This window comes from Lepisma saccharinum, chromosome 14, assembly GCF_977018435.1.
Source record: "Lepisma saccharinum chromosome 14, izLepSacc3.1, whole genome shotgun sequence".
NCBI classification, from domain to species: Eukaryota; Metazoa; Arthropoda; class Insecta; order Zygentoma; family Lepismatidae; genus Lepisma; species Lepisma saccharinum.
Genome location: NC_139242.1, coordinates 41,775,831 through 41,920,009, shown reverse-complemented (window position 1 = coordinate 41,920,009; position 144,179 = coordinate 41,775,831). Strand labels below are relative to the sequence as shown.

The following is a 144,179-nucleotide window of genomic DNA, read 5'->3' as shown; positions in this document are numbered from 1 at the left end:
ACGTAGCTTATTCTTCATTTACGGAAACAAAAAGAAATCATTGGGTGATAAATCAGGGCTTTACGGCGGATGACCCATCAATTCAATGTTTTCACCTGTCAAATACTGAGTTGTTTGGACCAATATGTGACAACTCGCATTGTCATGGTGAAGAATGATCCTGCGTCGCTGTTTTTTTTTCTGATTTCCCCAAAGACTTCTGGCAAACAAATGGTTTTGTACCATTCAGAATTGACAGTTCTACGATTCTGTAGTGGCACTGTAGCCACACGTCAATTTTTCCCAAAAAAACAGGCGACCATTTACTTTGAAGTGCTTCTTGCACGAACATCTTTTGTTGGGTTTGGCTCATCTTGGAAAACCAACGCCGTCAACTGCTGTTTGCTTTCGGACTCATATGCATAGATCCAAGATTTGTCACCTGTGTAGATGTTATACATGCTTTTGAAGCACTACGATTCTATTTTGTGAGTATTTATTTGCACCAATCGACACGAGCCTTTTTTTGAGCGATTGTCAAATTATGTGGGATCCAACGCGAACAAATCTTCTTCACGGCTAAATGTTCATGCAATATCTTATGTATGCTAGTCATACTAATGCCCAGGGATGCCTCAATCTCACGATATGTCACAAGACAAACTTGCATTATCAGTTCTCGCACAGCATCAATGTTTTCTGGCACAACAACCGATTTTGGACGGCTTTCTTTAAATTCCCGCGAGCGAACGACGGCCACGATTGAATTCACTAAACCAGTGATATACAGTGCTTTTAGATGGTGCTTCATCGCCAAAAGTCAAAGTGAGTTGATCGATGCACTATTGTTGAGACAATCCACGTCGAAAGTCGTATAAAATCATTGCTCGAAAATGTTCGAGTTAATTCCATTGTTGGCCTCCGATGAAATTTTCAAGTCCCTGTAACAACAAAAATGTCCAACTTTACGACGGATATATTAGATGTTACCTAGCAACATTAGTGTTACCAGTTCCGAATACATAAATAGCAACCCTCATACTACATCGTTACAGGGGACGAAACTCGGATCTATTCATACGAACTTGAAACTAAACAGCAATCCACTGTTTGGGTGTTTCAAAGTGAGCCGAATCCAACAAAAGTTGTTCGTTCGAGGAGTGCTGCCAAGCAAATGATTGCTTGTTTCTTCGGTTATACCAGACATGTGGCAACAATAGCTTTAGAAAATCGAAGGACTGTAAATGCTGAGTGGTATACAACAATTTGTTTGCCAGAGGTCATCAATGAATTGCGTAAAACAAACCCAAATCGTCGCATTATTCTTCACCACGACAACGCCAGTTCCCACTCAGCACACCAAAATGTTGGTTTTTTGGTCAAGTAAAAATGTCGAATTAATGACTCATTGTCCATACTCACCTGATTTATCACCTAACGACTTCATTTTGTTCCCACACATGAAAATTAAGATGCATGGTGAGTGATTTGTGTCGCCTGAAGCAGCTGTTGACGCATTCCGACGGCGGTTTCTGAGGTATCAGCTTCAGAGTAGAAAAAATGCTTTCAAAAGTGGTTTGAGCGTATGCAAAAGTGTATTGATTTTAAGGGTGAATACTTTGAAAAACAATAAAGCCATTTCCAGAATTTCACGTTTTTTTTCATGTTTTGATTGCAGAAACTTTTCCAGCAGGCCTCGTATTAGTGTGTAAGTATTCCACTCTAGTTATATGGATCAATTAACTACAAGCTTTACTTTAAAATATTCAAGAATTACATCATGATATTAAAATACATGTTACATAATCATAAAATCAAGTTTTTCCACAAAAAATGGTGCAAAATAAAAACAATATTCCAATTTTGCATAATTTCTCAGATAATTAGACTGTGACAGTGATGCACATCATTTTTGCAGACCCCACCCCACGAAAGACCAAAATGCCGAAAAAGTATCAGCTGGTATCAATAAATAAATTCTAACCAATTATTTCTGGGCAGCCGCGGTGGCTCAGTCGGTAACGCGTCTGACTACCATGCTAAAGGTCCCAGGTTCGATCCCCAGCCGGTTCAAATCCGGGAACTTTTCTAACGGTGGAAGCAGCCCCGGCGCCCACCCAGCATCGAATAACATGGGTATCTGGGGGAAACCCTGGGGGGTAAAGGCGGTCAGGGGCGTGATGCTGATCACATCACCCCCACACACGACCAGATCAAGGAAGTGTGGGGCGTTACCCCCACACCCCCTATACGCCTTCATGGTGTGGTGCTATTCACAGGGGAACACTTTACCTTTTTTTTTTTTACCTGTACCAATTATTTCTGATACTTATACATTGGCATTTGTATTGGCTCAGTCCTAATTTTTATAACTCTTGATAACCTAAGGTGGCATTGAAAATATTTGAAGATTTTAAATTAAGAATATGGGAAATAATATGTGCAATAATGTGCATATGCATAAAAAACGGTCACAATATACACTAAAATTTTAAAAACATTACTAATTGTATATTATGGTGTATAATATGCTCAGTGGTGGTTGTTGGGGGTCATAATCCCCCCTCCCACTTGTTGGCCCAGTATTCCTATGAAAAAGTACATCAAAGACAGGATGGCAAAATTAAGACTGACTACTAAAAAAGTATACACAAAACAGCACACCAGAAAAACAGATGAAAAGAGGGTTGGATCGGTAGTTCAGTCACTATGCCAGAGACCCCTGTTTGAGTCCTGGTCAAGCCTGCATTTTTCGCTAAAACTTTCTATCTCTTTCTTTAGTGCTAAACCCTATGGTTGGTTTAAGTCCTTTTTTCCATTTGAAAATTCAGCTTGAAACGGGACCAAAATGTCAACCACATGCATTTTTATCGGTTATTTAACGTTTCTGCCACTTTTGACTAATCACACTAAGGATGAGCGATAATTAGATGAAACTGATGAGACACTCACAAAGAATGCTGGGACTCAAACCCAAACCCATGTGTGTCTTGTTGACAAGACAAAGTCTAAAATCTAACATGCCTGACCACGGAGCCGGCAAGCACTATTGTGGAATAGTGGTTATGTTAACATTCAAGAAACTTAGATCTTGGAATAAGTTTTCTTTCTGTCAATTCCTGCTATATTGCAACTTCTTGTTGCAATTGGACGTGTAAATAAAGTAAATAAATACTAGTGTCATCTTCCTGCAATAAATACTGATGCAGACACAAATGTATCAGTCAATATTTGTGATTGATTTAAAATTGATTCTGATGCCATCGATATAGAAGAAACTGGTATTACCTTAGACAAATTCCATCAAAATCATCTATGATTACAGAGGTGAACACATATACCATACAAGTAATGCATAAAATTTTATTACTTTTGTACTATATGTACAGAAACTAATGCACAGTGGTTGTGGCTACTAACAACAGAATAAGAAATTGTTTGGAACATGTAACAATGCCACTTCCTATTTACAATAGATGTGATATGCCACATTAGAGTACATAGGTGAGAACGCATTGCCACGGAAGTCCAGTTCTGAGTTGTAGACCTCAAAGTCTATTCCAGCTTGTAAAATGAACTAGAGAAAGAGCAGGTAGGTTAACCAAGAGTGTAAGATTGCTGACGACACTTAAGACAAAATTTCAACTTATGTACTCGACTGAGAAAGTGGGGAAGTGGTAAATAGCTTGCCCAGTTGTCTAAGATCACATGTTCAATCGCTGGTGACATGTATTTCTTCTTGCTCATTTTCTTTCAGATGTAATTGTTTTTCCAGACTGCTACAACTTGTTACCTACTGCCTCCACGGAAATCCTTCTGGTACACAACTTCCGGAAAAGATAATTTCAAACAACTTGAAGTGAGAATTATGTGTTCCGGCACATTTGAGCTTAAAAGTTTTTGTATTTGAATTTTTGCTTGCAATGCCACGATTAATTTTAGTTTCTGGACATATAGTAGTACATCAGTAGATCCCTTATAATAATACATAAAAATACTATACGTGCTATCAGCACGTATAATCCGAAAGATTTGAGAATTTTTATTTATTTTGGTCTATAATGATCATAAAATCAGCTCTTCACCTTATTACCCAAAAAGATGTGCTTGACAACAATGATATATGTGCAAGAAGGAGTGAAATTCGTCAACAATATTACATGGAAGGTAAGAAAAAGAAGTAATCAATTTCAACTTTGAACTACAAATTTATTTTTACACTAACTCTTTATACATTTTCTTGGTGGTAACGTAAACAGAAGAACCATGTCATGAAAGTGTTAGTAACTAAATTACATTTTTATTTACAGAACATTACCACTAATCCCAGAGGTTCCATCTATATTGGCACTTAATCACCACGTAAGGCCTCCAAGTCTTCAGCTTCCTCACGTACTTTACGGTGATATCTGACAATAGCTGGACGATAGTAGAATCCTTGGTAATCCGATCGTTCACTCATTTTGAGAAGGATTCTTTCCTCAAGTTTCCTGGAATTGTGCAAGAATATTCTGTTGAACATAATAAATGCATAATAAAAACTGTAAAAAATTGAATAACAGAAACTAGGGATGGGGTAGATTAATTGATACTTTATTGGTATTAGCCTATATAGGCATGTCGGTGTATCCGATATACCTATAAATATCTTACAAATTTCTGCCATTTTGTTATTATTTTTATGGATATAAATATGTAATCTCCATTGTGTGCTCTTTTACAAAATAAATGTCTTAATATGCAGCTTCTTGTGCATTGTAAAAGCTTGGTTCAATTGGTAACACATCTATTAACGAGGACAATGAATCAATTGGAATTCTAATCAGATCAGTAGGATATTGGTTATCGGTATCAGTAAATTTTATATCGGTCCTTTATCGGTATCAGCCCATCCCTAACAGCAACACATTCACCCAGTAGCAAGTCTAAAATTCAGAATGAAAATGCATATTTGTAACTCTTGTACGTTTGTTTCACTGTTGTTGTAGCACATTAAATTATTTTCATGTTGGGGGGTATAAACAACGCAGTTGATAATATAAGACGTAAGCGAGTTACTAAAGATATATCCGCGAAACTTATTTGCAAATGTTCTATTAATTTTGGTGGCCTCTGCCACCATCCACTTGGGAACTCGATGCTTCACTGTTAGGTTGACTTCCGGTTCCTGTTGCTGTTTCCTAGACTACCGCTAGGGGTGCTGGTGTAGCCATTTCGTCTGCTGCGCACGATGGGTTTGAGCTGTTGTAATAACAGGAGGCAAACATAATAAGCCTGACCGCTGTCAATATTCAGCTCGTGCGGAAAGTGCATAATGGCATGAGTCTCTTTGATTTTGGTGTCGATTAGGGTGTGTGATGTATACCTAACTGAAACTTTTTGGATCCTGTGTTTCTTGAACTTTAGGTGCCTTGCTAGTCCAGTAGTGGGTTGGGATTTTTTTGCATCCGCTAAGTGCTGTTGTATACGCTCGTTGACAGATCTGATAATGTAGTGTGAGTTGCACTCACACTGGGCATCATATACACCTGGGTTGTCTAGTGGGGAAAGGAATGATGTCTTGTGTTTGCTTAGGGCACTGGCTGTTTTGTTTATTGGTTTGTGTGCGAGTTTGATGTCATATTGTTTCAAAGTTTTGGCTAGGTGGTTGCATGTAGTCTGGTGGTAAGGGAAGGCAATCCATTTAGCTTTATCACTGCTGGCTGGGTGGAGTAGGTTAGGTTGTCGTACTTGCATTTCTGCTTTGCTGCACCATGTAGAGAGTTGATGTACTGTGTATCCATTTTGAAGTCCTATGTCAGTCTCTATGGTAACTTCTTCCTTCAAATCTTCTTCACTTGAACAGTGCGAGAAAGCTCTTCTGTAGAAGTTAAGCCATACATTGGCTTTATGTTGGGGAGGGTGGTTGGAAAGGGAGTGGATATACTAGTTTCCTGCCCCAGGTTTTCTATAGACAGTGGTGATGAATTTATTGTTCCTCCTTTTGATGGTTAGATCTAGGTAGTTAATGATGCCTTGGTTTTCTCGTTCTATTGTACATTTCTACCTGGGGTGAATGTTGCTAAGTTTTTCCATGAGTAGATCTATTTCCTCTTCACTTTTGTAAACGACCAAGGTGTCACCTGCGTATCTGCCGTATATTTTATTCTTCACTCACCAGAACTCAGATACATACGATATGGCAGAAATGCAGTTTCGCGGATATATCTTTAGTAAGTCGCTTACGTCTTATATTAAATTATTCTTTTCTTCTATGTACATGTACTGCTTGCATTATAGAACTGTTCCTCTTTTAGTGTGTTCTTTCGAAACATTACATCAAAAATTGTGTTTATGTGCTTGTAACAGCTGCGAACTAGAAGACAAATAGGTTAAACTAGTTGAAACATTCTTCCCCTCTGTTACAAGTTTCTTTCCCTTGAATTAAAGAAATAAATTATGCTTCAACCAATAAACACTGGTCTTCAGGTAAAAATTTCATGGTAAAAGGATAAAAATGTTATTAGAAAGATACACGTGTGCACAATGAGTCTGCATCATTTGGTGTGAACAGAAAGAAGCAAAGAAATGTCAACTGGCTGCCAAGTAGTTTTACTGTAAATACTCCATGGTGCACAAAAGTCATTTGCATTGTTATTGGTCAATGTGGCGAATCTCTGGGAAAATAATTTACTGCGTGTGCTATATTTTATAACATTTAACCATCTCTCACTGAATATTCCACTACTGCAGACCACTTTATTTTTGTAGTTTTCAAATATACAGGGTGTCATTTCAGTGGCAACCACGGATTACAGAAATGGATAGATGTGTTCTCTTGCTTCGTTTTACAGCACATAATTTTGTTGGTAGTTTGTAACTTTCACAGGAAATTACATCACAGATGTAGTGCTAATGACACCCTGTATATCTAGCTTCACATACACGTATTTTTGTGATATATTTTTTTTAAGGACTTCGGCGTTTCTGAGACTATTGGTTTCTGGTTTCTAACTTTTTTATGCCTTTTTACATGTACAGTCATGAATTCAATACAAGACCTACATACCCTTTGTTGCATGCAATGCTTGCTAAAAACATCCTATCACAAATTCTTACCTGATTTGCCTCTTCTCTTCTTCTTCATAAAGGATATGCAAGAACTTCTCGTATTCTTGCTGCGGTGAAGCAAAAAGATATCTTGAAATCCACCGTTGGATGGGATGCTAAGGGGTGGAAAAAAACAACCACAAGCCATTTAAATTTACTCACGTTAGAATGGAATTGCTGTATTGAGGCTTAGGCACAAATTATAAAGCTTTAAGAAGATGGTGACTTTAATATAATGCCATTGCATAAACACTACTTAAGTTGAGGCCAGGGTGGATAAAAATCAATTTTTATCTCAAAAAAATTAAATTTCATGATTTTTTAAATTTACATTGATTTAAAAAAAAAAATCACGCTTAAAATTGCTTGTATGGTTCTTGGCACCATACATTTTATGTTAATTTTTATAGAAAGGCTTTCTGGTAAATGGCCCTGTAAAGCAAATAAAAAATTGTATATGTAAATATACACTTTTTCTGTTTCTAATACTGTATATATGAACCTACTATAGAAATGTTTATTGAGTGTGTTCATGAAATTATAATAATTTCAGTAACTTTTCTTCCACTGAAAATAAAACATTCTGGATGTACTATATAATTGTGACTTTAGTAGTTGAATTTAGGCAATTTTTTAAATGATAGGTTGCGAAATATCAGCTTCCATGTTTATATCCAGTTTAATAACAATGGCACTATTTACGGTTTAACATAATTAGTACTTTGAATATTATTCTACACAAAATGTTTGCTATTTTTTTGCCTCTAAAAATTATTGAATTTTAAATCAAGAGTAATTTAAGTGTGTTTACAGTTTACATATTACATTATAAGAGTTTCACCCCATCAATACATATATTTTGTTTCCTTTCCTTTTCTTTCTTAGAGTCTTAACAAACATCATTAAATTATTACGAGATTAATATCTTTTCACCAAAAGTGATTCTGATATCTACAAAATCCTTATGTACATTATTATATAAATTATTTCTCAAAAGTGATTTAAATTGGTGATTTTATTTTTAAATCACTTGATTTAAAACTAATTTAAACCAATCCACCTTGCTTGAGCCTATATTTATGTATCTATCAATGTCAATGGCCCTGGGAGTAGAAGTGTTTGTTTCTTTCTTGTAACATATGATTTTGTAATTAAAAATCACACAGGAAAATCACTAGCAAGAATATGCATAATTTAAAAGGAAGATATTTATTAGACCTGTGATGCCAATTGTATAAACAAATTTATATAAATGTTGAAAAATCTGTTAAGACTGAAGTAGTAAGATTAGAATCAACTTATGTATTCCACCCCCCCCCCAAATGTTTATGTACATTCTGGTAGATTTGCACCCAGAAAATAAGGGGGTGCATACAGTATTTTTTCCAAATGTTAAAATATGACTTGTGAATTTACCTTTAGGCATTTTCTCTCTTCCTTATTTTTATTTCAACCACAGTTTCAAATGTAATTTGGTGGTATATTGTCCAGCAGCAAATTATCCACTGGCTTGATTTTTGGAAAATAAGTCTACTTTAAGAAAGCAAATCGAACAATTCAAAAGACTGCGTACTGAAATTAATAATGTAAAGGCTGAAAAAACAGGAACAAAGAAAGAATTTAATTAGTTATAATTATACATACCCTGAAATATTCCCAATGTTTTGGTTCATATCCCTCTGGTATTTCTTTCAATTGAGCAGGTCCTATAAATATGTTAGCATACAAAATTACAGCTGTCACTGGAATCAGCCCTATCATAGCATACAAGTGGAGAAGATCCTTGAACTTGTGCCACTGCCAACGAGAAGCAGTAATTACCATCACACGATCGTGACCTCCACCCATCCTCCTTGCCTGACCTGCAAGTACTGGAAACACACAAGACATTCAGCGTACTTTCTAAAGGTTCACATAATATTACACAATAATTCTTATTCGCAAGTAGTTTTCATTGCTTTGGCAGTATTTATATGAATACACATGCTTTCAGAATGAAGCTAGGGGAACCAGAAACTAAATAAGGGGTATTCCATGAAAAGTGGTTCTACTTCATGAAAATAACCTAATGAATCAATCTGGAAATCATTATTGTTTTTAATTGCATAAAGGTTTAAATGTTTGTGAATGCATATAATTTGCAGGGACCATTACACAACTGTACTCCCTCGAGAATTATGTGGATTTTTTTTAATGGACATATTTCAATGTTTTACATAATATAAAATTGGTTCAAGTGCAAGGAAATCACAAATAACAGAGATATTTGATCCCAAAGTATGGTCCGTGTAAATAAAAAACTGTCATTTCTGAGTACTTTACACCACTTTTTATTAGTAAAACAGTTTGTATGCACATTAAAATAGTGGAAGAGCACTTCAGAAATTGCTATCAACTCCAAACCTAATGATGTAAAATTATAGCTACTGTTGTGGAATGCAATGTTGGGTGATATATTCACTTGTACGAAGACTTCGGGCTGTTCTCCTTTACTGTAAGGTAACATGCTAAGGTAAAAGACATAACTTTATTTCACAATAACACTTCTTTGCGAGCTAAAAACAAAGGAAAATATTCATAAACAACATAATCTTCATAAACCATACCAAATATTTCACTTTCTCGAAGGGGTACAGAGGGTCAAGAGTACCTAATTTGCATATTTTACCAACAAAAAGATTACCATCTGTAGCCTATATGCTTCAGAGGCAAATAAAGTCAAACTTCGCTACACATTTAATGCATCAAACACGTAAGAAATTTCCGTTAATACTGTTAATGCATTCAGGCTATTCCATCATACTCAAGTTTTTCATGTGTTAGCAGACACCACAAAGTACTTCATAATTCTATGAAATAAGTTCATTATGAAAATTTTAATCTACAGTTGGAAGTGGTCCAAAAAAACCCAGCTTTTTTGGGGAAAAAAACAGTTTTTTTCTGCGGCACTTTTCCAAAAGTGTCTCAAATCAATGAAAATACAGGAGTTGGCAGTATTTTTCCTGTTCCCTACTGTAAAATAAACATCAATTTCTAAATATAAAATATAATTTACAATATGAAATTTGTAGCTAGACATAAACAGTGTTTTTTTTAATGGGCGGTTCTTTCCGAGTGTTATCTTCATATTTCGGTAGGTTTATTAAATATATCTATGTAGAATAAGCATATTAACACAACTAGAGTAGTTTTGTATGCGTTTCTAATAGAACCTAATAGTATGATTAGTATGATAGGATTTTCAATGTTTGAATTTGTTATACGAACACGTACATGAAGCAAAAAAGACAATACTGCTCTAACATCTAGTATCAAATCTCTTTACATTAAATTTTGTGTTCAGTAATATATATTTGTATTCTGGCTTTCCAGTACATCATGTATAATTTGGTTAAATGCTCGCTAAAGCTGGTCACGGAACAACTAGTGATGTATTTTGGCTGCTTGTTGCACTGGTTCTCGACCTTTGTGAGACCAAAGCTCAGTAAATTTACTTCTTACAAGTCGATGCCCTGATCCCAACAACTTCACTCATAAATACATTTCTGAACTTTAAAGTTTATATGGAAATTAATATACAACCATAAATATTATTAATATATCAAGTATGGCATAATCAGAGTTTAAATATGTATAGACTTGCTGTTAAATATAAAATTAGTTTTAAATTTGTCGTCAACCCCTGGGTGCAACGGAACTTTTGCGACCCGGCGGTTGAAAAACACTGGCACTAAAACTGAAGTAGAAGTGAATAAGACTGGCTGCAAATGGAAAAAAATCTATAAAATAAATCTGGAGTGGACCTACAGTTTGAAATGAGATCCGGAGCACTCTGCCTCCACTAAGGATTGAACCTCAGACCCCTTCTTATTACAAGGCAACAGCATTACTTTATTCCACTCCAGAGGGCCATTCATGATTATAAAAGGAACATTCTATCAAAAAACAGGACTTTTCCATCAATAGTACTTGCAATTGTTCTCTGTGATTTACAGGCTAAATTTAACCTTAATCTCTGATGAAGTAGCTAACAATCTTGTTAAGTATAGAGAATATTCAGACTGAAGCAACACATGACCGTGCGGGGAGAGGAGGTCACATTGAAATGACCAGTGACATGAGCACCTTCAATCTGTAAGCAAGCATCCACCACACATGCACGAACAAGACCGACGCGACATGATGCATGCCATTGAAGGAGCTTTCAGACTAAAGTCACAGATGACAAGCGACACAGACTTTTTCAGTATAAAGCAAAACATTCACCATGCATATAAGAAAAACAGACCGATGTAACCGTGCACGATGCATGCCATTAAGAAAACAGTATAGTCCAAGCAACATGCAAGTGACATGTTTAGCTCATTGTTGCACTTCAATTCAAAAAATTGAATGGATTACTGCTTCCAAGTGACACATGTAACTTATTGTTTTGGTCTGAAAGTTCCTTGAGAAAACGGTACAGGGCATGATAAGCGACACTTGCAGCTTATGTTGCTTCGGTTTGAAAGGTTGCATTTACTTCTAAGGGTTGGTTTCCAAGAGCTATGTGTCGCTTCCGTCTCAAAGCTCCGTTAAACAGGATATATATACACACATTCACGTAATACGTATACTTCTGCATATGTATTGTGAGCAGTAAAGATTTTTAATTGTCCAGAAACATTGAATATTTTGATACTAACATTTGTTTCATATTTTATGACATCAACATTTAAATTGAGACACAAACATGTAAAAGCCTGTTTTAAGTCAATTTCATGGTCAGATGTGCTCATTAGGACTTCACGTTTAGTTTTAACCCTAGCATAGCTGCGCTGTGCAAGCCTACCAGGGTGTGACTCACAGGCCACACTTTTCAAGAAACCATTTTATAGTTGAATCACTGCTTCCCTTGCTGATTATATATGTGCAGTTAGACATTTTTTGTAATTATTATAATTAATAAATATCATTAATAAAAAATAATAACCAATTATTTCATGAGTCTCTCACATAGTCTATATTTTATCATTCACTAAAACTCAGAAAATCCATAATAATTTCTATTAATGTATTTTAGTTTGCAGAAGTGCAGTTGTTTATTAAATATGATAATTACAATAATTACCATCATAACCAACCAATTGTACACTGTCACTGGCATGAGTGTCTCGAATGAGACACATTCAAACAAGGCACCTGATGCCCACCAAGTGCATTTTGCCTCCTAATTACATTAAGTACATTTATGTTTTTAGAAACAAAAGTAATAAAGAAACATTGGGAACATCCTAGGAAATAAATGTAATTTATTTTCAAACAGTTGTAAAATATAAATAATAGAGGTTTTGTGCCTGCAAGGCCCTCTCCGGTAAGCTAGGGTTAAAATTGTATCTGAACCACTATGTAATATGTGTCCACTGGGATTGGACAATATCTGCCTCTTTACTGCTACATCATGTAAATTTATTTTAGCTAGTTGTAAAATATGTCACTACAAACCTGTAAACTCATAACAGTAACTTCAAGTGAAGTAGGTTAGCTGTAATTGATAAAAACCCATCCCTTCAAAAAAGCAGACTTTTTCGCAACTCAATTTTAATCCAAATGCATTTCTGGAACTTCACATTTTATGTGAGAATGTCACATATGTAATGTTTGAATGCTCCATCATAACTTATTAGTGTACAACTATGATTAGAAAGATAACACACACACACATAGACACAAAGAGATCTTGTAGTGTTAGCTTGAGGAAGCTAGGGAACCTAGAACAAAACATCATAACACAATAAATTGTTTCAAAACAAGAATTATTGCCAGATATTCAGGATATGTTTGAAGCACAAATAATATTCTAACAAGACATGTTTAATCAATCTATTTTTCAAAATTATAGTAAAACAAAACATTTTGTAGTAAAATTTAAAGGAGTATTAGGAAGTGTTTTAGAAAACCGGAAATGATTGTGGAAGTAACTTAGAAGCTTGCAGAAACTAATTAGCACAATTAAAAGCTTACTAAGCTAGAAGTTTCATTAAGTATTATTTACTGGAGAAATTGTTTTGAAATGCAGTTTACATTGTCATTCAATCCTAGTTCACTGTCGCCTCAGACAGAGAGTATTGTCATGTGAGGCTTGAAGGGGGTTTCGTGATCAAGAAAATATATTAAGAGATAAAGTGCTGGAAGCGAGAACACATCTAGTAGTGCAATCAAAAGTGAACCAACAACATGAAATACAGTGGAAGAACAACATATTCAAACAGAAGTGGTTATATCGGATAAATATGTTACTGAGGAAAGGTGTTTGTTTTGATGACCTCTATCCACTTCTGTGGTCCGTCGTTGCCATTGAAATGACACCCTCTATATTGAAAAACTACAAAAGTTAAGTGGACTGCAGTAGTGGAATATTCAGTAAGAGATGGTTAAATGTTATAAAATACATGCATGCAGGATACCTAATTTCTCACGTAATAATCCAGTTGGTGGTAAACATCTGGAAGAATGCAAGACTAACTATTAGACTCCTTGATAACAGAAATATGCTTCCTGGTACTGACGCTTTTGTATAACTGCTGTTTGCACCTACTTATAATTGGCAAATATTTCTCAGGCCAGGCACCCTTCATACTTGCCGAATAGGTGAAAATCTCATGGTGCAAGATTGGGACTGTTTCGGAGATGCCACCATACTTCCCATCCAAGACGTCTAGGACAAGTCCTGTGTTGTCTGTGTACGGCATGGTCATGAAAGAGGACAAGATCCTGGTTTAACTTTCCATGCCTCTTGTGTTGCTTTATGCAAAGACCTTAATGAACAATTGAGACATTTTGCCAACAGAATTCATAATCCTCTTACCTCGAGCTTGGAGACAAGGACGTATTTAGGGGGTGGACTCATCAAGTACTAAAATTAAATAATGAAAAATATATATTCTTTAAGCCTTTGTTGTATAATTTCCTCTGAACTTATCGGAAGACAAGGATTATATTGGGATCATATGTCTTTGAAGAAGGACATATTTAGGGGGTCCCGACCCCCCCCCCCCCAAAGGCTTGTTAAGTACGAAAATGAAATTATAAAAATATACTCATTTTGCATTTGTTGTATAATTTCCACTGAACTTATTGGAAGACAAGGGTTATATTGGTATTATACGGCTTTGAATTGAAGGACAGGAAGGATGTATTTAGGGGTCCGGACCCCCCCCCCTCCCCGAAAGACTTACCAAGTACTAAAATTAACACATTGGGGTCTCACGACGGGCATAGCCTGCAGTGCACTCAAAGTCAATGTGGACGAACGGGCATGGCCCGTCCTGCGGTATGCAATCGCTTTGCCGATTGAACTACGGGCTATGTTCGTACTTCGTCTCATGTGCGTGTTCATTCAAGCCCCTCTGTTGAAATTCCCACCGCTAGGTGACTCATGTGCTATTTTTATCTCGCACCTGCGACTGTTTGTTGTCGGGTTGATGTATGTTGCATAGTTTAGAATGGCGTCACTAGATCCAGACTGCATAGCGGAAATTCTGCATGAGGATTCCGCCTCAGAGTTTGAAGTTAGCGACGATTTTGATGATGCAGATGAATTTGAAGATTTGGAAGGTAGGTTATATTCGTAATAATTAATTGTTGACAATATAAACAGTGTTGCAAACTCTAGTATTTTATGAATGAAGTGAGAAGAGGTAATTTTTTTGGGTCTATTCATCTTGCCTCTTGCTTAATTCTCCTACATGCACTGATGTATTTTTAGTTTTTCCATTTATTATTTTGTATAGGGTATGTCAAATGAAAATTTATTTTATTTATTTAGTTTATTTATTTATTTGTTTAATTTTTACAGATGACACAGACCCAACTGATACATCGTCTGGTCCTGTCCTGCAGCCACTTGTTCATACAAAAGCTAATTTCATGTAATTTGTAATTATTTTTTGTTATCTGCACATAAGAAGTATTCTTATGCAAGATTCAAAAGATGTGTTGATAGTTTATGTAGTTAATTATTGAAATATCCAGATTACGAACTTAAAATATCTCTATATTAACATTTGTTACAATGTTGTACTTTTTTTTTCCACAAAACATTGCTGAAAAAAATATTCAAAAATGTCTGAAAATGAAAAGAAAATTTAACAAATTTTTGTTCTTTGAAAAGAGGAAGTTTTGTAGATTTAAGAAATGTGTGGTAAATAAAAACAAATTAAAAATATTTTTTCTATGATTTTTTTGAAAAACAAAAAACCGCAGACCAGAGGTAAAAATGCTGTATTAGAAGGCCAGACCTAAATGTGTTAAGTAATGAAAATATTAGCATTTGTTGCATAATCGATGGTTACTAATATCCTCTGAACTTTTTAGAAGGCAAGGATTATGTTGGGATCATATGACTTTGAATGACATTACAAAGAAGATTTATGTATGGCCGAGTTTGCTGCCATGCGCATGTCAGCAGTAAGAATAAGCTTCAAATTTGCTCCTGCCACGTAATTTGTCTGCTAAGAGGATGTTACAAATCTTAAGAACAGATGAAGACGAGAAAAATGCAAGTTTATGACTAGTGGGAATGAATGTACAGGTAATTTAGAACCTCTTATTCGAAAGCATTTAGCGATATTATTTTAATGTTAACAGAACCTAACCTACCCACGAGAGAATTTAGGTTTATTATTAGAAGACTCGCATTGAACAAAATCTTAAAACATTTTTGTGTAAGTAATCGCTAAAACTTCGCAGTATGTGTTACAGATGTAATTGCATACATAGCATGATGAAATCACGATAAAACAAAGACCACACACATGTCTCTTTTGAGGTTACAGCAGACACTACCTTTATGTATACTACTACTCAAAATAATATGCATAAAAATATTAATAAGAAACTTACTTTTCTCCAACTACATGTAACATCATTTTTGTTATTCGATAAATATTCAATTATTCATCTATTTGACATTAATTTCATTGCCAGAGCACTTGTTTTTTATGTAAATTAATGCGATCTTAACTACAGGTAAGCTACATAATGAATATGTGCTGTTATATCTCTATTCTTGTACAGTCTTTTTACCTATTTGTGTAAAAATAATATAATATTAATTTATGTATTGTAATTAGTATTAATTTGATGTAATATAAGTATTTTAAATTAAACATTATTATTATTGTTATTACTATTATTATTACTACTGTAACAGTTTGTTATATCGGAGACACATTTCTTCGTTTTTACAGAAGAAACTACTTACGGAAATGAGTTTCTCTAAGGTTTCCAACATTTGTCGAGGTACTTTCTTCATCGTGAAATCTATTTTACCGCAAAATCATGTATTTTTCAAAATAAATATCTCACCGACGCACAAGTGCCATTGCTTTTGCTACGTGAATTGGATGCTGCATATGTTTTATGATGTAACCCCCTGTCAGTGTATCCAACTTCGATACGGTCCCAATGGATTTCTTCATTCATACACAAGAAACTACTTATGAAAATGAGTTTTTGAAGCATTTAGAAGTTCGTGGAGGTATTTTCTTTCATCGTGGAATCTATGTCACTGGGAAATCATGTATTTTTGAACAGAAATATATCTCCGATGCACAATTTTCGTTCCTTTCATTTCCTTGCACTACGTGAACCAAATGTTGAGAATGTTTGATGATGTAACCATGCAGTTTTTTTGCAAGATGATGACAATCTTCACAATGTTTGTCTAACATAATCGAACCTGACCTAACCTTGCCATGCATGGTTTGTTGGGCTAACCGTGCATGGGTCGTGGGGCTATCCGTGGGGCTACGCGTGAATGGTTCATGGGGATTTTTCGGTTTCTGGGGCTATCCGTGCATGGTTCATGGGGCTATCTGTGCATGGTTTGTGGGGCTATCCATGCATGGTTTGTGGGGCTTTCCGTGCATGGTTTGTGGGGCTTTGTGTGCATGGTTTATGGGGCTTTCCGTGCATGGTTTGTGGGGCTTTCTGTGCATGGTTTGTGGGCCTACCTGTGCATGGCTCGTGGGGCTATTCGTGAATGGTTCGTGGGGATTTTTCAGTTGACAAAGTTGGAAACACTGCATACCCAATGATGATGTACCACGCTAGTCACGCTGTCTCACCATATTGTGTCTTACGGAAGCGAAATAAGGAACAACAATAATTACTCCTCATGTCACAAATTGAAATTATTTTCCTGAAAAAAGCAAAATACCACCTTGAAGAATCTTTCGTAATGCAGAATAGATAAGTACGAATGTTAAAAATGACGAAAGAAACGAGTGAGAGGTGTTGGGACCATACCGAAGTTTTACCCTTTTTTAACTATGCTTGCCTAACCTAACCAAACCTAACCTTATCGGAAATGGTTCGTGGGGCTATCCGTGAATGGTTTGTGGGGCTATCCCTCAGCTACCCTTGCATAATGTACAATTTGCACACGTGACGAACACGACGATAGTAGGTATTTTTTAAAGAAGGTTGGAAACACTGCATACCTACAATGCTAGTCAACCTCTGCCTGCCATATTGTGTGTTACGGAAGCGAAAAAAGGAATAACAAAAAATACACTCTATGTGAAAAATTGTGTTTGTTTTTGGGTAAAAAGCATAATGGCACCTTGAACTATGTTCCTCAATACACCATTGGGGTACCAGTTTCATAGATCGGAGAAACATTAAAATCTGATGTTTTGTGTTTCGCATGGTTCGTACTTACCATTGTGTATTGCGGAACATAGTTCAAGGTGCCATTATGCTTATTACACAAAAAAAAAAAAAAAAAAAAAGACAATTTTACACATAGAAATTTCAGAACGACTTGAGATGACCGAACCCCTCTCCGATTTTCTTCATATTTGGCATACTCACTAATTGAGGCCTCTTAATCACGAATCTGAAGTTAAAATTTGTCGGAAACGTCTAGAAATTGCAAAATAAGTCGTTAGTTTTCGGACTGGAAACTGTCGATTTTCACGAATTTTTTTTGTTTCACAACCACATATATATATTCCTAATACTACTACGATGCCAAATTTTAGCAATGTTTGCCTAACCTAACCACATGCCAATGGTTCGTGGGGATAGCATCAATGGTTCGCAATTATTTGCAATTTCTAGATCATGATACCACCACGACACCAAATTGTAATTAGGTTTGCCTAACCTAACCGAAACTAACCTAACCACGTGCCAATGGTTCAGTAAGTATGAACAGTACTATAAAAATCGGAGAGCGGTCCGGTCGCGAAAATTGATTCGCAATTAGGAGGCCTCAATTAGTGAGTATGTCAAATATGAAGAAAATCGGAGAGGGGTCCGGTCATCTCAAGTCATACCGAAATTTCTTTGACTCCTTTTTTCGCTTCCATAACACAGAATATGGCAGCAAATCTTGACTACCGTAGTGGGCATGAAGTGTTTCCAACATCCTTCACTGAAAAATACCTACTATCGTGTTCGTCACTTGTGCAAATTGTACATTATGCACAGGTAGCCGACTGATAGCCACACGAACCATACACAGATAGCCCCATGAACCATTATGCACGGTAGCTGACAAATAGCCCCACGAACCATTCAAGGATAGCCCCACAAACCATTTCCGATAAGGTTAGGTTAGGTTAAGTTAGGCAAACATAGTAAAAAAAAAGGGCGTTTCAAACACTGACAGGGGCTTACATCATCAAACGTACGCATCATCCGGTTGTCGTAGGGCAAGCAAAATAAAGCAATGGCAATTGTGAGTCGGTGAGATATTTCTCTTGAAAAATACATGATTTCCCGGTCAAACATATTCCACGATGAAAGAAAATACCTCGACGTTGTAAACCTCGGAGAAACTAATTTCCGTAAGTAGTTTCTTGTGTAAAATTGAAGAAATGTCTCCGATGTATGAAACTGTTACCCACAATGGGTAAGTACGAACCATGCAAAACACAAAATATCCGATTTTAATGTGTCTCCGATATAACGAAGTGTGTAACACTTTACTATACCGGAGACGGATTTCTTCAAATTTACAGGAGAAAGTACTTACGCAAATCATTTTCTGTAGCTTTGTTGAAGTTCGGGAATGTAGTTTTGATCTATTTTAATGCGAATGTAAGTGGTTTTCTTCGAAAATCTATTTCCAACGCGATATTGCTGCTGCTGCCATTTGCTTTCTGCACGAGAGCACAATACGCGCTATTGCTGCTGCTACAAGACGATGTTGTCCGTATATATGCTAATTTGAACGAAAGGAGTGCTAATGGAACCTAACCTAACAGGCCTAACCTAACCTAGTAAGCATACCTCGTCCCCGTGATGGTTCGTGGGGCTATCGTGAATTTTTGGGCTAACATCAATGGTTTTTGGGGTTACCCGTGGATGGTTTGTGGGAAATAAGGAACAACAGTAAGTACTCGTTAATGTAAGAAATAGACATTTTCGTTAGAAATTCATTACTTCACCTAAAGAAATGTTCCGCAATGCAGAATAGTACGTTAGCAATGTAAAAATTGCGAAATAAATCATTGATAGGTGTCTCCGGTATAGTAAAGTAGTTCCACGAAGTGTTACCATTACTACTATTCCTGAGACACTTGGTTCGGAGCCCCCCGAAACATATTTCCAGATACGTGATACTCCTGCTTGGAGTTTCCTGTTGACAAGCCATAATAATCTTTATTCATCCGTTGACCCATTTTTTCATGGGTATTTTTCACCAGTCTCTGCAACGAAGCTACTAGCACGATGTTAACAAAACTGACTCATTTGCGAGACAATAATATGGAACATCGACATCAATTTCATTAGAAGAAAAATTCTATTTATTTCCAACTCGACTCTCGGGCCGATCCATACGTTCAAACCAATCTCCTTTGCACCACGAACAAAGTTTATTATGTGAAATTAATAGAAATTACAGTGTATTATCGTTCTTGATTTAGTTCTATTGTTTCATGCAAGATGCTACAATAAAATAAAATAACAATAATACTCAAAACGGTATTGTACAATGGTTCATACTTACTGGAACCTGTACCTTTCATTTGATTACAACCATTTCTTGTTAAGTTTGTAGTAGACCGATGTAATAAAAGAGCAAAGCTCTGAGGAAAAGAGCGCAATGAGCTCCATATAACCATGTTTTGTGCTCTTTTTGCAATAAAATTTCCAATCGAAGCTCTTCAATGCAGTTTCACCCAAATAAAAATATTCGCCGACCAGGGCGCCCTCAATGACCACCTCCAATGTTGCCATATTTGATACGCAAACAGCTGATGATTTCCCTTTGCTATTAACTTTCCCGTTTGCCAATAATTATAAAAATGGAAAAAACAAATTGAAGTATGAATAAAAAAAAATTAAACAGTAGATGGAATTCCCCACTAATCTGAACATTTTCCCATTGAAATTAACATCATTCGAAGCTGGAAGGTACTAAATATCCTCTTTCAAATAATAGCAACACTGATCCCGTCTGTGCCAACACAACGATAAAGGGATAAAGGTAAGGTAAAGTAACCCGGGAGTTATTCCTGAGTAAACAAAAAGGCCGAGTCTGCTGCCACGCATGTGTCAGCAGTAAGAATAAGCATCAAATTTGCTGCTGCCACGTAATTCGTCTGCTAAGAGGATGTTACAAATCTTAAGAACAGATTAAGACGAGAGAAATGCAAGTTTATGATTAGTGGGAATTAATGTACAGGTAATTTAGAACCTTTTTCTTTAGAAAGCATTTAGCGATATTATTTTAAGGCAGTGTCTGCTGCCACGTTCTTTTTCTGCTGGAACCTCAAAAAAGATGCGGGTGGCAGTAGACTCGGTCTTTGTTTTATCGTGATTTCATCATGCTATGTATGCAATTACGTCTGTAACACATACTGTGAAGTTGTAGCGATTACTTTCACAAAAATGTTTTAAGATTAGGTCCCTTAGCATTCTTCTAATAATAAACCTAAATGCTCTCGTAGTTAGGTTAAGTTCTATAGACCCTGTTAAAAATGTAAACATAAACATTGGTGAGGTGTTGCCCGGTCCCCCCGGAACTTCCGGTTTAGGCTAGTCCCCGTTGTTGCCAGTGCAGATTCACCGGCATACGAAGTAAGAAATGAGCGCTTGTTTTCATCACTTGTGCGACGATAGTCAAGAAAGGTACTTGTTACAGTTCTACTATGAAGGAGTGGACGTCTAGAATCCGTCGGATGATCAACTGCAGAGCAGATTATTAAAATATGACGTGTCTTTGTGGCCGCCAGTTGTATAGCACACTACGTACATACAAGTACGTATCTCATGTACACGCACGACGAACGTTTAGATACTGAGGCTGTGTCCAAAAGGTACAAAGTACATACTTGAAGTACAGTCTTGACGGAAGTGACGTCACCTAGTGCAGTTCGAAAGCGCCAAGCAAACGAGTGTACAAGACCAGAGGACGCAGCACACGAGCGGTGCACACTTGCGATCTGTGCTTGCTTTTCATTTGTTAAAAAAATGGACGTCTGAAGTCAATCAGCTGGTAGTTGTAGTTCTTCCATTGTGTGGAAATGTAAGTAAACAAGTTTTTAAAATACTATGTAATTTTATTTATTGGTTTTATTCATATATGCGTGGTTTCTTTCTTCTATAGTGAGAAGTGAGAAAACAATTTCTTTTCCCGCGATCGTAAACCATGTTGCGGAATGTGTGAAAATTAATTTGAAAGAGCAAATTTCTTTCATATTTCTATAATTAATAACGTGCTGTGTTATATAAACTGCACGCCGAGTCATGTGTGTGTTGTTCACGGAAAACAAGAGTGGCACATACAGTCGATGTTTGATAATTTTAGTTTCGAAGCAACTTTTGTTACATTCCTCACTTGTGTTGGCGCTGCAGTCGAAGTGCAGTTCGAAAGCTTTCCGCTTCCAGGCTTCAAGACCGCACTGCGAGTATGCTCTCGAAGTATGCTCGCTTCAAGTATGGTCTTGCAGCTTTCGGACACAGCCTTATATTCAATTATTTTGTAAATGGAAAAGTGAGGGAAAGATAATTCTATAAAACTAGTGATATTATTATATTATAAAGTATGCTTAAGTGAATCTTTGCTAACAAATCTGCAGAAGTAATGGCACATAACAAATGCTAGTAAATATACGTGCTTTCAACGTCGCCTTTCCGCCTGAGGGATTTAGGGAAAACCTATGATATGGCATGCCACTTTCACTTGCACGAATTTACTTCAAGCAACAAGGGAGTTTTCAGACTGAAGCGACAAGCGATATCGGGATTTCGCACAGAAGCATTCAATCTAAAGCAAATCATTCAACAGTCACGCTTGCGAAAATAAAAGGCGGGGGCAACACAATGATAAAACGGCCCAGTCCAAGCGACACCTGCAATTTGTCGTTCGGAAGGTGGTGTTTATTTTTTAATGTTGGTTTCCAAGAGACACGTATCGCTGCAGTCTGGAAGCTTCCTTTCGAACCAATTCACCACGAGAAAATGCACGTGTCGCTTGGACTGGACCGTTGCTTTCTCAGCACCATACATCGTGTCGCCTCGCTCTGTTGTACTCGTATGCAAGGTGAATTGTTTCCTTTAGAGTAAAGTGGCTGTTGCTTGTCGCTTTGGTGTGTAATCTCCGTGCCACTTAAAATAAAATGAATCCTCAGTGATCAATGAAATTTTTCGAACCGAAGCGACACGACAAACTGAACGTGTCGCTCAGATTCCCAATGGCGTGTATTGTGCCGCCTGAGACTTGATTTCCCATGAGCGGTAAATGCTTATTTATAGAATAAATGGGCCTGTGTCGCTTGTCACTTCGGTACGAACCACTGCTGTCGCGTGTCGCTTCGGTTTGAAACCTCACTAAGAGGCGTGCTTTTCACCACAACACAATACGCAGATAAAAGATCAACATGCTTGTAACAAAATGCAAGTCGTAAAATCCTTTCCGGGTACCAATCCTTTCTTCGTTCTGCTTGTATCAACAGGTTTCGTCTCTCTACGTCCTTCGGAAACCTACGAAGTGATACTTGACTCAATAAATTTGTTCCCGATCGAACTGTGCAACCATATGCTACACAGCTGAAACCTATTTCCTTGTAAAAGAATCTCCACTTTGCCCTTTCATATTAACGCCCATAGCACCATAAGCGTAACCGGATGTTCGAGGGGGACCAGACGAGTGCGCATGCTCCGCAGTAGCTCCGCCTTTAACACCGTCTATTAGCATTAAAATAAGGCCGAGTCTGCTGCCACGCACGTGTCAGCACTAAGAATAAGCATCAAATTTGCTGCTGCCACGTAATTCGTCTGCTAAGAGGATGTTACAAATCTTAAGAACAGATTAAGACGAGAGAAATGCAAGTTTATGATTAGTGGGAATTAATGTACAGGTAATTTAGAACCTTTTTCTTTAGAAAGCATTTAGCGATATTATTTTAATGCTAATAGAACTTAACCTAACTACGAGAGCATTTAGGTTTATTATTAGAAGAATGCTAAGGGACCTAATCTTAAAACATTTTTGTGAAAGTAATCGCTACAACTTCACAGTATGTGTTACAGACGTAATTGCATATATAGCATGATGAAATCACGATAAAACAAAGACCGAGTCTACTGCCACCCGCATCTTTTTTGAGGTTCCAGCTTATTTTCTTATAAAATATCAGAAACAAAATGGATCACTTGAAATTCGTGAGTGATATCATTCTATGGTGATATCATGGTGATATGAGAAACAAAGGTACCCAGGCCCGTAGCTAGAAGGGGGCAGGGGGGCAACTGCTTCCTGAGTGACTGCTTTGCCCCCCTGTGAAAAATTACAGATCGTCACCGAGCTTATTTTCTTATAAAATATCAGAAACAAAATGGATCACTTGAAATTCGTGAGTGATATCATTCTATGGTGATATCATGGTGACATGAGAAACAAAGGTACCCAGGCCCGTAGCTAGAAGGGGGCAGGGGGGCAACTGCCTTCCTGAGTGACTGCTTTGCCCCCCTGTGAAAAATACAGAACACATTTCTACCTGAAATTCTCTCGATGATCTTTCCAATTATATCCTGTATTACTCTAGCAACATAACAAAGACACTTATTGATTTTGTGATTTATTAGGGTGTATGTATAACGTCGTATCAGGATTTTGGTGGGGGGATTCCCTTCCAGATTCAGACTTCGAAAATGATTTCGCAATTTTCAGTATCTAGAACAGTTTTGACATTTTGAGTAGTCTTGTAATTTATTAAAGGTGCCTAATGTGTTCGGATATCCAGGGGCGCCGACTTGTCAAAACTATTGGGTGGGGGGGGCTCTGATCACTGAAATAAATTAATGAATGACTCACTCCCTCCCTTTCTTAAAAATAAAAATTACGTCTTCGTATAGCAGTTTTTAAGCAGCTATTATATTCCTCATGCAAATGAAATGTAACATGAAAAAGTTTAGAAAATGTTTCAAAGTCTCTTTATGTCTTTTGTGTCTGTTCATTTGATTTTTTAATAACAATTAACATTTTTATTGAAAAGTATGTATTTACATTAAGAGACCAACCTAACATTTTTATGCCGGCCTCGGTAGGCGAGCGTGTTTGGTGGTCGACTCAACTCGCTTTGATCCAGAGGTCTCGGGTTCGAGTCCCGGCGAGGGCATGGGTGTGTTTTAATGTCCGCAACAGACATGTAATGGGATGCAAATAACCTTAGTGTTGACGAACCCATAAAATAACGAATATTTACAATATTTAACAGTTCTATTTAATTATTTACATAAATGCTAACACAAATCGCAGGAAAATAGTTTTACTTTTTTGTTCTTGCTACAATATTTAATTTTATAAATTTAATTTTGCAATAATATAAAAATAGCATGTACACTAAGATATAAAGTGACATACACAACAAAAACATATGAACATGATTTAAAAATAAAGCAAAAGTTGCTCAACGCAGTGGGTTATTTTTTTATGAACTCATTAACGAGCGGTCTCAGGTCCAAATTATCAAGCACAGTTTGATGTATGTGGACTACCGCTAAGCTGCTTAGTCTCTTCTGCCCCATTGTAGATCTCAAATATGTCTTTAGTCGGCGAATAGCACTGAATGACCTTTCAGCTGTGGTTGTCGTCAGTGGCACAGCGCGGAGGACCATCATGAATTTGGCAACTTCAAGCAGAAACTCCTGGAGGGTGCTGTCTTCCAAAAGAAACTTCCTTATGTCACGCATGGTAGTTTGAACCACTTTCTTCTGTTTGGCGATATCACCAACCATGGACATGTGTATACCGCGTTTGCTATAAGAAGAGCCTATCGGCATCCAAATCTTGGCGAAAGAATTCTCACGTTTGCTGAAAGTTTGTTGTACAACTGTTCACAGTTGAGATGCATTCTTTCTCTACGGCTGTTATTTTTTGTAGTCCTGTAGATTCATGTCCTTGTTTAACACATGATTTTGCTGTGTCACATACGTCAGTGTATATTGATTTATAATACAATTTTGGAGTGTAGAACTTGTGATGTTTGGCTGGATCAGGATTTTCAAGTCTCTTAGGGACGTGACGTTGCCGGTGCAATTCTGGCTCATCCACTAGGCTCGGTTTGCCCTCTGTGCATTTCAGCCAGAACTGCTCAAAACACATGCGCTTTTCTTAAAAGATGTCAATCAAGTATTTTAGTTTTGATTCCACTTCTGTAGCACCAATGCGTGGAGACTGAATCTTACAGTTTACCTCTTCTATTGGACCCATCACATGGCAGTAGAGGGAGAGAAAGAAAAATGTCTTGAAGTGAAGCATTGTCTCCAGGTATCCAGCACATATTAATGCTGCGTCAGTAGAATCTTCTTCGGAAAATTTCTCAAGAAAATTGAGAAGGTTTTCATAGTTCCTTAAGATCTGTTGCACACTGGAGGCTCTCAACGTCCACCGACGAGGGCAAAGTGAGTCCAGTATGGCAAGCCTTCTCATTCACATCAATAATATTCCTAAATATTTGCATTCTTTTAGGGGATTCCCAAACAGTCTTTAACAAGTCCTTGGCTAAATTCATTGTCTCTTTAATTGATTGATTGTTTTGGTGTTTAAGTCCACTTTATGCACAGTAAGGCTAATCGGGACTGGACCTACAGTTTAAAGTGGGATCCGAACCACTTTGTACCTCCACCGGGTATCGAACCCGGGACCCCTTGATTACAAGGCGAGGACGCTACCACTGCGCCATCGGGGAGGCCCCTTATGTCTCTTTAATATATGTATAATAGTAAATAATAATTATATACTTAGTATATAGTAATAAGTCATGTGTTTTGCTGTCTCAGGTCATAGCCTCCCCTCCCCAAAGTTGATGGTTTAGCAGTCTCAGCCCCCCCAAAGTTAATGGTCTAGAACATTTCAAATGTGTATTTAAAGTTAAGTTCATGTGGCACAATTCAGAGAACTTTACAAGAGAAGAAAAATAATACATTAGATCCTCTTAAGCAAAATTATTTGGGGGGCTCTGCCCCCACATCATTAACATTGGGGGGGGGGGCTAGAGCCCCCCTAAGCCCCATGGAGTCGGCGCCTATGCGGATGTCTTTCTTGGATGTGTTGCTATGAACTTTCTCTCTCTCTTCCTTCTCTCTTCTCTCTCTCTCTCTTCGGAACTGCTTAAACTTAAGTCTACAAGTCCAGCCAAGGGAAACGAAACTAGAGTGCGCGTCAAATCTCCTGCATATGGCCTTGAACTGCTGAACAGCACCAGCGAATCACAGACGTGCGGCGTTGCCTAGTTCAGAACCTGTTTCACCTCGCTACTAAATCGTGTACCTGGCGCTCGGATATAAATATATTATTTCAAGTGTCAGTAGTTCAACAGATGGAAAGATAATGAATTTGCGAGTATGTACGAAAAACAAGCGTGATTGTAGCTTATACCGTTCCCTCTGTAGAAGCAATGTTATTATAAACGTATTTGCATTGTATCGTTTTTGTTCTCCCTTCGTTCCTGTTGCATTCCGAAACTTTCCGATTAACGAAGGGAACAGGGCAGGTTCGTTCCCAGTGATGGTAGAAGGAGAAATTGACGAAGAGGATACCGTCACTGTTCGTTTTTCCCACGTTTTTAGTGTGTGTGTGTGTGTGTGTGCAGCATGTCGTTGAGTAAACCAAGTGGTAGTGATAGCGAGAGAAGAGAACAATACAGTGTTGTACGAAGCCAGGCACGACAGGTGATTTTTCAGGTGTACAATTTTTTAAAAAAAAAAATGTTCGAGTGAAGAAGAGAGCAGTAAATTGACTTTAAGAAGTGCCAGGCTCTAACAGCTCTAGCGTGTGGTGTGAATCAAGCTACCGTATGTTCGGGGGCAAAACAATGTGGATCGGGGCCTGCTCAAATGTTTCAATCACCTAGAAAGCACATTAACGTACCCGTAGAACCGTCTTTGAAATTTACGATTGTGGCGAATTTTCTACTGCCAAAAAGATAACTTACTCTTTACGGGACAAAATATCTTACAAAGGCTGTACAACTTCCACCTTGAGAATATTGAAACAATTATGCAGTCCCTCTGGCATAATCAGGTATGTTCTTTTCTCCAATAAGTTTATTATATGTTATATTATCTAATGTTCCGTGCTCTCCGTGACAAGGCGTTTCGCTCAACCACGCTGTCTCTTTTCCGTGTGAGATTTCGACATGGCACCGCTGCAGTGCGCTGCTATTGGCTATCGCCATATGCAGGAGATTTGACGCGCACTATAGCTGGAAAGTGCGATTAGAAACGCGAGAGGGGAAGCAGGTAGAACACTCATCAAACTACCCTGTGGCAGTTTGCTTGCATGCAGTGACGTGCGGTGACGTCGACACTTGGGGTAGCAGTCAGTGGCGTGCTCAAGGGGGGGGGGTTGGTGTGAGTCACACCCCTCCTCCCTTTAGGGCCAGTATTCCTTCAAAAAAGAAGAATGTCAATAACAGGAAAAGATTGCAAAATTATGAATGAGTACTAGAAAAAAGTACACGTAACCCCCACCCACATTCGAAAATAAAAAACTATTTGATTTGACTCTAAGCCAGAGATCCTGGGTTCGAATCTCGGATTGGCCATTTGTGTTCTTTGTGTGTGTTCCTTCATCTATTTTGTTGTACCAAAGGTGGCGGAAAAGCGAAGTAAAATAAACCAATTTGAGCAATCAATCAATGATTTGATTTCATTATTGTCACTTAGCGTCGCTTTTTTGTCACATTTGGTTAATTGTGAAGATGATACGATGAAACTGATGAAGGGACGAGCACAGGGAACGCCCATGCCCGGGTCGGGGTTCGAACCCGGAACGCCTGGTGTCGTAGCGCGCTGTGATAACCACTCCCCCACGCTTGGTTGATTTGGTGACAGGTAACAAAACACAACACACTTTTTTGTAGTTTCTTCAATGATATTCATTTGACTTTTTGAGTTCTGAGATACATTTTTCATTCCAAATTATTTCATTATTCACTGCAACACATAGCACAAGAATGCGCACTCATCACGGGTTCGAATCCTGGCCTGGATTGTTCATATGAGGTCCCTTCACCAATTTCATCATATCATCACTCTATCCTCATTTTCGCGATAACCAAATGTGGCAGAAAAGCGAAGTAAAATAAACCAAACCAACAACAATATGAACACGCGTTCTCTTGCCCAAATAAATACATCCGTATTTATGACTGTTACAGGCCAATATATTAGTATATTTAAATAAAACACTACTAAAACGAGAGTCAGAGAGAGCCTGAGCACATATTTGTAATTTAATCATTATATATTCCATATTTGAAAAAGAAAAAAGAAAGAAAGCATAACATTATTGTCTGCACATAACACGTTCCCATTTTATAAATAATAAAACTACATCCCATATTATACATACATACATATTGTACAACGTGTAAAAGGTTGTGTAAATGCAGAGAACATAAGTACTGCAGAAAATTTTACCCTGCGTTCTTTAGAGGATTTACAAAAAAATTATGAGAAACCAATCCCCTATCTGTCCTATAGGAGATAGACTGGGGGACCTGAAAGCCTGGGCTTTCAACCATTGCAGCGGGGGACGTGGGGCAAGGGAAGTAGAGGTAGAAATCTTCCTTTTCCTTGGGCCGGCCGTTTCTACCTGGAAACTGGCCTGGCTGAAGAAGAGCGAGCTAGGGTATCCAGCCTGCTTTGCCCGCGGAGAACACCGATGGACGAGATGCGCGTGGAAAAGAAGGTGTTGCGTATGAGCTGTGGTGGCTTTAACAAGACAATAAATATTGTGATTTGAATATAATTCGAGATGTGAGATTGATTGATCTATCTCTGCTAGACTAGCTACTCCTCAGTGCACGTCACTGCTTGCATGGGTATGCTTGTTGTGTTTATTACTGCTTGCCGTGTTGTGTTTGTCTCTTACAATTCGTAACAAACAGTTTCGAAGTGGAACAATGAAAACTGTGTCGTTTTGGTGCCTGTTGCACATTCTACAAAACGCCATCGCAATGCCACAAAGCATTCAGTTACTACATTTTCTTTATTATATTTATAGATAATATATACTATGTATATACTATAGCCGCGGTGGCTCAGTCTGACTACCATGCTCAAGGTCCCGGGTTCGATCCCCGGCCGGTTCAAATCCGGGAACTTTTCTAACGATGGAAGCGGCCCCGGCGCCCACCCAGCGTCGAATAACATGGGTACCTTGGGGAAAACCCTGGGGGGTAAAGGCGGTCAGGGGCGTGATGCTGATCACATCACCCCCACTCACGACCGGATCAAGAAAGTGTGGGGCGTTACCCCCACACCCCCTATACGCCTTCATGGCGTGGTGCTAAGCACAGGGGAGCACTTTACCTTTTTTATATATACTATGTATAACACATACTATTATTAGGAAGAGTGAATACTATTCTGATTACTGCTGTCTACATTTGTGCAAATTATAATATTTACTAAGGAGATCAATTTAATTGAATGATCTAAAATAAAGTTACTGGTTTACAATTTTACAAACAAGTTTATCTACTAATGTGACGTGATGAATACTTTCCTGATATATTCTGTTTGCTTATATAGTATATGATGGCTATTTGTTCCATTCTATATCTTACATAATTCGTAAACATCTCTACGTATTTTGGCGGATGTTAGTACGTTTGAAACTTCATTGTTGTTTCCACAGCAGACCATTTGCACCGAACCCACTTCCTGACCCAAGTGCCGTCACCCCTATTTTGCCAATAAACACGTCCAGTTGGCGCATGCGCACTTCCGTCCATGGTCTCAGCTAAGACAGCCAGACAGTACCTTTTGGTAATAAGTGTGATTCATATGGTAGAGAGAGGGAGTGGATATTTGATTTTTGTTACTTATCGTTGCTTTTCTGCCACTTCTAGCTAATCGCAACAATGAGTGATGACGTGAAATTCGTGGAGAGACATTCATAAACAGTGCCGCAACCGCAGGGGGCATTGTCCAACCCCTCGACATCGGACGGAAGTCCATTCTAGGGGAAGCAAACATTGAAGTAAAAAAACAAGACTAGGAGAATCTAAGAATAGCAGGACAAATGGATACTCATGATGGAATTAGTTTTCACGTGTTCCTTGCATTTTTCTTCCAGACGGCCAAGGGCACTTGCAAGGGACACAGAGGGGCAATTGCCCCCCACTAGATTTCAAATTTTATACAAATAAAAATACATTTCGTAAAATTTTCTTGTTCGCTTCGCTCGCAATGTCTGCTGTTCTTATAGTCCAAGTTCAGAACTATAACTATGGGGCCGTTAGAGCCAAATGAGCTATATATGGAAAAAAAAAAGTTAAAGAGAATGTCTTGGCGACCCATAAAATTATTTTCACCCTATTAAAACAATTTCTTTCTATGAAACTTAATATGAAATATTAATGATGACACTGTAATCCAAGAAGTCATTGATCAATCAACGGGTTCCTATTTGTTTGTCAGGTGTCAGGACATGTATTTCAACTATAATATAATTCACACAATATTTTGCAAAATGGTTAAGATAACCAGTAGGCAAACATTGTCTGTAGTGATGCAAGGGCAGGGACGGCGACAGGCGTGGGCACGGGTGGGCAAGCGCCCACCCAAAAATTCCTGTGCCCACCCGATTGCCCACCCAATCAAATTAAATAAATACAGGGTGTCGCAAAACTCTTTCAACAACGCTTGGGAGCTGGTAGATATCATAAAAACAAGTAACTTTTCCCTATAAAGTTTACCTCGATAGCGCTTAGTTTCTGCGCTATAAGCGCTTAAAATCTATCCTGTACGTATGCAACCCAACACAGCAAACGCTTGCTCTGACACAGAGGTGTTCATTTTGAGTCAACCTCCCCTCACCCTCACCCTCCGAGATCGCTCTCGCCCTCGCCCTCCACCGCCCTCACCCTCCGAGATCGCACATCGCCCTCGCCCTCCACCGCCCTCACCCTCCAATATCGCAATCGCCCTCGCCCTCCACCGCCCTCACCCTCCGAGATCGCAGTCGCCCTCGCCCTCACCCTCCAATATCGCAATCGCCCTCGCCCTCCACCGCCCTCACCCTCCAATATCGCAATCGCCCTCGCCCTCCACCGCCCTCACCCTCCGAGATCGCAGTCGCCCTCGCCCTCCACCGCCCTCACCCTCCGAGATCGCAGTTGCTCTCGCCCTCCACCGCCCTCACCCTCCGATATCGCTCTCGCCCTCGCCCTCCACCGCCCTCACCCTCCAAGATCGCAATCGCGCTCGCCCTCCACCGCCCTCACCCTCCGAGATCGCACATCGCCCTCGCCCTCCACCGCCCTCACCCTCCAATATCGCAATCGCCCTCGCCCTCCACCGCCCTCACCCTCCGAGATCGCACATCGCCCTCGCCCTCCACCGCCATCACCCTCCAAGATCGCAGTCGCCCTCGCCCTCCACCGCCCTCACCCTCCGAGATCGCACATCGCCCTCGCCCTCCACCGCTCTCACCCTTCGAGATCGCAATCGCCCTCGCCCTCCACGACCCTCCATCCGCCCTCACCCTCCACCACCGTCCACCAACCCTCACGTCATTACTAGTGGGTTGATTTTTGCTTTTTTTGCATTTTTACCTTGAGGAAAATTTATATGCTTTCAACGGTTTCATTCATATATATATATATATATATATATATATATATATATATATATATATATATATATATATATATATATCTTGATTTGGGATACTCTGGCAACCTTTTAGAGTTCTATCACAGGTGTTAGTGTATATTTGAGCTTAATGTGCTTATTATTGCATATACGTATTGGCAGTAATTTCCATGCAATCGTTCATTTCAACTTTGCCTCTTTTTGTGTGAGTGTGTGTGTGTGTCTAATCTGTGCTATATGGCCTGTGGGCTCTAGTTGGACGGGTCAAGAACATCCAGTTATTGGAAACTACTGTTTATCATGGGCGTCCGGAAGGGGGGGCAAGGGGGGGCCGTGGCCCCCCCCTGGAAAACGAAAGTCAACCAAAAATTACATATTTCACACATATAATTTAATTTCAGCCACAATAATGTGTGTTAATTATTGCACGAACATGATAAATTCATATTTAAGCAATGTTTTTTGAGGGATCAACACTATTATTGGGGAAAATATGCCATGTTGGCCCCCCCCTGGAAGAAAAATACCTTACTTGCCCCTCCCTGGAAAAAATCCTGCGGACGTCCATGCTGTTTATGCTAAGATCAAGAAAAACTCCTCCCACATCACATCAACCAGGGACATCTAGAAGAATGAGTCACATTTCTAGGTGCCAGAAACAGTAGCAGGGATGCATTATTTGTTCATTATTTGTTGATTATCTTTGTAAATCTGTGCGTCTGTCCGTGCCTGAGTGATACCTGTTTGGGGGAAGGTTAAAAGGGGAATTTCTCTTTCAGCTTGCAAATGTTCATTCTTTGGGAGATGACCCCTTCTCCCCACACACACATACATAAATAAATATACATGCCAAGGTGGGGGCTGTCGCCATCCGTTTGAAAACCTGAACAAATTGAATAAATATTTACACTTTATGGAAATGTGAATAGTTCATTAAATAAGTAGATATGCAGCAGACCCGGAATACAACGGAACTCTGTTCCGGCAAATCAGTTTGGTGGCGGAATTTAATTCCTTCTATGGTATGGCCGTAGACATGGGTTGGGTTCAACAAAAAATTTTGGGAGGGATCAGACCATTGATCAAATTTCAATAATATAAATAATAACAATAATAATAAATATTATTATACAATGTTAATCAAAATACCATAAAACTTATATAATTTAATTCCATTTTTATTATTATTATCATAATTTTCATTATTATTAATATCATTATTATTATTATTATTATTGCTGTTATTATATCCGTGAGGAGACTTTCGTTCTCGATCCGCCAGATGAACAGCATAGCTGTTTTACATTGTATATTTTACATTTAATACAGTTAGAGTACACGACATGTGTAGTTATTCTTTTTTGTTAATATCTTTTATATTCGTTGTTCAATAAAAGCTTTCAAAGTGAGACAGCTGAACATTTTATTTAAAAAAAAAATTGGAATTTTTAAAACTGTGGAACCATTTATTATTTCGATTAAAAGGTAGATTATGATATAAGTATAAAATGGTTTCTTTAATGTACACTATTTTTTCGATCTAATGAAACTTTTATTTTTGTTATTCTGTTCGAATACTAACTGAAATTTATTTCTCTTATTAATAATAAAACTGTTTTGTTATTTCTCTTATTAATAGTAAAAATGTTTTGTATCTTGAAATAAACTATGCAAATTCCAGGGGGTCCATGGATCGGTTCGGTTCGATCCTCTCCTCCAGATGCTCATAATTGTTCTTGTACTTACCAAACAGTCGACAGACGACAGTCGCTATGCACTAAGTACGTGTTTTATAGGACTGCATGTATGCACTACATAGGCCGCTGGGTGGAGGGTGGTGAACGTAACGCGCTACGAAGCTGGAGGTCCTAGGTTTGAACTCCTGTCAAGGAGGATCAAAACCTTATCAAATGGGGGAACTTAAAGGTCGGAAAGGCAATTTTGGGACACCCCAAACCCATTTTTCAGTCAGAACCAGAAAAATACACTGGAAAGACAACAGCAGAAGTGAAAATGGAGCAATGGAGGTGGGCTGTGATTCCGAGAAAAAAACTGTTTGCACAAGTTTCGGGAATTGCAAATGTTTGAAAATTCTAGCTCTATCATTTGATTGGTTTGGCCTTCTTTACTTCGCTTTCTGTTACTTTTAGCTGATTGCAAATATGAGGATGAAAGATGATATGATGAAATTGATAAAGGTACATCGATCGTCTCAGCATTGTCTCCCCTTGTATTTTGAAAAGCTTCGAATAAATTTTTGAAAATGAGATACTGATTTTGTTTCCTGGACGTCCATTAATACAACATGTCAGAAGTTTCGGGGGGAGGGAGGTTGAACCTTTGAACATCCAAAGTCCCTCTCTAAATACGGCCATGTGCTGTGACACTGGACAAAGATTTTATGTACATAATACGCCATACAAAAGTCCATCCTTTGTCACATTAATTCTTATAAACAATAGATGAAGAGGAAAAGTGAAAGTTCTTGTACTAAATTTGTCCTCGGAAATTTAGGAAAAATAAATTCGATTTAAGATGAAAATGAAATCGTACCGGCATCATTTTATAAATGGAAGTTAAATAAAAACTCCATTACGCTGGGGATGGGAGCTCAAACACGCATCCAATAGATAACATTAATCACTCACATACAGCTCCTACTTTATACGGCAGCGGTAACAAATCATATAAATTACTTGAATGTCTTATCACTAGAATACTTTTATTCTCGTTCTTTGTCTTTCAGATGTGCGCATTTTAAGACTGTTATTGCTTTTATTTTCTGTTACCTACGGAAATCTTTCTAGCACACATGTAGACACTCCAGGAAAGGAAATATATGTCTCTCCAAGAACTTCAAGTGGCAATGGCATCTGAAATTATACGATTTGGTCTTAATTGATTTCATATTTTAATTTTCGCTCTCAACGCCATCATCGACCGAGTATTTACTTTCTGAACACATAGCACGTGTACCAGTACTGCATACCATATTTTGATAAACCATGCTCTAGTGTTAGGTTTTACCCCCATTGACCAAGAAAATACATTATTTATGTAGACACTTGGAAGTTTTGGTATTTAGTTCCTTCCTTTAATTATACATCTCTCCAGATTTACAGTTCCTATACGGATATAAACATGAGCTTATTGGAGATGAAAGAAAGTTACAATCCTTTCCCTGTACTCATTGGGTAGAACGAGGCACTAAAAAGTTAACATATTTGTCCTATGATAATATATATAAGTCATGTCATTCCATGTCAGTTCAACCAAGTAAAAAAAGAGGTTTTGGAACCTATGCTCTCAGATTTTGATGAAACTTGGCACATTTAATCCTTTCATGCTGGTGACAAACTACATTTTTTTTCTCTAACTTGTCTGGTTTCATTTCTACAGTTTCTCAAACTTTCAGTGATTCATCCTTTCCTCTATTCCCAAAGCCTCCAAGTGAGCTGCACTGTCTTCGAAAAATAATTCTATCTCCCTAACAAATATTCAATCTTTTTGAAATTTCACAACAATGATAACCAAGTAATAAGAATTCCACTTATATTTTAGTAGACAATTAAATTAATAAAATAGTATTATTATCTAATTTTTTGGGACCGAAAACTTGGTTTACTAAAATTTCAATTATCATCGAGAGGGAAAGGTGCAACACCAACACAAGTATTTTTGTAATGAACTTATAAGATCTAACTTACCCAGAGACAAAATTGATAGCTTTTTCTTTCCTTCTGAAAATATGACAACTTATTTCTGAAAATTTTTGAAAACGGCTACCGGATTTTATATTTTTCAAATTAATTTAAAATCTAAGATTCTAATTCAAAATATCATTGAAGTAAATGTTTAGAGCATACAATTTTAAATAATGTTTTCCTGGATGCACAGAGGGCTGGGCACGGGGGAGGGGGGGCCGTGCCACCATCCCTGGAAAATGAAGGTCAACCAAAAATTACGCATTTTACACACATTCAGACCTCTCCGATGGTGCAGTGGTAGCGTCGTTGCCTTCTAATCAAGGGGTCCCTGGTTCGATACCCGGTGGAGGTACATATAGTGGTTCGGATCTCACTTTAAACTGTAGGTCCAGTCCCGATTAGCCTTACTGTGAATAAAGTGGACTTGAGACACCAAATCAATGAAATCAGTTCACACGCATCCTTTTCTTTCAGTCACAGTCGTTTGTGTATATTATTAAAAGGGTATTGCAGGGACATGATAACTTCATATCTACAGAGTGTTTCTTTCAGGGGGCAACACTGTTGTGTAGGAATATGCCTCATTTACACCCCTCTCCCCCACCAAAATAAAAGTCCTGCTGATGTCCATGAATTGTTCTTATTAATTATTAGATTGAAAGCATGTCCTTATAATATCTTATATTGTTTTTTTACATTTATTAGTAAAAAGACACATTTTAAAAAGTAGTTGATATTCTAACTTTTAATACACGGAATGAAATTAATGAGAAATATACTTTGCATTATAAGTTGTAGATTAAATAGCTTTGGTGACTTTGATGATAAAAATACTTAGTTCCCTTGGCCATCCACATTCATTTCTTTGCATACGAATATTCCAAAAATCTATTCCATGACAGTTTGCGAATATTTTGGGATGAATATTGTTTGTTGCTGTATGCTCAGATGTGATAATAGGAATAATGATACTACTACGACATTGGGGAGGCTCGTGTGATGCTTTTTATTGTCTTATGTTTGTAGCAGTGACTTGCGGTGACGTCGACACTTGGGGTAGCAGTCAGTGGCGTGCTCAAGGGGGGTTGGGGTTGGTGTGGGTCACACCCCTCCCCCCATTAGGGGCCAGTATTCTTAAAAAAAAAAGAATGTCAATAACAGGAAAATATTACAAAATGATGAATGAGTACTAAAAAGAAGTACACGTAAACCCCACCCACATTCGAAAATAAAAAACGCTTTGATTTGATTACTAAGCCAGAGATCCTGGGTTCGAATCTCCGCTTGGCCATTGGTATTCTTTGTGTGTGTCCCTTCATCAATTTTATCGTATCATCATCGCGATTAGCCAAAAGTGGCGGAAAAACGAAGTAAAATAAACCAAATCGAGCAATCAATCAATGATTTGATTTGATTTTTGTTACTTAGCGTCGCTTTTTTGTCACATTTGGTTAATTGCGAAGATGATACGATAAAATTAATGAAGGGACAAACACAAAGAACACCCATGCCCAGGTAGGGGTTCGAACTAGGAACTCCTGGCGTCGTAGCGCGCTGTGATAACCACTCCCGCACAGTTGGTTGATTTGGTGTTTTAAGTCCACTTTATGCACAGAAACAAAACAGGAAACAAAACACACTTCTTTGTAGTTTCTTCAATAATGTTCATTTGGCTTTTTCAGTTCTGAGATACATTTTTCATTCCAAATTATTTCATTATTCGCACTCATCACGGGTTCGAATCCTGGCCTGGATTATTCATATGAGGTCCCTTCATCAATTTCATCATACCATCAAGGTAAAGGTAAAGTGCTCCCCTGTGCTTAGCACCACGCCATGAAGGCGTATAGGGGGTGTGAGGGTAACGCCCCACACTTTTTTGATCCGGTCGTGAGTGGGGCTGATGTGATCAGCATCACGCCCCTGACCGCCTTTACCCCCCAGGGTTTCCCCCAGGTATCCATGTTATTCGACGCTGGGTGGGCGCCGGGGCCGCTTCCAACGTTAGAAAAGTTCCCGGATTTGAACCGGGGATCGAACCCGGGACCTTGAGCATGATAGGCGCGTTACCGACTGAGCCACCGCGGCCACCTATCATATCATCACTCATCCTCATTTTTGCAATAACCAAATGTGGCAGAAAAGCGAAGTAAAATAAACCAATCCAACAACAATATGAACGCGCGTCCTCTTGCCCAAATAAATACATCCGTATTTATGACTGTTAGAGACCAAGAGTAGTATATTTAAATAAAACACTACTAAAAGGAGAATGAGAGAGAGCCCGAGCACATATTTGTAATTTATTTATTTATTTATTTATTTATTTATTTATTTATCGAACTCAACAGGTACATACCTAATTACAGAGCCCATGTGAAGGATACATAGTGAATACAATTACATATATTTCTGTAATATATATATATATACACACACCTACATAAAATACATTGAAAATTATTTCCTACATACACACATTTGATCATATATCATTTCATTAGGAAATTATGTGTTTAAGCTTAGGTTATTGCGTTAATAGTGGCTTTACTGAGGTCCCTTAGGTTCATAGAAAAGATGTCAATGGTGTTATTCTTGATTAGCAATTTATTGTAACTGGTGCACATTCTCCACAATGGAGATTTCTTTTTAATTTCCGATCTAGCCTTCTTTATAAGAAAAACTTCGTTCTTGAGTCTAGTTTTCGACGATGGGATTCGAAAATTTATCTGGCAGAGTAGATGTTCAGCATCTACTTCGTTATTTAACAACTTCCACAAGAATACTATTTCCTGTAACGTTCTTCTATGACACAGCTTTGTAAACCGACTTTCATATATTAGGTTGTCGTAGTGTTCAAATGTGGGGTAAACTTTCTGAAATTTGTATTTTAAAAATCTAAGAAATCGTGATTGGACTCTTTCAATTGCTTCACTGTACTTTGCTGTGTCTGTATTCCATATAACAGATGCATATTCGAGTTTTGGTCTTACATACGAATAATACAAAACTTTGAGTGTGTCTATACTCTTGAAATCCCTCCCCATTCTAAGAATGAACCCAAGGCTCTTGAACGCTTCACTAATTATTTGTTATACGTGTTTATTAAAAGTAAGATTTGAATCAAAAATAACCCCTAAATCCTTGACTAAAAGATTTCTTGCTAGAGTATGGTTGTATATTTGATACTGAAATTCAACTGGGATTTTCTTTCGAGTATATGATACAAAATGGCATTTATTGATATTTAGTGTTAAATCATTGTTTATTGTCCACGTTCCAGTGGCGGCGATTGGGTTCGAAAACTGGGGATGGCAAGGTGCCAATACTGAGGGGGCAAGGACAGTTTACTATCTCTTGGTAGAGAACGTGTAATTTAATTTAATCATTATATATTCCATACTTGAAAAAAAAGAAAGAAAGCATAACATTATTGTCTGCACATAACACGTTCCTATTTCATAAATAATAAAACTACATCCAATATTATACATACATATTGTACAACGTGTAAAATGTTGTGTAAATACAGAGAACTTCAGAAAATTTTACCCTGAGTTCTTTAGAGGATCTACAAAGAAATCTATGAGAAACCAATCCCCTATCTGTCCTATAGGAGATAGACTGGGGGACCTGAAAGCACGGGCTTTCAACCATTGCAGCGGGGAGAGGGGGCAAGGGAGGTAGAGGTAGAAATCTTCCTTTTCTTTAGCGCGGCCGTTTCTACCTGGAAACTGGTCAGTCGGAAGAAGAGCGATCTAGGGTATCCAGCCAGCTTTGCCCGCGGAGAACACCGATGGACGAGAAGAGCGTGGAAAAAAAGGTGTTGCATATAAGCTGTGGTGGCTTTAACAAGACAATAAATATTATGATTTGAATATAATTCGAGATGTGAGATTGATTGATCTATCTCTGCTAGACTAGCTACTCCTCAGTGCACGTCACTGGTTTGTAGTCATATATTTTGTTAAATTGCAGCATATTTTAATGTTGCTTATTACGTGATTTATGCATATTGTTAATGTAATTCGTTCATTTGCACCGATTTTTAACCCATGCTAGTTGATAGATGAGGGGGAAGAACTAGTTCCCCACCCACAACCCTCACCCTCATACACACGGAGATATAGAGAGGGGGTTAACAACATTGTAAGGGCACCCTTACATACAATTTCAGTAGAAGCATTTTAAAAATGATGTTTCGGATAGTCAATATGTTTCGAGCATGTTACAAATATTTTCATTTTGTGGCATTCAATTTCTCCTCTATTGAATGGCTTTGCTGGTTCCAGTGGCGGCGATTGGGTTCCAAAACTGGGGATGGCAAGGTGCCAATACTGAGGGGGCAAGGACAGTTTACTATCTCTTGGTAGAGAACGTTTAGCATAGTGCGGGGACAAAAGTGTCAAAAATGGGGGGAGTTAACTGACCCCCTTGCCCCCTAATCGCCGACACTGTTTGGTTCTGTGCAGTGAAAGTACTATGAGGTAGGTTTTATTATTTATTTTAACTTACACGGTCCATACTTTGGGATCCAATATCTCCTGTTATTTGTGATTTCTGCACTCGGAAACACATTTTATACGTATTACATCATAGTATAAATCTATTGAGTGCCTTTCCGATGGCGCAGTGGTAGTGTCATCGCCTTGTAATTAAGGGGTCTCGAGTTATAAACTCGGCGGAGGCACATATCGGATCCTACTTTAAACTGTACGTCCAGTTCCGATTAGCTACTGTGCATAAAATGGACTTAAAACACCAAATAAATCAATCAAATCATTCAATCTAAATCTATTGATTAAAAATTTGACATAAATCATTCTCGAGGGGTATTGTCGGTCAAGGCTCAAGGGTCCTGGACATAACCACTCCTAAACCACCCACTCTAATATAAGTAATTCTAAGGGTATGCTTTCAGTCAAATAACCAATAATCATGGGCATACGCAGATTTTATTTTTGCGTGGAAGGATTGTAATCGAGGAATATTCCCCCATAATAGTGCCGCACCCTGAAAGAAATACTCCGTCGATATGAAGCATTGATTGGAAGCAACTAGTTACAAGTAACAGTTACTTTACGACACTTAAATTGCAAACTTGAATATTTGTGGCGTGGGACAAGAGCTACATTTGGCAACTTTTAAAGATTGCCGTGGAATCACCTAAGCCAAATTTTCAAGGCTGACTGAAAGCACAGACGCCAACTATCTCCTCGTTTCCTTGTTAAAAGAGCAGGGGAGGGGGAGAGCGCATTTAATCCTTCCCAGGACCAGAATCTGTGGCCAGGTCTCTTGTCTTGACAAAGATTTCCAGATATAAACGTTCCTCATACTGAGAATGGAATCTGCTTCAGAAAGTCGCCTAAGGGGTAACAAACAGGTCCACTCGGTTCATAGCTGCAGAACAACGAGCCCCTTTATTTGATCTGTGATAGTGATAGAGAATGCAAATACTTTGTTGCTGATTTTCTGCAGTGGTAAATGGCTACTGCTCGCAAACCAAAATCCGCGAATGAACATAGCCACACCTACAGGCATGTTGTGAACATGGATGTTAAATAGTTCTTTATTATTTCGATTTCCTTTTTGAAGTTATATTGTTCGTCTACACGCAGTGTATGCTTGCTTATAGACTGAAGGGACCTGTGTCGCTTGTCGCTTCGATAGCGAAGAGACAGGCAACAAGCGAAACGGAAGTTTCAAGCCGAAACGACAAGCGACACTTCAGTCAATCTGCATGCACTCGCCACGAGACAAACTGGGGCACAAGACGGTATTCAGTCCGAGCATCAAACGTCAGTTCGAAAGGTTTCATGTATTATTAAGGGTTCGTTTCCAGCGACACGCATTGCTTGTCGTCTGTGAAGGGACAAACGATAAGAAAGAATTCATCGCCTATTCCAATAGACCGAGCGACACGTAAGCGATAAGCGACACCTGTAGCTTCTCGTGTCGCCTCAGTTCGAAAGACTGTGTTTATTTTTGAAGATTGTTTTCCAAAAGATACATGTTGCATGTCGCTTCGGTCTGAAAGTTCAATAAATGAGTGTTTCTTTTTTTCATTATTGCTATTGAATTCTTATAAGAACTTCTATGCACTGTGGAAATGGATTGTTTTCTTCAAATTCTAATCTTGCCGCTGTAAAGAAACAAAAAATATATTTTTAAATGTGTGTAGTGCGAACGCAAAACCTATCCAGAACTGCAATATTTAGTACAATACACAAAAGAAAGGATTTCCTAAAAGCTTCATAAAATGTTTCTCGTGCATTAGAAACGGGAACTATTAAAAGAATAAGCAAATAATATATTTTTTTAAAGAAGCAAAGGCCTCAATTTTCTTTATACAGTTTACAATATTTTCTTGAACTGCCCATTCCCTAGCACAATAATTTTCACAAAAACTGAATCTGTATTGTATGAATTGCATTTGTATTTGGAGTTTTAACACAACATACAATTAATAACCTTGAATAAATTGAAAAATGGGAAATAACGATGGGTTACTTCCAATTATTAAAAAGTATTTAAAAAAGTTTAGATATTCGTTCATTACTCTTTGTACCTTATCCTTTTTTAGACGTAATGAACGCTTCCGCGCCGGAGTCTCCTATCTCACGTGTCCCTTGCAATTGTTGATATTGCATGATATACGAAACACTCCGTGGTGATGTGGTTAGCACAGCTCGCTACGGCGCCAGGTGTCTCGGGTTTAAATCCTGGTCTAGACATTGGTGTCATTTGTTATTTCATCATATCATCCTCATCTTCGCGATTAGCCAAAGGTGGCAGAAAAGCGAATTAAAATAAACCAAATCAATCAATCAATTATGGAGATATTTTAGAATGAGTAATCTTGAATTTCAGTCTGCCCATTATTTATTTTGGTCAGTTTATAAATACTGTGAATGCTTCTTACAACATCGCAAGTATCATTAATGTTTTGGATTTTGCTCAGGCAAGACTCCCAAGTTGTTGTTTTTAAGTCGTCTCTTTTAACGAGGAACGCTAGTGGCAACCCTGCCACGCGCCCCTGCTAGTTATGTCAGAGCAAGCGTTTGCTGTGTTGGGTTGCATACGTTAGATAGATTTTAAGCGCTTATAGCGCAGAAACTAAGCGCTATCGAGGTAAACTTTATAGAGAAAAGTTACTTGTTTTTATGATATCTACCAGCTCCCAAGCGTTGTTGAAAGAGTTTTGCGACACCCTGTATATACGATTAGGAAATGTAAATGGTTCTGTAAGTATATGCTTGTCCTCACTCCATGCATATTTTTACTTGCGAATATTGTAGATACTAGAAAGTTCACAAGTTTCATCCCATAACGAGTTTTGCTGTCAATTGGCGAAATGTCTAATAAGTAAGTTTACAAAGATTAGAGAAAATATCTTGTTGAACGAAATTAATTTAAGCTTAACTTTCTACTTCCTTAATTTTGTCATTAGAAGACTAAAGGCACTATCAGAACTCTTTTTAAAAAATGAAGACTGCTATGATTAGAAGCAATCAACAGGCTTATACGGCGCACGCTTTTAGAAGGAACATGAGTTCGGCCAATACCCAGCCAGTGCTACTGCGCTGTTGCCAAACTAACTGCTAGCGCAAGGGAAGGACAGAAAATCCGCGATGTGTCCATTATTTTGATAATGCATGCACAGTATATATGAGTACAGTGAAATAATATAGTGAATATTTCTACACAGGATTATAATATCATATCACTTTAGCATATATGAGAAACCCATACCTGAAAGAAGCTTGAAGGTATTTATTTATTCATCACCGCTCTCGTCGTCTTCCTCGGTCTCCTTGTCACTGATTTCACTCATTTCCGAGTCACTCTCCTGGAGGATAATGATTAGATTTTGCACCCTTGGAGCCTGTACTACTGGTGCTAGGTTTTGAGAGTGACATTATTTAAAATAAAAAGAACACACGGAACACCACTATTGCTGTATTTAATCTTTTCACAAACTGTTCTTTGTGGCGCACGAGTGAACGATAAGTGAATAATGTTACACCGGCCTTGCTACGGAAAAACGCTGAACTCAAACTGACACAAACTTTCAATGTTCGAGAACGCCCAGAACAATGAAGGGTCATTGTTTATATCGAGGCGAATTTAACACCCACAGTTTTCCCTAGACACAACAACTTAGCTGCGTCAACACGGTGGCAACGAAAAAAACAGGCGGAAGGAAATGATAGGTGACGTTTCCATTGTTTCTTCAAGGAACGATAACTCCGGTTGTAGGCGACGGAAATTCATGGGACTTGGACAGTCAGGTTCAAAATGTATTTCCCCATCTTATGATGAACCTTAACGTGGCGAATTTTATGAAAATTTCTTGCGCGCAAGAAAAATACAGAACACGGCTTTTAACTTCCGCGCCGGAGTCTCCTAACTGTACAACGTTGCACTCCTGCCATTGGCTGATCGCCACGCACACCCTCTGTGTGGCCCCGCCCGATATCGCTTCTAAAAGCGTGCGTCGTATAGTAAGTTTTATTGGATATTCACAATTGTGAGGTATGCTATATGATCAAGAGTTAATCAGGATTTAGAAGGATTTGGAGGGTTGCAGCTCCCAGCCTTCAATGGGGAAAAATGACGTTGAAATCAGCCACATATTGAAGAAGAAAGGTATTAGGAATGTGGAAGTACAAAAAGTATAACTAACTATCTGTCATGACTTGGGCTAAAGGTTATAGACTAACTGAAGCTGTGCATAGATGCGAGCAGGGCCGTATCAAAGTTTGTGGAGACCCCTGGGCAAAATGTTTTGTAGGGGCCCCTTATTTTTATATTTGTTTACTAGGAGTTATATTAGCTCAATACATTAACCACCAGCTTTTAACAGTTGAAATGGTAGACCTGATTTTAGAATCAGTAGTCTTTCACAATCGAACATATCGCAGATAGGTTTGCAGGGAGAATAGCGCAGTAAAATAAAGTTACGGGACGAAAATTGTAGCGCTATAGCAGCAGTAGAATTCTGCGTCTAAATATCTACAGTATATTATGAAGAGTGAACACCGTAACTACAATATATAGTAAATACTAAGGGAGTTCAGACGGAAACTAGAACTGAGCAGTAGTCTCAGCGCGGTTCACAAAAGCGCTGCTTAAAGTTAGGTGTCCCGTAGTTCATTGATGCACCGATAGAGAGCGCTAGTATCTCCACAATTTTTCCCATAAAAAAATTCACAGTTCTAATACGATGTTATTAACGAAAGAAAGTTAAGTACTTCGTAGGATTATTTATTATATTAATCGTATCCACACCACAGCCAAATCATCCATGGTATAAAGTATACTGAGCTTCAGATACCTACAAACATGGACGTCCGCAGGATTTTTTCCAGGGAGGGGCAAGGAAGGTATTTTTTTTCCAGGGGAGGCCAACATGGCATATTTTCCCCAATAATAGTGTTCATCCCTCAAAAACGATTGCTTAAATTTGAATTTATCATGTTCATGCAATAATTAACCCACATTATTGTGGCTGAAATTAAATTATATGTGTGAAATATGTAATTTTTGGTTGACTTTCGTTTTCCAGGGGGGGGCACAGCCCCCCTTGCCCCCCCTTCCGGACGCCCATGCCTACAAACAGATCGACTGAGAGCTATGCTACAATTGGACCCAGAAGAGTGTAGACATACGACAATATTGAAGTTTTTCTTTATTTTTAAAATACAACTGCTTATGAAATTTCTCACAAGCATAGCCAGCCGGTTAAAATATTTTTTTGAGTGGAGGAACTTCACAGCTTTCTTTTGGCGGGGGCCCCGGGGCAATTGCCCCAACCTCCAGTTGTCCATAGGTTAATCCGGCCCTGGATGAGAGTGAGTTCTTGATGTTGTCAGCACCGACCTCCACATAAAACTCGGCCTGGGTATGATCAAAGTAATAAACAATAAACAAATAAAAACATCTTATTTGCCTTGATCGCAATGGTGAGTATGAATGATGATGATAAAAGTGATGAAGCGACACTCACAAAAACACCCATGCTCAGACCGCGATTCGAACCCGGGACTCCTGGAGTCATAACGCACTGCGATAACCACTCCGCGGGTAATTGATGTCACTTTATTCTATCACAGTTTTTTTACATAACTGTCATCTTCAAATAATGCAATGTTTCTAAAATTACAATTTTTATTTTTTTCTAATTAATAACGAGTAATCACAATCACTACCATACCGAGGTGACCAAATTTTAATGTAATAGTTTTGTAGGTTTGGAAAAATCTACAGAATTACTGAACTGATATTACTAGTGGCTAGCACTATTTACAAGTTCTCTTCCAACATATAAATTTTCACCATCAGTTATGCAGTTCTTACGATTAACTTGCATGAATTTCAAAGAAGATGGAGGAAGGAGTGGAAAGAAACCTTGACTCGAGGGTGTCAGAGATCTATAATGAGGCAGCCAAATTAAATAACAAAATAAATAAACAGGATAATAATCCAGGAGTGATTTTTTAAAAAAAGGTCCACATGCTCAAATAGGCTAATTGTCACTGGATCTTCATTTTAAGCTGTGGTCCTAACGAGTGTGCATTGGGCTTCCACTGGGGATTGAACCCAGGATCCGTTAATTATAAGACGAGAGCATTATGCGATGGGAGAGACGATATACAGAAATAACTCCGTCAACCGTATCATTTTATCATAACATAAGATGCGTCCATTTAAAAGGTGGATTACACTATCATTATGCTTGGCCCATGGACGTCCGCAGCATTTTTTCCAGGGAGGGGCAAGCATGGTAATTTGTTCAAGGGGAGGCAAACGAGACATATTCCCCCATAATAGTGCTACCCCCTAAAAAAAGACACTTACTAAAATTGAAGCTATCATGATCCTGCAGCACCTGATAACCGTCGCTCGCTTAAACTTGCAGAACAATTATCAATGCAAATAAAATTGCGTAATTAACGATAACCGTTATAATTAAAATAAATACAATACAGGCGCAGGAAATCTCACAACTTCCATCACCATTTTTAGTACTTATTATTTCTCGTTGCTATGGTTACATGAATTTCATTTCTTGTAATTTATACAGCGTGATAAGCTGATTATAACAATATCTATAAAACAAACATGCATAAGTTAAAAACAACATCAATAACATAAATAACATTAACGTTGAACATGACAGTTTGAGAATAGGACAGTCTCAATCTCTCCCCTTCTCCTGAAAAAAAAATGAACATAACATTTTTTTTTACATAATATATAAGATTTGAGTCCTGCTTTTAATATACACTCGTCAGGATAATGAGAAAGTTCACTTGACATAATGAACCAATTCACAAATTTACAATACTCTTTTCACTAAAGTTCTGAAAATGTCATCTTAGTGTTCGAATTTACAGCTACTCATGCATCACTTCATGACAATTACATTAGTTTAAGCAATTCTTCTTTTTTCTCATCAGAACAATTAAATTTCTTGATATTTGACAAGTTCTGCCTTATCTTCTTTCCGTCCATATACATCAAAATTGTATAATTGTTTTTCACAGCATCAACTTTATAGGGTCTAAGCCATAATTCCATAAACTTATGAATTTTCTTGTTAATTGCACTACTATGTTTATGATTTTTCACTAAAACTATATCACCTGGGACTATCTTCAATTTATTTCCATCACACTCAATAGGTTTGGACTTATATCTTTCCTTAATACGTGCTTTGGCGATAAAACACTTGTGTTTCCAGGACACAAACTTTAAATCATCTGGCCAGTTAATTTGACTGAGAATTGAATCTTTTAATTCGTGATGAAGGAAAAGTTCACTAGGTGCGAAACCTGTTATTTCCGAAACTGAATTATTTAGAAGTCCTGTTACATGAGTCAAATATTTTACCCAGTCCTGATGATTTTGCGAAGTATATAATCGTAACAATCGTATTAACTCTTTGTTGTACCTTTCCACAGGATTTGCGAAAGGCGAATAAACTGAAGTGGTGATATGTTTTATGTTACAGTCATCCATATATAACTTCCATTCCTGTGATTTAAATTGGGAACCGTTATCTGATAATATTACCTTACATGCTGGATAGTGGTAAAAATACTGGAGCTTGAATTTGTTAATTATTTCACGTGACGTAGCCTTTCTTAACAGATAAGCCATTAAAAATTTGGACATCGTGTTAATTATTGTTAATATGTAAGTATATCCTTGTGATTTGGGTAACGGTCCAACAAGATCTATTGATAACATATCATGTGGAGTAGTAGAATATACATGCAATTCATCCTTACTAATTTTTGTGTGAGCTTGTTTAGTTTTTGCGCATGTTAGACAGTCGTTCAAATACTGCTTGATACTAACTTTCATTTTAGGCCAATAATATAAACTTCTGCACTTATTAAATAGTTTATAGTATCCAAAATGACCTTGTAAGTCATGTAATTTATGAAGAATTTTGGGTACAACAATAATAGGTACTACAAGTTTCCACTTGTCTTCTTTCAAATGTTTCAGGAATAATATATTATCTTGAATCGAATATTGCCTTTTTATATTCTGTGACAAATTCCCATTTTGTAACTTTTGTACAATGGCACTGCAATAAGAATCCGAATTTTGACTTTCTTGCCAAAATGTTACACTATCTTCGTCAAGAAAATCAAGACTTATGATATTTACATATAGTTCCGATAGAGTTGGAAAACCTGTACTTAAATCAGGATATCTGCTTAAAGCATCTGCAGCTTCATTAGATTTTCCCGACACGTGATATACATTATAATCAAACATTTGTAATTTCAAACTCCAACGATTTAATCGTGGATTCAAAGTTTTAGTAGATTCTAGCCAAGATAAAGATTGGTGATCGGTAAACAATTTCACCTTTGTTCCAGCTATGTAAATGTAGAATTTTTCAAAAGCAAATAATATCGCTAAGCATTCAATCTCGTGAGTATTGTATGATAACTCATTGCCTTTAAGAGATCTGCTAACGTATTGAATTATACGTGGTCCTTCTTCAGAATTTTCAGTTGAGTCTTGCCATAGAACAGCTCCTATTCCTTTCTTCGAACCGTCTGTGTTGACATTGAAAGGCTTCGTGAAATCTGGTTGATACAAAGCCTTTGGAGATATCAGTGACTTGCGGAGGTTTTCAAAAACTGAAGCATGAACATCATTCCATTGCCATTTTGATTCCTTTTTCAACAGATCATACAAAGGCTGTGCCATTTCAGCAAATCCTTCAATAAACTTTCGCCTCCAATTAGCTAATCCTAAGAACCTTCTCAAGGAGCGTTTGTTTGTTGGAATTGGAAAATTAATAATTGCTGAATTCTTTGCAGGATCAACCATAATTTTATCACCGGACACTATGTGTCCAAGGAAGCAGATTTCTTTGTAAGCAAACTTACATTTGGAAAAATTAATAGACATATTGACACCCTTTATCTTTTGTAAAACTAGTTCTAAATGTTGCATATGTTGAGACCAATCTTTGCTGAAAATTAGAATATCATCCAAATAACAAACAACAAAATTTCTGCAATCGGTGGAGAATATTTTATTCATCCTGTCCTGGAACACTGAGACTGCTGATCGAATCCCAAACGGAAGATAGCGGAAAAGATATTGTCTGCCTCTATAAGAAAAAGCTGTGTAAGGGTATGAATCTTCAGTCAACGGTATTTGAAAACAACCGCATGATAAATCAATTGAAGAAAAGTAAACACATCCTAGGAACCTCTGTAACATTTCGTTAATTGCTTCTACTCTCACTTGTGGAGAGATAAAATGTTGATTAAGTTTCCTAAAATCGATCACAGGTCTCCAAAGACCTCCTTGCTTTGGCACTATATATAGAGGGTTAAGATATGGTGAAGAATCTTGGTAAATAATTCCCCATTTCTCCCACTTGGAAAGCTCTTCTTCTAAAGGTAGTCTCCTTGATATTGGTATGGGATAAGGTGTGCTTGTAATAGGTGTTACAGTATCTAATTGAATCTTGTAAGGTTCAACAGTTGCTTTTCTAGGTTTATCTGAAAATTGTACGTGATAATACGACAGAAGTTTGAATAAATCAGCTTTCTGCAAATTGTCTAAATTATCATTTCTAAAAACAGACTCATAAATGGACTTCTTAGCTGGCATATATTCTACATCATCATTCAAAGTTGACGCATCACGTAACAATCTACATGAATAACTTTCATTATCATTTAATGTATCTTCGGAACAAAAGTTAGACTTTGGACAATACTTCAAATCTTCTGTAGAAGAACATTGCCGAGTTAAAACAGAGGAAATTTCCTTTCCTTTATCATTTAGCAAACTTACATTCCCTTCTTTAAAATCAATTACAGCTTTATATTTTCTCAAAAATGGAACTCCTAAAATGACATCGGCATTCAACTCTTTAAGAACAAAAAATTCCATAGAAAAGTATTCGTTCTTTATCTGCAGATTAATAATTTTACTGCCAACAACTTTACACTTCTTGGATCCAGCGAAACCGGTGAGTTTTACTTCTTCCACGTTATCCAGTGCAAAATACTTGCTGCAACAGTGTGGATGAGAACAGTGATGAAGGTTCAGTTGGGAAAAAGGAGATTGTGAATTGTGTGGATGCAAAGGATAGACCCACTCTTGTGCCAGACAGTTCTCTGTCCGAGGTTGATAAAAAAAAAAGGAATGCCGGTGTTTATTAAAATGTAAATCACTTGCGAGGAGCGGATGACAAATTGTGTGACAGTGTGGAGGAAATGGACCAGTCAGTTTCAGCAGAAGTCAAAAGTGACCCAGATGCAAAAGAAAATGACCCTCCATTAGAGGAATTCCGACAAAACAACTCCAAATTTGCCAGACTCGGTTCATTCATCAAGTGTACAAAATGATGAGGATAGTAAGTGCAATACGAAAATGAAAGTTGACGAACCTAGTAATAATTCATGTGAAAATGAAGGTAGCGTAGATAGTTCTGTGTGTAAAAAATCGGTGAATTCTAATTGTTCATGTACTTCGTGCTCTGTGAGTACAATGGACATTTCCACTCAATTTTTTTTACAACAATTTTAAAAACTACACCCTGGAAAAATGACCCCTGCAAGTTCTTGCGTTTCTCTGCGTCCAGTTTAAGGCAGAAACGAGACTTCCAAAGTTGCGAGACTAGCGTTGCGCTGAAAACACGCCGGCGCCATGTTACTACGTCACTCCTTAGGGAGAGATCGTTTGTCGTCTGCTTCGAGCATCCAGTTCCGGATGGGTAGCCCACGGTGAGCGAACACGTGCAGCGGTTTTACAAATCTGTACCGTTTTAAATAAAGGAAGAAGGAGCGATAAGAGAAAGGAAAGCTATGCTTTGTAATGATCATTGTTCTATGAAATATCCCTGCTGCTCACGTGCAAGATAAATAAAAGGGTTCAGCTGCGTGTGTGTTCTCAGGCCATGCGAAAAATATTGCTTATAAAATTGGTTGCTGACCAAACACTCAAAAATATTTTTTTAAACTTATATTTATCGATATTTACCGTAACCTATGTAGTGCAAAATAGGAATTTTCACTTTATTTATAAAGCCTATTTAACTTTCTTTTCCATAAAGCAATTTCAGTTTGTGTTCCATTTCTGTTGCGCAAATTATGATCAAATATTTTTGTGCAGATAATAGAAAATACACTGAGAAGATTACATTAGTTGCACAGTACATATCTATACTTAGTTTATGTATAATTATTACAAGGAAATAATGTGTATAATCATGGGCGTATTTAAGGGGGATTCAACGGGTCCGATCCCCCCTCTTTTTTTTTGGTTCACTAAAATTACCAATTTCCTTATTCTATCCGCTTGTTCATAAAAAATTCCTTCGGACTTATTTCATTCTCTTAAATTAGAGACGTATAGGACGGGATACGGATGGGAAGGAAATTTCGTAATTCCACACACCAGATGAGACTGCAGACCAATATCTGCAATTTCCTGATAGTTTCGGAATTTCTGCGATAAGAAACTACATTGAGACTGTCAAATCAGTTATTTTTTCCCCCTCGAATCATATTAAAGAAATTTGGTTCTCAAAAACGTAGTGACACAAGATGAACAGAAAAGTATCAATACTAATAAGTAGTGTGACTACGTAAAAGTAGGCTAAATACAAAAATTTGCAAAATATATTAACTGAAGAAAACTATCATTTACTGCAGGAAATTTGAAAACTCACCGTACCTTTTTATACCGTATCACCTCTTATATTGCAGAAATTGGCGTGTAAACCAGTGTGTTCTAAAAGTATTATCTTAAAATTTGTGAAGAAAATATTATGACGAAAATAATTGTAATTCCAGAAAAGGCATTCCTATAACATTAAGTTCTTGCCAGTCAGAACTAACCTATGTATTCGCAATGAACAAGGCTGTTTACGTATTCAGCCATTGACTGTTACAAGGTTTGCTTTGTCACCCTAATGGGAAAACCCTCTACCGAGTGGCTGAATTATAGTAAATACTACTATACTGCTACGGCATAATTCATCTCCAAGAAATGGAGCACAGATTTTGGCACTGGAAGTTACAAGATACTTGTTTTACACAGTAACAAGTGAATATGCTGTCGCTTCCGCGGCTCGTGCTAAGCTGACGGGACGAGCAGAAGCCCCGCCTGCTTGCATTTCTAAGTGATGACGTCAGAGGACCTCCTGTCTGTGGAGAGGACGTTTTCAAATCCGTGACGTAGTAGGTGAATTTCAGCGGTGTTTGAAGGAGTGTTTCTCGAGAACCGAAACAAATATCGCCGAGATATTTTGCACATCTCTTGTTTGTGTCATTATCTGTAAAATAAATGGATTTAAAACGTTTTTCATGTCAAAGTGGAAATGTCCATTACAAATGATGACGAGGATAAACTTCATGATATTCATGAGAGAACTGAAAATAGTGTTCACCGTAGCAGAAAGCGAAGAATAAATTCTTCAAGGACTCGAACTCCCACAAAGAGAAAGAAGTTTTCAGTTGTCTATCAAAGCCAGATTTCTCCCGACAAGAACTACATCAAGATTAAAATAAAGAAATCCCCATCACAAGTGCAATCAAAGAAACACAGGAAGAAGGAAAATCCAAGAAACACAAGAGGCGGGAGAATGGTGGTACACACACGTCCAGAAGAAGAAATAATGCAACAGAATTTGGCATGGATCCTCGCAAACCGTTTGAAGTGAGCAAAAGTGTGAATGGAACTCCTCAGAGTGGTTGGGCGTGCGATTTGTACCCTGAAATCCTGAAGAAGATATTTTCTATGGTGGCACAGGATGATGGGTGCTTGCCATTTTTATGCAGGGCAGCTCGCGTGTGTAAGATGTGGAGAAATGTGTCGCTTGATCCATACCTGTGGCAAAATACTGATTTGAGTTCAAGGTGGACGAAGGGACGTTTCAGAACGGATAATAAGTTGATGTGGCTCTGCCAGTACCGCTTGAATCAAATACAAGAGCTAAGTTTAGGAGGTTGGAAAGTTGATAACATTACCTCTGTCCTGGAGAATATAACCAGTCACTGTCAAGAATTGAAGGGAATAATCCTGGCTGGGTCGCCACTCTTGATAACCGTCGCTGCGCTTAAACTTGCAGAACGATTATCAATGCAAATAAAATTGCGTAATTAACGATAACCGTTATATTTAAAATAAATACAATACAGGCGCAGAAAATCTCACAACTTCCATCACCATTTTTAGTACTTATTATTTCTCGTTGCTATGGTTACATCAATTTCATTTCTTGTATTTTATACAGCGTGATAAGATGATTATAACAATATCTATAAAACAAACATGCATAAGTTAAAAACAACATCAATAACATAAATAATATTAACTTTGAACATGACAGTTTGAGAATAGGACAGACTCAATTGGTTCCCATACATCATGTTGTCAAGTTCAAGTATCATGTCTGTATTACAGTCGTCTGTTCAGATATGCAAAAACAACTTATGGTCTTTTGTTAGACAAAGCATTAGTCAACATCTCTTGATTTCTGCTATGCAATGTAAGATTCAAACAAAATAACTGTTTCCACACACTTTTTTAGGGAATGGAAAGGGTCTGTAGGAGCATATAACATTCATGTTCAATTACAATTTTGTTCACATCTTGATTTACTTTGGTGCCAAAGAGATACGTGTTGTATGATAGGTAAATTTGCACTGAGCATGCATGAAAATAAATTTTAGTCAGTAACCTGTTACGTCAACATGTTATTACACGGTCCCAGGTAGGGTTGTATTTCACTGTTTTGGATCCCATCTTAAATGTTGGGTTTAGTCCGTATTAGTCTATGTAGTCACGGACACTGCCGGTAGGAAAATAAGTCCTCTTCTACTAGTTCGGACAACATCTAATTTCCTTAACATAGTTGTTAACTGGTCCATAGAATGTATCTCATGACAAGTTATGTTATTAGCTATATTATTTGGTAACTGGCTAATAACTAATTGAATAACATCCAATTCGTTTGGGTTCTCAACTAAATTGCAATAATTTGAATATGTTTTCAACGCAATGCTTTCTAAATCACCATATAGTGAGGCAGCCAAATTAAATAGCAAAATAAATAAACAGGACAATAATCCAGGAGTGATTTTTTTTAAAAAGGTCCACATGCTCAAATAGGCTAATTGTCACTGGACCTTAATTTTAAGCTGTGGTCCTAACGAGTGTACATTGTGCTTCCACTGGGGATTGAACCCAGGATCCGTTAATTATAAGACGAGAGCATTATGCGATGGGAGAGACGATATACAGAAATAACTCCGTCAACCGTATCATTTTATCATAACATAAGATGCGTCCATTTAAGAGGTGGATTACACTATCATTATGCTTGGCCCATGGACGTCCGCAGCATTTTTTCCAGGGAGGGGCAAGCATGGTAATTTGTTCAAGGGGAGGCAAACGAGATATATTCCCCCATAATAGTGCTACCCCCTAAAAAAAGACACTTACTAAAATTGAAGCTATCATGATCCTGCAGCACCTTTCCAATAATTAACATAAATTACTGTGAATGAAATGAAATATGTGTGCAATGTATAAGTTTATGGTAAGACCCATTTTCCAGGGAGTCGTGCCCCCTTGCACCCCCTTTTTCCGGACACCCATGAATTTGCCTGAGATTTAAACTACTTCTTTTACGTACGGATAAAAATGTTTGAGATTTAGATAAAACCACGTCGTTGTTCGCGGAGTTATCTGTTTTGATTAAAAAATGAAGCATTGTGGAGTTGAAATAACTACCTCAACTTTCGATGTGCTATGAAATATTGATACTCTGTTTGTGGAAAGTAATCAAGACTGATTGACTCATTGTTATATTTCAAATCGATTTTCTGTTAGTTTTGACCAATTGTGACGGTAAGGTTGAATGCTAATTAGATGAACGTCATGAAGGGACGAACACAAACACGCAAGGAGACAAAAAACACCAAGAGGATCATCTTGACTGCGGTTACAGGCGCCAGAGACTCATTTGCCTACAAGAATACAGTTTTCAAGGTGTACTATTCAGGAGGGAGGTCGGCATTTGAGTGTGTTCGAAAAGGTCACTTATGGCCAGGCACGTATTTAGAAATTTATTTCGGGGGGGGGGGTGGTCCGAACCAAGTGGTTCAGACATAATAATAACATAAACGTTTAAATTAAAATAATTATGTTACATTAAAATAATCATAATAAATATTAAATTAATATTGCATTGCTTATTATTACATTAATAGCCTATGTAAAAGACGATGTAAGAATAGAGATATAAGATCATGTATTCATTATCTTGCGTGTAGTTGAGATCGCTAAAATTTGTATTAAACCAACTGCTCTGGCAAGGAAATCAGTGCAAATAGATAAAGAATTGAATATTTATTAAATAACAAGAAAGAATGTTAGACCCAGTCGACGAAAATTGAAGTTTCAGATTAATATCTTTGGTCCTGTCATTCAAAGTTCGGCGGAAATAAATAACTCTAGATTATACAGCAAATGCTAAACAAGTAATATATTTTCATTGTTTATTGATAGTACTTAGTGTCTTTCGGGGAGGAGGGGGGTCCGGAACCTTGGGCTTCGCCTCTAAATACGTCCTTGACAGTGCGCTAGGATAGTTTAGCGTCAAGCATTGTTATGCAACAAAAGACTCATTGTACTACGATAGCTTTTGCTTAGACAAACACACACACACACATCAAATTAATGTTATATATAAAAAAATATAAAAACTAAATATTTACTGCCATCAAAAAAATTGAGGCAAATAACCCCGCGATTATACAACAACTGTTAAACAACGCATATTTACATTATTTAATTTTTGTACTTGGTAAGTCTTTCGGGGGGGGGGGATCCGGACCCCCTGGAGCCAACCCATAAATACGTCCTTGCTTACAGCCAAATATGGTAATCTGCAAAAAAGATATGAATTACTGGCTACGATGATTAGGTTTGATGAATTCCTTGTGTCCAAATCGCTTTCTACACAAGGTAAGAGGGAAATCTCGAGTGAGAGAGAGAGTCTAAAAATTCTGGCGCCGTCCCTGCAGCACACAGCCCACTTTGTGCTGTTCCACAGGAATAGCTGTCATCTTATAAAAATATTTTGTTAAATGAAAAATATGAATGAATGAGTAGTAATGATTCCCTTGCAAAATTATTTAATAAAACATTTTTACATAATCGTTCCTGATATGTTGAATTGGTCAACATGTCACGTTTTGAGCTCGATCTGAAAGGAATTTTTAAACATACACATGATGCCTTTCTTTCCTTGGAGATCTTGGTAGAAATATATATGATATTTTGTGGTTGTTGTTTTTCTATATAGAACGTTTAATCATCTCATTTGCTCACACTTCCGTGGTTTCGTCAAATAACGAATTTCTGTAACCAAAATATTGATCAGAGCGCAATGTAGTTTGATGTGAGTGAGCAGTCAGCGCACGTTCAGTTTCGTTGCACAAACGGTGGAATTTGCGAATCAGTCGAATTCCAATTCGTCCTGCTTGTCGTCTACTCGGGATGTTGTTTTTGTAATCTTTCAAAGAAAATACATTAATTTGTGGTGGTGTTTGTTATTAATTAGCACGAGACATACGTTCATGTTACACATGATGTCAAGAAAAAGAATGAAATGATGGAACAATAATCCGGACAATTATACCATTTCAAATTTTCGGCGAATTTTCAAGTCGGTGCGAGAAGGTTTTAATTCTGTTGGGTCTATCTAATTGTTAATGCATGCTTGCAATACGTTCAGATAGCAATGGATTTACAAATGTGTTGGGAGTAGGAGCCAGTGACGGAAATTTACGGTGCCAACTGTCTAGGAAAGACATGCCATCAAGAGGGGAAGATATTCTAAAAGGCTTCAAAGTGTATCCTTTTCGACCATGTATTTTGACATTTTATTTGTACAAGAGTGAAGTTGAAGTAAGTGTATTTAAAGAGTCGTAGAATCATACTGAGAACTTTATGCAGAAATATAATAATAATATGTAGTTTGTGTACATTCTCTGTGAAAATAGGCTGTTCAATGGAAGGTGGAATATTTTCGTTCAATTCGCTGAATAAGTAATTACTCCTGGCGTTTTCTGTTCTTTAATCACTGAAATTTAATTATAATTATAGTTATTTAAATGCTGATTAGAAGTAATTTGTGTGTTGGCGGTAATCAAGGCGGGAACATTCTGTTAGCTTTTAAGAAAATGACATCAAAAAAGAAAAAAACAATGCGAAGATTTATTAATTTATTTAGTTGAAGCTTTGTTGTCAGCCTTATATTTATTTGAAAATAAGGAGCAATTGAAGGTGACGGGAGGGTTCTCCGATTTATTTACTAGAGAATATACTAACCAAATAAGTTTTCCAGATGAAGTATCAGATTTTCTGATGTCCCGGTCACTGTTTAAAATTTGCATATTACGTGTGTAAGGTGTAATATATTGCTTTTCATAATGGCGATATTTCTCCGGAAAGAAGTGAGGAAGCCATGTTTTGTGGAATGTAGCCACTAAGTTGCACTGTCTACAGTGTTGCCACACCGTGAGTTTGTCACTTGAAGAGGACGAGGGTTTCGACCACATGAAAGTAAACCATAGTATCACATTCGTGGATGAGGAAACCGATGCCCACACGAATAGTATTGAGTCTGCATGGAGACACGCAAAGGTAACTTTGAACTCGTATGGAACAAGGAAAATTTTCTTTTCAGGTTATCTTGCAAAATATATCTTTCTTAAAAGGTGCCTGCAATATCAGACCGCACAATAGAATTTTTCCGGCTTGCAGGACAGCTGTACGATCCGTTTAAAAAACGTGATGAGCAGAACGACAGTGACAGTGATAGCGACAACCAGGAAGGAGAGGAACATGTTGAGTGTGGATTTTAAGTGTGCCAACACTGTATCCACCGTTGGATTATAAACACTACAGACTTTGAAGGTAAGCTTAGTGTTATTTGAAGTATGTTTGCCTAACCTAACGTTAGGTGAAATTTTCAAGTTACAGACATGATCGGGAAATGGTAATGTCAGATTCATGTTCAGGAGGCCTCATGTAGAAAGTATACAAAATTTCAAACAAATCTGGGAACACTCTCGTCATCTTCAATTAAGCCGAAAATAATCGGAGGTTAAGTCATTTTTGTACAATTGGACTTGAGCTGTCGTAGTAGGCCTATTATCTAATTGGCCTCACTATTGTAGGACTTGAGCTGTCGTAGTGTTATCTGATTGGCCTCACTATTGTATGTGAGAAAAGGACTGGCAATGGTATACAAGTGTATCCTTTTTGTTGTTGTTGTCTGGTTTAGTAGATGCTGATTTTATCGTCATACATGTGCCGGCTCTATATGATGCAAATTCGCTACATGCTATGAAGGCATAGCCTAATGGATACTTCGGTAAAACTTCGGTATAGTCCCAACACCTCTCACTCGTTTATTTATTCATTTTTAACATTCGTACTTACCTATTCTGCATTGCAAAAGATTCTTCAAGGTGTTACTTTGCTTTTTTCACAAAAATAATTTCAATTTGTGACATGAGGAGTAATTATTATTCTTCCTTTTTTGCACTTCCGTAAGACAATATGGCAAGACATCTTGACTAGCGTGGTAGATCATCAGTGGGTATGCAGTGTTTCCAACCTTGTCAACTGAAAAATCCTCACGAACCATTCACGGATAGCCCCAATTCATGAATAACCCCACAAACCAAAAAATACCCATGAACCATGCATGCGTAGCCCCACAAACCGTTCATGGATAGCCCCACGAACCATTCACGGATAGCCCCACGAACCATGCACAGATAGCCCCACGAACCATGCACGGCAAGGTTAGGTTAGGCAAACATAGTTAAAATTGTCATCTTCTTACAAAAAAATGGCATGGTTGGAAACACAGACAGGGAGTTACGTCATCAAACGTTCGCAACATTTGGTTCACGTAGTGCAAGCAAATTAAAGCAACAGCAATTGTGCGTCGAAGAGATATTTCTGTTGAAAAATGCATGATTTCCCGGTGAAATAGATTCCACAATGAAAGAAAATACCTCCACGAACTTCTAAATGCTACAGAAACTCATTTCCGTAAGTAGTAGCTTGTGTAAAAATGAAGAAATCCGTTGAGACCATACCGATACTTCCTTGTAGAATGACTTTTCTGACCCATGATTTTTGCATACAGCAACTACTTGTCAAATATTGCAGATATACTGCACACTTTCTTCTGCTTTATGTGCAAACATTTATTAATAGGAAGAAATATCTTAGGCCCAAGTTCTGATTTCATCATGGTACACAGACATTTTTTTCATGGTTCGATTTCTGTTTGTCTGTTTACACATACTTTGGAGTTTTAGTTGTTACTTACTGCATCTTTGCTTGCGAATGGTTTTTCACTTCTGTACACTCCTATATGATTCTTCTCTTGTAACCAGCCATTCGTTTACTGCCGTCTTGGTCACAGACTACTGCTTCCGATAGGTTATGTGTGTGGTCGGAAGGGGTTTTGTAGTTAGGTTAGGCGAGTCAGGCTTAGGGCTTTTCATATTCAAATAATGTATCTAAATGCTTTTGTGGTGATGTTAGGTGGGCCAGGTTTAGGGCTTTTAGCATTACAATAATTTCGCTAAATGTTTTCACATCTCATCATGTTGGTGCTGGTTTCAAGCACAACACCCCTTGAAGCCCATGCTCGCAGCAGTCTTATCAAATGTCTTGTTGATGCCAAGCGAGGATATTTGCATAAGGTATTCTTTTACATATTTTTTTCCCCGATGAATAGGACTTTTCAGAATTGCAAACAATACTAATTACTTTCAGAGAGCTACAATTGATGTTCATAATTATTCCACAATTCTACTTTTTCTTACTTTTTTGAATGAAAAATGCCTTGTTAATGAGAAACACTGATGTTTGCATAAGGTACTTTTTATGTCTTGTTTCCACCAATAAATTGCACATTTTGGAACCCCAAAGAGTGGTAATTACTTTAACCAAGGTCCAAATTTACTGTAACAATCATTTCTACAATTTTGCAATACTTCGTCTTTCTCATATGAAACTTTGAAAAAATAAATCATTAAAAATTGAGAACCAATACACACACACGAATGCAACTTTTTTAATCAGAAAATGAAATAAATATATGTATGAGAATGATAACTTCTACAACCTACTTTGCAGAATGAAAATTAGAGATTTACTGCATCCCATGTCCTAAAAACAATGTAAGCTCATTCTAATGAGACAAATATTAATTCACACTCATTTTAAAACTTTGAAATGTTTTCATAATCCCCAACTTTTAAAGCAGAAAAGGAATTTTAAAAAGTGTCATAATCTTTGGAATTTTTTAAAAATCTCTGTATCAATGGTCCTCTAATTGGCGGAACAAAAATAAATGCTGTATGGTCTTGCGACAAATGTGTCATCAGTTAATGTTGAATAATAAAGCATGTACATTAAAAAATAATAATAATCTGTTGCTATCAGAGAAAGAACAGCGATTTTGGCCCTACAGGGGTAAATGTACCATCCTGTTGGTGTCATCTCTTCGTAGCTTATGGAGGTGGGAATGCCAGTTCTTGAAGCATGCTAGCAAAGAGAGTGTCGCACCACCCTGATGCACTTTATATTTGCTTTTCCTCACCCTCTTCTTGGCACATGCAACTTGTGATCTTTGGTAGATGGACCTCCTCCCCCACTCCTAGTTTAGTAAAGTGACACAATCTGTGAAGTGTGAACTTGCATGCCTTTCAAGCAGTTGTGTCTGTGAAAAGACCGGATTGCTGTGTTAGATAGATGTGGACTGCTTGCTACAAATGCAATTGTAACATGGTTCGATTTCGATTTGCACATACTGCGGAGTTTTAGCGATTACATAAGATTTTGTTCAATATATGCTTTCGTAGTTAGGTTAGGCAGGCCAGATTTGGTACTCTTAGCATTAAAATAAAGTCCCTAAATGCATTCTAACATTCTAATTTACTTCTACGTTAATTCCCATTAGTCTAAGATACTTACAGTCACTTGTCAACAGAAAATACATTGTCCATGGGAAGCGCATGTGCATGCGTAAGATAATTTTTAAGATGTTTCTTTCAACATAAATTACTTTTTTTTTTTCCAAAATCGAAACAGTGCTCATTACTTAAACACTTACAGTGCTAATCACTTATATATACGGAGTTCCCGAACTTCTCTAGTGTGCGCATCACATATATATACGGAGTTGAATTGAATATTTATTTAAACGGTCATTTGCCATACATTTACGGAGTTAGCAATCCTGAGTAATGTTTGGACATCATACTTCCTAATACTGCCACTAGAAGGTGGGCAAATGCTCGTAACGGTTCTGTTCGCATCGTTGTTGGATAGTGATATGATTGCTTCCCTTTTCTACAGTGATGGTAATTAGGGGGCCAGTTGCCCCCCAATTTTTGCCACTTTTGCCCCCGCACTTTGCTAAATCTTATCTACAAAGGGAAATATACTGTCTTGGCCCCCCTTAGTTGTGGCACCTTGTCCCCCAGTATTGGGACCCACTGCTTTTCTATGTCAGGCTATATCTTATCAACTTTTTATTTTTAGTACATTTCATATCATTTATGATGAAACGTCCAAGGTAGCCATGTGGTTATAATGTAACATATCATATATCAAAATAAAGAGGAAGAACCAAACTTTTCAACAGTGTGTGATACATATATTTTACATTTTTAGTTTTTTGAGATATGATTTTTTAAAATGTAGTGAAAATGGTCAGCATTCTTGCGACGGAAAGCGACTTAGAGGTCAACACTGTAAGTGTTAAGGAAAGTTCAAATTTTGTGTGACAATGATTGCCAAAATTCTACGATTCTTCCTGCTAGGAGAATTTGAAAAAAATCGTAAAACAATTTAAACTGTTACCAGGAATTGTATTTCAAAAACACTGAGTTCACTGCAAACAATTATTTTTATGCTTTTGTCATTATTATATGTATGAGTAAATTGTATCAGAAGTAATCCTGGTTGAAAAGTAATGACACATTCATATTTTATGTTTTTAATAACATTGCATATTTTTTCTTCGAAAAATTTTCTTTTTTAAAAAGCACATGTTAAAAATTCTAACATTTAATATTCTGTTTTGTAATTCGAGTATGTTGGACCCTGCCATGCATATAAAGTAACAAAAAAGACAGAACTGAAATATCATTTTTGGTTTTGTAGAAATGGTATGTTAATGTCAGTCATGAGGTGCTGGCCACTTAGTTGGCCATCAGGCATCTAAAGGTTAAAGTAAGTTAATTAGCTTTTAAGATGCACTGTAGCATTGTGCCAAAAAGAATAATTTATTTTAATTTCTTCATGTAGTATGCAAGATTGAAGCACAATAATCTAGTTTCCAAGTTAGTTTTTTTTTTTTTAAAAAAAATCAGTTTGTGATGTTACAATCATGAAATTTGTGAAACACTGTGAACTTGTTATGGTGTTTGTAGTGTTCAAGAGATAAAAATAAATTTTACTTATATTTATAATGATTAGAATTCCATGTTTTGTTAAATTTCCTTAACATTGCATAGAAATTGGATGAACCTTCGTGATGCTGATACAGGGAAGATTTTGTGGCAAGGACATGATGATCTGTAAGTATATGTGTGAGTGAAATAGAATTATAGTGTTGAAAACAGCACTAAAATTGCTTGTAGAAAATAAGTGCAAAGCTGGTAATGGTGATAGTGAATTAGGAATGTAACTCTTAACCAGTTATGCATCTGCATGTAGACAATATAGGATACAAAGTACATGGCATTTAAGGCTTGACAAGTTTTGTAAAAGTAAAATAGAATTATCTTGTGTTTCTCTTGGTTGAAGAATATCACAGTAACATTATTCTATTAAATAGTAAACACACTATATAAATATTCTTCTTATTAATGAAAGTAGGCCACCTTTATACCACATGTTTTTTCCTCTACATCGTATTCTATCCGGGCAGTTTTTGCTTGTGACAAATTTTGATTTCATATCAACTTAATACAAATCGACATTTCTTCTTCATAACAGCATTTCACATTATTTATTATTATTTTTTAAAATTTCATTTCTGTATTTTCATTGTCTACGTACACTGTGTAAATTATGTGTAGATTACATTTAGTCACATACATACAGGGTTCCCACATGCATCATATCACTCATCCTCATCAGCACGATTACCGAAAAGAGGAAGAAAAGTAAAATTAAAAAAAAAATCAAATTTTCAATAGTGGTAAAACAAGCTTCTGCAGCAATCCATTTTTTAAATTAATACTCTTCAGAGCCACAGTGGTCTAGTTGGTAGTGCATCTGACTGCCACACGGGAGAACCAGGTTCGATTCCCAGGCAAATTCCAACCTTGTCCCCGCATGAAGCAGCTCTGGGGCTCACCCAGCCTCAAATCAATAGTTACCTGGGGGTATAGATGGCTGAAGCCTCCAAAATTATCGAGATCGAGAATGTGTGGAAAAATAACATTTTTGCCCATACGATAAACTAGTGATACAAAATGTACTGACACCAATATAAAATTACGAATGTTTCTTGATCAACATGAATATTTCATGCACCTATTTAATACATATAACTAAGTCATTGCAATTAGTTTTGCCAACTGCATATTTAAACATATAATGTACAAAAAACCACGACATACGAATCACATGCTTTTTTCCATAAAATAAGAAAAAATGGCAGAATACTGCACTAAATTACATGCTATTTATAAATGTATGTATTTGATAAATTATACATTGATATTCCTATATTGGCCAAGAACTCCTAGAGTACTGTTTAACCTGCCCCATATTAAAGAAGGTGAGGATGGTAAGGCTGTGATGGGTAAAATGTTAAGGCTATTGTAAAATAGTAATGTAATGTGTATTTAGTACTCTGCAAAAATATTAAGGATTCTAGAAATCTCAGGGAAAATATATTTAGAGTTCATGAGGGAACCCTGTCATAGTTGACAGCATGTCACTGCTCTTAGCCAAAGGACTATCAAAACATTGTTATGGGATTAATGACATGAGCTACTGTAAAAGACCTAAGAGAAATTGGCAGACCCTGTACAACAGTTTTAGAAGATAGTGGTACAATTTCATCCATGACACTAAGTTCACCAACTACTTTTAATAATAATAATAATTCCTTTATTCAGCAGGCGAGGTTCAGCCGTAGGCTGCTCTATTAACATTCACTAACTGAGCTTACCTCGACACCAACTTGAATTCCAGGAATTAACCAGGTTGTTCCGTGGCATTGTAAATTCTACATGATAAAAAGATTTTACATGTCAAGATTATTTGGGAAACAGAGAATATTGTTAAAAAGATTAGTTGGTTGTTTATTTTCAATGTCACATGCAGAGCATGCAGTAAGCCATCTGATGATACCGAAGTCAATATTTTTCATCTTGCATGCTATAAACTGGCCAAAATTCAAATGGTCTTGGTGCTTCTTCACATTGTTCATTATTCACCTATTGTTAGTGCTACAGACCGACCTTGTTACAGTCAAAAAGTGTTTTAAATTTATTAAATATTATTCTGTAAACCTCTCTACCTAATTGTTGTGTACAAATCAATACAAATTACAATGTATTGAACTCTAGTGAAATTCATTAGTACATTTTGTATATCTGTAAATTATTCACATGCTTTGTAAGATCTACAAGAACTATTTGTAAATCTTTAGTGTAGAATGTTAATATCAATTCTATTATTCAAAGAAAGTTATTTTAAGCCTTGAACTTTTGGATTTTTTTTTCCAAAACCTGGAATTCTCACTGAATTTTAGCGAGGTCTCTGAGTAGCCACTTTGCTTCTATTGACTTATATATTCAATTCAATTATTCTTTATTGAAGGATGAGGTTCAGCTTGCGGCTGTGCTGAGCTGAAAATCAAGCAGAAGAAATGTTTGAGATCAAATTCTGATAATCAAAAATAAAAGTTGCCTTTACATGTCAATCGTTCATGTGCAAAACAGATGTTGGAAAGCTCTTCCATATCTCAGTCTGATGCATTTATCATTTATGCAGAACCACCATGAAATTAAATCAGACAACCAATGTGTCACAAAATTGTCAAGAGAAATGTTTGTAAATGTGTGTGAGAATGAAGTGCCACACTTTTTTTTGTTTTATAGATCTGTTCCTGAGGTAGAACATGAAGCCCGGGTACCAAAGAAAATTTTGAAGTGCCGTGCAGTGTCCAGAGAAATCAATTTTTCGTCCGTAGAACCGATGGAAAAATTCCGTTTGGAGCAAAAAATATTGTTTAAGGTTTGTTGTGTTGTTTTAAAAATTCCACTTGATAACAAAGTCCATTGTTTATAAAGAAATTGAAATTTATACTGTTTATGTGTTAGTTTCATGATAGTTATGTATGACCTCTGTAATCCAGGATTCCTGTTGCAGTTGAATCCCAGACAAGATATGTGTTTGTCCTCATATGCATCATCGATTTTCAGTTCAAACTTATGTTTCTATGTTTACATGTGGTTAATAAATTTTTATGAAATAAATGCAGAAAGTTTATTTGGATTCTTAGGATCTTGTGAGCTTAATTTTCAAGCAAACCTTTGCTAATTCTTAATTTCAAAGTTTTTCTTTGATTACTGAAGAAGTGTAAATCAAGACACAGAACAAGCTTTATCTCATGTGGTTTTCTGGATGTAATTATGGATTTTACACATGCAAACAAGTAGTGTAAATAAGACAACTTCTGGCCAACCTTCTGTCTAATTCTAAGGATTTAACTAAATAACATCAATTCTTGCCTCCATTTTGACTCTTTCCAACCATGTTTGAGACAAAAATAAAGTGGAGGCATTCTGCAACGTGTTTACTTGTCCCATGCATATTTGTATATTTTTTCTTTCTCAATATAAGCTTGGAGTATCCTGGTCGTGCAATATGGAAAGTTCAATTTAAGAGTTAATTATTTCTTTGGGCTTTATAATAATTCAATAGTTTGTTATGAGTTACGCAGTTTTTTTATTTTGCATATTATCTTTTCCAGGGACGTTGTCTGGAGGAATGGTTCTTTGAATTTGGTTTTGTCATACCAAACTCAACAAACACGTGGCAGTCACTGATCGAAGCGGCACCAGAGTCTCAGATGATGCCAGCAAATGTGTTAAAGTAAGAACATGTTAATACATATTTCCATATGCACCTTAAACATGTTCTTTTCCTTCTCAATATTTGGTAGTAATCACTAGGTTCAGATTTTTGCCTCTGCCTATTTTATTCCTTTGTAGTAAAATGTAGCCTTTAATGTTTTAAGTTCGTTTTATGGCGTTTCTAGTCTAAAAACACATTTTTATAGAGCCTACAAATGGCTATTTTAAGGGTTAGAACCTATTTTGCTTAATCTTGCCTTGAAATGCCTATTCTGCAATATTTGCTTATTTCAACTTTTTCATAATTGGGAAAAGAGAGACGTGGTAGTATATAAATACAGAGAAACTAGTACTCACTTTATCCGCGAAACTGTTTATTCTTCTTCGTTCTATTAATTTCTGTAGCCACTCCCACCATCTTGCTGTACTGTTGCATAGCGTGCATCTTTTGTTTGTAGTTCTCCGGCTGCCGCTAGGTGCGCTGTTGTTAACTGGGCGTCTGTGTCCATGTCGTCTGCTATTTCCGGGCGATAACTGTTGTAGTAGGGGAATCCAAGTGTGGTGCGCCTGTCCGCTGTCTATGTTTAGCTCATGCGGGAAGTGCATTATGGGATGCGTTTCCTTGATTTTGGTGTCTACGAGTGTGTTTGACTTGTACCTTTTAAATTTTATGGCTATTGTACTTAACGTGTTTAGCAAGACCAGTAGGGAGTTGGGCTTCTTTCGCATCTATTAGATGCTGTTGGGTTCTTTCATTGACAGATCTGATGGACCTGCCGATGTAAAGTGCCTTGCACTCTGCATCATATACACCTGGGTTATCAAGGGGAGGGGGGAGGAAGTACAGTTTGTGTTTATTTAGTTTATCAGCTATTTTGGAATTTGGTTTCTGCGCTACTTTGATGCCATATGGGAGAATGGCTTTGGATATGTGGTTGGATGTGGTGGGATGGTAGGGAAGGCAAAATATTTATATTGGCCGCTGGAAGTTGATTGTAGCTGGTTAGCTCCATCGCAAGGCCCTCGGCTTGATTGTAGGATTTATCCTCAAACTGAAAGTAGTTGTGTTTAGACAAACTTCCAACAGCCTGGTTTTCTCTTGTACCTCTAGAGCAGGGATTCTGTTTGTTGTCAGCCATCTTTCAAAGAAATAGACTGGAAGTCACGCTACCACCTGCAAGGTGGGAGCATGCAAAGGATAAGATCAAATACAGGCTGCAGATCTTGGAAAACAAAAAAAAACGAGTTCTCTCCGCAACAAACTCCACCACCTGGGAGGAACATGGCTGAGTGAGACTACGATCAACCCAGATAGCAGACAAGGTAAAAACATCGTAAATCTGTTGAATCTCTTGATCCCAAGCAAATTCAAAGAACTCCTTGCTTACGGTGATAAGTTTAACTTACAAAACAGTAAGCCCCCACCCTCAACCTCATATGTGCACCGGAAAAAACAGCTTGTTTTGCCCTCAAACCCCAAGATTCAGAAAACATCCGAACATCAGCAGCAGGAATTTTTCAAAAAGTGATATTCAGCAGTGAAACCAGGAAACCCAACCTAGGGCACCAAGATATCACTTCTGTCCTCTCTAATTTTGGCAAATGGCTCATCATGAATGACTGCTGTTGCCTAAAATCCGACAAAACAAACCAGTTTGTAATTATGCATAAGGGCGATTATGCAAAGAAAGTAAAAGACAAACTAAACAGTGACTCTTACAGTGTCATCACAAAGAACCCCACAGACAGGTACAATAGAATTGTGGAAAATGCAGTGAAATCTAGTGTCATACTCAGTGAAGGAGACCACAAATTCCTTCTCAACCCCCACCCTTCAACTGCCATTGCCTATGGCATTCCCAGGACTCATAAACCTGGAATCCCTGTGCACCTTATAATAACTTGCTTCAATCACCCCACAGTCCACCTAACAAACTGGCTAAAAAACAAAAAAATCTCAGTTCAACAACAAACTAACATATGTGTTCCACAATAGTGCAAGCTGACAGTGCAAAATTAGCCAGCATTGAAAAGTAGATATGTACAATTCAATCCCCATAGACCTAGCTCTGCGTTCAGTTGAAAGATGGCTGACAACAAACAGAATCCCTGCTCTACAGGTACAAGAGAAAACTAGGCTGTTGGAAGTTTGTCTAAACACAACTACTTTCAGTTTGAGGATAAATCCTACAATAAAGCCGAGGGCCTTGCGATGGGCAATCCACTATAAGCTCCTTTAGCCAACATAGTCATGGACCTGGTTGCACACTCCAGAACTACATACAATACATCCAAAATGGAAGGTATGTGGACAACACAATAGTCGTAAACAAAAAGGCAGAAGAACTCAACCTTCTAGTAAACAAGCTAAATAGCATCCACCCCAGGCTCAACTTCACCGTAGAACAAGAGAAACATGGTAAGACCAACTTCCTGGACATCACCATCAGCCGTGCCCTTAACAAATTCACAATCACTGTCTACAGAAAACTGGATGCAGGCAACCAGTACATACACACTCTCTCTAGCCAATTCCCCCAAACAAAAAGCTAATGTGTGGCTGAACTTTTATCGAAGAGCCTTCTCCTACTGTTGCAGAGAAGAGGATCTACGAGAGGAGATAGACACCATCACTGAAATAGCCCTGAAACATGTCTACACAGAAGCACAACTTTCCACTTGGTGCAGTAAAGCGGAAATATAGGTCAGACACCCTAACCAGCTACAATCAACTTCCAACGGCCAATATAAATATTTTGCCTTCCCTACCATCCCACCACATCCAACCACATATCCAAAGCCATTCTCCCATATGGCATCAAAGTAGCGCAGAAACCAAATTCCAAAATAGCTGATAAACTAAATAAACACAAACTGTACTTCCTCCCCCCTCCCCTTGATAACCCAGGTGTATATGATGCAGAGTGCAAGGCACTTTACATCGGCAGGTCCATCAGATCTGTCAATGAAAGAACCCAACAGCATCTAATAGATGCGAAAGAAGCCCAACCCCCTACTGGTCTTGCTAAACACGTTAAGTACAATAGCCATAAAATTTAAAAGGTACAAGTCAAACACACTCGTAGACACCAAAATCAAGGAAACGCATCCCATAATGCACTTCCCGCATGAGCTAAACATAGACAGCAGACAGGCGCACCACACTTGGATTCCCCTACTACAACAGTTATCACCCGGAAATAGCAGACGACATGGACACAGACGCCCAGTTAACAACAGCGCACCTAGCGGCAGCCGGAGAACTACAAGGTCCATTCAATAAATAACCGGAAAAGTTGTATAAAAAATCGAAAATACGACCATGTTTGGTGTTTCTTTGTTTTTTTTTGTGGTGGCATCCTAGTACTATTAACAGATGGTCCTGGCACGCCTGCCTCGCGAACGGGGTGCTGGGAATCAGTGAAACAAGATGACAGCACCCTTGCAGGATTGCACCAACTTGGAGCAGCGAATTGTCATTAGATTTCTGTTAGCTAAAGGGTTGAAACCAATCGAAATTCACCGTAGGATGGCAGTGCAATATGGTGAAAGCTGTTTGAGTCAAACACAAGTGTACAAGTGAGCAGAGAAGTTCAAACAGGGTGTAACAAGTATTCAATATTCGCCACGTCGAGGATGCTCTGTCTCTGCAGTCACGGAGAACAACATTGCGAGAGTTTAAAGTTGATATTACAAGTATTACGGTGAGTGAGATTGCATCAAAGATGAACGTTAGTGTCGTATCAGCCCACCATATTGTTCATGACCTACTGATGTTCAAGAAATTGTGTACGAGGTGGGTTCCAAAACATATGACACCAGATATGAAAGATGGCACATGGATGTGTGCTGGGAGCTTTTGCGACAGTACAAGGCTGAAGGGGAGGCATTTCTTCACCGTATTGTCGCAGGAGATGAAAGTTGGGTACATTTTTAAGCGGGCTACAATGGAGTGGCGACATTCTTCATCTCCAAGACCCAAGAAGGTGCAAGCTGAAAGAAGTGCTGGTAAGGTTTGAACATTAAATGCCAAGAGGTCAAAATGTAAACAGTATGACATACGCTAACCTTATGCGTGAAAATTTCAAACCAGCAATTTTGAAGAAGCGACGTGGTCTGGTGTCCAGTGGCATCCTGTTACTGCATGACTACGCGAGACCACACATTGCTAGAGTCACATTAGCTACCATTAATGACCTAAAGTTCATCTGCTTATCCCACCCCCCATATTCCCCGGATCTGGCACATTCAGCTTATCACATTTTTGGCCCACTTAAAGACGCTCTTAGTGGCTCAAGGTTTGAGGATGATGAAGACGTCCAGGCAGCAGTGCATGACTGGTTACGCACACGCCCAAAATAATTCTTTTCACGTGGAATTGGGAGGCTTGTGGAGCGCTGGCGCAGGTGCATTGAACTTGAGGGGGACTACATTGAATAATAATCATGTATTGTATTCCATTCTAATAATAGATTCTGTACAAAAAAATATTTCCGGTTATTTATTGAATGAACCTTGTACAAACAAAAGACGCACGCCAAGCAACAGTACAGCAAGTTCCTACGAGGATGGTGGCAGTGGCCACTGAAATTACTAGAAGAAAAAAAAACAGTTTCACGGATAAAGTGAGTACTAGTTTCTTCGTATTTTCAATTTTTTTTATCCGCCTTTGGCTTACACTACATTGAAGAATGTAAGCCTTTATTGATGTTGTAGTGACTGAAATCAGGTTCTCACCAGATTTCAGGGTCGCAAGCAATGTCAGATCATAGGAAATTCCAAATGTATGTTAATCAGGGTAAGCATACTGGACAACCTGTTGGGTGACTTGTACTAGGATAAAGCGATGTCAACCCACCCCTTCTTTCTTTCCACCTGAAAGCTTGTAGGAGTCAATCAATACTAATTTGCTTTGTGTTTAAAAATGCCAAAGCACAAGGCAGCTAGAAGTGTATTAAGTAAAGTTAAGTTCCCCTTGCATATACCACTCTACCATTAAGGCGCATTTAGGAGATGTGGGGGGGGGGGGGGGTAAGGTTCCACACAGTCTCTGTCTTGGCCATGTTTGGGGGGTGATGTGATCAGCACCACACTCCAGTCATCTTTACCCCCAGGTATCCATTGATTTGGTGTGCGCACTGGGGAGCAGGAGTGGCAATTGCCCCCTAATCTTGCATGTCTGCAGAATTTTTTCCAGGGAGTAAACTAGGCATATTACCCTGTAACAGTGTTGCCCCCTCAAAAAAACACCACTTGAGTTTGAAATTATCACATTCCTGCATCTCCATTATAATAATTGATGTAAATTACTGTCACTGAAATCAACTTATATGTCTGAAATAATATATACTTTTAGGTTAACAATCATTTACCGGGAAAGGGGGGGGGGGGGGTTGGCCATCCTTGCACATCCTTCCGGACATCTATGCTGCTATATAACTTTACAGAACATGAAGTATTTTCAAGCTGATGTAAGTTCCAAGCAAGTACGGGGAAGGGGTGCATTATTCCCTTTGTAATTGAACTATCCCGCTTCGTTCTCAGCAAGTTTCTTGTTACTAACAATGAAATATATAATATATTGCCCACGCTATGAAGTCAGAGGTTCTACCTAGTAAGGCTTGGACGTGACATTGTGTTTGTGCCATTTCATCGTACTTACCCGTAGAGGCACAAAAGGGATGAAAAATAATGAAAATAGAAATAGATTTTGGGGTGGGACCATGTAAAAATAGTAATGTAATAATGGTGATAAAATAATAATAATAATGTCCCAGTACAATTGAGTAGCATTTGGCATAATTTCACAGATCATTTTTCATGGTTGAATGGAGATCCACATGCTCCACTATGTGTTCCCTCATGCCCAATATATGGGCAGGAAACATGTTTTTGAGCAGGCTCTTGGTGGATCATAGCAATAGTTTATTAAGGAAGTCTCACGAGATATCAATAGGCCTGGCAACACTGCCTTGGGCCATACTAGAGGCTCCTCCCCCACACCCACGAACGCAATGTGGTTCTGCACATGCTCTTTACGCTGTTGTTCCACTATACGACAAGTTCTGATGTAGATGGTCACAGTGTTCGCCAAAATTAGTCTAATCCATTACTTGGATTCGTAAGTACATTTCATGTGAATATTAATATCTTATCACATCTAATGTTCCGTAACATATAGCTTATTTATAGAGAAATCATGAAACCAACCAAATTGGGGTCATGTTGTTGAGGCAATCCCCCCCTCCCCCTTTCAAATGAAATACAGTGTTTCTTTCAGTACCTTTCGTCACTGTTTCAGACATTTACAAATCTATATGCAGTGGACTCTTTTTAATTCAAATTATTCAGTACTATGAATAATTTGTTTATTCCCCTTGAAATCATCTTTAATGATACATGTTTTTGTTAACTCAAATTTTGAATAATTTGATTTTTTTTCCATGTCCCCTTGGAGTTCAGATTAAGAAGAGTCCACTGTGTGTATCGTTAAATAATATTGCAAAATGATGCCTGGAGAAATATGTACATTTGTTGAGACTTGTAATTAATCCTTGGATGGTTCAAAAGTTTATAAAATTGCTGTGAACGGTTATCTGTTGAAACATTGAGCAGATGTATGTACATTGCAACTTGATCATGTCAATTAACCAGTCTGCCACACAATTTCTGCATACTACGGACAACATTTTGTGTATGTCACCTGGACTTAGAGAGTACATTATTAATTAAATTGATACTTTCTTTTATACTATCACAGCTTACTCAAATTGTATTAGAAGAAAGCAGTTGTATTCAAATTTTTCATCTGAACAATATTGATTTACATTTTTGCCTTAGGATGAGTGTGTTTTATGTGCCCTAACAATTTCCTGTTTTTCTCTTTCAGTGGAAATGTTGTGATAGAGACAAAATTCTTTGATGACGATATGCTTGTTTCTACATCCCAAGTTCGATTGTACTATGTTTGATGGTGAAACATCTCAGGGAAAAGAGTTGAGAAGTGGTGTATGTGTCATGGAATTTGCAAACACCAAGTAAGCTTCATATGGCACAAATACGTTCGGTGTAGAAACACAGCTTGTACACACATTCTTTCTCTCACGCATATACAGAGTCATTCCAGGTGGACTTGAGAATTGGACTGAACTTTGCTTTTTTAGACAATTGCATAAGCACCAGGTAAAGTGTGTTGAAGTGAAACTGTTAACAGAAAAGGGGCAACGAAAGCAGCTAAGTTATAGGTTTGAACACTACAGTGAAAGTAAACACTAATTTTCGTTTAGAATTGTAGTGTTGCAGCAGGCATCAGCAAGAGAAATCTTTAGTTCACTTGCCACATCGAAATTTATTTTCTCACTTAACCGAAAATGGATGGTGTGACATGGATCAATTTTCTTTGGAAAGTGGATGGGTTGCCATCAGAGTTGGAAGGGATCTATTTTGTATATATGTTTTTTGTTATGTGTCACATCTTGATATATTGCTATACTGTCTTACATTCAATATGAATTTGTGTACCTTACATAGAGAAACAATTTTGTTGTAGCGAAAGTAGATTCTAGATTCTAACCTTGTATACAATACTGATTAGTAAATAATGTGATGTAATTTGTGAATGTGTCTCATTTCCTGATCCTAACCTGTATTATACAGGGTGTCATTTTAGTGGTGCCCACGGATCATAGAAAGTATAGAGGATATCAAAACAAACAACTTTTCTCAGTAACTTTTTTTTCTCGTTGGTGGGTCATTTCGGTTTTATAGTCTTTCATAAAAGCCCATTTTGTTACCCGAATGCTGGCAACCCAACCCAACGTTTTATTGCATGTGAGACGTTATTTCCTGTTATAGCTACAAAAAAAGGTAAAGGTAAAGTGTTCCCCTGTGCTTAGCACCACGCCATGAAGGCATATAGGGGGTGTGGGGGTAACGCCCCATACTTTCTTGATCCGGTCATGAGTGGGGGTGATGTGATCAGCACCACGCCCGTGACCGCCTTTACCCCCCAGGGTTTCCCCCAGGTACCCATGTTATTCGATGCTGGGTGGGCACTGGGGCCGCTTCCAACATTAGAAAAGTTCCCGGATTTGAACCGGCCGGGGATCAAACCCGGGACCTTTAGCATGGTAGTCAGACACGTTACCGACTGAGCCACCGTGGCCATAGCTACAACCAGCCACATTATGTACTGTAAAACAAAGCGAGTAAACCACTCAATTTTGAATGTTTTATTTTCAACCATTTTTTGTGTCGTTGGTTCACATTCCAAGTGCTGGTCTTCTGGCTGGTAGGCCATGTTACCCTAGATGTTTGGTCTACTGGATGCATTCCTATCTTCGTTTTACAGCTGATAATGTGGGTGGTAGTCTTGTCGTTTTTCACAAAATTTGTGTGTTCCTTGCAACACTACCATGCTGCAAAATATGACGTCACCAGTGGCGTATGCTGAGACCAAGATCAGGGCTATCTCCAAATATAGTAGTGTTTGAATTTTAAATGAAAATGTGTCCGGCAAAAAAGAGGGGGGGGGCTCTTCCTCATTCATTTTGGATTTTTTTGTTTACATCGATATCTTGCCATTAAAAACAACAATAGTAGGCAATGGACATAAACTATTTCATGCTTATTTATAAAGAGGAGCGGTCTATAACATGCAATATGTAGGACCTTCATGCGAGTATGAAATAATAATTAACTTCTTACCTTACTTGAAGGTAAACTCCATTCTTCTCTCCTTTTCCGTGAATTTTTTTTGTCACTTTATCGAAGAATGTGTCCTCACATGAATTTCTGATGTTGATTAGAACCCCTTTCTCAATAGACATTATAGCTAAATTGCTAAGCCGCGCTTGTCCCTGTGTTGCTCATTGTGGCCCCTAAATGCACATTTTTACTTCCCCAGAAATGCTATTGCATCAATTAATCTTCTTATAATAATTCTGTTTTCCTTCACTTTTTCATTATGCAAATAGCAATCTTCTCTTGCAAATTCAAGGAATGATCAATTCTTTGAGAACCGAATGTCTGTAAGTTACTGAACGCACGTATATGACTAACTGATTTTTGGTGTTTATCGCAAGCAGTTACCAAATAGTTTAAATTACTAAATCCTGTTGTATTCTAAGGACTTTTGTCGGTAGAAAAAAGCAAACATGCCCAGCAATACGACTTATTAAGTGCACTCGACCCAGTCAACCAAAGATATTTTTGGTAGCTGGTCTCGTGAAAACGCCTAATATATATCTTATTTTTGTCTTTCTGCACGACTGTAAGGTCCGGAAGAGGTGGAAGAGGCCTACCTGTCTCTATTATTTGCATCCTATCCTCGTAAGGAAGCCGTGAGAATGGCATCTTGGAGACAAGTTCGGTGATTAAATCCATTTTCACACGCTCACGGAACAAAAACACAGCACAACAAAAGGATTTCCATCCATGAACACGATACGTGGGCGACACAAAGAACTCGGATCTCGGACACAACAAGTTTGACCATATATTCCTTCCTTTTGCGGAAACCACCACCGACCCGCGTGGTTGAAAACACGTGCGTGAATGGTTGCTATGACAACATGGATTGTTTATGTTGCTAAACGTATTTTATTGGGATGACTCGGGCCAAAACCCCCACCGCGAGGGCGAAGGTTTTGACATTTTGACAGCGGGGGGAGGTGGGAGGGGGGTTGCTTGAAACAGAAGGAAACAGGATGGCAACATGGCTGACGTCATCAGAATGTCCCATATAGCTGCGACCCAAAGTAAAATGCGACCACAGTCGAATTTCATGGAGAAGCAGAGTGCCACCTTCAGGTGAAAATCACTAACTTTGGCGGCTTTATAATGCTTGTATGTGACAAAATTCATGGAACTGGAAGAGAGACGGGCAATGCTCGAAGGGATGGAAGGGGGGGGGGGAGGTGATGTAATTTTCATGAGGCATCCCCCTAGCTTGAATAATTTGCATTGGCACCCCCGTCTATATTTTTTTTTCAGCGATCTAGCGAATTTCGTATTTCCATTGTTGGCAACACTACAAACATCGCCAGGATGCAGAGAAGTCTTCACTCTCTAGCGCTTGGGGTTGGAAGCCAGCACCAGGGACCACCAAGGTCGTCCCTGCCAGAACAAATACGTCATGGGTTGAAAGGACCGCCTGCTGGTTCAAAGACTTTATCCTCAGACGAAGAAGCCTGGCGATAAATAAAGACGACCTTACACTAGCGCCTTCCCCGTGGTCGTTACGTGAGATTGAAACATCGGTTAAATATGCTAGTCGATTATTTCTTGTATTTTAATATGGGCTTCGGCGATAGCCTAGGTAGCCTAGAATATACGCGCCTGGACGTCACAGATGGGATCAAATGTTGTGTTGGGTTCAGGCAGCAAAACGGGAATTTTTTTACGACTTTAGCACTGAAATAACACACCAAGAAGAATGTTACTGAGAAAAGTTGTTTGTTTTGATGTCTTCTATATGTTTCTGTGGTCCGTGGGCGACATTAAAATGACACCCTCCATATAAGCTTTCAAGTTTTGAATTAACATCCATGCTACACATTTTGTATCTATACTATAATCACAGATCTTGTCAGCAGTACTTTTGTTAACTTTCTTACTGAATACAAATCAGTGGCAGGTCATGCATATATTTCATAAAACGGGAACAACTATTTATTGTCATGTGCTTATGTAGCATTGGTATTTGATTCCTTTTTCTTTCCCTCCAGGTTGATCAAAAATTTTCAAATTTGTCATGCACTATTATATTTATAATGTAGAGATGTGACTGATGAATTCATGTTATTTCTTACATTTTCATAAAGAATATAACTAAGGTGTAGACTGTGCTTGCTTGTATATTGTTTACTTTTGCTGCTGTTTATTAAAGTCCAAAGTTAGAATGTCTTATTAGCCTGTAAAAGGATCCTTAGATATGAGTGACAGACTAGACATACTGGACTGAGAATTGGCTGGCTGGCTGAATACTATACTGTCATATGTCCATCTGCGCTAACTTTTCATTAGAGCTGATTGAAGTTTGGTGTATGTGGATTTTGAATACACTAAAAGATTTGTGCAAACATTTTATTATTGTTCATAATTCACAACTTGATGACCAACCAGATTTGTCACTTGAATGTGACACATTAACATGAACAGAACACAATAATATCATCAATTCATTTCCAACAAAGGGTGGAGATACAACAAAACAGTATTCAGCCAGCAACATGTAGATTTAAGACTAATTAAAAAGAGCTTCTTGTCAGAATAGGAATTCTAACAATGAAATTACTAAAAGTCTAATATCCAGACAGCCACAAATTTCAGTTCTATATTTAACACTCTTCTCTAATAACTTACTGCCAAACAGATATCTTTAGATACAATGTGACTCTCCTCTAATATAATTATAAACTTTCTAAACATGATAAACTCTGTGTCCTATCCAGGGCCTGTTGGTGGGATTATAATAACCTGGACAACAGCAGCAAAAGGCAGGACTAAACGTAAGTTAGAAAAACTTCACACTACAAAGGCAGAAACACTTCAGGTAAACAAAAGTAAGGAATAAAAAAAGGTAAAGTGCTCCCCCGTGCTTAGCACCCACACTTTCTTGATCCCGTCATGAGTGGGGGTGATGTGATCAGCATCATGCCCCTGACTGCCTTTACTCCCAGGTACCCATGTCATTCGATGCTGGGTAGGCATCTGGGATGCTTCCAACGTTAGAAAAGTTCCTGGATTTGAACCTGCCGGGGATCGAACCCGGGACCTTTAGCATGTTAGACGCTTTACGGACTGAGTCACAGCAGCCACAAAAAAGTAAGGAATAGAATACATAACTAACCCTGCTATTCAGGCCCGTACCCAGGATTGTTTTTTTTTTTGGGGGGGAGGCAGATGTGAAAATGTGCTTACACACACACATATACATATAGAGAGATTACAAAATAGTTTATATGTTTTTATTAAATGTTAGATTTTATTTATTTCTTGCCTTCTGTTAGTAATGATTAATAAGATTTCATACTTATATTTATCTTACACTCTTTATTTTGTATATGTTGCTATAAAACCCTTACCCTGGCTTTTTTTTAATGGAAGAGGGGGTAGAATCGAATATGTGGAACAAAGTGAAGATCAGAAATCCTGTTCGGTTGATGGAATTAGGTTATTTTGCGTTGCTTTTCTGCCAAGTTTGTGTAATCGTGACAAATGAGGATGAGTGATATGATGAAATTGATGAAGGAACACAGTCACAAATAACACAAATGTCCAGGCTGGATTCGAACCCAGTACCCCTGTGATAACTACTCCACCACTGCGGTTGGTGAAGTGCTGTTGGCAGGGCCACCATTACGAATCGCAAGGCCCTGCACAAACTATTACCCACGAGGCCCTTATATTTTGAAAAATGAAAATGTATACACCTTCAATTCCTCGTAAAATTCTACACTAAAACCAACATGGTTATTAATATTGCATAATTATTACCCCACCTTCAACACAAGCATTTTTCTTGAGCCACCAACAAAATTTGGCAGCATGTTGAAAACATCAAGACAAATAACTTTCTTTAATAACTTTTTGCTACTTTAGTACTGTTTCGGCCTTCTATCAGCCCTTGAAAAACATATTTTATCCTGTATGTATGTAGCCATGCACTATAGATTCATTCGTTGCAAACATGCATAAGATCGGCGGTAGTCTAGTCAGACCATCTGACTGCCATGCTAGAAACCCGGTGTGGGTGATCTAAGGTTGGAATTATTATGGCCTTGTCCCGACTTAAAGCTGCTCTGGGGCCAAATAACAATTTGAAGGCTTAGAGGAAAAGAACAGGTAAGTCAACGCTCGTCAAACTGCAGAAGAATTAACTTTTAATCGCAAAACATTACTGAACATGAAATTGAAAAGTTACAAAAACTTATGCTTTGATGAATGGAAGCGTCAAGTGTATGAAACTAAAGAATGATTTAAAGTCCAGCACAGCATTCACATGGCAGGAAATGACACCACTACTTCCCTTACAACAGAAAATTGTCTTGCCTGTTGTTATTTTTATTTATCCCTGACCCTTGATTTGCGCTCTATGCATAGATCTCAAATGGTGGTTTAATTATCAACACTTTCCTAATACCCTCTTAACAGTTCCTCAATTTTTTCCAATGCATCCTCTGAAGTTTTTCATTAAGGTCCAATTTACTGCCATTTTGGTGCTAACCAGTGGTGGCAACTTATATGGGCTCGTGTGGCCAGAACTCGCCCAATTATTTCTTGTATTTTTGTATTTATCATCATGATTTGCAGTGGAGTTCTTGTTGAAATCAGTAAATAGCAGATTTTAAAGAAATTATTAAGGAGGATGATGTGAACATATAACTCAAGTGTTTGAACCCTCCCCATATTTTTCCAAAGGTGCCTCTTTGCATACATCACACAGATAGGCGCCGACTCCATGGGGCTTGGGGGTGCTCGAGCCCCCCCCCAAATGTTAATGATGTGGGGGCAGAGCCCCTCAAATAATTTTGCTTAAGAGGATCTAATGTATTATTTTGCTTCTCTTGTAAAGTTTACTCTGTATTGTGCCACATGAACTTAACTTTAAATACACATTTGAAATGTTCTAGACCATCAAATTTGGGGAGCTGAGACCGCTAAACCATCAACTTTGGGGGGGGGGGCTATGAACGGAGACAGCAAAACACATGACTTATTACAATATACTAAGTATATAATTATGAGTATTGTTAACATTTTTACTAAAAAGAGTTTCAAAATAACTAGGTCATATGACAATCATACCAGTATGTTGTTTAGTGAATTCTAAACAATTTGAGGTCGTAACTACGACTTTCAGGCAATATTGATATGTACGATATTTAGTTATCCTCGAAATCTCTTCTTCTAGTCCAAAGAATAAGGGGAAAATAATTCTAAAGTATTGCGAAAGCGGGAACAGCTATGATGAAAGGCATTATTGCTAAAGCACGGTGTGCTATGTGTTTATTTATTATTGCAAAATTAAATTTAAAAAGTAAAATATTGTAGCAAGAACAAAAAGGTAAAACTATTTGCCTGCGATTTGTGTTAGCATTTATGTAAATAATTAAATCAAACTGTTAAATATTGTAAATATTCGTTATTTTTATGGTACATTAACACTAGGTTCTTTGCACCCGTCACATGTCCTTTCTTTACAAGTCTGTTGCGGACATTAAAACACACCCATGCCCTCGCCGGGACTCGAACCCGAGACCTCCGGATCAAAGCGAGTTGAGACGACCACCCAACATGCTCTGCTACCGGGGGCGGCATAAAACTGTTATGTTGGCCTCTTAATGTAAATACATAGCCTACTTTTAAATAAAAATGTTAATTGTTATCCAAAAAACAAATGAGCAGACACACGTTTTTCATGTTACATTTCATTTGCATGAGGAATATAATAGCTGCTTAAAAACTGCTATACTAAGACGTAATTTTTATTTTTAAAAAAGGGAGTGAGTGAGTCATTCATTCATTTATTTCAGTGATCAGAGACCCCCCAATATAATTTTGACAAGTCGGCGCCCCTGATCACACATGTAAAAGCTGGATAAACCTCTCAGTTCAAAGTCTCTCCTCCCCCTCCCTTTTATTTGGTGCACAATATGAAATGCCGGTTTGAAAACTTAGGAATCTTTTTACATGTAGTCCTATTAAATGCACACACACACACACACACACACACACACACACGGCTTGTAGATGAAGGTGTGTTTTATGGAGACATGTCGGGTGAACTGTAATGTAAGTGAAAACATATGTGTGTCACTAGTTAAATATTTTCACATCTACAAAGAAAATCCAAAACAAAGTTCCACCTCATGCAAAGATTAGGCAAATTCAATTAAAATTGTACTAATATCTACAGATGAATGCGAATGTGAGTTCGGTGTCATGAATCTAACCTTTACTGAACAGAGTGAGATTAAATATTTGCTTGGATCATAGAATACATCATAAAATCAATTTTGGTGATACCCCGGTGTTGGCAATTTATTTTCATGAGATATGAGCTCCAATTTCCATTTTAAACCTTCGCTTTAAAAGTTATTCAAACAAAAAAATGGTTATCGATGGTAATTTTAAGTCTTTTCCTACTTCATTTGAATTTTTTATTTTCTAAAAATTGCGGGTTGTAGCCCTTTAGCCCCCCCCCCCGGTTACGCCAGTGATCGTAATATTGCAATTTTATTATGGTCGCTTGAGTAAATACGTGTTTGCATGTTATGTGAACAATTTTAAATGTTTTTATTCAGGTTGAACAAAGGAGGTTGGTAATTTATCAAAACTGAACTGACGCCTACTTTCGCCTCCGGTGACGATGTTTGGGATCTGTGAATTGTTCGTATCCAGTTAGGGGTGTGGGACCCCAAAAAATCCTAGCCCAACCAATGGGGACATTTCAAATGGTCATATTGAAAAATGTTAAATTCTTGCGGATTTCTGCATTGTGATTGTCTTCTAGATCTTGGAAATATCCTGTTTAATTCCAGAAATACAAACGTAATTATTTTTGTGACTCACTTGAGTACATTTCCCGAACCAAAAATTTCGCAATCTAGCCGGAAAATTAAAATTACCCGTTCTGACCAAAAAATTCCTAGATGATGTTAGTTAATGGAATGTTTTGATTCCGTCGTGGATGAAATATGGAAGAAACTCGACGAGATTTTCGTGATTAGCTGATTGCCTTTTACTCACCTCTTTGGTGTAGCAGAAACATGCGCGGTGTCCGTCATGCAGAAGGTGCAATTTTCCCAGCGTTAAGGTTAGCTGGTATTTGTAATTGTGTGGTATATTAAGTGTTGTATTAGAGAAAAATCTTAAATGTTTCTTTAAGACGCAATATTAACCGTACAAGTGTGCATTTGCAGCCTGGGGGACTGTAGGAGCAGCTGTATAATAAAGATGAGCAGGTAGGTGAAAGTGATTTTGGGATGGGGATTAGTTACCTGTGATGTTCAATGGCTCGTTAAATTTTACTTTTTGTTGTTGATTTGAGCGATATGTCGCAAATCAACGTCCTGAATGACTAACCAAGTATAAGAAATGTCCGATATCGGCAAAAGTAGCTAATCATTATCAAAATATTTCAGCAAGGAAACTGATTTACACATCAATATTAGTAGTAGCTAGGACATTTGCAGGCTTGAGCTAGTGGAAAAGTGGAAGGTAATCGGCCCTTGTACAAGTAATATTTTGTCTTTATGATTTGTTACTTTACGATTTTTTGGCGCAGTTAGATAAGCAACTACAAAGTGAAACAATTGTTTTGGCATCGAAGATCCGATATTATATCAATTAGATAAATGTCAAAATTTATTTTGCAAGTAGATTTTATTTGTGTATATTTAGGTGTGAGCAGTCCTTATCAAAATCTATGTAAATATATTTTTTTTATATAGAAGCAAGCAGTTTACCCTCTCATATATAGTATTTAAAGTACATGCTAAGTGGTTGCCAGGTAGTATGTTTTACATGATTTTTTTCAACCTTTTATGAGGAAGATAAGACGTGATAATGATGAAATTATTCTTCTATTTCTGTTAGATAATAATTGTCAGATTGACTACCTTCACCACATGGTAACCTAGTTTTTGTGCTATTTTCAATGGGTCGCATAACTCGTCACTGTGTGAGGATTTCTTTTATAAAACATACAGTTCTCTTGTAAGATATTTCTTTTGGCCCAACTTCCGATTGCTTAACCCTAGAGAGCTAAGTTGGAAAGTCAGGAACTTTAAAGCTAATGCATAGCCATTTTGACGACCCTACTCTTTTGCTTTATAGGAAGAGTTTTATTTACAATTAAAAGTGACTAATAACATAATTTGTTTCTGATAGTATTAGTAAAAAGTAAAGTAAAGTGCTCCCCTGCGCTTAGCACCACTCCATGAAGGCATATAGAGTGTGTGGGGCAGTGATGTGTCGTAGACTATAAGTTTATGTCTACATGCGTTCTCTACACGTAGATTACTTTGGGTTGTAGTTTACATAGGCTACGTAGACAATCTAAAGTGCATGAAAATTAATTTTCAAGGGTTTCATGAAAGGAAAAGGAAATTTTCAACTATATTGGTTCCTAACGAAATGTAAAGAATCCTATTTACAACAAAATTTCTCTTCTCTTCAACTATGGAAGAAGATAAATAGTATGCAAAAACCAACAACAGATGGCAGTTGTGAGGCAAGAGTGGTCTTTTCCCCATAAAACCCTAGAATATTTCCTATGTTAGGTTCCTTCCTAGGTGAGAAATTGTTCGAATTTGGAGGGAAGAGTATGGAAAGTTCTCCTCGCACATCATCAACTGATACGCAGTATAATTGTGTGTTACTTCCACGGCGCCCTCTGCTAAGTTATCACCTTTCGCCACGTTGTTTACATAGATTACGTAATCTACGTGTAGAATGTAGACTATCGTTGTTTACGCGTAGACGCACACCACTGGTGTGGGGGTAACGCCCCACACTTTCTTGATCCGATTGTTTGATAGATGGATGCTGTGCCATGAGTTGTCTAAAGAATTACTCTCTCAACATTTGCATTAAGACCTGGAATGGCAAACAAATATTCAATAATTTACATAACTTGAAATGATTTCAGAAGTTCATTTGGGGTAGTTTTTAGTTCAGAGCGAATGCAGAATACAGAGAATGTCTCCAATTTTGTTAATATTTGGTATACTAACTAATTTTGGCCTTCTAATCACGAATCTGTTATTAAAATGCGGGGGTCACATATATAAATTGTACATTATGCACGAGCTGAATCACATTATTTTACGAACAAAATTTTAACTAAGCTTGCCTAACCTAACCTTACCGTAAGTGGTTCGTGGGGCTATCCGTGAATGGTTTGTGGGGCTACCTGTGCATAATGTACAATATCTACACGTGACCCCTGCATTTTAACAACAGATTCGCGATTAGAAGGCCAAAATTAGTTAGTATACCAAATATTAACAAAATTGGAGACATTCTCTGTATTCTGCATTCTTACCTTTAGTTCAGTAACTTTATTCTCAATACCCCCTGCTTTACAATCAAAAGAGTAGTGAATAACAATGAAAAACATCTTGTTCCAATCAGAATAAACCCCAAAGCAAGAAATTCTGCTTGGGCATAGAACAGCGAGGTCAACAGAATGGGCTCCAAAACTTTGTTCTTAATTGCTTCCATACTTTGTTCCAACAGGACACACTTTTTTCTTCTTTCTTTTTTGGGCAATGGCTGAATCAAAATAGATTTCACTATTGAGTTTGGGACTTCAGTTCATAGACTTGTAACTTGCATGAACTCTCTCTGTTCAACTGAACGCGTATTTTTCTATTTCATGTTATGTATAGACATCAGGGTTGGCAAAATTTGTTTTTTTTAAAAAAAAAAAGAACAAAACAAACCTTTTTTGTTTTAAACATAGTTTTAAACAAAAGAAAGTTAACCTTTTCCCATTAAATTATAATTAAAGTCGTTAAAGAAAAAATACTCATTTTTATGAGTACAGTGGCAACAAGGACAGTTTATTTCCCTTTGGAGATAAGGTTTACCATACTGCAGGGTAGGGGTGTGCGTGCGGGACAGAATTTTTTGGGTCGGGATGGGTAATTCGTTAAATCCCAACATTCGGGATGGGGGAAATTTTTGGGACGGGATGTGTTCGAAATGTCCCAAAGCTCTTGAAATCTCAAATTCTACACGCAAGTGCTTGTTTTTGCACTTCTGGTACAAAACCTAACAATTCTGCCATTCTTACACAATCCATTCTCTCCAAGTATGAAATCAACAGTGTGGCAACGCTGAACAATTTCTACACCTCACCCCAACATGTTAACCTCAGATAAATCATCACGACTAATTATTTTGTGAGTATAAGCAGTAGCATAGAAATTACAGATGGGTCCGGTATTGTAAATTCTTGTTCAATTAATAAGTTTGTAAGAGTAGATTATGTTGCTCCATGTACCTGTCAAATCGATTCTACAATTGTTTTTAGCAGTGTTATTGTGGATTGGCATATTAAAGTTGCAGTGGAGTTTTTTTTTTTTTTTTTACTCATCCTTTAAATACTGATTGGTATGACATGCTAAAATTTCAGTGTAATACAATCATTGTATATGTGTGAAAAGCTGATTTTTTTAAAAAGAAATTGATTTGAATGAGAACTGTTTGTTGTAGAGGGTTAATGTTCAATTTATTCTCTGCAGAATGGCAGAGATTTTGCTTTTGATTTTCCCAAAAATTAAAAACAAACTTCAACTCTTCACAATAAGTAGTTCCCCTTCTATGGTTTCTTTTGTACATCACTGCACACCTGAAAACTTCCCATCTGGACATCGTGTACAACATAAAAAAGGTCCCTTTCTTTAGTAGTTTTACCAAAATCTTGCAATCTAATCATTTGTGGTGTGGGAGTTAAGTTTCAAAGGGAAGCATGTATGTATTTGGTGAGTTTATGTGAGATACTTGTCACAAGTTGACTAATGATTAACAAGGAATTTTTCTTCTAAAAATTCATACTATTATAGCATAAATAGTACAGTAGTGTGCAAATTAATCAGAACAAGATGCATACTTTTCCAGGTATACAATAATCTTAAAATACGTTGCAGTTTTAAGCTTTAGTTTCACTTTTTTTTTAAAAAAATAACTGCCCATTCTCTCTTGATAATGCCCTGTGCTATGAACAATGGTCCATTTTTACTCAATAGTTCATTGTTGAAGACCGGAAGTGGAGTCTATTGTTGAAGTATTTTGTTATTGTCGACAGTTGTGTTGCAAGTTATGTGCCAAGCGGAAGGTAAGTTTTTTTGTGTGAGTGGTTCTTATTTCGGCTGCTACCCAAATAGATACAACGCCATGCAAACGGTCAGTGACGTTCACTGAGGAGTAGCAAGTCTAGCAGAGATAGATTAATCAATCTCACATCTCGAAGTATATTAAAATCACAATATTTATTGTCTTGTTAAAGCCACCACAGCTCATATGCAACACTTTCTTTTCCACGCTCTTCTCGTCCATCGGTGTTCTCCGCGGGCAAAGCTGGCTGGATACCCTAGCTCGCTCTTCTTCGGCCAGACCAGTTTCCAGGTAGAAACGGCCAGCCCAAGGAAAAGGAAGATTTCTACCTCTACCTCCCTTGTCCCCTCGCCCCCCGCTGCAATGGTTGAAAGCCCATGCTTTCAGGTCCCCCAGTCTATCTCCTATAGGACAGATAGGGGATTGGTTTCTCATAGTTTTTTTTTGTAAATCCTCTAAAGAACTCAGGGTAAAATTTTCTGCAGTTCTCTGTATTTACACAACATTTTACACGTTGTACAATATGTATGTATAATATGAGATGTAGTTTTATTATTTATGAAATGGTAACGTGTTATGTGCAGACAATAATGTTATGCTTTCTTTCTTTTTTTTCAAGTATGGCATATATAATGATTAAATTACAAATATGTGCTCGGGCTCTCTCTCACTCTCGTTTTAGTAGTGTTTTATTTAAATATACTACTCTTGGCTTCTAACAGTCATAAATACGGATGTATTTATTTGGACAAGAGAACGCGCGTTCATATTGTTGTTGGTTTGGTTTATTTTACTTCGATTTTCTGCCACATTTGGTTATCGCGAAAATGAGGATGGTGATGATATGATGAAATTGATGAAGGGACCTCATATGAACAATCTAGACCAGGATTGGAACCCGTGATGAGTGCGCATTCTTTTCCTATGTGTTGTACTCTGCAGTGAATAATGAAATAATTTGGAATGAAAAATGTATCTCAGAACTCAAAAAGCCAAATGAATATTATTGAAGAAACTACAAAAAAGTGTGTTTTGTTTCTGTGCATAAAGTGGACTTAAAACACCAAATCAACCAACTGTGCGGGAGTGGTTATCACAGCGTGCTACGACACCAGGAGTTCCGGGTTCGAACCCCGTCCTGGGCATGGGTGTTGGGTGTTCTTTGTGTTTGTACCTTCATTAATTTTATCGTATTATCTTCGCAATTAACCAAATGTGACAAAAAAGCGACTCTAAGTAACAAAAATGAAATCAAGTCATTGATTGATTGCTCGATTTGGTTTATTTTACTTGGTTTTTCCGCCACTTTTGGCTAATAGCGAAGATGATACGATAAAATTGATGAAGGGACACGCACAAATAATACCCATGGCCAAGCCGAGATTCGAACCCAGGATCTCTGGCTTAGTAGTCAGATCAAATAGTTTTTTATTTTCGAATGTGGGTGGGGTTTACGTGTACTTTTTTTAGTACTCATTCATCATTTTGTAATCTTTTCCTGTTATTGACATTCTTATTTTTTTTTAGGAATACTGGAGCTAAAGGGGGAAGGGGTGTGACCCACACCAACCCCACCTCCCCTTGAGCACGCCACTGACTGCTACCCCAAGTGTCGACGTCACCGCACGTCACTGCAAACGGTCGAAAATTGTTACGTTATCACAGCATACTTCAATGACACAGACAAATTGCTACAGAATGTGGTGTCGGATTAGGTACGGTTAATTCAATTTTGAAACAATACGTAGAGACTGGATCCATCGAGCCTCAAAGAAAGGGAAAAATTTGGTCGCAAACGGAAGACTTCGTTGCAGGATGACCGAATTCTTATTAGAAAAAGCAAACAGAACCCCAGACTGACTGCTGTTGATTTAACATGTGATTTATTATCAAGTGGAGTGGACGTCCACGTTACAACAGTGCATCGCAGACTGCTTGCATCTGGACGAAAAGCTTGTAGGCCATTGAAAAAACAGTTGCTTAGGAAAAAAAAATGTGTAAAAAGCATGCAACGTTTGCAAAACGTCATCGGGGCTGGACCAAGTGACTGGAAGAAAGTGCTTTTTTCGGACGAATGCCATTTTGAAGTGCATGGTCACAAGCTTTCTTTCGTTCGTAAAGGAAAAATGTGAAAAACTTTCACCAGAACACATGCAACAAACTCCAAAATGCCCCCCGAAAATAATATTCTGGGGTTGTTTCACATCTGAAGGGCCTGGATCAATAGTTCCTGCGACGAAAAGTCATACCTCATCTCAAGAAATCTTTTCCTGATGGTGATGGTGTTTTCCAACAGGACCTAGCAAAATGTCATACATCTCGAAAAGTCAGCGAGTTCTTTGATAATAACAATGTACAAGTACTCTCCTGGCCAGGAAACTCACTTGACGTAAATCCAATTGAAAATTTATGGTGTATCTGCAAAAGAAGAATGTCAAAAGTGGATTGTTCAACCAAGGAGAAAATGCTTTGTGCCCTTGTTAACGTGTGGTACCGTGATGAAGAAATTAAAAACATTTGTGCAAATTTAGTGTCATCCATGCCTAAACGTGTAAAAGATGTGATTACAAACATGGGAGGTCACATAAAGTACCAAGGGTATTTCTAAATACATGTATAGTTATGTATATTGCAGCAATTCCATTAAATGACAAAATGTGTATCTTGTTCGGATTAATGTGCACGCTACTGTAGATACCTAATTATAGTGAATTTACTCACATAGGTGTTATTCCTAATAACTATCTACCAAACACCCCCAAAATTACAAGAAAGTCGTGAACACAAATGGCCACTTATTGTAATAGATTTCTACATTAACACATGACCCCGTTTCCTAAAGAATTTAATCTATAATTTTTACTGTAGTAACTGTCAGTAATATTCAGCATATCAAAAACTGAAGTATTGTTTGTCCACAATGATTTTACAATTAATTTTTGTTCAAAAACCTACCTTTACTTCATTACTATGTCATTACCAGTCAAGAATGTCTTGAAAGGAAAGAAATCAACAAGACACCAATAAAAAGTCAAGAAATTATACTTGTGGTCAAGAATTTTTGCTATCACATTTGATTTAGGTTACTTCACCTTTAAGCCCCTTTGGCTATTGGCTAGTCGCGAAGATATCGATGAATGGTGGGGAATGAAGGGACAGTCACAAATATATAGGGACCATAACATGAGCCCCACAAAAGATTATACTGACTGTGAGTCGATCCCAGAGCCTTGCTAGTCCAGGATGCATTAATAGATAAAGCAGGTCTAATTCTCTTATTAAATACAACTTCAGTTTTCATCTTAACCGGTTCTTTCCTAGCTAGGGGTTTTTCATTAAATAAATATTTATTTTTCTTAATTTCTAATTTCCAGCTTTGCCTAAGTAGGGGTCATATAAATAAAGATTAAGAAAAACTATCAAGAGAAGTCATGAAAAAGTCCCAAGAATTTTGGATTTGTTATTTTGGTAGACACCCTCCGAACAGTGTTTTTCAAGAAAGAGTAAATTTCTCTAACATTTCCAAAATTTTTCCAGACACCTCGAGTTTACAGTCGTTGCTAGTATTGCAGAATTCAAATGGTAATTTAAGCTTTAGGGTGTGAATGGGTTATTGTGTAATTGTGCTAAACAAATTTCGAAACTGATCAAAACAAGTATTCTCTGATACACATTTATTTTCCCTTCAGCATTGTCTCCAGATGATCATGGGTAACCCTATAGAGCAATTAGAACAAAGCATCAACACCACTGTCCATAGCTGAGTGGGCATCTCACTCAACTGAGTTTAAATGATGTCTGGTGGGTCTTTCCATCCTGGAGAAGGAGGAGAACAAGCAGAACCGAACCCCCGCAATCCTCTTCTCTGTTACGTTTGTGACGATTACTACCGCGAACCATGCCTTCTCGCCTGTTACCACACCTTCTGTGCAAGATGTCTACGAGGAAGAGATGTAGATGGAAAAATGGTCTGTCCATTATGCGGGTATGTATGATGTGACTATTTCTATTATTCTTGATCATTAAATTAGTGATCTGTTGCCTTTGAAACACTGTTGACAATCCTAGTTTCTCCCAGCATAGAACGAAGTAGTAATGTAAATTTATCATTATTTTATAGAAGGCTGAGCTGCTGTTTTGTAAGGGTGTGATAATCTATACCAGTCTGAAAAGCCAGCAGCAATGGTACTCCATGCACTTACAAAGCAAAATGTTTGGGTGTAACCCTCTTAGCTTTTAGATCACCATTATACTGACAGAACAATGTATGCATATATAATTATTTATGTACAAAGTTCATGTGTAGTATGTTGGAATAAATTGGTTAAAATATGTTTAGAAATATATCTATCACATTGCATCAACATGAATGCTTGTTTTCCTCAGTAAATTGGCTCTTACTGACAAATGAAGTATGATTATTTTGTTTTCAAGAACAGGATTATATAAAGAAAGTTTACTTCACATAGTTTTGCTTAAACTTTGTATCTTAGTATAAAAGCATTTTCAGTATAGTCTCGATAATCTGGTGTTCAAATAATCCGAGGCAAATAAATAAATAATAAAAATGAACTTTGGTACATTGGAGATGCAACACCTACTGTTATACAAGCGATGGCGTGATATGCTACTCGGAAATGATGCAGCATCCTGAAGCAGAAGAAACTTGATCATTTCTTTAAACCATAAGTTCAGTATTGTTTAACTCTTTTTCCTTACATTATTGTTGCTACTGTACTGAGCAGTGGAAGTACAATCTTCATAATAGCACTGTATATCCTATTTTAACATGCTGTAGTGTTTTGTTGTATTGTTTTTGCCTCTTCTGATTTTCTCTAAGTTAATCTGTATATCCTTTGTAATTTGAGATAGTCTCTGTCCCCTCCACCTCGAATTATCGGCACTCTACTGTAATTGAGAGAGAAATACCGAATGAGTAAAATTTTGTAAGGTTATAGTGTTGTGTAAATTGTGCTTTGAATTTATGATGTTATGTAATTGGTATTTTTGTTTCCAGACAACACACGGCTTTGAAAGAGGGCGCCAACCTACCTCCACCTGATACTTTAATACGGCAACTAGTAGATCTCGCAAATCAAGAGAATCCCCCTTGTGCTAACTGTGATAAAAGAGACAAAGCATCTATGTACTTCTGCAACACTTGTGGTTAGTTTTGTTTCATATTTCTGGTAAACCAACTTTATAACTTGTTGCCTCACTAACAGAAGTAATTCATGAAGTTTTAGGTAACTGGTATTGGAAGTAAGTTTACATGCTCATGGAAGCAATTGTAATTAGGTACTGAGAAACAATTCTTTATCAGGTTTAGTTCACATATTTAGTAGAATAGGCTCATCCTCATCATCGTGATTAGCCAAGAGTGGCAGAAAACCAATGTATATTAACCTAATTCAATCAATCCAACCAAACTGCAGATAACACTTCTCTGGCACCAGTCCAGTGACATTTTTTTCTTCTGTGGATACATGATATGTTTTCTCTCTTTTCTCCTCTCACTCTCTCCCCTTCCCCTCCTTCTTTTCTCCTCTCACTCTCTCCCCTTCCCCTCCTTTTCTCCTCTCACTCTCCCCTTCCCCTCCTTTTCTCCTCTCACTCTCTCCCCTTCCCCTCCTTCACTTTCCCGAACCAGCTTAAACCAGTTTTAAACTTTTCACCCTGAGTGGTCCTCAATGCAATAGCCATTTCACATTGCAATTGATCAGTTGGAAACTTATACCCATATCAAAGTCAATAACTGCCTTCAATACCTCCATTTCTCCAGTTTCAACCCCCTATAAACACCAAAAAGGGCTATATCAATATTCCCTGACTCACAGAGAACACCACCTCAATACATGCACAGTCCCTAACAGGATGATGTTGCCAGATTTTTAATAGTTTTTGTAATGTAGGTATTTCAAATTTCTTATTTACATAAGAGTCAGTCGGGCCTCCCCGATGGTGCAGTGGTAGCGTCATTGGCTTGTAATCAAGGGGTCCCAGGTTCGATACCCGGTGGAGGCTCATAGTGGTTCGGATCCCACTTTAAAATGTAGGTCCAGTCCCGATTAGCCTTATTGTGCATAAAGTGGACTTAAAAACAACCAATCAACCAACATAAGAGTCAGTCAGTGGAAAGCAGGCCACCTCGTATATCTCAACATGTAGATGCCACGGCTCCACGGAACTCCTGCCACTGGAAAGAATTCCTTTGTCACTGGGTAGATGGCAGTAGTGTCGCAGGGTTATGTGAAGCAGTGCAAGTGTGTGCTGTGTAAACTGCAGTCGTGCAGGGACTAGCCGTCCTGCATATCATGAGGGGCAATAAGGAAAAGCAGCAAACCGTCATGCGTTTCCTTGTGGTGGAAGGTGCTAGTGTGCGAGACATTCACCGTTAAATGACAGCACTGTAGGGGGAACATGGTTTATGTCTGTCGCAGTTGAAGGAGTGGAGTCAGAGGTTCCACAAAGGAAGAACTTCACTGCAGGATGTTCCCCACACACTGCCATCATTCAATGATGAATGTCTCGCATACTAGTACCTTCCCGTACCTTCCCCCACCAGGAAATGCACGACTGCTCGCCACTACTCCTTGCTGGCCTCCATGATATGCCAGGCGGCAAGTCTCTGCACTTCCCACGGCTCACACAAGCCTGCGGCGTGAATGCGATCTGCCGGCGACAATGGAACCCCGTTCCAGTGGCAGGAGCTCCATGGAGCTGTGGCATCTACTTGTCGAGATATACGAAGTGGCATGTTTTCCACTGACTGGCCCTTCCTTATACATTATCACACATATCGCTGTAAACTTGTTTCACACAAAACATGTCCTGTTATATTTATGTGTACTTTTATATGGACTATCAACATAGAAAGATGGTCATCACATTGTTCCTTTCTAAATTTGTTTAAAATTAGGAAATGAATATAAGCTTGCATGTCATAGTGTTTTGCATGAGGCTTGTAATGTTATAGAATGTTAGTTTTGAATGAAATGTAATTGGCAATTTCCATACTGTAAGTTATTTTGTGTTTAATTCACCCAAACCTCATATTTCAATTTTGTTTTTTTTATTTTAAAATGTTCATGTAAATCATGAATTTCATTAATATTTATGAAACAGAAGTCTTGAAAATGGTAAAAAGAATGTGATATTCATCTGATGCTTGCTTGGTTTAAAGTAGTTGGATCTGATGTTGCTGGGTTAATTTCTTATTCTACAAATTTAATTTTTCTTGATACACTTTTGTCTATGAACTTTGTGCAATTACTATTTAATATGGTGATTATTAAATTGTCTAAATTAAGTTCGATGTTCGGTCTTATTTTGGATATGAAGAGCTTATTGTGTCAAATAAGTAGGAATGTGAAGAATCTGAATGATAAAGTCATCTCATTAAAGATATGCGTCCATATTGTTGGTCCATTAATCGGAGGAATTTTCCATACAAAAAGATGCTACAAATTATGGGCGGACCTATTTGAAATTTTTGTTGATACCAATAACCAAAACTCGACTGATCCAATATTGCATTGCAGATGTTGCATGAAGAATCTTAATGTCTTATTTATCACATTAATAAATATGTGCAACTATCTGACTCAGGGTGGCTACTCCCGGGAAATTCAAGGAATTCCAGGCATTACACGTGAATTTTTCTCCATAGACGTGAACAATAGGAACATTTATTAAGTTCAAATCCCATTAAATTTATACATATTTTTTAATGCTGTAGGGCAAAGTTTTTACAGTTTTACAGTTATTCAAGAATTATTTCAGTTTATCTTCTATTTTTATCGAGGGAGGGAAAGTAGGAAGTTGCATGGAAAATAATAAAACAGAAGTCTCTCAATCCATTTACTTCCTTAGTGTCCTTTGCAGAACAATCTATCCGACAGGCAGAAGATTATTGCAAGATACGATATCTTGAAGTTTACTAGGTAAATATGAGTTCGAAATTCTTGTACAATTAACAATTTTTCGTAGATTAATATATCCCTTAACATTTGTGACTTCTGTTGTGGATGTATTTCGAGTCTGAGTGTGTGAAATAGCAAATGTAAACTCTGCACCTTAAAGTAAATATTAATTGAATTGAATTAGAATTTCTGGATACATTGGAATCGCACAGGCCCTTTATATTGTTAATTTATTTGTTTGTGTGTATGTGTGGATGGTGAGCGGCGGTATTACATAAGGTTCAAATAAAGAAAACATCTTCTTGTACCCTTGAATTTTTGGAAAGTTCACCTTGAAAACCGGGAATTATACTTTAATTTTATCATGGTCCATGAGTGGCCACCCTGTGACTAAAATAGCTTTTAATACTTACTTACTTACTTAATTTATTTTGCTTTATCAGGAGCATAGGGCTTCAGTGAAACGCCTCCATTTGGCTCTGTGTTTTGCCAACTCCTTGATCTCTCTCCATGTTTTTCCTTTCTCAGCTTCTTCTTCTTCTACTGTTCTCTTCCATGTTTTCTTCGGACGTCCTATTTTATGGGCTCCTTGGGGGTTCATCTAAGGCTGCTTTCTCTATTGCTCCAGTTGGTTTTCATAATGTGTGTCCTAACCAACTCCATTGTCTTCTTTTTATTTGGGTTGCAATTGGCAGTTGTTTATTTTCTCTCATAGTTCTTCATTTGATATTATTTCTGGCCATTTTATATTGAGGATATGCCTGAGACAACACTTAATAAAGGTTTGTATCCTTTTTGTGTTATCTTGTGTGGTTTTTCATGTTTCGCAAGCATACAGTAAAACTGATTTTATATTTGTTTTGAAAATTCTTATTTTTGTCTTTCTAGAAATATTGCAGGCTTTCCAAATGGGATACAGTTGTGTAAATGCCCTATTGGCTTTCTTTATTCTATTTTGTATGTCTTCATCTGAACCTCCTTCTTTTGTAATGATACTTCCTAAGTATGTAAAGGACTACTTGTTCAACCAGCTCACGACAAACATTCAACTTTTCTTTTCTCTTGCATTGGCTCTCATTTCTTTACTCTTGTTCACATTAATAGTGAGTCCTGCTATATTTTAGTTTCTCCTTCATGTCACTAAGTCTGTGTGCTAATAAGCATATATCATCCGCAAAATCTAAATCTTTTAGTCTATCTTTGAGTCCCCATTGTATTCATATTTTCCTACAATCCATCGTTTTCTTCATAACTGTATCTAGCACTAATAGAAATGTTGTCGGATATAGGATGCAGCCTTGTCTCACTCCATTGTCACATATATGTAGTCTGTCAGCTGTCCTTCATGTAGGATTTTACATCTGAAACCTTCGTACATATATTTTATTAGGTTTAATATATTCATTGGAATACCATAATCTGCTAATGTCTGCCACATGACTTCTATTTAGTGAGTCAAAAGCCTTTTCAAAACCGATGAATGTAAGATATAAAGTGGCTTGCCATTCACTGTTTTGTTCTAGAATGATTCTCAGAGTATTTTTAAAATCGATACAACTATGTTGTCTACGGAAACCACATTGTTCCTTCCTCAGTTTTGATTCTACAACATCCTTCACTCTGTTTAAGATAATTCTCGATAATATCTTGCTTGGTATATTTAGCAAAGTTATCCCCCCCCCCCCCCAGATTGTACAGTTAGTTATGTCTCCCCTTTTTTTGGCATTTTTACTATTAACCCTCCCTTTCGAGGCGGATGACGAAATATTAGTCGTGCATGGAAATTCCCCAAGGACGGGGCTCATTTTAAGCAAAATGTAACATGTTGGAAAATGTTTTTTTTAAAAAAAGTTGTAATAACACTATAAATGCCAATGAGGGCTCGTTTTATTCAGAATTTCCAAGGCATTCGTTCGGTAAGGTAAACATGTCGATGTGTACCCATTTTTGGAAGCAACAGACAGAGGAATTTCAATTTTTTTTTTTTAAAGTTTTTCTAGCTCCCATCTAGTAGCACTCATTGATCTGGGCAAACTACCACTTGTTGCTGATTGCCCCAAGTTATGTAATGGCGAATACATAGTATCAAAATGATAATACAAATAGTATATTTAGAAAAAAGAAATAGAAAGAACTCAAAATCAATGAGAATGTTCATCACAACTGGCTGCAGTGACGTCATCAGAAATGCGCCCATCGATCAGGGCAAACTGCCACTAATCGCTGATTGCCCCAAGTTATATAAAGGCGAAAACGACAGCACAACAATTAGCCTGGCGATGCAAGAATGACGTCAGAGTCTACTTTGCGATGACGGCAATTGTGAGGTGAAAGCTTGGAGAATAAACCAAAAAAGATTCCATGTGTTTTTTTTAAATTCGGTATCCTGTTTATTAAACTTTTATTACCAAAACATTTGTTTGACGAAATATTCGTCGTCCATCCTTGAGTTACTTCTGGCATCTACAGGCCCCGCCCCGAAATGAAACTTTTTCTTCATTCCATATTTTCTCTAACAGCGGTTGTAATAGATCAATGGAAGTTTCCACATTAGCTTTGATTAGTTCTGGATTAATTGATTGATTGGTTGAATTGGTGTTTTAAGTCCACTTTATGCACAGTAAGGCTAATTGGGACTGGATGTACAGTTTAAAGTGGGATCCGAACCACTATGTGCCTCCAGCAGGTATCGAACCCGTGACCCCTTGATTACAAGGCGACGATGCTACCACTGCTCCATCAGGGAGGCCCAGTTCTGGATTAATGTTATCCATTCCAGGAGCCTTGCCATTCTTAATTTGTTTTATTCTTTATTTGCTTTATTGCTAGTCTCACTTCTGCTCTAGTTTTGGTGGTCTAGTTTAATTTTGGTGTCTCTTCTACTCTTATTTTGTAACAAACTTCTTCTCTTTTCCCATCTCTATTCAACATTACTTACGTGAAATTTAGAAAATTTCGCACTTCTGAGTTTCACAATTTAATGGTTAAATCCTATTAATTTCGAAGATCCACTGTCTTCATTCAGAAAAGTGTACGGTGTTTGAAGCAGGGATGGTACTGCGTCACTGCATTGTTTGTTACCGGGTGGCGGTAGTTGTGATTTCCCCCGTTCAGAGGCGCTGGCACGCGCATCCTGATTTACGTTGTCTGCTTCCTGTTGTGAGATGGCGTTGCCGGTTGGGGACTGGGTTGTGCTGCTCGGCATGGTGCCGTTCCTGTTCCCCCCTCCAGCCACGCAGGATCAAATTAGCACATAAAGGAGCAAGATATGTTCCAATTGCCAGAAAAATATGACACTTTACAATCAGACTCCTTGAAACTCAAGAAGTTTTATGAAATTTATGAATTCCTGTTTCAACGTTGCCAATTTTGTTGTATCCTGAGAGATACAAAGTTCCTTTGTCGAAAATTTTGACAACGTAGTGCAATGTATCTTTTAGGATACAAAAACAGAACACATATTTGTTTTTCTTTATTCACAAAATGAAAATTTGGAAATTATTTTATTATTATATGCTATTGTAATAAAAAAATATAGGCACGGTAGCTCAGTCAGTGTGGCGTCTGACTACCCTGCAAGAGGCCCGGGTTCGAACCCCAGCGATTGAGAACAGTTTTTTTTCCCACCTGTTCACGTGGCTCCGGTGCCCACCCAGTAAGTTAGTTTCTGTATCTACCCATAATGCCCTATTTTGTCCTCTGGGGCAGTTTTTGTATCTATCCTTCATGAGAGAGACATTCTCTCTTTAAGGGTTAAGGGAGTGCAATGTTGAAAATAAAGAAAACATGAAACAAATATGTACGTTTGTTAATGCCAATCAACTTTTAGTAGGTTTACATAAAAATATGCCATTAAAAGTGAATTCTACTACAGCAATTGGCTTAATGTTTGTGTATTTGTGTTATTTAGCACCGATATTATGCCATCTTTGACTAATGGCGACCATGAGGATGACTGACTGGATGATACTGATGAATGGACACTCACAAAGAACACTAATCAGTGAAGTTCAGTGGCAAGGGCAAAATTCGACCACTTATTGAACTGTGCCACCTAGGCAGTGTTTCATTTTTGCAAGATTTTACCGCAGCCAACAAAACACATGTTTTGTTATTTCAAACGATCAAGGCTTGTTGAAGGAAGGCCAATAGCATACTATATTATGTTAACACTTCAAGAAAGTGGTTATAAAATGTAAAGCAAGAATTACAAATGAACCGGCTGAATAAACAAAAGGGGAAACAAATATTAACATCATTGTTGGCGAAAGAGAGTCAGCAGCCGCTGATCTTTGTAGAGACCGCCGTTACTACATCAAAGTAAATGTTAAAATCGTCCAGCTCAGTGTTTTCGCGTTCCTGTTTGTAACTCTTTATTGGCGACTCAAAGAAAACATTTACATGTTGAGCCTCTGTCGAAGTTAAAGAACTGCTGATACGTTTCTCAAAAATCCCACAACCTTTCGCCGTCAGTTTTTGCATTTGTGCAGAGTTTATGTTCTTCATTGCTTCATCGTTATATGCAAAATTTCTAAAAATCTTGTAAACGTTTCCAATGATTACCTTACTTCATTTTTTAAAGCCCGTTCGCCAGGCATGTACACCACTATCACTTCCACCTGCTATTGTACCGCACGTAGGACACTGCTCTTCAATGTCATTCATAATGAATGCAAAACCAAATAATCCGTACACAATACACCAGTGAAGACTCAATCAACCACTTACATACAAAGTGTCGACTGAGCAGCTTAGAAGTAGTGGGGCAACCCTGGAGAGCCAGAGGTGTGGAGGAGGCAAGGGGAAGCTCTGACCTTGACTGATCTGTTTTCATGGCGAGGGCTTTAGATTCATCCCAGCTACATGTGCTTCCTTGTAGCCAAGTGACTATCGCTTGTGCCGTTGGTCTCAGATTTGTTCGCAGATGGTTCCAAAATTTCTGCATTAACCCAGGATCATGAGTGCAATTGGTACTTCAAAATAATCGTAGCAGACTCTTTGTCTCAAAAACTAGAAAACAGCAACGATCTAATGATAAAGCAACCTTGCATGTCTTGCCCTCATAGGGTTAATGAACCACAGAGTATGGTTATTTTTTTTTTCATCCCTACAATTTATGTACAGTAGAATCTCACTTTAAGGAGACGAAGGTGAAAACCTACAATGTTGAAAAATGTATAACATCCATGAGAATTCGTTCTCTTGGAAGTTGAATGTATAATGCAGGAAAATGTAGTCTGGGAAGTTACACTATATGCAGAATTTTATTTTTAAGAGAACAACATAGATGAATTATTCCTTTATGTTCAAAATAATATATGAGTTGGAAGAAATATCATTTTTATTGTACCCTCAGTCTCAATTAGTAAAAGTATTGATTGATTCTGATTGATTACTTATTAAACAGTTTTCCCCATCCCTAGATAATTTAAGATTATTGCTATTTAGTTTTTAACTTTTCATGTACACGATTCCTCAGAGCTCAATCCTTCTATTTCCAAAATTCTTTATGCATAGTTAGAAGAGATGTGGAGCATAATGATCAAATGTTTGTATTTTTTACTTGGAATGCATTTAATTTGTATTGTGAGTTAATTTGTTATCTCTACTCAGATTTTCCTTTTGATATTGTTATTCTACCCTTAGTCCTAGTTTAGTTAATTACTTTCTTAGATTTTCAAATTATACTAATGTATCTTTTTTTTCTTTAAATGCTTTTTACTTACGTGAAATTTTGTTGTCTTTTTGTTTTGCTTAGATGGAAGCTATCACATGTGTTTTGCATAAAGCCAGTTTCTTTCCTGCTGAAATGGATGTTCAACAGATTGATCAGACAAAAAAATGTTCATCCAAGCACGACGTTGCCCGCAATGAGTTGAAGGTTCATTTTTGTTATATACTTAAAAGTTTGACTAGATTTTAGTATTAGGTGCCTATATTCTTTCATGCTGCTGTAGTACATGATGAATGCACTAACATTTGGTTCTTTTCTAGTTACTGTTAGTCTTGGGTGCCTTTATTTATGTGTAATATGTTATATGCATTAGAAAATACTGAAATTGGTTGGATGAGGTAAAACTGTAGGTCCAGACCCGATTAGCATTACTGTCCAGAAAGTGGACTTAAAACACCAAATAAACGTTCAACATATAGAGTTAGGTTGCTTTTTCTTTTGTTAAACTGTCACTTCTTACGCTGACGTACAAGATGCAGCCAATATAATTTGTAATAAAATAATAAAAAATATTAACACTGTGTTTTATTTACACTTTTGGTACACACACACACACACATACATGTATCTATACATGTTGATGTCACTCCCTCCATGAATCTTTTTTCTACTCCTGATGATGTGACAAATTGTCACAAAAATTTGAAGTTTTTCTGCATCTGGTGAGTGTTTTCTCTCCTCTTTCACTTTATATATATATATAATATTTTACAATATTTCACCCAGTGATGACTGTTATATATTGTGGTAATGTGTGAAAAATACATGTGCTGAAATTATAAATGAAACACAATTATTTCATTATAATAATTATTTTGTGGAATACGATGTAAACTGTGCACTATTAAATATAATATGTTTTTGAGTAGTTGAACAAATATTCTTAAATTGCTATTGGTTCTTCACACATACCATGTATTTCTACACATAAGACGTGTGGAAATTATGATACTATGTAAAATTTACTTCACTCGTTCCTACCTTCTTATATTTTTTGTTTACTGAAAAAATGCCTCTCATTTGCAGGCCAGGCTCTCTGTGCTAACTGTAGAGAAAATACTCATAGAGCCAAAATGTTTTCAAAACATGAAGTGCTTCACATGTCAAAATGTACAAAGGATGCACAACGTAGGGTAAGTTACATTGTTTTTGTTCATGTTAGGTTACTATTCTTGTTTAGATGTGACAATAACGTATGCTATGTGCCAACATTTTTAGCATGGAAAGTAAAAAATGTCAATCACTTTTTAATAGGGGTGGACCAATATGAAATTTTGGTTGATAACCAATATTCTACCGATCCGATATAAAATTCCAAATAGTTAATTATCCTCCTTAATAAATGTGCTACCAAGTGAACCAAGATTTTGCAATGCAAAAGAAGCTGCATATTTAGACATTAACTTTTTTAAAAAAAGAAGTGCATAATTTAAATTATATGTTTATATCTATAAAAATTACAACAAAATGGCATGCTATTACACTAAATTGTAAGATATTTATAGATATATTTAATCGGTAAAATTATCAGCATTTTTACTGATAAACTGATACTCCAATATGCTTATATCGGCCGATACTGATGGAGTACTGACTAATCTGTCCCATCCCTACTTTTTAAAATCACTTTGATCAGTGAGACACAAATATTATTTTTTTAATCAGTTTCATGCATTGATCTTGCCAAGCCTCCTAAAGAAATCATATGATGTGAAAGTGTGAAGAGTAAAGAAATTAGGTTCATTAAAGAGTGATTGGTAGTTTTGCTTGATACGTTATTCTTGTGTTTAGGGATACAGGTTGAAAATAACATTAATTCATTGTGGTATTCTTTTTACTTAATATTTGGTTTATTTGAAAATTGTCTTATGTTGCTAAAGAGTACAGTAAAATTGTCCCATATTCTGGACTATCTTTTGCTGTTTGTTTCATGGTTTTCTCAGTACTATAGTATTATACGGACTACCTCTGTTTTCTGGGAAAGCAAAGGTTAGGTTAGGTTCAAAGGAAACACTTAAGTTGAATGCCTGACCTTGAGCAAAAGCTGGGGGTTTGCACGGTACAGTAAATGACTCATGTTTGCGAGGGGAATATAATTTAACGTAGACAAATAACGTAGTCCGTATAATACTAAAGTACTGTTTTCTCCCCTCATGAAGTATTCTCTTTGGTGAATAGAATCCACTCATGTCTAATCATTGAAGCTGAGCCAATACCAACTGATACTCTTCCAACATGACATTTTCGTGGTCTAATTCTCCTGGAAATTATGAAAAAAGTAAATGTTTGCATTTTTTTCTTTTGCACCAATATTGTGTGAAAAACTGCATTGGAATACATGCCCAGTAGTATTAATCAGTATTTTGAATGACTATTTTAATTTAACTATCAGCATCAATACCGGTATCAGTTCATAGTGGTATCGACTCAGCCCCGGCGCCCACTAGTAGAGGAAACGAACGGGGAAAAATGGGCCTAAACCGGAAATAATTGCAACACAAATGTTTTTGTGCCAGATTGTGCGGAATGGTATAGTGAATAATATATTAAAAATCCGCCATCCAAATGTTCTGGGAAAATCCGCCAACTTGGAAAATGGCGGCAAAAATTCAACTTAGAAATTAAAAAAATTAATAATATATCGAAAACGGTGCATTGTACACAAAAAGTGAAGATAACCAAAATGGAAGAACGGAAAATTTGCTAAATTATGGTTTTTGTTTGATAGAGCTACCATAAATCTTAATTGAATTAGAAAGATTCAAATATGTTCCTTAATTTTTAGAATTAGCGTAAAATTTGGTTTCTGACACAAAAAACTGCAAATATGTAAGAAACTATGTAATTTACGTCCTAAAGTCACTGAACCAAATTCATAGCTTATGATTGCCTCTAGAGATAGGTTCTTGTTTCGTGACTTTATAGAGTCAGGGGTTGAGTAGATATGTAGTATAATGCAGAGTCATGTGTTTCCCTAAATTTACGCGTTCCATTTCGTATGATACTGGTTGATTGATTTGAGTTTCCATTTCCTATGATACTGGTTGATTGATTTGAGTTTTTACTTCACTTTTCTATCACTTTTGGCTAATAGGCGAAAATGGAAATGAGTGATATGATGAAACTGATGAATGGACACTCGCAAACACCCATGCCCAGGCCGGGATTCGAATCAGAGACGAATTCATCAGTTTCATCATATCACTCATTTCCATTTTTGCCTATTAGCCAAAAGTGGCAGAGAAGTAAAAAAAAAGTCAAATCAATCAATCAATCAACCAATATAGGAAATGGAACACACAAATTTAGGGAAACACATGACTGCATTATACTACATATCTCCTCAACCCCTGACACTAAAGACAGGAAACAAAGACCAATCTCTAGAGGAAATCAAAAGTTATGAATTTGGTTCAATGACTGTAGGACGTAAATTACATAGTTCCTTACATATTCGCTGTTTTTTGTGTCAGAAACCAAATTTTACGCTAATTCTAAAAATTAAGGAAAATATTTGAATCTTTCTAATTCAATTAAGATAGATTTATTGTAGCTCTATCAAACAAAAACCATAATTTAGCAAATTTTCCGTTCTTTCATTTTGGTTATCTTCACTTTTTGTGTACAATGCACCATTTTCGATGTATTATTTTTTTTAAATTTCTAAGTTGAATTTTTGCCGACATTTTCCAAGATGGCGGATTTTCCCCAAACATTTTCATGGCGGATTTTTAATATATTATTCACTTGACCATTACGCACTATCTGGCACAAAAAAACATTTGTGTGGCAATTATTTCCGGGTGAAACCGTATATTTCCTCTACTACAGTCAGTGTGGAATAACATGGGTACCTGGGGGAAACCCTGGGGGGTGAAGGCAGTCTGGGCATGATGCTGATCATATCACCCCCACTCACGACCGGATCAAGAAAGTGTGGGGCATTACCCCCACACCCCCTATACACCTTCATGACGTGGTGCTAAGCACAGGGGAGCACTTTCCTTTTTTTTTTTTTTTTTTTGTAATTGCAAGTTATGAATCTGTTAATATGTGGGATATGTATGCAGGTACACAAAGTACTGCCATAAGTTCTGTTTCAAATCCTGATTCTTCAATTATTTTCTATTAGGAAATGAAAATGATGTATTATTTTGACATGTCGTAAAATATCGCGGCGACTATGATAAACGATCGCGATGATGGGAACGTCTGAGTAGGATATGAGAGGAATAGGCTGAACGAAGGAAAAAGGATGGATTCCAGATTGGGTGGCGGTAATCATGATGATAACTTATGCACAGTTACTCATGTGGTTCCAAGTTTCAACTTGCAGGCACCATACCCTAACTTCGCCGAATCTTCTCTCATCAATTATTTCACTAATGCGACTTAGGCATGGAATCATTCCTCATGCAGCACCCTCAATTCAAATCTCTCAATAAAAGAATAAAAACAAATGCGAAAAGCAGGCAGTGCCAAAGACGTCAACGCGTCATCATTTCTGAAAGGGAACCATCTCTTCGAAGTGCCCCCATTAATTATTCATTTCCCCTTTACTTCAGGATGCGCCTCAATTTACTCTCATTTTTCCCATGTGATATAGTTTCCTTTTAGGCCCCAAAGCTAGCCGGTGGTTGAGCAGGTAGAGACCCCTTCTAATGGAATCTTCCATGATGCCATCCCAAGAATGGGCGATTGAATTTAAATAATTTTGGCCGTAAAACAAAAAAAAAAAATGAAACCTGGCAACATTGCATTGAGCATTCACCAGAAAGAAATTACACATAAATTTGACAACACTGGGCATGCGAGAAAATTATACTGCAAACACAATTTTCTCTACTGATAATCCAAATAGCATTTATTTAGATCTCTTCTGTTATTTTTCTTTCTCAAAGAAAAGTACAAGTTTACATCAATGAGATTCTCAAACTGATTAAAGTAAACTTCACAATCTGAAAATCAAGCTTTCTCAAAGTTATTTTGCAAATATGACATTTCTTTTCTCGAGAGCTCGAACGGCAAATGATTTTGTAAGTATACATAGCTGGAAATCCAGTGGTCGTTGGTTCAATGCTTGTTCGATGAAAGAAAGCAATCCCTGATGTTTGTGAAACTTAACAGACATCCATTTCAAAACTATTCGACTTCTCGAACCCACGACAACTATTTACACATTAAAACCTCGGGTCGAACAAGGACAATAACTCTGCCACAGCAACCCTAATGCATACGTTCGGGTTTGAACCCGGGTACTGAGTTCTGCAAAACCCAAAAAGCGAAATGTATGTACTGTCGCACGGAAATATCACAATTACCAAAGAAACAGAATAGTCGTAAATTAGAAAAAATAAACAGAGTGACAAACTTCCGCCACTACAACATCTATGGCTAAACAATGCTCGGATTCGACCCAAGGACTACGAGATCACACAAAGTCCTACAGAGCACAGCCACGTTGTGCATAAAAGAACACAATATTCAACTTGATTGACAATGACATAATAATCCACTTGAAACTAGGAAAGAACATATGAACCTCCAAATGTATAAGGCTACTCCACCACTGCAACACCAATGGCTACCAATGCTCGGACTCGATCCAAAGATTACGGGATCACACAAAGTGCAACAGAGCACAACACCGTTGGACGGTACTAAACAAAACATTTTAATCAAATACCAATTAAACAAAGATAATTTAGAAGACAAAATACTACTGGCACATAACACAGTTCTCCACTGCAATAACAATGACCAATAGCTCGTGTTGAACCTCATTTCGAGGTTAACAAGACCTCATGGAGCGGCCACATTGTGGAGAACGATGTGCACGCGACTAGTAAGTATGAAAATCAACTGCCTACTGCCTAGAATATCACTGCTGCTTCGTTTATATAGGAGTGCTCGAGCCAGCTTCGTGGCTTTAACCACACCACCCAAACATTCCCGAGCACTTGAGAAGCTAGCCATTTCTAATAACGTATGACAAAAGGAAAACAATACATATTCAATATGTTAATTACAACAGACGCGGACCACCCATAAGGGACGTGTCAATTGGGTCCCTTCCCAGAAGATTCCTCTTTGATGCTGGGACACTACCAGTTCACGAGGAGAAAAGAATCACTTAACAATTAATTTTCAAGAAAGTCCAAAAATAATTAAGAACAACATATTAAATTACACTGTACAACAAATTTGAGGTCATGTTCTGTCCTTTAGTTGAAAACAGGTGATTTTGACTAAATTGGAGGTGTTGAATCGATATGTAAAATCAGTTTTCTCCTAACACGTACCATTTTTATTGTACAGTCACATGACATTTTGTTACACAGACATTAGACAAGTAATTCAACGTATACAAACAAAAGACTAAAAAAAAATGTCTACGAAAATGTCCTTTGGTTGAAAACATGTGAGTCTAAATAAGTTAAAGGTACTAAATCGATATGTGAAGTCAGTTTTCTCCCAAGACATACCATTTGTATTGTACAGCCACATGACATTTTGTTGCACAGACATTAGACAGGCATTTTACGTATACAAACCAAAGACAGTACAAACTTCTACGGAAATGATAATTGTGATCTTCTTCTCTTGTATCTATCTGAAGGAGTCTATCTGATGATAGACCAGCAATATTCAGCAAGCATACTGCTGTTCCATCGTCCACTGAACCGCTTTTCAAATGTTGCAATTTTTTGGTGGAATCGTTCCCCATGTTCATCACTAACAGACCCTAAATTTTGTGGAAAGAAGTCAAAATGAGAATCCAAAAAATGTAATTTCAGGGACATGTGGCATCCCATGATTTGGAAGCAGTGCACCTAGTTTGATCTGTAATGGGGGAAGAAAAACATCTTAAGGATCACGAGTAGTTGATGTGATACGTTCTTGATTCCTGTCGTGGTGGCCATATTTTCCGCATGTAATGGTTAACTCGGTCCCGGCTGTCCCATTCATACAGAAAGCAACAAAATTTGGTATACCCTTGTTGCATGCCAGTAAGAATTCCAATTACTTTAGGTCTCCACAGATTCGCCACTTATGTATTATATTCAATGTACTGCGATATGTCAATCATTACCTCATATGTTTCCTTTTTGTGAACAGTATACGCCACTGACACTAATGGATAAGCATTACAAATATGGAGCAATACTGCCTTCAGACTTATCTTACACGAATCAATGAACAATCGCCATTCTGCTGGATTGTGTTCATGCCTCAACTCCTGAAATAAAGCATTAATATTGTTACAAAACGCAATTCCTCCAGTCTCCGAAAAGCAAGATGAAAAGTTACTCTGACGCGTTCGGAACGTGCTGATTTTGACATTTTTATCTAATAGATTCCATTCTTGAAGTCGAGAGCCCAAGATTTCTGCTTTTGTTTTCGATAGATTTAAGTCCCGTACCAGGTCGTTTAACTCTTGTGTGATGAGATGTGGTGCACTTGAGAGGGTTGGTGGCGCGAAGTCGACGTCCTCGTTGCCTGAACTTCCTTCTTCAATTGATGTATCAAATGTACAATTTTCGGGAGCTTTCGGCACAGGTAGCAAGCTCTTCACTATGAGCCACTGGGCGCCTTGCTGTTTCCAAATTAGGATATGGGATGTGATGTTTTGATTTTGAAGAGAAGACCATTACATCTGTCAAACAAAAGTAACAGTCACTTACGTGGTCTTTGCGCTCTCTCCAAACCATTGGTACGGCAAATTTTAGCCCACTTCGCTTTCCTTGCATCCAGTTTCGCAAGTTCCTGGAACAAGAATTGCAGCAGATATGTGGTGCACATCGCTTATCTTGATCGCCTACTCGGCATCCAAAATACAGTTCATATGCTTTTTTGACAACAGGGGTAAGGCTACTTCTTTGACTTTTCAACGTCAGTTCACCACATATATAACAAAATGATTCAAGGTTATTCTTACACTGACGGGACATTATGATCCACTGAACGAAGCCTCCTTTTCATACACACCTCACTAACAGAAACCCGCCACAAACGTTAAAACTTTACACGAACACCTGCAATTGCAAAGCACAACCTTCACGTTGGATAGGACAAAACAGATGGCAGCCTTTGTTCGTCAGTGGTGCCAGCACGGTTATTGTTATGTAACAAATTTATCACTAGAGGATCCAGCAAAACGTTTCTTTATGTAACAATGCGAACTGATAGCAATATCATTTTTATCAAGCGCTGGAAAAAAACAGATAAAGGAATTTATAATTGTTTAAACGTAATTAATACACACAATGTATAAAGATGGCGTTTTTCAAAAAACTGTATGTGATACGAAGAAATTAATTGCAGATTCGTGTTTTGCATGCAAAAATACATTAGAAAAACATAATTTTATGCAAAGGACAAATTTCGTGTTGTACAGTGTTATTGATGCAAACAAAAAAAAACAACAGGATTTTAGTTTCTTCAATCCGTCAGTCTTTTCACCTTCTGTAGCAAAACACAAAAACAAAGAAATCACTTTCACTAGTCACTCCCCCCCACCCTCAACTGTCGCAACTTCAAAGCGGATTTAGCATGCTTCCATTTCCGCCAGTCTATATGCACAGTTCCTTTACTAACATGCAACCAGACGGTGACCACCAACTCCACGGGTCTTCGACATATCTTCTTCTTGACTGAGTCCAGGAAGTGGTCCTCTTCACCTCTGCTATAGCTCGACCACATCTTCCCTGCTGTTATCGGTGCTCAGGGTAGTGTCGCCAGGTCAGACTTAAAAAAATCAGGAGATTGTTCCTTGGGAAACCAGAAGATCTGCTACAAAATCCGATGATCTAATAGTAGCAGATGAACGACCTTCTCGGGGGCAGCATAGGCGTGCGCACTGGGGGCCAAGGGGATGTCTGCAGATTTTTTCCAGCGAGGAGGAAACAATGTATTTTTATCAGGCGGGTAAACGAGGCATATTACCCCATAATAATGTTGCCCTCTCAGAAAACACCACTTGAGTTTGAAATTATCACGTTCCTACATCCCTATTATAATAATGGATGTAAATTACTGTGACTGAAATCATCTCATACGTCTGAAATACTAAGTACGGCCCCCCCTTGCCCCCCTTCCGGATGCCCATGGTAATGCAGTAATAGTAATAAAATAATAATAATGTCCTAGCACAATTGAGTATCGTTTGGCATAATTTCACAGTTCAAACAGCACTTTTCATGACTGAGTGGAGTTCTCTCCCCTCCATGTTCAAGTAAGATGACCAGGAAATGTGTTTTTTGAGCAGGCCGTTGGAGGTTCCATGGCAATAGTTTATTAAGGAATTCTCCCGAGAAATCAATAGGTCTGGCAACACTAACGTGAGGCGGGCTGAAGGCTCCTTCCCCCTGTCTTTTTCCCCCACCCGCCAGCACGATGAGGTCTGCGCAGGTTTCTTTCCTTGTGGTTCCACTATACTGCCTCTCCTGTCTCCTCTTTCCGCGGGGACCAAAGAGATGTGGGATCCCTATCCGAATGCTTCATAATTCTCACTGCAGGTGTCACACATGAAAACCAAACCACGGTAATTCGTTAACTGAACTCGAGTTGTCTTATCACTAGCTCTTCCCATTGTTGCCAGCTTACTCTGTGCTACCAGCGCAGAACGAGTGCAAGCATTCTTGAAATAATGCAACGCCCATTATCATAAAACTTCGATATTATATGTATAAGTCCAAAATTTCCAGTAAAGTTGTAATCCATTCACTTTTAACATATCTTTCTGGTTTTTAAAACTTGTTTGGCCACAATGATGTTCTTCCTTCATTTTGCACATTTTAAATCGCTCAAGCATCACACTGGATTCAATCGTTCAGGTTTAAAAAAAATACATTCACAGTTCTGGCCCAAAGTTGTATTCATTCAGCTCGCAGCCCAAAGTTGTATTCAATCAGTTCGAGCCCCTCAATCACTTCGACGCCCCACGTTGGGCACAATAAATATTGACACGTAAAATGATGATAACGATCACGATGATGGGAACATCTGAGTTGGATATGAGAGGAATAGGCTGAACGAAGGAAAAAGGATGGAGTCCAGATTGGGTGGCGGTAATCATGATGATAACTTACGCACAATTACTCATGTGGTTCCAAGTTTCAACTTGCGGGCACCATACCCTAACTTCGCCGAATCTGCTCTCGTCAATTATTTCACTAAGGTGACTAGGCATGGAATCATTCCTTATGCGACACCGTCAATTCAAATCTCTCAATAAAAGAAGAAAAACAAATGCAAAAAAGTGGGCAGTGCCAAAGACGTCAACGCGTCATCATTTCTGAAAGGGAACCATCTCTTCGAAGTGCCACCATTAGTTATTCATTTCCCCTTTACTTCAGGATGCGCCTCAATTTACTCTAATTTTTCCCATGTGATATAGTTACCTTTTAGGCCCCCAAAGCTAGCCGGTGGTTGAGCAGGTAGGGACCCTTTCTAATGGAATCTTCGCTAGCTATACATTGTGCCCATCTGTCTGTCAAATTGTGGATGCCCTTCCAGAAAAATCGTTCACATTTTGAGGTGATCCAGTCAGCAAGCCATTGTTCGACATCTTCGTAATAGTTGAAGTGTTGCTGGGAAATTGAGTGAGATCGATAAAAACAAGTGGTAGTCCGAAGGGGCTAAGTCTGGTGAGTATGGCGGGTGGGCCAAGAATTCCCAGCCAAGTGCAGAAATGTGGTCTCTGATGCCTTTCGCTGTGTGTGATGAGGCGTTGTCATGCTGCAAAATCGCTTTTCTGTGTCTTGTCGTCCAATCTGGGCACTTTTCGATCAATGCACGGTTCAAATTGATGAGTTGTTGACGGTAGCGAACGGCATTCACTGTCACCTGGTTTCAGAAGCTCATGGTACACCACACCCTTCTGATCCCACCAAATGCACAGCATTGTCTTCCTTCCGAAGCGATTCGGTTTTGCGGTCGATGTTGAAGGTTGTCCTGGGTCACCCATGAGTTTTTGTGTTTTGGGTTCTCGAAGTAGATCCATTTTTCATCCCCAGTCACTATCGGATGCAAGAAAGACTTACTTTCATGCCGAGAAAGCAACACTTCACACACCGTTTTTCACTTTTCCATTTGTCTGTCGTTCAGATGATGTGGGATACATTTTCCTGCCTTCTGGATCTTTCCCATGGCATGAAGGCTATCAGATATGGTTTGGCGACCAACATTTAACATCTCTGCCAGTTGTTGTTGCGTTTGCATATCGTCTTCATCCAACAGTGCTTGCAATTTGGTGTGTTAGAATTTTTTTGGCTGGCCCAGGCGATCTTTGTCTTTCAAGTCGAAATCACTTTTGAATCGTCGAAACCAACGCACAAACGTGTCTTGCGTTAGGACATTGTCACCGTACGTTTCCAAAATAATATGATGGCTTTCACTCGCGTTTTTCTTTTGATGGAACAAGTAAAGCAGGATGTGCCGCACATGCTCCTTAATTGGTTTGAAGGTCAACATGTTTCCCACACAAAACCAATATCACGATCACTCGCACTCGGTTGCACATCCACTGCATTTTGACAGGTACTGTTCTGGCAACACACTGACGTAACACTTGAGACTGTGCACCAACCCTTGCTTCCAGCGTCATCCAGCGACAAAATTAAGAATTATTAACCATCACACCTGGTAGGCCCCAAAAGCTAGCCTGTGGTTGAGCAGGTAGTGACTCTTTCAAATGGAATCTTCCGTGACACCATCCCAGGAACAGGTGATTGAACATACCCATTTGGCCATAAAACAGGAATAGAAACCTGGCAATGTCACATTGAGTATTTACCAGAAAGAGATTACACACAAATTTGACAACACTGGGCATGCGAGAAAATTATGCTGCAAACACAATTTTCTTTACTGATAATCCAAATAGCATTTATTTAGATCTCTTCATTTATATTTTTTCTTTCAAGGAAAAGTACAAGTTTATAACAATGAGATTCTCAAACTGATAAAAGTAAACTTCACAATCTCAACAATCACTTTATCTTAAAGTTCTTTCACAAATATGACATTTCTTTTCTCGAGGGCTCGAACGGCAAATGATTTAGTAAGTGTACATGGCTGGAAAGCCAGTGGTCTTCGGTTTGATGCTTGTTCGGTGTATGTTATGTGTACACTGGAGATAAAAGAAAAGCAATCCCTGATGTTTGTGAAACTTAACAGACATCAATTTCAAAACGATTCGACTGCCCGAACCCACGACAACTATTTACACATTAAAACCTCGGGTCGAACAAGGCCAATAACTCCGCCACAGCAACCCTAATGCATACATTCAGGTTCAAACCCGGGTACTGAGTTCTGCAAAACCCAAAAAGCAAAATGTACGCACCGTCGCCCAGAAAGATCACAATTGCCAATGAAACAGAATAGTCGTAAATTAGAAAAAAGTAAACAGAGTGACAAACTTCCACCACTACAACATCAATGGCTAAACAATGCTCGGATTCGACCCAAGGACTACGAGATCACACAAAGTCCTACAGAGCACAGCCGCGTTGCACATAACAAAAGAACACAATATTCAACTTGATTGACAATGACATAATAATCCACTTGAAACTAGGAAAGAACATATGAACCTCCAAAAGTATAAGCTTACTCCGCCACCGCAACACCAATGGCTACCAATGCTCGGACTCGATCCAAAGATTATGGGATCGCACAAAGTCCAACAGAGCACAACACCTTTGCGCGGTACTAAACAAACATTTTAATCAAATACCTATTAAACAAAGAAAATTTAGAAAACAAAATACTACTGGCACATAACACAGTTCTCCACTGCAATAACAATGACCAACAGCTCGTGTTGAACCTCATATCGAGGTTAACAAGACCTCATGGAGTGGCCACATTGTGGAGAACGATGTGCACGCGACTAGTAAGTATGAAAATCAACTGCCTATTGCCTAGAATATCACTGCTACTTCATTTATATAGGAGTGCTTGAGCCAGCTTCGTGGCTTTAACCACGCCACCCGAACATTCCCGAGCACTCGTGAAACTAGCCATATGACAAAAGGAAAACATCACATATTCAATATGGTAATTTATGTTAATTACAACAGATGCAGACCAGCCATAAGGGACGTGTCAATTTTTATTATTACGGAAAAATCTAAAGTAAAGTTTACTTGTTACACCAATGTATAATAAATCTGTAACTTTTTTTGAAAATGTAATTACATATTTATTTTGGTGATCTACTCTCGCTATTCACAGAAGGCTGTTAACATTTTACATGCATAAATATCAGGGTACAAACAACATGATACACTAAGTTTTTTCTACAATAGTATACAACAGCATTAGCTACCTTTTCCTTGTCTCAGCCTTCACGTAAATTCAGTTTCCCTGAAATTATTAAATAGAAGGCATTGCTTCTCATGCTCACCTACTTCGAAATATACCATATCATAGATTAATGGACTTCCTGGATTGGGTCAACTGCCAATAGGGGAAGTGGGAGATTGAAAGATATTTTGTATCAATCTGAACTGCCACCTTGTTACTGTAGCTACCAGAGTGCCTCAGGGATAGGATTTTGCGTGGGCTGCAAATCGTTTGCAGGGATGATGCTAGATAGTGTACGGAATTGAGATCTTCTTCGTTCGAACAGGCAAAACTAACAGTATACCCTCGAAGCCCGGCAAAGTACACACACAACTGTAATTTGTCTGTGGTAGTGTGCCCTCAAAATGAATTGTGAAGTGAAAGAGACAGTGAACATGGCCATCATCTACATGTTAAAATGTAGTTTAGTCTATCTTAACAATAGAGTGACATATGAAAATTAAATAAGACGATTTTGGGTTGAAACTGCCAGGACGGATATTTTACATGTATATGTGTACGATTATTGTCACATTAAAATGATATCCTATTGTATACCCTGAAGTTTGGAGACTCGAACGAGCCTGAGCAAGTGAAAGTGGTCCCGTGCAGTGCTCTAGAAGCTTCATCTTCGATCAATATGTAAATATTGAATCAAATCCATAAATTGCCTTCACTCTCTTGAAAAGCGCACTCCCCTATCATTGTTTTGAAAGTTGGGTTGAGTAAGGGGTCAGTAACTTAATTCAATGCTTAGGACAATTCTTTGTATAAATACCAAGAATTCTGTGTTATTTGAGAAGAGGTTATTTTAATCATCTAATGATATCAGCAACTCCCTACTATTGTCACAATCACCTGTTTATTTTGAGCCTAAATAACATCAGAAGAACTAGTCGGAGAGTAATTCCACAAACTATGAGTTTAAGTTTACAAATGTTCATAATACACTGTGTTAATCTGTATCATAGAAAATAAATGGTGACAGTGAGTCGCAGACAACAGATAATTGTTTGCCAGTAACACTGAATTATTATTATTATTTTATACAAAGTGGTGTGTGACAAATATAGAAGATACTTAGAGCGTTCTGCTTATTATTTAAATGACTGATCATTATGGAAGGGAAGGGGTCGTATGTAGTTTGATAGCAGTAGAATAATAGTATTGATGTGAAGTTATAGTATATTATGTATAGAGTGGTTACAAAGTGGGAATACTCCCCCCTCCTCTTTATTTTCGACACTACGATGGTTATGGTTGAATGCTTCTTATGGACACGCACCTTATAGCTTAAGAGTCCAGCACATCAGTGTGAAGACAGTCATTTTCATAACAGCCAAATTCTGCACCACGTTTTTGCTTAAATTAGTGCAAGATCACGTATGTGAAGTCATCTTCCACAGCTGCTCGTAACTCTTGCGTTGTGAAATAACAGTAATTTCTGACTCTGTAATTGATAATGAACCTCCAGAGGTGAGGTTGGGACTTCTTGGGTAGCCAGACTAAGGAAGCTGGGTAATCTTCAGAGCCTCATTCAATCCACCACCCGGGAAGGTTTTATCTACGAAAATGACCATCTCCATGCCAATGATCCAGACTCTTAAACCATAAGGTATGTCTCCATCTCAAGCATTCAATCATAACCATTGTAGTGACAACAATATTAAAGGGTTATGCTCACCTTGTGACTGTAGTATTTGCCCAGTGGAAAGAAGGTTGAGGTAGAATCAAGAACGCTTGATCCCTAACGAGCATGGTGACCAACTGTGGTAAACAGAGGTGAGGGTAGCAGATTCATAATTGGGTGCAAGCTAATTTGATTAGGATTGCAGGCAAAGGAGCTTCTCTCTTCTATGGAATATTATTTTTATTCATTTCTTATTTTGCTAGCATAGTTCGGTGTGATTTTCTCTTTTCCTTAAATTGTATCTAGTACCCAGGAGTAGTATGATTTTACTCTTGATGATTTTGTTTTGTAACTGCTATATTATTCCAATGCAATTACTCTTCCTTGAATGTTCCACTTCAGATTATCTATTAACTCCTAGGATATCATTAAAACGTGACAAACCTAGAAACACAAGGCATTTTGATTATCTGATTTTGTTTTCTGCATGCACAGCTACATCATATTGAACATTTTCATTTAAAGCATGAGTATGAGAAAAGAATCTTCCCTTGATCTAACTACTACTTTGAGTTATATTTTGACTATCTGTAAGCAGCCTGGATAACCTTTGTAGTTCAAGCTATATACCAGTGTGAATATTAATCTGCTGTATTTTAGTCTTGTTTTGTGGTAAGCTTCCCAGATAGCATAGTTATTCTCGAGGGGATCCCAGATTTTTGATTTCCAGTATTTCATTAGTTTTTGTCCCATGTGAAGCTATAGGTTCAGTTACAATTAGGCTTTATGCATACAATGAATTTATATATTCCAACTTCTCACTTTTTGTACTGTTGGCTATAAATTCTGCATGGCCAGTCTATGTGGCAGAGGAGTCGGTGTCATCTGCTGGAAAGTCTGAGGTCCCAGGTTCGAACCCTGGTCAAGGTGTGGGTGTGTCATTATGTTTCTCCCATCATCCATTTCATCTTTTCATCATTCATCCTCATCATTGCCATTAACCTAAGAAGTAGAAACGTGATGTATAATAACGAAACCAAATAAAGCCTGCATATTGAATTGTCTTAAAAATAAGTTTCGAGCATATACTGTTATCCCATGGAGTCTTTGTACGTGTTCAGGAACAGAATTGTTTTAATATTCTGCACAAGAATACACAAAAGTATTTTTTTTTTTACAGTTAAGAGACTGTAACCTTAACAGTATATATGGCAGTACTCTGTTCAGTGCTCTTACTGCAGTTTTTTGTCTATCGATTAAGAAAAACTGAAGCCAGTAGAATTATTTTTCCTTTTCTTCCTTTTTAAGTGTACCCTGCATGGGGAACAATACATCATGTTTTCTACCACTCAGAAGACCATGTTGTGTATCAACTGCTTTCGTGACACCCCTGTTGAAGCTAGACTCCACTGTGTTGATATCGACACTGCATACACTCAAGGCTGTAAGAAACTCGACAGGGCTGTTATGGTAGGTAATATGTGGGACCTCAAACTCAAAGACATCCCAACAAAGGGTTATGTTTTTGTTGTTCAGCTTGCCATATTATTGGGAAACACACACACAAGAGAAATTTTTCAATGCAAGAAAAGGCACTTGTTTAGTAATTATCTATATTGTTTAAGAAATCACTGTTGCATGGTCACATTTTGTTGTTGTTTGTTTTGTCAGTTTAACATTATTTTACCGCTCAATTAAATTCAATGTGAGAGTATGATGAATTGATTCGAACCCAGACCTCTACTTGTCTATGCTTAGACAAGGGAATCTTTGTAATTGCTGAAAAGTATTCAGTTCTGTGGTTTAATTCTAATGGCGCCACATGGAAATTGGTGAAAATCTACTGCATTGTTGGGGCTCCCCAATAGCATAGTGGCTAATGCTGTCACCTTGTAATCAATTGTTCCCGAGTTCGATTTCCATTGAGAATGTACATTTCAGAGATTAAAATTCCAATTCCATATTAAACTGTATGTCCAGTCCAGATCAACCTAAAGTTGACTTAAAGTCTTTTGTGTAATGCATTGTTTTGATCATTTGTAATAATTGTCCTCATTTCACAGTCCTCTTTCATCTCTGTTGTTTGCATGTTCTTGTTTTTGCTGGTTTTTAATGGTGTTTTTAACATGTTTCCAACTGTTGAGTTTGTGTATGTTTATGTGTGTGCTTGTGTTTGTTTATTTAATAAATTACAAGAATTTCTGCATGTTTATTAATTTTCTTAGTTTTTCTACATTTTTGTCAGAAACATCATTGTTGTTTAAAACTATTCTACTATTAACCATATACAGTAGAACCCTGATGTTACACAGAGTGGTGTGTAAGTGTGGAAACCCCATTTAAAATAAATGTGGACAGCAAAATCAAACATCATTGTACATGATATAGGAAAGGCCAAAAATGTGTTACAGTATGCTATCGAGATAGCAGCAGATACCTTGGAGTCAACTTCAATTTTTTTTAAAATTAAAGTAAATGGGAATTACCCTAATGGGTTACATTTTCACGAGAACAATAGTGATACCTGCATGGTAAATTCTGATGTAACTTAACTTTTTTTTTGTTTTTATCCCAAAGGTTTTTGTTACAGGTTGCTTCATAATCAATGATGTTAAGTGTACTTATCTCTGAAAATTCCTTAGTCAACTTTGTATCTGTTTGAGTGACCTACGTTGGAATCTTTTGCAATAGCATTACACTACCAGAACAATCTTCATTGGTTTCTTCTTAGTTTAATGTAATCCTCAATCATGTTGTGTACAATGAAAAAAATTGAGGTTCAAGCAGGCTACATTAAGATTAATCATACAATCATGATTGTCTTTGTAATTTTCATTTTAAAAAATGAGGTTGATTCTAAGATAATTGCCATGTTTGTAACACATTTTCTCCCTTTTACTATATTATGTATGTATTGAGATTGATTCATGTTTTCCTATCCATATTTATTTAGAAGGTGTTTCCACACTTATGGATCCCCTGTACATCCAGCCTTTATGGTCCCAATAGAGCATAATGTCATAAAATGGTTCCCCCTTTTTCCTTCATCTTGGTTCCCTGAAAAACGTAAAATCAGGGTTTCGTCATATCAACATGCATGAAGGGCAAATACAGAGCAACATTAACTTGGTAATGTGCAATGTAAGAAATAATACTTTTGAAAAGTTATGGTTGAAAATTTGTTTCATTTTTCATATATGGTTTCTTCTTTTTTTTCATTTGTAGAGTGTACTACACAATTTCTACAGGCTCTTGTAAATATATATATAATTGTACTGATTGTTTAATTTTCACATTTTTAAAAACATTCATGACCTAGTGAGAATAATTCAACTTAAACTTTGTGAGAAAATTCAACTTAAGGGGATATGGATTGGGATAATAAAAATTCTGCAATAAAGATGTAGTGGAATCTTTCCATTTTAATGAGAGGTTGAATTTTAAAAATACGTAACTTCATTTTTCTTTTTTCATAATTTTTAATTTTATTTTATGTGAGAAAAAGCCATCATCGTGCAAATCAAATAATCCCCAATAATGTATAATCTGAGGCCAAAAAAAACTAGTTTTCTCCTAATAAGTTCTCAGATTGTTTAATTTTTTTTAAGTACTGAGCAATGTAAGTATAATATTCATAAATAATCATAAAAATAATAATATTGTATATCCCATTTTTTACATAAATTTGGCTTCTTAAATTAATACAGTGAAACCCCAATTTTATGTTCCCGGATTTTACATTTTCCCGCATTATACATTCAATCTTCATGCTCCCAACATAGCAAAATGTTATAAAATTTACCTCGATTTTACATTTTCCCACAATTTAAGTTCTTCCAGCTTGGTTTCCTGAAAAACACAAAATCGAGGTTCCACTGTAAAATCACAATAATTGCTTTTTTACCATTTAGTCCAGCAGAAAGACAGGTTTCAGTACACATACATAGCAGGCCCGTAGCCAGAATTGGTCTCCAGGTACAAATACATAAGCTCCCCTCTGGAAGAAATTTCTAAAGTGCAGAACTGGGATTCCCAAACTTTTTCGTTTCACGGCACCTTTAGTATTCATGATTTTTCTGCTGTGCCCAAGTCAAAATGTAGACCTATCTAACACTTGCACTGCTCAGTTAGTGTGGTTAGGTTGCCTGCCTTACATTAAAAAAAATAAACACGTTTCAAATTCAGAAACATCTTATGTGTAAAAAGTATTAAATAAGCACATATGTAGAAAAATCATATCATTTCTGTGAAAATATTGAAACATTTCGCTGCTCTCCTGCAAAGTAGCTACAGATCTCCAGGCGCACACTTTGGGAACCACAGGCCTAGAATCTTCTAAATACTTGCTCCTACTTAGACTACGGCTCATAAACAAGATTGAACGAATATAATAGCAGCTGTTCATGTTCTGTGAATCTATCTTTCATCTAGTTGTGAGCCAAATAATATCTGCTGTCTAAATTTTCACTCTTCACCTCAAAACAAATTAGAATACAAAATAGTTTTACCTAATGTCAAGGGAGCTGGCGACAGTGTCAGGGGCTCAGCCCCCCCCCCCCCACCCCCTGGCTCCTGCCTGGCTACGGGCCTGATACGTACAGAGGTACTCCCAAAGTAAATGTTGCTCATTGTTCTTCATGAGGCTTTGATAATATATTATCAATGGAATTGTAAATATGAAATATCCAAGCTGAAATTTTGATTATTGTTGATGTGATGCTTATCAAATTTCCCAATGGGAGCAACCATTGGAAATGTGTAGTTTTGCCACTACAGTAATTTTAAATGTGAATTTCTTCATAGTTTCTAGGCTGAGGATAAGGAGATGAATCACGTACACACCTCTCAATTTGTTATTTACCTTACAGGATGCTTGATTATGCTTCAGAAGCATGCTTTGAAATGTTATTCCATACAGAAACACATGTACAGTAGACCTACTCTTAGTCGTGTACTTTTATTTCAGTCCGTTTGTGACCTTCAAAATTCTGTCAGGGAAGGAATGATGATGTTCAAAAATCTCTTGGATGAACTAAGAAGAAATATGGATAGTGAGAAGAATACTATTAATTCTTTCTGCCAAGGGATGCAGGAAGCTATTGCAAAAACTCATGCAAATATGATTATGGAGGTACAGAGGTAAGTTACTTTCAAAACCTTTTTATCTTACTACATAGATAAAGTAGCACATATTTTTAACTCTTAAGCTTTATCGAGTGTGACACTCCATGTAAACAGGATCTATTAATTGCTTCATTTAAATTGTGATTTGATTATGAACTATTCTGTTGAATACAAAAAATCAGAAAAAATCTTTTTTTTCAACTAGATTGGATTCCTAGTCCATTATACATGATTACAAAAATTAAATGGGTGCAACAGAAAGAGTGTAGTTATCATTAATCAGCACTGTTAGGTCAAATAAGATTTTGCAGAAAATTAATGTATATCTTTTACTTGGGTTGGGGTGTTTTCTCATATATTAAATGAAGGCCTCGGGTGAGTGACGGTTTGGTCATTTCTGAGTTCATTAAGAAAAATTGTTATTAGAAGCTATACTGTAGATAAATTGTTTTTGTGTCGTGTTTACCAATTTCAGAAGGCTTCACTGAATCCAATGCAAATTGTTCGACATTGCAATTTCACCCAAATTGAAGGATGGCACATTTTACTTTGTAACTAAAAAATGACCAAACTGTTATGCTACCTACAATGTTTTGCACACGAGCCCTTCAAATATGCTGTGGTTGCTGTTTCATATTCATTCTAGTTTATTTTGTCACTTTTCTACCTCTAAATTAACTGAATGATTAATATAATTAATGGTGATTAGATTTTATAGATGGAAGAATAAACCTGAGATATGAATTGATCCTTATGTTGTATAATTATAAATGCTACATTATGTCTGATCATTCCAAAAATGTCAGAAGCACTATATACTATTATAGACCAGTTAGTAAAGGGACCACATGATATCGAGGTTCAGTTCCCATTGTGGGAAATCTCAAGAAGGATTTTTCCCTTTGAAGAGTTGACCATAGATTGGTGCTGCTCTCACACCAGTTCTGCTGTGGAGGAAATTTGGAATGCATACTTTTTTTCTTGGTGTCAGAAGCAGTAAAAATGTTAGAACTCTTTAGGAGATAATACTTAGCGCCATGAAGCCTCTATATGCAATATTCTTAATTTTCTATCCTTTGCAGGCAATTTGAAACAAAAGAGAAGCTTTTCCGAAATCAGCTTGTCAATTTGGGTACTATCCTTCCAATACTTCAAATGCACCTTCTGATGTGTACAACATTTTCTACATCAGCCAATAAATATGAGTTCCTTGATATAGCATATCCAATGATAGATCGATTGGCAGCTCTCGTTCATTTAAGTCATCCCGTTAGGTAAGTATTTCCCATTAAATCATCATTGTGCATGGATGTAACTCCTCGACAAACAACTTTTGCATACAATTTTATGATGGAGCTAGAGGTTGGGTATGATAGTGAATGCATTGTATATTGTATTTTGGTTAACCGTTTTTAATGTTTGCATATGTAATGTCTTTTTCAAGAGTTTTAGATCTCTTTCTGTTTGGCTTGATATGTCTGTTATGTGTCTTCTGTGTACCTCTCAGGCTTATTACCATGGATTTTATTCCTAGGAGCACCAGATACACATTTTACTTTAATTCAACAATGTCGGACACTTCTTATGTAGTCATTTATGTATTAAGTCAAAATTCTGAGTGTTTTACCTTCAACAACCTTCAACCTTATGTGTTATGTATGGTTTTTAACAAGAATGTTGCCAGCACGTAACATGTCATATGATTTTTGTTATTTGTGTAAGAGAAAAAGCTTGGAGACTGTTGAACTATTTTGCAAGTGAAAATTTTCATCAGATTTGTTTAAAATTTTGTTTTGTAATTTACCAAAACATTTTCTTCTTTTCATGTATTATTTGTTGTATTTATAAAGCTTTATGTAGTCTTTAAGTTCATATGTCTGCTGTATGAAGGTGCTATGTCTTATGTGAAGGATTCTATTATCTGGATTTAATGAATTTTTGAAAGACCATTCAAGTTGTTGAGAATTTTATGCTTTTCACAAAAATTTGAAAATTTATAGAAGAAATTTCTCTCCTGCTTGAGTGGACACCCTGATGTTTTTTTGTTCCATTTTATTGATGATGTATTTCATGTTATGTTTTCTTAGCTACTGATACAGGCCAATTTATGTTACAGACCAAGTCAAACTAGTCACGTAAAAACAAATTTCCGTTCAGAATTTGCTCACGCCTTGGAACCATGGGTGGCACTTAAGCAAACACAGGATATGAGTGTTGGAACAACCACAGATAAACTTTACGAGCCCTCTCACGCTGCAGGTGGCAGTGCAACGTACTTTCATCCTCCTTCAAGAAGGCAGCAAACTGCACTTAGAGCAAAAGCACTTGAAGGAGAAGGACCATTTTCAAACCACTGTAGAAGCTTTGACTCGCAACTAAAGGTAATTGTTTTTGTCTGTTGGCTGAATTCAAAAGGGGAATTAATTGTTTAGATAAAGTATCCTTGTCATATATTCTTTACCGGTGTAAAACCAGGTTCATAAAATCAATTGCATACCCTTGATAGTGATTAGGGGTACCATGTCTAAAGAACATGTCATGTGGGAAAATGAATTCTCTATTTCTCCACGGGGAACGCCAAGGTCATGTTATGTTTTGCGATTCATATTCTAGTATCTCTGAGTGATAATAATATCTCACGGTGCAGTAAGCACATGTCCACATTATCTCAAGAAAATTCTGAGTTTGTTTGCCAAACATTTTCATCCGATGAGAAGTTCCAAAAAATTAGGAGAACAAATCCTATCTAAAATACAAAATTTCAGGTTGCTAACATTTTTTACTACAATATTATGAACCTGATTTAAAATCTGAATTACTAGGAATTACACCAAAGAAGAGACTGAAGAAAGTTGCCATTCATGATGATAACAGTGTTCGTACATGACGTGTGAAGTAGGGGTGGCCAAATCCGGATTTTTTTTTCTACAGAGTATATGATCGTAATACGAGGAAGACAAAACTTTGTTAATAAATTCTACCTAAAAAATGGAAAAAAAATTAACCTCTCTCTCCTAAATTCAGATTTGCCTCCGAAATCCAGGTAGTAAAATTTCCGAATCGAGATTTTAAATTTTACGTAATCCTGATATTTTCGGCCATCCCTAGTGTGAAGGTAAGGTGTGCAAAGAAAAGGGTTCTGTCTGATTTGAACTGCAGAAGCCAAAAAATTAAAAGGAGAAATACAATGAAGGAAATACAATGGATCAAGAGTTACTCTTTTTCCAGTTTTTTTTTCCAGCAGTAACCGTGGGTAAATTTATGCTTTTGCTTACTTATAATTTTTTTATGCACCATTACATTTATGTATTCTATGTAAATTGTGTTGCGATGCTCTTCAATATGATTTCCTCTTTCAAACAAGTGTGTTGAATGCTTTACATTGCTGGAAATAGCAGACACTCTGAGAAGTTTCATCTTGATGACGTCACAGAAACCCTGCTGGGGTTGTAAACATGAGGACTGAAAGAAAAGGTCTCCTACAGGAGCGGGAAAATCTAGCTGGATTCGCAGAATTCTGCGATAAACTGAGCCACCTGACACCATTTCATTCAACAGGAAACACAACGGGATGGTTGGACACGGGAGGTAGAACTGGGCTGTCCTTTCGATGCGCAAAACTTAGCGAATCTCTTGCGTATTTCGAGCTGTTTCATGGTGCCACTTGACTAATTTCACACAAATATATGAACATTCTGACTTAATTTTTACTTCTCCTCTAAAATATTTAAAATGCAATATTTTTATTAATTTGCTTTGTAATCGCTGTATCTCCAGATGACCAGATGCCTTGCCTTGCCTTGCCTCGATATAAAATATACCAATATACAAGGTGTCCGAGAAGTCCACGTAGTCCTTGATTCTATTACATAGTACACTAACCATTCATCAGGACTGTAACTAGGTCCGCTCACTTCAGGCATGATGCAATGAATGACATACAAATTCGAGTGACCTTCAGAGCAGGGATTCCAACCACGAAAACAAAGTCATTCCCAATCAACCGAATACCAGCCAATTTTCAACACGTTCATAACAGGATACATGCAAGTAGGGGTGCAGGGACTTCTCAGACACCCTGTAGATATCACATATTTTTTCAATTAGATACAAAATTGCAAATATTCCAGGAGTACATGAAGAGAGGTAATCTATTCAAATCAAGTCACTGTTCATTTACTGTGCAGTTCTTTGCTTGCGATCCATTTCATGTACGTACAGCCAAATACACCAAGTGCCACCCCTAAATGTATTGATTTGATTCTCTTTCTTATTGTATGGTATATTTACTGTAATGTATGATAACGTGTGACTTTATTTTCCTGTGCAGGAACTGACTCAACAGTTAGAAAATTTAAAGGAACAGATGCAGGAGCTGCAGAAGGAGATCATGGTGAGAAGATCGGTGCCTCTGCAAGGTCGGATGGAACACATTGCGAGAGATTGCTCCTCCCTAGAGGAACAGTTAGAGCGACATCAAGTAGAACTGGAACGATTAAAAGATGTGTTTGAGGCAATATGGGAAGAACAGCTGTGCCGCATTCATGTGGAGCAGGAAATTTTTCACTCTCAGGTAATCCCTGTGCGTATTAGTCCCAAGATCTAAGATTATTCTGTTGATAAATCTGTGAATAAAAGGAATAAAATGTTGCCTCAGTAGCTGTGTGTGACCGAGTGCTGGACTCAGAATCTCCGCACCAGCAGTCCCAGGTTCATGCTCTGGCATGGGCATGGGTATTCTTTGTGAGTGTCCTTGCACCAGTCTCATCTAATCACCATTCATGACTGTGATTAGCTGAAAGTGGCGCACAATTAACACTAAATGAAAAAATAAAAACATACAAAAGTAATATATGTAAGCACGAGCAGATATTTTTTGAAAAAAGCCTCATTGCCATACTAACAACCAACCTTTGTAATTTTATTCAGTATTTGATATAAACTGCACCTTTTTTTTAATGTATGGGAAGTATTTCACAAACTTCTCATTTATGTCAGACATCGAAAGAAGAAATTGGTTCAATGAATGACATCCATTCAGCCATCTTGGCTCTGATTCAACAAGAAATATAGTTCCTTGTACTGGCTTCTTCCTTCAATTCCATTGGATCTTTTGATATGAACAAGAGCCTATTTGGTAGCCGATTCAGTGGGGATAGGAATTTACTTTTGCTGTAGTTCCCAGGTTCAGATCCCAGCTTGGCTGTTCTTTGTATGTCTTCATCAATTTCATCATATCATCACTCAACCTCATTGTCGCAATTAGTGATTTACTGTGCACTAAATTGTGGCACAAAAATGGTTTTATTGAAAGAAAATACTGTCTCTTTTTAGTTCTGTGATTCTGACATGACACAAATCTGCGAATATTTCAAATTTAACTCCTAAAATAACAATATACATTTTAAGACTCGCTCACTTTCGACGTGGCCTATGACCACGTCTCGTACGCTCGCCGACGTGGTTCGCTTATTTGAAAAGTTTGGAAAGTAGCGTTACATGTGTACGGGCTCTAATATTGTACAAATATTCAAAATATTATTGTCTATTTTCTTAATAATAAATTGTGTAAGTAATATCCGTTTCGAAATAGTTAAGTAGATGTTTTATACATATGAATTCAATAGCGACTATAAATTGGAAGAGCAACATTTACTTCTGTTGACATTTTTAATGTAATTGAAAAATAATTGTTTTCCGTCATTCCCCTCAAATTCCTACCTCTACTCTGTAATAAATTCTGACACTCATATTTTTAAATTTTATAAAGTCTAGCTTAATTCACTTTCAGTAGTTTTCGGGGTGAAAATAAACTTTCTTTAAGTTCCCTAGCAACGTCCGTTTTCATGGACAACAACAAGCACGGCAAGCTGTTAATAAGTGTTTGTTGTTATGCATCTAAATATTTTGTTAAAACAAGCATGGTGTAGATACGTATTTTCGCATTGAGTATACAAGTATATACCTAATTGTATCTGGTGTGAAACTCCTTATTATGTAGATGTCACACTTGTTTCAGGCACCTTTTCAAAACTATGAGTTCATTCATCTGTGTGCTATTGATCTGTGAGAAATATAATGTATCTCGACTATTAAGAATTGAAGGAAACAATGTTTGCTGCAAGAAATGACAGTGGAAACGGTTCATAAGGACGTGAAGAAAGGGCATTTTCACCCTTAAGGAAGGGCCGATTGAGTGATTTTTTAATTTTCTCTCCCTTTTGGGACGATTTCATGGGGGGTCGTAATCGGGCATTTTTTGCCTCCGGGGCTTCCTTCATGGAGAACATTTATGTCAATAGGATTGGGGCTTTATATATATTGGATAACTATTTTGAGTAATTTTTTAAAGTTTCTCAAATATAATTGTCTCAAGTGGTGTGGTTTAACTGTGGTCATAGTCTTATCTGCATTAGATCTCAAGAAAGGAAATGCAATCATTGATTTACACCATGACTTTTCCTTATTATAGATGAATGATATATTGGCCCTAAAAGCAGAAATTAAGCACCTCAGTATTATTGCTCATCAGTTAGAACCATACGTAAAATCTTTAGCACTTGTGGAGCGAATGGCTCCAAACGTGTCTGCTGAAGGTGGTGCACCAGGTGTAGAGCCTCACATACAAGCACTTATTGAACATATCAACATGCTCCAACTGGATGCACAGCAAGCAAGGTGAGTAAATGTTATTAATTTATCAAAATTTATTTACACAAAATGCTTATGTTATGGGATATTTGTCCGATAGTAGTTTTCAAATATTATCTTTTTTGGTATATTTTTCGTGACATACCCTGTAGTTATTTCTGCGCATAATGTCCTTCTGCTAAGTCCTGTATTTTGTTAGCTTTTGCTTAATGCTGTGTGTAACTGATTAGCTTGGATACATTCTTAAATCTTCATGATCATTTGTTTACTTGCATATTCATTTGTTACTGTTCATACCCTTCACTTGCGTATTCTTTATGCTTCCTAGAGACTTTTCAGTCATTGATATGCTGTGGTCAAAAAATGTATTGACCAGAATTGCAAATGTGTAATTTTGGAAGTCAATGCTTTGTAACCAAGGGGTTGCATTGTTCGATACCCAGTGGAGGAACATGATGGTTTGGATCCCACTTTAAATTGTAGGTCCAGTCCCAATTAGCCTTTCTGTACATAAAGTGAACTCAAAACAATTTCCTACTGTTGCTGGAACTGGCTTATGAATATGATGAATGTACAATCTCAGGTATCCAGGCCTTACCTGACTATCAAATCTTGAAGTCCTGGTTAACTAGCTCTCCAATCACAAGACTGTGTCCTGGTTTTGTTTCTTAATACTATGACAGGAAACTCCAAATATCTCACAATCTTGCAAAAGCCAAGTTGTGTGTCTTAATTCACTATAGGCTGAATATTTTTGTCATCCTGTATGTCATATTTAATGTAGCAGTTAATGACATTGGCATTTCCATTTCATACAATTCATTTTATTGCGTGACTGTAATAAGTTGTAAGTCAGAGTAATTATGTATCCTACTTGTTATTTTTTTCTTCAACGTTGCAGTCTTTCACATGATGAGATTTTCAGGAACTTCACAAGCACAGGTGTAAAATCAGTGGCGTGCGCAGGATGGAGTTACGTATACTTTTTTTAGTAGTCATCTCTCATTTTGCCATATTTTACTGTCTCGTAATATTTTTTTCTTTTGAGGAATACTTGGCTAAAGGGTGGGGGGGAGGTCATACCCCTGTGTAGAACATTCATAAAAGTAGGAAAAGGTACAGCAGTAAATGCACCATGTGAACAAATTATGGGAGCTGGATTTCTTTTTTTATATATAGTACGTTTTACTAATTTGAGCAATGTTTTGAACCTGAACTGTGAAGTTCATGAATAATGTCAGCATGTGAAACACCAAAAAGTTGAAAGAAGAATAGAACAACAGGTACAATAAGTAAGTCCTCCATTCTTTTTACAATTTATTGTATGAAATACTGCAGTACTGCAGACCTTTATGAAGAATGTTGATGCAAACTTTTCTTACTGAACTGTGATAATTGGTCACTATAGTTAGAATGTTTCAGTAAAATTTCGGGCAGTTGTAGTGCAAAGTTAAAGTTCTGGGGATATTTTGTACTTTATGCTTCTTATTGTTTATGTTAGTAAAAATTATATATGTATCTTTAGTTTTGAAACTTAGCATGTTATCGTCAGCTAATTATACATTAACTGAAAATGTCACGAGATCTCATGCATGTGCTCTCTTCAGTACTCTCTCATCATTAATATGATCTTGTGATGAATGTTTATCATCAGTATTCCAGGGCGAGCAGTCACATTAATAACTCAGGAAACGAAATATTATTGGTTAATGATATATTTAAGAATACTTCTGGAAGTTTTAAGTAGAATTATTTAAGTATCAGTTTCTTGTAAATTGCACCCTTTTACGTTTACAGTTTCATTATCCAAATGCGAGTTGATACTCAAATGTTCAAGCACTACATTGAGTATACAGGTTTTCTGGTGTAATTAAGAGGGCCGTATAATATCCATACAATACAATACAATACAATAAATTATCCATACAAGAATTTAACTGTTTCATATAAATTTAATTTTGTATACTTAATTAATTAACAAATATATTTTACTTTCAAAAATAATGAGTACCTTGAGATATACGTACATTTCACATGGTGAATAAAATATATGAAAATCAATTCTGCAAAAGTGATTTGTAAATTAGTGGCGAAAATAATTGTCAGTTTAATTCAATAATCAATTAAATGTGTGAAATGGTTAATTTTGATTTCTCAAAACATTACCAGCTTCAGTATTTCCTGTTACCAGTTTCAATGTTTCCTGCATTGGTGAAAATGGCTATGTAATTTGAAAAAAAAAATGCAATATAACATTTCAGATACTTAGGGGGCGGAGGAAAGAGAATGACCCTCAGGTTTCCTGTTGTAATAATAATACTTAATCTTGCAGTTATATTGGGATTTCTTTTGTGTTGTGGTTGTTAAGCTAAAACTGAGACAAAGAGATGTCGAGAAAACAAATAACAATTTAAATCCGATTGGATTGTGAATCATTTATTACACATAGAAGTTTTTTTAAATGAAAAAAGCATATTCAAGAATTCATGTGCAATATGTTGTAAACAAAGATGAAATTTGGTATTTCTTACACATGCTTGTACACTTGTAATCAATTTCTGGTAGGGGTTTATTTCAATGGTTTGATTCCTGCTTAAACTGTAGGTCCTACCTGGTTAGGCTGTCTGTGCATAAAGTGGAGTCAAATCCACTTTAGATGCCTTCGTAGTTTCAGATCAACTCAGCCTCTGTTTTACTTTATTCCTTTACCTTCATCCTTAGATATTGGCATTTAATGTGCACATGAAATATTAGCCTAATTTTTTGTTTGTTTTTAGTGTGTTTTTGGCATACATAAATTTACAGGGTACCTACAATTTATTTACCACATTATAATTATTCCATATGTTTTTATCATGGCAACTGCAAGAAATATATCATCACTTATCCTTTTTTTTTTTTAACATGTAGTATTTCTGGGAAAGGTAACACGAAATGTTCTGTTCTGTTTCTGATAGAAGTTGGAAATGCATAAACTTTACTACTGAAGTTATGCAGTAACTTAAACACGTTGGATGTGTAGGATAGGATACCTGTCTTCTCAGGAAGTAAATGTCGATTTAATTTTTTGATGTTACATTTCATTTGTTGAGTTTGGTTATAGATTTTGCAGTTACTATTATATGAAAAGCTGAAATGTGGTAAGTAAATTAGTAGGCACCATGTATATGTGCAAATAAGATAATGCAAATTGATGTACAACTCGTAATTTTGAAGCAGTAAGGGGAGGGGGTAAAAACTTTTGCATTCACGTAGTGAAGCAACGTTCCATTGCCTTGCCAGTTAAAGCTTTTGCACATGGGTATGAACTTTCCTTTGTTGGGTGTTAGTTGTGTTTAGGGGTTGTTTGCTCCTAGTTTCAGGCATGATGGAGGACAGAAACAAGAGTGCCGAGTTCATCATGGGCAAATGCTTCCATCACCTTTGGAAGAAAATATTCCTTTTGCAAAAGGTGAGACGGTAGCCACTGATGTAGTGTGTTAAATTTAGTGAGAGTATTGATCCTCTTCTCAGCACTTTTCATACTTAGCGGAAGACAGATATGTTCTCATAAAATGTTCTGAAGTACTGAAATTCATGCTCCCTTAAGAAGACTACTCAGGTGTGGTAAAGTTTCTTTCTTCTTTATAGCCAAAAGTAGGGATGAAACAGATACCATGCACGTTATTAGGGGGGTAGGGGTCTCAAGTAACTCAAAGGTTGAAATACTTATGATTAGTACCCTATCTGCAATGGCTGATACAGTGATATTAGTCATTCGATATTTGGCGATTTTGAAATTATTTCGATAAATGCAAAGCATGAGCCATAAAGCATTGCGTTGTAAAGCAAAAGTCTAAATATGCAAATTTCCTTCTCTGATACAAAACTTATTTCATGCACATTGCATGCATTAATGCATACATTAATTAACACATTCATGCTTGGCTCTGGGAGGGGCATTTAAATGTCCAGCCGTAGCATTTTCTGAATCTGAACTTACCTAAAAAATGTGACTGCCATCTTAAATTTTCAAGTTTTTCAAAAATGCACCCTGGGGCCAGGAAATGATGCTTTTTCTTTGACTTTTTCTGCTCTGCGTATAGGAACCTAAGCTCTTTGAGGGTTCCTGATGGTGTCCTCTACCGATGACCCCTCCTCCCTGATTGGTCCTCCCAAGGATCAAATGCGTTGGGTCCCGTGGAGCCCTCAGTAATTTGGCACCTCGGAAATGCTCTCAGGTATCACATCGCCCCCTCCCCAAATCACATGGTGCACCCGTTTCGTTAGCCAATCAACATCGGGGGGGGGGGGGGGATGGACACCACAGCTAAATGACTTTAGTCATGTACGGATTGTTTCTGGGCAGGAATGTGTTATTTGAGGGGGTGAAAGATCCATTCAGGTTCATCACAATGCACATGCCATATTATATTGGATCAGTAGAATATTTGTTATTCAGATATTGGGAAGTTGCATATAGTTTCTTTATTTGCATCAACAAAAATTTCTATCAATCTTAGCTAAAATGTATGCATAATTGGGATGTGACAAAGCTGAAAATTTACCGATGCCGATGTACTCCCCGATAATTTTTGGAACTGGTACCGATGCTGATATTTAACCGATTCCGATACATAAGATTATTCAACAGAAATGGGATGTTATTTTCAGCATGACAAAAATAAATTTGCTATGTACATTTCTATTGCATATCATGTATACATATATATTCTCAAGAGATGTGAATCTACACTCGTTCACTGAATACTAATGCAGCAGGCATGCCCAAGTATTTTCTCACCACTTGCTTCAGGTTTTGATACTCATTTTTGAAGTTCCAATACAACAGCAGATCCTGGTCATGTGGACTAGTTGGTTCAGCAATGTACTGTTTTATTTCTGATTTTGAGGTAGGTTGATCCTCTGAATGAGAGTTTGCAGTAATTTTATTACAAAAACTCTACAATGATGAAGAATCATAACCTAATTTTCATTAAATCTTACAAAACTAAAATATAAAACTTATTAGAAGGTAAAACTCTAGTATTATCTGTACCGGTTTAAATATTGGATTTTTGCCTATGTCAATTTCTGCCTATTTTCATACATCTGTAATCGGCTACGGCACATCCCTAATGCATAACCTCTAAGAAAGCAGGGGAAGTCTTTTTCCATATAATTTGGTTTACGGCACACAGACAATGCAGAGAAGAAATAAAATTATAATAACAGCCTCTTCTGTTGTAAAGGATAAATATGAGCAAGAGAAAATGACAAGCATGTAGTTACAACTGACCTTTATAAGATTACTTCCATGTTGAATCTCCATTGTGTCGTGTGTATAACGAGAACATCTCATTTTCTTGGTTTCCCTGATGATGGCATTGTGTGCTCTCTTTGTATTTTGTTTTGTATACTTAATGTCTTCTGGTCTTAGAATTGTTGGGTAGGTGGTAAATCTTTTACGAAGTTGCAAAATGTACACAGTTATGAAAAGGGCATGTTTTTGCTTAATTTTTTCATGTATAATTTACTCCATGATGTAATTGTCCTTATAGGACAAAGTATTCTGCATAGCTTTTTATGAGCTACAATGCTTTTTCTGGCTTTTGAGTAGTCTGAAACTTAATGGGCCGTTTCCCAGTTTTCCATTGGATTGTTGGAAATTATTAATTCTCTCAGTAAAAATACCACTCTTAAAAATTATTGAAACTTTAGATGTACAGTTGCACTGTAAGCATTGTGGTAAAGAAGAAGGGAACATTATCAGCTTCCTTAAGGGAAAATCAAAAAAAAAAGGGGGGGGCTGGAAGGACTCTGATAATTGTTGGATTCATTGCTCGCCCTGGAACAGACTGTGGTCATTCTTTTTTCAGTCTTCACATGTCTTTTTACCAAGCTAAAGTTTGCATTGTTGTTATTTAAGTAGCTACATCATGAGTTTTCAGTTGGCATGCAGAAGTAAATTATTTCTTTGTTCAGCTTCTTGACATTGTCTGGCATAATTGTGAACTATTAAACCCAATATTTGTTTTTCTTATGTTGTGGTACAATATTGAAATATTCGTTCTACTCCATCTTTAACCTTCTCATAATGTGGCTGTATATTCCTTAGTAGGCCTTAGGTATGTTTTTGTACAAAGTATTTGAGAAGGTTAAGGACAATTGCATCCAAAATGAAACTATGTTATATTGTAGCAAACTGACATTTGAGAGAGCTTTTGATGTGAAATCTTTTCTTTTGTATGAAAAGTGCTTTGAATTTTCATTTTTGTAGTAGTGCTGTTAGAATTTTTTAGATATGGTATTCTTTATTTACTTTTTTTACTCCCTATAGTTGTGTGTGACAATATTCAGTATTGAATAGACTTGGTGCAGGCATCCACTATTACCTGATCAATCATATTTGAACTTGTCACACAAAACCTGCAACTACTTTAGAAGTCATAGTAAATCCAAACTACTTGTTATATTGATTATTGCTTGATTATCAGTTACAACACATAGTGAAGAATTTGGGTATTTTCCTATATTGTGTCATTTATGACGTGTGCTGTTGCTGCAAGTGTACGGGAGTTACAAATACTGGCATGGAAAATTTCAATGAACAGTAGGGATGAACCATTTTTTGATCCATAACAATGCTGATATGTGTAGGATTCACTGATCTGAAACTAATCTTCAAGTATTTTCTTATTTCTAGAACATAGATAGGTATGTCAGTATTTAGGACACAAACGTTCATTAAAAAATAGTAGGTGTGATACTCACTTGCAAACAATTTTTATTTTTCAAATTAATCACCACTGACTTGCAAACAATTCTTATTTTTCAAAATAATCACCACCAAAATTAATACACTTATCCCATTGCTTTATCAGTCCCCCAAGATATGCTGTCCCACCAACAGTTGCACTTTACATTCAACATCATCTTCATCATCCAAGAAACATTTGCACACTTTTTGAAATTCAAACGATCATGCATTATGCTGTAGGCTAAACCATAACATCCTATTGCAGTTGCTATGTTGTCTATCATCACTCGCCTGTCAGCTTGAATCATATCTGCCTGTACCATATTTACGTACTTTTATATATAGTAAGTAACCTTTCACTAATTTGAGCAATGTTTTGAACCTGAACTGTGAAGTTCATGAATAATGTCAGCATGTGAAACACCAAAAAAGTTGAAAGAAGAATAGAACAACAGGTACAATACGTAAGTCCTCCATTCTTTTTACAATTTATTGTATGAAATACTGCAGTACTGCAGACCTTTATGAAGTCCTTGAGTACGGTTGCCATGTTTAAACTGAGCTGCCCATGCAAGCATCTGCTATCTAGCGACTGCTAACTAAAAAGCATCAAGCTGGATTGTGCTGCCACCTAATGACACCTTTAGAAACTACTCACTACTATTTTCAGCTATCCAACATTAGTTTTGTGACCTATTTACTAACTTCCCCTCATATATGTTAGTTCACAAGGATACCATGGCAGTTTATCATATTCTATGATTTACCCTGAAATTTTCCCATGTGTATCCATCCACAGCTACTTTTGTTTTATGAGGGTTGAAATGACAAATTCTTATTGGGATCATTAGTCACAACAATCTAAGAGGTGTGCTGAGAAAAAAAGTGGTGTAGGTTCATATTATCTATCACACTATTAGCTCCTATTTGGATGTGAGTGACAAGGGAAGCTGGACACAAGTGAAGCACTCCCACCTGTCCTGGCTCCTGATGTCACATTCCAGCCTCAGAATCTCGGCTAGCTACTCCCAGTGGAGCTCCACCCAAATGGCACCCACGTCGTTACTTTACAATCAACGGGTCCTGGGTGCACTACTCGGTGGAGTGGTTCGGATTCCACTTTCAACTTTAAACTATAGGTCCAGTCCCGATTTACCTATCTGTGCATAAAGTGGATTAAAAAAGTCCATAGATAGAAATTAATATTTGCAATCCTTAATTTCTCTATTCCTAATGTCCTTCATTACTATAGTAATCAAACTGTTAATTTTAGAGATTTTTTTTTTTAATGTAAAGAACATTTTAGCATTTTAGAACTCATAGGTGATTTGGAATGAGGAAAATAGTATCAGTGAAAAAAGTTAATGTAGTAGTTGCCGGTGATGTGTGGTCAGCAAGATGAACCCCCAGTTGTAGGTTTCCATGACTGGATTACACTATTCATTTGTAGCTCCCCAATTTCTTCACAATGGTGGGTGGCCACCAGTCTCGTACACAGGCCAGAATCTGAGGAGATAAGTTGTTAGGCTTCCCCCGGGAGACTCTGATGGAGAGAAATGTACAATCACCTGCAATAGAAATGGGACACATGGAACATTCATTTATCTTTTTTTTTTGAACTTGCCACTTATGTCAATCATTGCTAATCAAGTTTTATGCTGATCTTTTTTTTTCTTACAATGCTGTTCCTTCATAATAGAATTGTATTCTCGTATTGTTGATCAAAAATATTATGCACAATGTTATCCAAAAGGCTTTAAAACCAACTTTGTATGTTGATATTTCAGTGTCATGATTATATTTTAATATATTCAATAGTGTTGGTTTGTGTGATAGTTTGATGTGCATTATAGCTTTATTCATTCATTTTTCTCCATATTTACTTGAATTATAGAGCAACATGTGTAAAGGTAATCTTTAACATTCATTTCTCAATGCTTGAATTCAATTTTCTCCCATGTAGGTGAACAAGTAAAAATGAAAACTGTAGTCAGCTGAAGGTTTTAATTACTCAATTTTTTGGCACAGTCCACACTCTTTATGGCACTTTATAAAGGCACACGTATTAATTCTGTTATGAATGTTACTACGAAGATTAAGTTTACATATTAGGTGTTTACAGTACGAAATGTAATGCTCTAAACCGTATATTCACTTCCATTGGAAAATAAATGCCCAAGTGTTGGTGGAAGTTGATATAGTTGTTGTTAACAATTTGATGTGACCATTGTTTCGTTAATGACAATGGATGTGAAACAACAGTCGTTACAATACAGCAGATGCATTGCCAGTCCTGCATAGTGCTTTTTAAATAGTTAAAATTTGGTTATCTCTATGAAATGTCCCTTGTTGTGTTGGTATTCTGATACATTTAGTTTTGTTAGGTTTACATTTTATTAATTTTTGTTATGTTTCTTTAGTACAGTTAACACAGTGATGTTTTATTAAAGGGACATTTCATACAGAAGATGACGTTTCAGGTATGAGAAAACCCATGTGGATGGGTAAAACAATAGACAGGATTCACCATGTATCTGCTGCGATGTAAGTAATTTTATTTTTTTTATCTTTAATGTGCCGAGGTTTTACATGAAAGTAGAATTTGTAATGCATTCATATGGAACAATTTATCAGTCTCTCACAGTGTTAGTAATGAAGGCATTGTTCTTGTTACTGTTGTTATGTCACGATAATTTAAGAAGAGTTATATATAAATGACTAAGAGAGAAGCATTAAATCCACAAAGCAATTTCCTGCCAACGATATGTTCATCATCACAGGTTTTATGCAGGCCTGAGTTGTTTGTGACCAACAACGATCTTCTCTATTGATATTGATCAATTTCAGCTTCCTTGTTCTTGACTTATTTTGTTTGTGTAGGTTTCCTCTATGATGTGGAATGCTTACTCATTCACCTTTAAATCTACAGTGGTTTGAATGGAAAATTCTTACAGGCCATGATTAATGTATGTTAAGTATAAGGAGATCATGCTTAGCATTCTTTTTGTTGTATAATTTTGTATTTTCCTGCACCACACATACTGTTTTCTTTTCTTGTGACACTTCATTGTGGATCTTTTCCATCTTTTTTTCATTTTTTACTTGCTGACTTCCATGACCTACTTGCCACAACACACTATGATGCTAGGGATCCCAGGTTCGAATCCCAGCCTGGGCATGGGCGTTCCTTGTGAGTGTCCCTTCATTAATTTCATAATACCATCACTCATCCTCATCTTCGCGATTAGCCAAAAGTTGCAGAAAATCAAAGTAAAATAATCCAAATCAATCAATAATGTGGGAGTTTCTGTTTAACTTACGGTGGAGAGGGATGATATGAACTGAATGTGCCCTCTTCACTTCTGTCTGCTACGTTACTGTCACTGTCAGAAGTGTGACTGTCGCGCTACCTTGCATAATGGCAGTCACATCGGATGTATAATTTATAAACACTTTGTACTTTTCCCCCTAGCAGGTAAGTATCATTGTGCAGGTTGCGTATGCTTCAGGTACCACATGCAACATTCTTTTAGATCTGATATATGTGCTCCTGAAATATACCACCCCACAATATTTCATTCATTTTTCTGAAGAATATGTCCAAGTGGTTGCTAGGTACCCACTTCACCATCTTCTCTTGCAAGCAACTGCATCACTAACACACCACATTTGGTACAGTTGCATGCCCAAGAGAGGGGGGGGGGGGGAGGAAGAGTCAAAGCCTTGCCTTTTGGCCAAGAATTCATAAAAAAAAAACAGTCAAATACAGGAAAGGATGCAAAATATAGGACCTCCTCCTCTATGGTCCTAACCCCTTCCTTATGAAAATACTGGGCACATGAGTGACTTCTTGTAAAATTTTTATGGTTCGTGGACTGGATACGCAGTGAGACACGTGCATGTCCAACATTAGAACTCAAAATCAGACTTGTGGAAATGTAAATACTTGTTTTTGAGTGTATTGATTGAAATCCAGTTTGATACAGAATTAAAGGTAAAAGAAGCACATTCCATAAACTATTTGTTATTTCTTATCATTGAATGTTTACACAGTAACGCATTACATCTACCATACCTGTATGGTAAGCATCAGATAAATAACATACAAATATAGAAATTTCCTTCAAATCCCTTGGAGAAACCTCATGAATTACTTCTGCAGTCATCCTAAAGGCAAACATCGACAACAATAAGGCACTCCAAACATAAATTTCTTTACTGCAGAAACCAAAGTTTGATAGCAGATAAAACAAGTAAAGTCATTGTCCTTCTCAGCAGTGCAATTTGTAAGATGGGAAATTGTTGTACCAGAACAGCGTACTGATTTGCGAACAACCTGCTTTTGTATGTGTAATGAGAGTGTCATCTTAATTATATCTGGTTTTAATGCTTTTCTTTAGTCATTTATATATATATATATCCTGCTATTTTCTCTTTGTGTGCATAAGTTGGGTAGTTTGGGCATTTGTCAAATTTTCATGTGATGTACAAGTAATGGTGTGCAGTAATAAATATGACTTGAGTTGCCAGTTTTATCATTGCTTTTGTGTATGCTTTTGTTCTTGCAGAAGGAAAAGAGCCCTTGAGAGACGGAAGAGGGGAAGGACCAACTAGGACTAGAAGTCGAGAGAAACGAGATGGCGGAGACTACCAAACAGGTAGAGCCACCGAGGATGGTATGTACAAGAAAGTTCCAGACGAAGTAGCCGCAAGACAGCCGCCAATGTCAGAAATGAAGAGAGGTGTGCTAAGCCAACTTATCGAGAAAGTGCGAACGAAAGAAGACAGGAAGAAATTCCCAATGCAAGAGGATACAAGAAGTGCCGCTCGTGAAAGAAAACTTGCCGCAGACATGAAATTAGGCTCTGAAAGGAGTAAGGGGGAAGAGGAGAGGCCTCCACCTGTTTTAAAAAGTGGAAAAACTTACAGAAGTAAAAGTGCAGGTGGGCAACCTGATGCCGGGGTACGTTACGGAACGACTACGAGGGATGGTGCTAAAGTATATCACAGTATTAGTGCAAAACTGTTAGGATCTCGGGAAATAGATCTGGACATTCCACCTCCACCTTCCAAGATCCACGACGATCTCTCTCATCCGGATGGAGAACCATCTCGATCTACGGTCGGGTGCATGGATGTTGAGAAGATCGAAAGCCATCTCAAGGAAAAACTTCACGACATGGGTCGATCCGTTGGCAGAATGATTCGTTCAGATAGGGGTGGAGGCCGAGAACCGTTGGCGGAACCTGGAGCAGATAAGAGCTCCGGGGACGATGACTATCAGAGAATTCCTGTAGAAATTGAAAAGGGGAGGGGAGAGTGGACACGTTCGGAAGTGAAGGTGTTGGTGCACCATGAACCAACGAGCACACCCGCATCACCAAGTCACTTTCGCGAGGAATCCATGCTCTACGGGTGGGAGAAAAGTGAACCTCTTAAGAAACAGAATTCATGCGAAAGCTTAACGTTGAGCTCAGTTTCGGTGAATAGTCGTAGATCTTCGGTCGATTTTGATAGGAAGTCGTTAGTTGTGATGGGTAGGACTAGTAGGAAAGCGCAAATGCAAAAACAGCATTCGTGGGAAACATTTCCTCCAAAGCGTGACAGTCACAAATTTTGTAAGAATCCCAATGAATTTCAAGGTGGTTTCGATTTGAAACCAAGTACCTTAAAGAAAGCAGATAGTTTTGAAGGCCACGAAGAGGCTGTGAGGACACTTGTAGCAGCAGTGCAGGAAACTCGAACACAACAAAGGAAGATGAAACCTAGTACCACTTAAACTCGTGTGTGTATATATGTTTAGTTATAAGATGTAGAGTGGGCAAAATGACAAAGAAACTTGTGTGGCTGATAACCACTCATGTATGGATTATTTTAGAGGTACAAATTCCTAGATGGCATGTTTGTTGTAGAAATGGTTTGACATTGTTATGTTGAAATTTATTGCCTTGATATACATATATATACATAAAAGATTGTATGGTAAGATTTCTTGAGTATTTTCTATTACAAAGTGGACTGGCAGAAGGCTTGCAAATGTCAAATGCTGGTGTGCTATTTGTGGTTATTTTTTTTTAAAACAAAATATGATAATGACTGTAAATTGCAGCTTTTTGATATACAGTTTGCTTCTTGCCCATCCTCATTGAAAGTAGAGAAATTTTGTTACATTGTTGGAGTCTTCTTGTAATTGAGGTTGAAATATTGCAATTAAGAACCTTTACGTAAATAAACATTTCTAATTATTTTCTTAAGGGTATAGGATACAGATTTCCATTAAGTGTAACATTTTAATTTTGTTGTAATGCACATTGAAAATAAGCTTATGTTGTATTCTAGAGTATTTCTCTCTTAATTTTAATGTTGATTTATTAAGCAAGGTAAAAACTATTTAGAATAACATGTATGTATTTCTAATTAATAGTGAAAGTGCACCCCTCTTTATCCTAACAATTTCACTAATCAGAACATTGTTGTGGTATTTTTTGGTTGAACCTGTTTTCAACCTTTTGTCTTTTTATTCATGTGGGTTGTGCAGTTTTATTAAGTAGCATGTACATACAGTAGTCTAAAAAAAGTAATACTCTCATAAGCACATATGTAAACTTGTAGGTTCCAGGCCACATCGTCTCGTTTGGCTCTTGACAGGTTGTAAAGGAAACTGCATCCCTCATCCTTAACACAAAGTATGAAACTATTTTAATTTCATCTTTTTATGAAACTATGATGCAAAATACTTCCTACACTTTTTTTTAACCATTCAGAAGGTTAAAACAATCATACTTTTGCTATGTTATTGAAAATTACATTGTATATGTTGGAACTTGTCCTCATTTTCAGTCAAAGATACACACACACATTAATAACTGAAAGGAAAATATATTTATATGAAATTGTGAAATACATAAATTGTACTTGTAATTTTATTATTTGTTGCAAAGTCGAGTTACAAAACAAATCAGATTTTTTAGCGAGGTTTGCATTGTTTCACGATAATACTAGTACATTGAATTTTGTTAAAAAGGATGAGGTTTTTCAATATGATTTCTTCTGTTGTTTGCCATTTCTCAAGTCAATTTCAAATGGGAAAAGTTCTGATCCAACCCTTCCATGAACATATGTTTCATCATAGTTATTTTTATTATTCATCTGCTTCAAATATAACCGTATTGTTTTATATTATTGTTATAATAAAATAATTTGAATACACTTCTAATCTATTAGATCATAACATTTCAAATATCAAAATGTGAGAAAGAGGAAGTTCTCAAATCCTCCACATCGTTGACATTTTATCATACTTATATTATTGAACAGATCCTCTGGTTGTGTATAATTGTTATCATATGTAGAAATTATTCTTGAAATACCGGGTGTCCCAGAAGTCTTTCCCTGATTACAAACTTTATTCATATCCGCTATATGCAATGTAGATATGTGAAAGTGGTGCCAAAATGTTGAAAAACTAACAAAGTTTATTTTTTGAAGGTTTCAGTAATGTGGCTGTAGTGTAGCAGTGTCAGTGCCAAGGAATCCGGAATTAATGCTCTTGACATCGGGTGGCATCTTTCCATACAATGTTTCTTGGACTTGACAGGATTTGGGAATGAAGATAAATTCCATTTTTTAAATACCAACTTATTGATGGCAGATATTCTAGACGAAAGAATTATGTACATTTGAAAGTTCCTCTGCACTGTTATTGGTGACCGGGTCTCGTGATACCAGAGGACATGCTGAGCTTTTTCCTGATTTGTGAACATTTCCGGTTTTCTGGGCACTGACACTGCTACACTACAGCCACGTTACTAATACCTGCAAACAAAAAGACTTGGTTAGTTTTCCAACATTTTGGCACCACTTTCACATCTCTACCTTGCATATAGCAGATATGAATAAAGTTTGTAATCAGGGAAAGACTCCTGGGACACCCGGTATTGGTCATTGCATATGGTACCACTATGTACAGACAACGGATACAGATATGCTTCTTGTGAAATTGGTGTTTTTGTAGAAATTATTTCAGGTTATATTTTTGCAAAGAAACAATATAGTATGCTACATTCAGAAAAACACAAATATTCAAATACAATATCAGTTGTTAACACTGCCTAATTTTTTTATAACACTCTAAAATTGAATTTTTAAAAAAAGGAACTAATTTATATCATAATGTACCAAATTGTTGCGCTGATTATCAAAAAGTTGCAAATGAAATGAAAATATAATAAAAGATAAAAATAGTATCTAACTTAAAAACAAATTTTTACATATGCAATGCATAATGGACAATGACCAGATGTCAATAGATCTTATCATACAATGTTTGTATGCTCTTGTCATTAGGAATTAGACACACATGAATCTGTGTAAATCTGAAATTTCATTGTTGAAAAATTACAGTGATGAATGTGAATAATGTATGTATAGTAAAAATATGACTTTTGATATGACATGCATGCTACTGTAAATAGGATTATATTCATGTACATAAATATATATATACAATACACACACAAACATGTATATATAAGCATGCAGAGAAGAAGAAAGTGATTATAATTGAAAATGAATAGTGAAAATGCAGAGTATGTATTTTAACTATACTTTGTTATTCAAGTAGACATCATGGAAAAGATTTACATATATGAATCTCCGCATGGCAATATTCTATTTTACTTCTGTACTCCAATTTCTGGTAATATTTTGCCCAAGTTCAAAGTAAACCTTTACTTTCACGCTATTGTATTAGACACTTGGGTCAAAGCCTGTTTGCAAAACAGCATTGTAAATTGAGTTTATTATTATTATTTATGAGGAAAATACAAGTAGGCAAAAATGGTCAGCAGAATTTTTTATAGGAAATTCATGTGCCAAAGAAATATGTATCAGATATATCCATTATTATGTGTAGGTTTTTAGTAACATTCAGACACAATCAAACCTATTGCATGACAGGAATACATTCATTCTGTGTGTTGCGACCATTGACAGAACTGCACATGCACTAGCTTGTTGACAAAATAGGGGTGATGGCTGTAAGTGGTACAAATACAGCAACCAAATTGTGAGCTTCTGAAACAGCACTGAAGGTACACACATAGCAATGTCATTGTCAAAATACATTTAGCGGAGGTTGCAAGTTGTAACAGCCATCGAAAATCACAAACACAAGAAAGTGAAGGATAATAAACGAAGCAACCAAACATGTACAAACGTAATACTGATATCAATCTACAACATTGTTTTGTGCATATTTCTACGTAGCTCCCCTTTTGTATCTAGATTTGTATTCTTGAGCTGGTCCCGTTTTCTGCAGTTTGACAGTACCCTTGTTTCTCGTGGGACCTAAATCCAATACTTAAAATCCCTTTGAGCTTGCTATTGAATTGTCTCTTGCAAAGCTGGACAACTTTTAACATTTCAAACACACGATGAACACACTGGGCAATGAGGGAAGTTCTCTATTTTGCCTTAGTGTATATTTAGTCTAAACAAATTAGTGATTGCTTTAATATATTTTATTCTTATTTTTACCATTGCACTTAACCCATCAAGGAGTTAAAAAATTTAATAAGATTGAAACTGCAAAAAAAAAGCTACAAAAATTGAGTGAAGAAGTTTAACTTAATTTGGTGCAGGTAATACTGATTTTACGTTGTAAACTCGGCCCAAATCTTCTGTTACTAAAATTATAGCTTTATACATTAAAACATATATTGAAGAACAAAATCTCTTTCCATGTGCTGGTAAATAAAGCATAACATGAACTTTCTGAAACAAACCATTACCATTGGGGATCCAAATTTTTTGAAATATTGATGGTGAACAGTCATGGGAATATTTGAGTAGAATCAGTGTCAGTTTGGGGAGGGGGATGAAATGAAAACATATTTTTTGGTTTATTGCAGACTGTAATGAAATTTTGTTTTCCTCAGCCCAAATTTTCCAAATGTAAAATGAAATTAGTTAAATGCTCTTGGTAAAAATTTGCATGACATAGATGTGATGCAAATTGTAAAAATCTAGTCTACAGTGACAGACAACATTCTGTAAAAGAGTAAAATCATATGAAACCATAGCTCAGTTGGTAGAGCAATTGCACAGTATGCAACAGAATCAGGGTTGAGTCCTGGTTGACCCTGCTTTTTTTTAAAAAAAAAATGTACGTAATAGATCTTCGTGTGTCAAATCATAAGGCTTTCTATTTCTTTTTTCAAGTAGCTCCCCCATTTAAAAAACAAAATTTAGGATTAAACCTGGAATAATTTACCATACATGTTGGTTGTTAACAAGTCAGCCACCCTTCCGGCTGCTGGTGTTAATACAACAAATAATAATGCACACTGTCAATGAAAAAAATAGGTTTTTGTCTTTGATTCAACTTCTTATAGGGTATAAATCTGCTCTGTTAATCTAAATAAGGTTTGTTCCATCCTTTACTGTTATTGATAAATTCACATAATTCGTGTTCTCCAAGAACAGACAAGATTTCAAGTCAATGTTTGCCTTGTTTTGTGAATTCTGTAATGTTTTGCTGTATTAAAATTTATCTTGGTTGACATATCATAAAAACACTAATAACATTATAATATATG

At 37.2% G+C, this 144,179-nt stretch overlaps 3 protein-coding genes across 7 annotated transcripts; 2 read left to right on the top strand and 1 right to left on the bottom strand.

Annotated features, from left to right (window-relative positions):
• Positions 1 to 4,160: 4,160 nt before the first annotated feature.
• Positions 4,161 to 20,279, bottom strand: ND-SGDH (NADH dehydrogenase (ubiquinone) SGDH subunit). Of its 2 annotated transcripts, none has more exons than XM_083134910.1 (4): positions 20,084 to 20,279; positions 8,713 to 8,939; positions 7,078 to 7,184; positions 4,161 to 4,469 (listed from the first exon to the last, which is right to left on the bottom strand). In XM_083134910.1, exons 1-4 carry the CDS (start codon positions 20,184 to 20,186, stop codon positions 4,331 to 4,333), a joined length of 576 nt encoding a protein of 191 aa, XP_082991036.1. In that variant the 5' UTR covers positions 20,187 to 20,279; the 3' UTR covers positions 4,161 to 4,330. The 2 variants fall into 2 exon arrangements, with proteins under 2 accessions (XP_082991036.1, XP_082991034.1); XM_083134908.1 differs by having other exon boundaries at positions 4,162 to 4,469; positions 20,072 to 20,279.
• A 36,618-nt stretch (positions 20,280 to 56,897) lies between these two features.
• Positions 56,898 to 74,195, top strand: PrBP (Prenyl-binding protein). The gene is made up of 5 exons (XM_083134907.1): positions 56,898 to 57,298; positions 62,999 to 63,061; positions 65,603 to 65,738; positions 66,478 to 66,599; positions 73,470 to 74,195. Exons 1-5 carry the CDS (start codon positions 57,162 to 57,164, stop codon positions 73,549 to 73,551), a joined length of 540 nt encoding a protein of 179 aa, XP_082991033.1. The 5' UTR covers positions 56,898 to 57,161; the 3' UTR covers positions 73,552 to 74,195.
• An 8,081-nt stretch (positions 74,196 to 82,276) lies between these two features.
• Positions 82,277 to 141,024, top strand: LOC145998809 (RING finger protein 207-like). 4 transcript variants are annotated; one of them, XM_083135442.1, is made up of 12 exons: positions 82,277 to 82,400; positions 90,118 to 90,413; positions 91,446 to 91,594; positions 101,111 to 101,217; positions 116,376 to 116,537; positions 120,034 to 120,206; positions 121,274 to 121,465; positions 122,308 to 122,572; positions 124,522 to 124,764; positions 126,664 to 126,869; positions 130,199 to 130,293; positions 138,150 to 141,023. In XM_083135442.1, the coding sequence occupies exons 2-12, from the start codon at positions 90,220 to 90,222 to the stop codon at positions 139,358 to 139,360; spliced, it is 2,997 nt and encodes a 998-aa protein (XP_082991568.1). In that variant the 5' UTR covers positions 82,277 to 82,400; positions 90,118 to 90,219; the 3' UTR covers positions 139,361 to 141,023. The 4 variants fall into 4 exon arrangements, with proteins under 4 accessions (XP_082991568.1, XP_082991567.1, XP_082991569.1 ...); XM_083135441.1 differs by having other exon boundaries at positions 82,331 to 82,548; XM_083135443.1 differs by lacking the exon at positions 116,376 to 116,537 and having other exon boundaries at positions 82,331 to 82,548; positions 138,150 to 141,024.
• Positions 141,025 to 144,179: the final 3,155 nt, after the last annotated feature.

Bases quoted from the DNA above. Each gene is read 5' to 3' on its own strand.
- ND-SGDH (XM_083134908.1), bottom strand. From the start codon at position 20,186: ATGGTTATATGGAGCTCATTGCGCTCTTTTCCTCAGAGCTTTGCTCTT. The intron at 7,185-8,712 runs GTATGTATAATT...TCCACCCCTTAG, and splicing joins AACATTGGGAATATTTCAGG to CATCCCATCCAACGGTGGAT. The intron at 4,470-7,077 runs GTAAGAATTTGT...GCACAATTCCAG, and splicing joins GAAGAGAAGAGGCAAATCAG to GAAACTTGAGGAAAGAATCC.
- PrBP (XM_083134907.1), top strand. From the start codon at position 57,162: ATGCTTGCAATACGTTCAGATAGCAATGGATTTACAAATGTGTTGGGA. The intron at 57,299-62,998 runs GTATCCTTTTCG...AACATTGCATAG, and splicing joins ATTCTAAAAGGCTTCAAAGT to AAATTGGATGAACCTTCGTG. The intron at 66,600-73,469 runs GTAAGAACATGT...TTTCTCTTTCAG, and splicing joins ATGCCAGCAAATGTGTTAAA to TGGAAATGTTGTGATAGAGA.
- LOC145998809 (XM_083135442.1), top strand. From the start codon at position 90,220: ATGATGTCTGGTGGGTCTTTCCATCCTGGAGAAGGAGGAGAACAAGCA. The intron at 120,207-121,273 runs GTAAGTTACTTT...TATCCTTTGCAG, and splicing joins ATGATTATGGAGGTACAGAG to GCAATTTGAAACAAAAGAGA. The intron at 126,870-130,198 runs GTGAGTAAATGT...GTTTGCTCCTAG, and splicing joins CTGGATGCACAGCAAGCAAG to TTTCAGGCATGATGGAGGAC.